The sequence below is a fragment of the Phascolarctos cinereus genome, unplaced genomic scaffold (assembly GCF_003287225.1).
Source record: "Phascolarctos cinereus isolate Bilbo 61053 unplaced genomic scaffold, phaCin_HiC Scaffold_3;HRSCAF=262, whole genome shotgun sequence".
Classification (NCBI taxonomy): Eukaryota; Metazoa; Chordata; class Mammalia; order Diprotodontia; family Phascolarctidae; genus Phascolarctos; species Phascolarctos cinereus.
In genome coordinates this window covers 169,728,894-169,871,046 of record NW_027555736.1, presented here as the reverse complement: position 1 = coordinate 169,871,046, position 142,153 = coordinate 169,728,894, and the positions used below count along the sequence as shown (strand labels likewise).

Below are 142,153 nucleotides of genomic sequence, written 5' to 3'. Positions count from 1 at the left end.
GTTAGGACTTAGGAAAGTGTTAGGATTCTGGGACAAATTACCTATATGATTCTGGGTAGGTGACCTAACTGTCTGAGTACTCAGTTTGCTTATCTCTAAAATGGATAAAATAAGTATTTGGGAAAGCTGAGTAAAGTGCAAAAGATAGAAATAATTTATATTATGCTTGAATTCTCTCAGCAGACTGACTGCCCTCCTCTGAACATACTTCGGTTTGTCAATGCTCTTTCTGAAACATGGCACCCAATATTTCAGATGATGTTGAAATAGCAGGAAAGATAGCACTGCTGTCATTCTGGAGGCTTGTTAAATTTATACCATTCATCTATTGGAATCTTACTATCTAATTCTTTATTTCTCTCCTCAAGGACTTACTATAATTAAAGGAGGGCCAGCCTGAGGATGGTTGGCTTCCATGGGGTGGTGGTAGATGGGATAAGGTTGGATGAAGAGGGTCCTTCCAACCCCGACCTTCCAAATTTTGAGTAGCCTCTCCATCCTACACTGTAGTTTCATCACACAGAAAACACTGTGAAACAGAGAAAGGCTCATATGGTTCCCAAAGATGAAACCTTCACAGAGTTTTGGTGGTGGATGGAATGGGAAAGCATTTCTGGGCTAGGATGGTGAGGCACATTTGGAGAAGGGGGAGCAGACGGACTTTTAAGGGCTGTGCTTTCCATTCTGGGACTTTGAAGCCCTAGACATATGCTTCTATTTTTTAGTTTCCCAAGAACTCTACTCCTACCATAGGTGGAAGACAGGCTCTGCTTGACCTTAAGGTCTAGTTAGAACCAAATCTAGGGTAAATGTAGGTAATCTTGTGGAAAGAGAATGGGCCCTCATTTAGACTGAGCCAACTCTTCCTTTCTCATTTGCCCTGTGGTCCAGAAAAGGAGATTCCAGTGCCCCCCAAGTAATGCTTTTGATATCAAAGAATATCCTGGTTTCTACCAAAAGGATTGTGGAAACCATAGCATCATCTTAAGGTTTATGAGTTCTGTGTCTGGATCTACCACTGACTCTGGATTGGATCTTTCCCTCTTCTTGTCTTCAGTTTAACTTTCTGTATCATAGTAACAACATTGAATCTGATTCCTGGGATACAGTATCTTAATTTGGGAAAGCACCGTTAGAAATCACTAGTCTAGCACTTGATCTCAGAACTGTGGACCTGATGGGGATCTGACTGTGGTGGGACGCTTTCCTGTCCCCCAAAGTCCTACAATGTAGGTGTTTCTTTATTAAAACAAAAATCAAATGGGATCAATAAACCTTTACAAATATATTTAGATTTAAATGTAAAATTTAAATTTAAAATTTTAATCTAAATAGATTTAGATACAAATAGATGAATTGTGTAAATGGAAGATAACTTCAGAATGAGTCTTTTTTCACTCTATTCTGGTTAGACTGAAAAGTCAGATTGTTATGTTGGGTCTGGGTGCTGCACACTAGGAAGGACATTGTCAAATGAATGTATAGAGGGTGACCAGAATGGTTAAGGAACTTGAAGCAATGGGATGTCTTGCCTGAAGAAGCAGCAGTCAGGGAGGGAATAGGACATGATGGCTGCTTTCCAGTATTTCAAGGATTGTCATCAGTTAGACTGGCTATACTTGATCCTGGAGGTGAAAAAGGACTAAGGCCAATGTGGGTCAGGTGTACTTTAAAGAGAAACAGGTTTAAGTGTGGAAGTTTCATGTTTTAACTTTATAATCCTCCCAAAGTGGAATAGTTCTTAAGAGGTAGTAGGTCTACCATCGCAGGAGGCCTTCAAATACAGCTTGAATGATCACTCATCGGGTGTATTGTAGAGAGGTTTCCTGTTCAGATAGTCTTGTTCAGTCATTTCAGTTGGGGTCTTCTTGGCAAGGATACTGAGGTGGTTTGCCATTTCCTTCTCCAGTTCATTTTACAGATGAGGAAACTGAGGCAAACAGGGTTAAGTCACTTGCCCAGGGTCACACAGCTAGTAAGTATCTGAGGCCACATTTGAACTCAGGAAGATGAGTCCTCCTAATTCCAGGCCCAGCACTCTATCCACTGCACCACCTAGCTGCCTATTTAGATGTGGATTGGATTAAATGAGTTCAGAGGTCCCATCCAAAGTCGTGATTCAACGAAACACGGAGGTTTGAGTTGGGGATACACTGAACTAACTTTCGGTTCCTCTGGTCATAAGCAGTGCAAATTTCCCTTCTGCTCCAATAGAAGTAGTCCAGTAACTGTTTTGGGGTTCCCTTTTGTGTGCCTCTGTCTTCTCTCTGGAGGGGGGGGTCAGGGGCTCCTGAGCAAGGCTTGAGCTCTGTGTCCCCTTCTCACAGATGGAAAGCTGCAGTGGGAGGAGGAGGCCACTGTGAACAGGCTGAAAAGCAATGAGGTAATATGGTATCCTTGGGGGACTCCCACTTGCTTGGGGGAGGTGGATAGCCCGGAAATTCCAGACTGCTCAGGCTCAGTAAGCCTTGTGGGCTTCTGAAGTTCTACATTCTCTCCACAAGGGGGCAGCATGGTAACCGGGGAATTGGATATCTCCCTTTAGAATGAGTTCTCAACACCAGATGAAAAAAGGCTAGAGATTAGAGTTAGTGTCCTTGGAAAGGATTGTTGGGCTGGTCTCTGCTTCTCATTTCTCCTCTCCTTCCTCCCCCCTCCCAGGTGACACTGACCTTGGCTGTGCCCGAGTATAGCAATAAACGAATATCCCGACCTGTGCAGGTCTATTTCTACGTCTCTAATGGAAGGAGGAAAAGAAGTCCCACCCAGAGCTTCAAGTTCCTACCTGGTATGATGTCAGGAGGGCATGAGATCCTGGTGGGGAGGTGGGGAGGCTCATCGGTGCTTGATGAAAGAGAAGTGACAATAACCCTGATAACAAAAACTGGACCCCGGGGTGCCTACCATTTGGCCAGTCATTCCTTCCTTCCCTCACACCCCCACTCCCCAGAGAAACTACCTCCATCCATTCCAGGGATAAGTGAAGGAGTGGAGAGAGCTCAGGAGAGCTAAAGAGAACAGAGTCATGTTGGAATCCTCAGTGGCAGCAGGGAGGGAGACAGTGAGGGGGCCAGAATGCCATTCACCCTAGGACCACTTGTTTTTCATTATTATAAATGTGTTCTTCATGCTTCCCTCTCACCAACCCCAGTGATCTTCAAAGAGGAACCACTCCCAGATTCATCAATCCGTGGTTTTCCTTCAGCTCCTGGACCCCCATTTGGTACCGACATGGACTTCTCACCACCCCGACCCTCCTATTCTTCTTATCCCCCTGATGATACCTCCTATGAACCCCCCTATTTGTCTGAAGGGTTCAACTTTGGGACACCCCCACTCTACCCTCAGACAGGCCCTCCTTCCTATAGGCCTGGCCTGAGGCTGTTTCCGGAGCCTACTGGGACTCCTGGCTGCCCCCGTCCTCCTCCCCCTAACAGCTTTCTTCCTAGACCTTTCTCTGCTGACCCCTATGGAGGAGGTGGGGCACCCTTCTCCCTGGGGCTGCCTTTCCCACCACCGGCTGCCTACCAACCCCCACTGCCATCCTCTCCTCAACCGGAGGGGCCCTTCTCACCCCAGGGTGCCCACCCTGCTGCTGAGGGGTATGATGAGGTGGGGTCAGGATATGGCCCAGGGGAGGGAGCCCCAGAACAGGAGAAAGACAGGGGCAGCTATGGCAGTGGCTTCCGAGAGAGCGTCCCCATCCAGGGCATCACACTGGAAGAAGGTCAGTGGGTGGGGTCTGGGTGGGATACATATCTCTATGTCTATGTCTTGTAGTTGGGAGATGCTATAGCCAAATAGAATGGGGTTAGGTTTTTTTTTTGTTGTTGTTGACAAAGATCTGTCTTCCTGGGAACTGATCCTGCTAGTATTTGAGGATGTGCTAGGATGAGGATGCAATAGGGAGGGAGATAATAATGATCTGGAGGTCTCCTTTGGATTCTGATGGCCCTTTTGCCAAATTGGGGCTAGGCAGATTCTGGGTTACCCTCAGTGTATGTGCATAATGAGGTTCCTTTGGTCTCTGAGTGTAGCTGCCCTGGAAGAAGTGTGAGCTCACCCCAAGCTTAGGGGTCCACTCTGTACACCCATGGAAACCATTCAAAGCTCTGTGTCTGCTTTCCCCATTCTGGTGACCGTTGGGGTGGAGGGTGGGGAGAAAGGAATCACCATTTGCTGCTGCTTTTGGCTAAGGTTTTCCCTTTCCCCCACAAATGGATGCACGAAATGTCTCTCCTTCCTCAAACATGGTGGTGAAGGGCTGAGTTAGCCATCCATCCAGATGACTCCTACCCCTGAGTGAGGCAGCATATACAGGACCCTATCCCATGGGCTGAGGAGTGGGAGGAGGAGAGAAGAAACCCAGTATTAGAGATCAGGGCCAGCTTTCTCTGTGGTAGTGGAGATATGACAGGGGGCTCAGAGAACCTCAGTGCTGGAAGTGGGACAGCTTTTGGACTAGGATCGAGTTCAATTCTCTGTTGAAGAAACATAGACATAGTGGAAAAAGGTGCCTTGAGTCTGGCATAGGATCTGAGAGCCTTAGATTATGGCCTGCCTAGCAAAGTCTGAGGCCTTTGGGGAGAGAGGGGACCTATTCCAACTTGCTTTGGCTCCTCATCTCCCTCTCCCTTCCAGTGAGTGAGATCATTGGCCGAGACCTGAGTGGCTTCCCTGTGCCCCCTGGAGAAGAGCCTCCCGCCTGAATTGTTGCTGTGGTGGTGTGCTCCGCCTGCCCCCAAGCTCCTTCTGCCTGGATGGTGGCTCCTGCCCTTCCCCCCCCTCTCACTGCCCTTCCTCCTTCCTCCCCTTCCTCCGCCCTATAGTTTTGGGGTAGAGTCCTCCTCTGGTGCTGCTTCATTTTACCTTTGGGTTCCTGGCCCCGACCTCTAGCCCGTAGTCTCACCCCACCAAAGTGGTGCTACATAGGAAGCCCTGGCGGCAGCGAGGACAGGTGTGGGGAGAGGGACTAGACTGGGGTGGGAGGTTGGAAAAAGTAGAGGGGGAAGGTTAGAGGGAGGAGGAGGTGGCTAGGAAAGTACAGGGAGTTTCTAGGGGATGGTCTCCTTGACTAGAGAGTGATGACTCCTGGGTCTGTTAGAGGGGACCCCTGGGGCTCTGGTTAACAAGGGTAAGGGGTGTATATAGATAATATGTACAGGATGTGGTATATATGGCAGGGGAGATTCTGTATTAATAATAAACTGCTCATTGGTTAGCATAATTGACTCAGTTATTTTGGGGGGGAGTTGGGACAAGCTGTTCTCTAGCCTTGCTTTCAGGAAGCCAGTGGGATTGGAGGAGAGAGAGGAAGGTTGGGTGGGTCTCCAACTGCTGGCACTGAATCCAAGAGTTTCCTGGAGGAAGTGAGCTGGTGAGGGAAGGAATCGGAGACCTGCTTTGTTGAGGCTCACAGGGATTGGAAGTGGGAAGGTGGGGGGGGGGAGGCAGCGCTGGGTGGCGGGTGGGGGGGTTGTTGGTTGAAGGAATGTTTCTCTTTAAGGCTCTGGCCAGGAAAAAACTATTTCACCAAAACTACTGAACTACTACCAGATAGAGGGCTCTGAGAGAGGTGAAAATTCAAGCTTTAGCTTTTGCATCCGGCTCCCACTTGAGGCAGAAGCCTTGAAGATTCTGAATGTGCAATTCATCTAGGCAAGGGGCATTTCATCACTTGATGGGGGCCTACACACCAATGTCCCTTCCAAGCTCAGAGATTGTCTTCGAACCCAACCTTGTTGTTTTATAGAGGAGGAAACAAGATGAGTGGCAAAATAACTAGTCCATGGTGACACAGTCGGTGGTGGAACTGGGACCAGAACCAAGCCCAGGGAGCTTTCGTAACTCAGTCCAATTCACCGAACATTTGAAGCTACCCTTCCTCTGGGATACTACCCTTAGCCTGAGGTCAGTGAGATCTGTGGTCTTCGAACTGATTTCCTAGAAGTGTGAATGTATTTGCCTCTAATATTCCTAGTTCCGCATCCCAGTCCTGGTGAAGACACACACACACACACACACACACACAACACACGTAGACTACAGCTGGGGACCAGAGAGGAGCTACCTGGTCCAGCTTAGCACTGAACTCCTTGACAGGATGCTCTGGCAAGCTTAGCTAACCCCAGAATTTCACCATCAATAGCACTGGCACCCTCTGTTGGTCAAACAGGAGGATCTTAGCCAGTTGTAATATCCTCTACCAGTGATAAGCCCCAAGCGCTATTTTGAATGTCTTCTCCTATACTTAGACGTAATAGCCCGGTGGTTTTAGTGCCTAGGGTTGGTTTGGGGTAGGGTGGGGACCCTTATGAGTTCTTAACATTACAAGGCTACAGAATATTCTCAGAGTGTGAGGTCTTGGGTTGTAAAAAATTGTAAGAGTGATTTACTTTTTTCAATCTAATTAAATGACTACTACATGCTAGGCATTGTGCTAAGCTTGAGGGATACAACGACAAAAGTGGAATCCTTGTCTTCCTCAAACTTGCATTCTTACTGGGGAAACATATCCATGTAGCAATAGTAGACTCTGACCCTATTCTCCCAGAGCAGTCAACTAGGTTGCTTCCTCAGGGTTCTAGGGCTAGTTATCCCATGAAGTGTAGGGGGGGGTGGTGGTGGTGATGTGTGTGTGTGTGTGTGTGTGTGTGTGTGTGTGTGTTTCTTCTCTAAAGCTATTGGCTCAAATCCCGGTTCCAGTATATTCCAGCTCCTTCTGTCATTAGTGATTAGTGATTAATGCTGTAGTTCTATTTAACCAATTAACATCAATTAGCTTCTATAAGTAAATATTTACTTCAAAGATAAAAAGATAAGAATTGAAGTTACAAACATTTCCCCTCCAACACTTTCCTCCATATCATCCCTGTCCCTGTGGAAAGTGGACTTACACTTAACACGATTTCTGCATAGCATTCACTCCATCAAGTTCATTTCCAAATGGCGGCATGTTTGATGGATGGATGAGTGTGGATCTCTGCTGCTATTATACTGGGCCAGGAAAGTATGGCTTCTGGCAAATTCTGGCATGGACTCCAGATCTCAGACTTTGGTGATTCACTCTCCTGACCTTTTGAAGCTCACAAAGTCATGACCATGTCAAATCTCCTTCCTCTAAAACAGGAAAGAATAAATGCAAAGAGGTCTATATTTATGAGGCCACATGTCAGCCTCAAATGGGGACAGCCCTAACCCTCTTGCCTTGCGACATTATCTCCCTCACCATAACTCAGCCAGGCAGGATAAAAATTAAGAAACTGGGATTGGATAACTAGTGCCTTTTGAATTCAACCTTGTTTCAGCCTACATAGACAATCCAAAAAAGCTCTTCTTTATCTCATAGTTACTGGACCTGAACCAGTTACAGAAAGCTCAAGTTTATTGCATCAGCAGAACATACTGCACATGCTCATAAAGACCGGGCTTGTTGGTCAGCTCATAAGGACTGGGCTTATTGGTCTTAAAAAAGTATATGCAAAATGATTACAAGGGAGTTTTTGGAGGGAAAACACTAGTGGCTGGGAAGAATAAGTTCTCAGGAGAATCTACTCACCTAGCGTGGGTGGTCTCTGATCAAAGTATCTTCTGGAAGACTTTGGAAAGGACCTAGATCCCAGGGGTGAGTGTGGCAAGAGCTGGGTGAGGTGTTTGTAGGGTGGCTTTTTTTTGGGAAGCCAGTGGTCTGGAAGATTCTCACCGTCTCACTTCCCTGGCTTTCTCTAGTATAAATCTGTGTTTTTGGTAGGTTGGGGGTGAGTGGAGTTCTTTAGATCTTAAGCACTGGTATACCCAGGAAACGACAAATACAGAGACTGGATAATTGCCCCAGTGCCCTCTCTTTGGGTAATCTCCTTCATTTCTTTGTCCAGAAACTCCCTCTGACCATTTAAGAACTTTTACGTAATATCTCCCGTGTGCAAGGCATTGTGTTAGGTGCTGGGCCAGAGAGATACCATGATAAAGGCAATATGGTTGACCCAGCCCCACTCCTTACCACCAAGAAGCTCTTAATCTTGTAGAGGTGGTGAGTACATAAGAGACTACAAGGTGGAATGAGATAAGTGCATTAAAGATGTTAAACAAAATGCAATAGAAGTTCAGAAGAGATCATTCTGGCTAGAAGAAGGCTTTAAGGCTTTGAGGGATGTGTACAGTGTCATCAGAAAGAGATGTGGGGGAGGTAGGTAATCTTGGGAGAGGGAACTGAATAAGCAAAAAGTTTGAGGCAGGGAAGTTTAGTGGACAGATGGTTGTATTTGGAGTCAGATGACTTGAGTTCATAGTCTGGCTCTGTCACTTACCTTGAGCAAATTACTTAATTTCTTTTGGCCTTAGGTTTTGTTTTTGTTTCTTAATCTGTAAAAGGAAGGGTTGGACTTTGATGTTCCATCACTTCTGACTCTTTGTGACCCTGTTTGAGGTTTTCTTGGCAAAGATACTTCGTGTAGTTTGCCATTTCCTTCTCCAGCTCACTTCACATATGAGGAAACTGAGGCAAACAGGGTTCACTGACTTGTCCAGGGTAACATTGCACATAAGCGTCTGAGGCCAGATTTGAACTCATGAAGATGAGTCTTCCTGACTCCAGGCTTGGTGCTCTATCCACTGTGCCACCTAGCTGCCCAAGAGTTGGACTAGATGACCTCTAAGTTCCCTTCAAACTAAATTTATGCTCTTAAATGCATACTGGGTACTCGAAACAGAGAATAGTCTGCTCTGGGTGGAGCATGTGGTGTCTGAAGGGAATTAGTAAGACGTAAGTCTGGAAAGGGGAGGGTTGGGCTTGATTTTGGAGGCCCCTGAGAATTAGGCTAAGGAATGCAAACTGCATTTTGTAGACAGTGAGACTGAAAGTTTCTGAGCTGGGAGATTGTATGATCACAGATGTGTGTTGGACAGATCAATGTGACAGTGGCAAAAAGGCTAGATAGGAGACAGGAGAAACTAGAGTCAGGTATGTCACATCGGATGGCATTGGAAGAGAGGAAGTTAGAAGCAATGAGGGGGGCAGCTAGGTGATGCAGTGGATAGAGCTCTGGCCTTGGAGTCAGGAGGACCTGAGTTCAAATCCGGCCATAGACACTTGACACTTACTGGCTATGTGACCACGGGCAAGTCACTTGACCTCGATGTCTCACCAAAAAAAAAAAAAGCAATGAGGTATTGAATTAGGGCCGAAGCAGTGGAAACAAAAAGGAGGGGTCAGATGAAAGAGGCTTTATGGAAGAAGAGTGGATATTAGAAGAGTTGACACTGACTGAGATCAGACATAGGTGAGTTAGGAGGGCTAGGGTTTTTTTTGGGGGGGAGAGGTGGGGAGAGAGATAATTATCTCAGCTTTGGAGATGTTGAATTTGATGTGCAAGTGGAATGTTCAGATGGAGAGATCTAGCAGGAAGTTAAAACTATGGGTCTCAAACCCAGAGGAGAGATGTACGTTTCACATATGGGTATAAACATCATCATCACTGAAGTGATAACTGAAGCTATGGGAGGGCTTCACATTGCCAAAGGAAGGAATAGCGAGAGATAAAAGAAGAAAGAGGGATGGCAATGATGTCTTGTATAAAACAGACATTTATGGTATAGAAGGAGGAAGAGGAGGCAGAAGAAATAGTCAGAGACAAAGGAAGAAAATTATGATTGAAGTCTTCGATGTCAGAGGAATAGGCTATCATGATGAAGGAGATGATGACAGTCAAAGGCAGGATGGTGGAATAAAAGGAATACTGGATTTAGAGTCAGAGGGCTCTGCCACTTACCACCTGGGTGACCCTTGTCAATTCTCTTAACCTCTCTTGGCCTCAGTTTTCTTATCAATCAACTAAATTAATGTTCAATTCTACCAAAAGTTAGTAAGCACCTACTATGTGCAAGGTACTGTGTTAGAGGCTACAAAACCAAAAATGAAACAGTCTCTACTCTGGAGGAGAGAAGAAGGAATATATATAATATATATATACACATATACACACACACACACAGATAAATAAAGATAAACTATATGGGGCAAATGAGAGTACTTGGAGGGGTGGAAAGGGGAAGGGGGGAATGGGGAAAGACCTCAGTCAGTCAGTCAGTGAATTTAGTTTTTATTAAATGCTTACTAAGTGCCAGGCACTTACTAAGTACTGGGGATACAAAGAAAGGCAACAATAAAAAACAAGAAACAAAAAGAACCAGTCTATTCTCCAGGAGCTCACAGTCTAGTTCAGGGGTGGAGAACCTGTGGCCTCAAGGCCACATGTGGCCCTCTAGGTCTTCAACAATCCCGAGGGTTTGTTCCATGAAGTTTGGATTCAGTCAAAGGGCCTCACTTGAGGACCTAGAGGGCCACATGTGGTATTGAGGTCCCAGGTTCCCCACCCCTGGTCTAGGTACCAAATGCATTCATGCCAGGCATGGGTGATGGGAGTAGTACTCTGGGTAAAGACAGAGAGGCAGGAAAAGGGTTATCTTTTACATGAAACAACTAGTAGATCAGTTTAGACAGAACTGTGTGAACAGGAGTTACGTGATATAGGCTGGAGCCAGATTGCGAAGGGCATTTAATGATGAAATAAGCAAATGTATGTGTTATCTTACAGATAATAGGGAATCACTGTAGCTTGTTGTAGGAAGCTAGGAGGCAAAGGGGATGGAGTGCTGGGCTTGGAATCATCAGATACTTTCTAGTTGTGTGACTCTGGGTAAGTCCTTTTATCCCAGTTTCCTCATCTGTAAAATGAACTGAAGAAGGAAATGGCAAACCTGAATTTGTATCTTTACACTCTATTATCTTTGCTAAGAAAATCCCAGTTGGGGTCCCAAAGAGTTGTACATGTAAATAAAGTAGCTTATTGAGCAGAGGAGTGACCTGGTCAAACCCGTGCTTGAGGATGATTATTTTGGTATCTTGTGGAGGATAAACTGGAGAAGGTAGAGAGTGAGAAGAAGGAGACTGATTAAGAAGCTACCATAGAGGCCTAAAATGAAGAGGGTTGACTAGAGATCTAAAGTCTGAAATCTGTAGCAAACAAGAGGGTGAGCACTGAGACAAGGCAATTGGGTTTGGCAGTTAGGAGGCCACTGATGACTTTTGAGAAAGCCTTTTCACGGGGTGGAGGCAGGGACTTGCCTGAGTTCTCCCCCAAACCCCTCCAAATACCTTTAAAAATGACAAAAAGACAATGAAATAAATTTCCAGGCCAAGACAGCTTGGAAGATCGGCAGGAAAGGTCTGTTACACCAAAGTGAAAGAGGAGCATGGTCCAGCGCAGGCTGAGCCAGCACAGCCCCAACCCCAGCAAACCCCAGGCAGGCCTCAGGGCAACTGAATCACTGGCAGCAGCGGTGATTTCTAGACTTCTCTGGCCACAGATGCTGAAGACAACTTAGAAGGAAAAGTCTGTCGAACCTGGGTGAAAGTGGAGTGTAGTTCAGTACAGGCTGTGCCAGCATGGCCCAAGTCCCAGCAAACCAGGAGTGCGCCTTGGGAGTGACTGAATCAGCAGAGGCAGTGGCTGCTTGTAGAGCTCTCAGCCGACAGATGGTAAGGGGGCAACACAGGTGGTCAGGAGGAGATTACAGGGATCTTTTTGCTAGCACTGAGGCAGGACTCTGTTGCTTTGCCTATACTCAGATCTGGGTTGCAGTCCTGGGAGGCAGTCACAGGGTGAGCACACCAGAGCTTTCAGCCACAATGGAGGCAGGACCCTCCTCACAGTTCCAGGGCAGAAAAGAGTACTTGTGGTCACTGACAGACCAAAGCACAGGCCAGGAGAGTAGTAAACACCAATCCTTAGGTCATACTACCTTGGAAGAACTGAAAACTTGTGGGTCTGTAGAAGTATCTCTGAAAACAGCAGCACAAATCCCTGAAGCTTGGGACAGTGTGCTCTCTACCCTGGAAGCAGAGCCCTACTTTATCAAATAGTTAAAAGTTAAATAATAGGCTGGGGAAAATGAGCAAAAAACAGAAAAAAAAACCCCTCTGACTATAGAAAGTTACTATGGTGACAAGGAAGATCAAAACACACACTCAGAAGAAGACAACAAAGTCAAAGCTCCTACTTCCAAAGCCCCCAAGAAAAATATGAATTGGTCTCAGGCCGTGGAAGAGCTCAAAAAAGGATTTTGAAATCAAGTAAGAGAAGTAGAGGAAAAATTGGGAAGAGAAATGAGAGTGATGCAAGACTCATGAAAAAGGAGGCAACAGCTTGGTAAAGAAGACACAAAAAATAACTGGAGAAAGTAACACCTTAAAAAACAGACTAGGCCAAATGGTAAAAGAGGTCTAAAAAGCCAGTGAGGAGAAAAATGCCTTAAAAAGCAGAATTAGCCAAATGGAAAAGGTGGTCCAAAAGCTCACTGAAGAAAATAATTCCTTAAAAAGTAGAATGGAGCAAATGGAAGCTAATGACTTTATGAGAAATCACAAAACAATAAAACAAGGCTAAAAAAATGAAAAAAAATAGAAGACAATGTGAAATAGCTCTTTAGAAAAATAACTGGCCTGGAAAATAGATCCAGCAGAGATAATTTAAAAATTATTGGACAGCCTGAAAGACATGATTGAAAAGATGCCTAGACATCATCTTTCAAGAAATTATCAAGGAAAACTACCCTGAGATTCTAGAACCAGAGAGCAAAAAAAGAAAAAAAAAAGAAAAAAAAAGGGAAAAGAAATTGAAAGAGAAAGCCTTTTTTTCAATGGAGCTGTGGGAATGGAATGGGGAGAAAAAGCTAAATTAGAAAGAATTGATATATAGAAGTGGAGGCAATAAGTATACACTACTTTCTTGAGGTGAGCAGAAACTAGAGTGAACAACAGCTTAGTTTTTGTTTTTAAGGAAAAGGGAAACGATGATATTTGAGGCAATAGAGAAGGAACCACTAGAAAGTAAAAAGATGTTAAGAAAGAGAAATGACGGCTAAGATTTATGAAGAGTAGAGAAGGGATCAGAGAAGGGGGAAGAGGGCTGGGGAGAGAAAGATAGGGCAAGTCCTCCTCAATGACAGCAAGGGAGGAGGAGAAGACAAACAAAGATACAGAAACATCTCGAGGTTCAGTGGAAGGGAATTGAAGGAACTCACAGTTCAGCAGATGTCCTTGATTTTCTCACTTTAGTCAGAGGCAAGGTCATCTGATGAATATGAGAGTTGGGGGGATGGGACTGGAAGAGTGGAGAAGGTTTGTAACAGCTGCTTCAGGGAATTTGATAGGGATGAATGAAAGAATTGCCAAGGGGCAAAGAGTACCCATCTGAGGTTACCTAGCTTGAATATGTAGTGTACCCAATTAGCACAGTTTCATTTAGCAACATGAGCAAGCTAGTGGGGTGGGGGATTACCCAGGATTGGGGAAGCAGATGATGGGGGTGATCCAGGATTGCGGATCAGCATAAAGTTCATGACAGAAGGTCAAGGATGTTTTTGAGTTCACTGTTCAAAGTACGGACTTTAGAGGGTAGGTGGGGTAGGGAGGGGAAGAAAGCCAGAATTTCATCTAACATTATGGATGCCTTTTGTTGTTCATCAAAATCATTTTCCACCACCTCCAAATGGAACCATCCTTGGTGAGAAAGAAAAAACATTTCAGCAAAATCATCTGATTTTAAGATCAAATCTGACGATATTCTCTCCTAGTAGGCCCCTACTTTTGTGCATTGAGGTAGGAGGTATGTGGTGTGGCATAGTGGATAAAGTGCTGACCTTAGTATTAGGGAGACCTATGTTCAAATTCTGCCTCATACATCTACTAGCTGGATGACCTTGGGCAAGGTGCTTAACCTCTCTCAGCCTCAGTTTCCCCATATGTAAAAATATGGATAATAATAGCACCAACTCATAGGTTGTGTGAGATTGAATGAGAATACATGTAAAAGTGCTCTGCATATCTTAAAATGTTAAATAAATTAAATGAACAAAACAGATAAATATTAGCAGTTATGATTATTATTATTAATTCTCTGAGATCTTCACTGGTTTTTCCAATTAATTCAATGAGTTGAACCAAGAATTCACCTTCCTTTTCATGATTCTTTTATTTACATTGTTGTAGTAACTATGTGTATTGCTTCCTTGGTTCTACTTATTTTACACTGCTTCAGTACCTACAGATCATCCCATGTTTTTCTGAATTCCTAATCACCATCACTGCTTATTGCACAATAGTATTCTGTTGTACTCATATTTTTTCTTGCTCCCCTGACCACTCTTCCTCTCTCTCTCCACCCTGCTCTGAGGCCCCCTCACCCCCTTTCTAGTCAGTATAATGAGTTGTTTATAAGTAGCCAATATAAAGAGTCAAATTAGATTGCAAAGAGGAATCTGGAAGTTATATACAAACCATCTTAGAGATCAAAGGAGCATACTTTACAAATTGTATTATGTATTAACCAAAATTCAAATCCTATTAATATATGTTGAATCGGGGAAGCCATCTAGGTGCTGCTTGTCCAGGTTTCTGGTCCTATGATATGTAAATTCCAGACAAAATCCATACCTCCATAATTTCAGACTAGCAGAACTTGGATTTGAACTCAGGTCCTCCTGACTTCAGGGCCAGTGCTCTATCCACTGTGCCACCTAGCTGCCTCCCTCTGTACAATTTTCAATGCTTGTCTCTGCTTTTTGCCCCCATACCCTCTATGTTTAATTAAAGTGTGATTCTCACCCTGTCTCCTGTTGTCAATCATGGTCTTTCCTGTTGAGTACTCAAAAGAATGGGGCATTTCTGGTCCCATTTCATAATTCCATAAATTATCAATTCATACATCATAATTTTTTCAGCCATTTCCAAATTGATTCACTTTGTATCTGTAGGTAAGTCAATCTGACAAGCATTTATTAAGCACCTGTTAGGTGCAAGACGTGGTGTAAAAATGAAAAACTGTCTTCAAGAAGTTTACATTCTCTATTGGGAGGAAAACACATGTAAGTAGATAATTGTATATATGATGATTTGATGTCTTATAGTTTTTAAAAATTTTCATAACTCTTATTTCGTCCTTACAACATCTCTAAGAGGTAAGCAGGGCAGAGATTATTATACCCACTTCACAGATAGGGAAACTGAGGTTCCATGAAATTAAGGTTTGTAGACCTTAACATATTATCTAAATGTTAGCCATTAAAGTTCAATACCTAGTACATTTCCTTGAACATTGTAGACACTTAAAACATTCTTTTTTTCAGTTGAATTGAGATGTGGCCCTACGGCTAAAGAGTAATAGATGAAGGACTTGGTCTCAGACCTTCTGACACCATGTCAGCTTTTCATTTTAACCTTATTTCACATGAATAAAAATGCTCCCAGGATGGGGTAGAGGGAAGGTACATAACATGATTGGTCCAGACCTGGTAACTCAGGACATTTTTGAGGCAGAGCCTCTCTTAGCCAGATCGTATTGCTAGGCATGCAAACTTCACCTTAATTTAACCACAAAAGGAGAATTCCTTTGCACTGGGACACAGGTGTCAGACCCCAGGTCCTATTCCTAGCCTTGGTCAGTGGCTCATGGATCTAAGGGACATGATAGGAGGGTAATTCTCTGCCACTGAGGCATGGGATCCTTAGCCCTTGTTCTGTTTGGTGGAGACAGGAAGTCTTGCTCATGGCTTCCCAGAGTCCTAGTCCCAGCCCTGGTCAATGACTCACTGATATGGGAGGAAGGCTTCTTTGTTACTGCTAAAGCACAAGGTTCAGTGATCAAATTCTTGCTTTCTCTGGATAGCTCAGAGGATGGCAGCAAGGTTACATGCCCCACTTTGTCCACAGAGATACAGCTTTCAGGAAACCTAGTATCAGCTTTGGTTAATGGCTCATGAGTTAAAGAAAGGTTCCTGTGACCTTGGTTTGACCTATTACCCATCTAGGTGGTTTGGTTGGATTCTTACATGTAGGGACAACTCAAAGAGTCATTATGGAATACTTTATTAGTAGCACAAGGATACTGAGCACTACCAGAGGCCAGTGGTGGATGTGAATAAGGTCCAGAGTCCAGCAAGATGTGGCGAAACCTATATTGAGTTTGCCAGGAGAGTGGCTCTCCTCCTCTGGTAGAGTCACATCCTTTAGATGGGGAGGAGTGTTTATATAGAGGTGGGGGGACAGAGAGAAGCAGAAGCTAATTAGAAATAGTGCTGTTTCTATGGCTCTGGGACAGATCTTAAATCATACTTATTTGTCCATTTAACCCAAGATATTGTGGTTAATCTAATTTTCAGAATCAGGGTACCAAACAGGACATGTTGACAACTTGTTCCAGACTGCGAGCAATTTCAAGCAGGGGCCTAATAGGAGGGTATTAGCAAGTAACAGAACAGTAGGGTCAGGACTCACAGGAGTTAAGTAATACCCGTAGCAGGGAAGAGCTGATCTCTGGGCATTTGCTAAAGGTGGGAGACAAAAACTGGCAGTGATTGCTCCACTGACTAGGCATTTGAGTGGGGTTTTTCTAGGGTTTTTTTTTTCTAGTGTGTTTCCCCCAACCCTTTGGATGGGGATAGGGTATTCCTCCTTAGCGTCTAAGTGAGATGAGGTGTTCCCCTCAAGCATCTGAGCAGTGGTACTTAGGGAAATGGAATTCATTCACATCCTATCACAGAGACATCATCCAAGTTCTGAATGTGGTAACACGGGGGATGTTTATACTCTATATGAAGGAACTGAGGGGATTAGGAAAACAAATGGTTAATTGTGGGAATTGAGTGAACCACATTGATACCATCTTGTAACTCTATTCTGGAGCTAACTCACTTTCGTTTCTGTTTAATTATGAGCAAACAACAACAACAAAAGAATCTGGCTATAAAGATCTATTATGGTGACAGGGAAGCTTAAGACACAGACTCAGAAGAAGACAATGACTTGAAAACATTTACAAGGAAAGCCTCAAAGAAAAATTCAGATTATATACAGGCCCAACAAGAAAAATACCCCAATCTTTTGGGGTTATTCTATAGGTTCCCAAAGTGGGTGATACCACCCCTTAGGGGGTGCTAGAACAATTGGGGGGTGGTAGTAGCCTTGCGTGCAATTGGGGGGTATTGAATAAAAATAAGAGAGTGGTGGAAGCAATAAGAAAGAAGAGAAGAAAATTTTGAAAAACCATTCGTACGTGTTTTATCTGTTGTGTAACAGAGTTAAAGTCATAGTGATCACATTATTTTCCAAATAAACACACAAAATACAAGTTATAACTCATCATTGGTTAAGTCTACCAACTGGTCTTAATAAGCAAGTGTTGGCAGGCATATGTGCATGTAATTACTTATTTACAATCTGATACTATATATAGTTACATGACACAATATTGCATCATCAAAATTTTAATGCAGGAAAAACCCCACAAATTTACAATAAATTATTAAATTTAAGATGAGCCACTTACATATATATTTTATATATTTTTTGAAATGATGCAAATTTCAAAAAAACACTAAAGGGTTAAAGAAAGTAGATTTCTGGGGTGGGGTGCTGAGTAAATTTTTTTTTTGAAAAGGGGCAGTAGGCCAAATAAGTTTGAGAATCTCTGCTCTAGACCCTGGTGGGATGATATAGTTGGCTACCACCTGGGGAATTGGGACAAGGATGCCCAGAGTTTATAAAAACAAAACCAATGCAATTAGAATTAGAAGGAAAACAGTTGATTGAAAAAAATTTACATCAATTCTCTCTGATAAAATTTTTATGCCGATACACACACACACACACACATCCATATAAATACATAGATACATACATATATGGAACTGATTCAAAATTTCAAGAATAAGAGTGATTCCCCAATTGAGAAGCAGTCAAAGGATATGGATATAAATTTCATTTATTTTTTCCAATTACACATAAAAACAATTTTTTACATTTTTTAAATGTTGAGTTCCAAATTCTTTCCCTCCCTCTTTCCTCTTACCCTTCATTGAGAAGGCAAGCAATTCTATATAGGTTATAATGCACAGTCATGCAAAACATATTTTCATATTAGTCAGGCTTTGAAAAAAAACATAGACCAATCCCCCTCCAAAAAAAAAAAACCTCAAGAAAAAATAAAGAAGGTTTTAAAAAAGTATGCTTCAGTCTGTATTCAGACCCCATCAGCTCTTTCTTTGGAGGTGGATAGCATTTTTTATCATAAGTCCTTTGGAATTGCCTTAGAACATTGTATTACTAAGTCATTCACAGTTGATCATTTTACAATAGAGTTGAGTTCTGTCCTTTGAAAACTGTACAGTTTTCAAATAAAGCTATCTATAGTCACATGGAAAAAAATGCTCTAAATCACTATTGATAAGAGAAAGAGAAATTAAAATTGATTTGAGGTACCATGTCACAACCTATCAGATTGGCTAATATGACAGAAAAGGAAAATAAGTGTCAGAGGAGATGCTGGAAAATTGGGACTATTACTGTGTACCATGTTCTTCGGGTTCTATTCACTTCACTTTGCATCAGTTCATATAAGTCTTCCCTGGTTTTTCTGAAACCATCCTGCTCATCATTTTTTTTTTCCTTTTTGGGCAGTTGGGGTTAAGTGACTTGCCCAGGATCAAACAGCTAGTAAGTGTCAAGTGTTTGGTCTGAGGCCAGATTTGAACTGAGGTCCTCCTGACTTCAGGGCCGGTGCTCTACCCACTGTGCCACCTAGCTGCCCCACTGCTCATCATTTCTTAAGGCAAAGTAATATTTTATCACAATCATATATCACAACTTGTTCAGCCATTTCCCAATTGTTGGACATCCCCTCAATGTCCAATTCTTAGCCACCACAAAAAAAGCTGCTATAAATATTTTTGTACATATAGGTCCTTCCCCTACCCCTTTTAAAAACTCTCTTTAGGATACAGACCTAATAGTGGTATTGCTGGGTCAAAGGGTATGCACAGTTTGATTGCCCTTTGGACATAGTTTCAAATTGTTCTCCAGAATGGTTGAATCAGTTCACAACTCCACCAACAATGCATTAGTGTCCCAATTTTCCAGCATCTCCTCTGACACTTATTTTCCTTTTCTGTCATATTAGCCAATCTGATAGATTGTGACATGGTACCTCAAATCAGTTTTAATTTCTCTTTCTCTTATCAATAGTGATTTAGAGCATTTTTTTCCATGTGACTATAGATAGCTTTGATTTCTTTGTTTGAAAACTGTACAGTTTTCAAAGGACAGAACTCAAGCTTTCATAACTATAAGAAGAAATGTTCCATACCAAAATCTAAGTAGTTTAAGAAATCCAAATTAAAGCAACACCGAGGCTCCATCTCACACCTACCGGATTGGCAAAGATGATAAAAAAGGAAAGTGCCAATTTTCGGATGGGCTGTGAGAAAACAGATGCACTAAGGCCTTGTTGGTGGAGCTGTGAATTGATTCCGCTATTCTGTAAAGCCATTTGTAACTATGCCTCAAAGCCACTAGACTTTGCATATCATATCCTAGTATCCACTGTTACTACTACACCTACACTCCAAAGGGATGAAAGAAAGAGGAAAAGGAGCCATCTGTACAAAAATCTTTATAGCAGCTCTTTTTGTGGTGGCAAAGAATGAGAATCTTTGGTGTCAGTGAACCAATAGTACTTGGACTGATAGAATTCATTCACACCCATTACCGAGACGTCATCAAAATCCCAAATGTGGTATTCGTGAGGATGTTTATGCCCTGTAGAGGGAGACATCTTCAAGAAGAGCCTAATCTTAGTGAAAGTGACCAGCTGAATTCTGGGCTCCTGGCCTCAGGGAGTCATTACCCCCTCATTTCCTCATCCCTAGCCTAATTGCCTGCATCAGCAAACTCCATTCTAGAAGCATGAAATTGGTTTTTCCCAGGTGATTGAGATCTCACTTCTAGAGCAGCTCTTGAGTTGTGGAATGGCACCATGGGGGACTTGTGACCACAAAACCTACAATATTGAGGATTAGACAGACATTTTCCCCAGTTCTTAGGAACTCTCAAAACTCCCTAAAATAAGAATTAGGCACAAAAAGAAAAGTATTTGCAATTGTCTCCACAGGCTACATCACCAAGAATCTCAAGGAGGTAACAACCTGATGATTTAACATCAGAGAAGGATAATTCCCAAGGGCTCACTCAGTACCAACCCAGTATTTTCCCTCTACCCCAGCTCTCTGGTACTGTAGCATACCTCAGTTCATAGGCTTATGCTCTGAGATCCACTCAGTAATTGCATTGTTGCAGCTGCAGTCTCTATTAGCACACACACCTTGCCTCTGACCTCACCCCACCATTCTGTAGCAGCAAACAGCTGCTAAAATAGACATTGTTATTTCTTTCCTGCTTCTTGTCCCCCATAGAGGGGATGGAAGTATAGGAAATCAAAAGCTTACTCTGCCTGCGGTAACAGCCATAGAACAAAAGAACAGAAGGTACTAGGGCAGGGTGACATTGTGTGTGTGTGTGTGTGTGTGTGTGTGTGTGTGTGTGTGTGTAGGGGTGGGCTGTTTCAGGCCTGAAGGAAAGGGGACCAACATGCAAGTAGGAACAATTCTGTTTTCCCAGATGTAGCCTGGGTCAGGCACTGAAGCTGATGAACAGTTAATTTCTCAGTTTGGAAGGAGGCAGAAATAGGTTTGGGGTCTAGCCCTGGGGATCTTCCAATGAAGGGGATGAAGTAAGAAAGTGGGTGATAGGGGCAGCTAGGTTGCATAGTGGATAGCGTTCTGGCCTTGGAGTCCGGAGGACCTGAGTTCAAATGCCACCTCATACAGTTGACACGTACTAGCTGTGTGACCCTGGGTAAGTCACTTAACCCCGATTGTCTCACCAAAAAGCAAAAAAAAAAAAAATTGGGTAATAGGGGAATATAAAAGAAAAAAAAGACTGAAATTACCAAAGGTTTCTTTAAAAAAGACAAATAAAAAATCTTGAGCTCAAGCAGATAAGGGAAAAAAGGGAAGATGTTAATAACTTGATAGGAAGAATATTGAAATGAGTCCATACATCTCTGAATAAACATTACAAGAGAAAGAAAAATGAAGCAAAACTTGATGAGGCAGCAAAACCTGTGGATTCTCTTTGGAATCACAGCAAGATGCTTCCCAATGACATAAAAGAGAAATATGAATCTTGAAAGCAGAACTGTATAGGTAAAATAATTAGCAGAATGGAAAAACCATATCCATGGTAGCAAATCTCTCCAAAGAAGCAACAGAAAAAAAAAGCTATAATTCCATGAATAACACAAAGATCAAAGAAGAAATAAAAAAAAAGCTCCTGAATCAAAAAATAAAAATCAAGAAATGAAACAGAATTAATGAAAAGAACAAAGAAATTCTTTTTTGGAAAAAGGAACAGATAATCCGACGTCAGACACTTGACACTTACTAGCTGTGTCCCTGAGCAAGTCACTTAACCCCAATTGCCTCATCAGAAAAAAAGTGGGAAAAAAAAAGGAATAGAAAAAAAAAAACTCTAGCAAACAAAATAAGTTGAAAAGAAAGAGAGGAAGGAAAGATTTTAGTTAACTACTTAATGGAGAGAGAAAAAAGAAGGGAAGAATTAGATAACTAGGTAAAAGGAAGAAAGAAAAAAGATTGAATAATTCTCCCACCCAATATAAGGAGTAGGTGGGAGAAGGAACTTGAGGGTGGAGGGAAAAGCCTGTGAGAATAGAGTTTCCTTAATGTAAATTAAGCAAAAATAAAAGAAGAGAAAAGATATTCTTTTTTTTTTTTAACTAGGCAATGGGGTTGAGTGACTTGCCCAGGGTCACACAGCTAGTAAGTGTTATGTATCAAAAGTCAAATTTGAAATCAGGTCCTCCTGACTCCAGGGCCAGTGCTCTATCCACTGCGCCACCTAGCTGCCCCAAAAGTATTCTTTTTAAAGAGGAAGAGAAACAAAAATCCTAATTCAGAAAATTTAGGGCCATGGAGAAAAATATAAGTCAAACTCTCATAACTTTAAATGTGAATGGATTAAACCATCCAATAAAATAAAAGAGAAATTATAGATTGAAAAAGAAAACAAACTCCTCACAATGGGTTGCTTATCAGTTTTGTTGTTTTTTTATCTTCATCTTTTTTAATTGGTCAATGTAACAAAAAAAAATCAATACAATTTGAAAAAAAGTAAAAAGCATAATCCTTCATGATTCAGATATGAAAGATCACCTCATACACAAATTAGAAGATCAAGGAAAAATTTTCTTTTCCAACTGTAGATGGAGGAAGAGTTAATGACTGACCAAACAAGGGATGGGGAGGATCACAGAAGGCTAAATGGACAATTTGGATTACGTAAAAATAGAAAATGTTTGTACAAGTGTTAGCTCTTTTTTTTTCTGCCTTATCCCCTTGTTTACTCATTCTGGTCCCACTAAAATCTCTAAATCTTTTTTTTAAACTATAATTACTTTTTAGCTTAATCTCACCTAACAGAGGAAGAGAAGGGAATAATCATTTATATAGCATCTCCTATGTGCCAGGCATTGTGCTAAGCACTTTATAAATACCATATCATTTGATCCTCAAGACAACCCTGTGTAGGAATTGAATGGATCACACTGACTCCATCTTGGGAATTCTGGAGCTAGCTTTTTCTACTCAATTACGAGTCTAGTCTAATTTCTGTCTTGTGAAAAAAAAAACTTTATTCGATTATGGGAATTGTGAGAAAATGTTATTGCATTGTTTAAACCTAGCCCTGTGTGGCTGGGAAGCTGGATCACCTCTACTTATTGCTCAGAGACTCTTAACTAAGGATCTTGGTCCTGTTGACCAGAAGCCCAGTCAGATCCAAAGACTGATGCAAGGAGTTTTCTCACGATTATACATCTCAAGTAACCCATATGTCTTGCCTGAAAACTGGCCCTGTACTGGTTAATCAGTTATTGTTTCCATGTTCCTTTGATTAAATACAGAAACTTTTGAGGAGTGGGGCACCTTTCCCCCTCCCAACTTTGAAAGTCCCTAATCTTTCCTCCAACTAGAAATCAGACTACCTGATTTTGTATGCTGATTAACTTTTTTTCTTTTAATTGGTCTTATTTGATTAATTGTTTTTAACACATAAAAATCTGTCTCACTCTGCATTTAGGGTCTTTGGATTGACAGGTGAGTACATTGACCTATTTCTTATGCCTGTTTTGCTAATAAATCACATAGCTCAGATTGTTTCCTCAGTTATTATTTAATTATCCACTGCACCTGCAAGGTAGGCACTGTTCTTGTCTTAATTTGACATTGAGGAAACTGAAGCTCAAGTGACTTGCTCAATGTTACACAGCTCATTAGGTGTCTGAAGCTGGATTTGAACTCAGGTATTTCTGATTCTTGGTCTAGTGCTCTATCCACTGCATTAGCTAGCTGTTCTAGTATGTATACAACTGACATCTTACAATACCTAGCAAAGCCTGGGCCAGATGTTAATAAATCCTCATTGATTAATTGATAAATTTCCTAAAGCTTATTATTGTGTAGGGTTTTTAGAAGGTGTCAAAGCAAACAGGAAGGGGTAACCAGCCCACATTTATACTCACTCATTTACTCACTTGCTTACTCACCCATCACAATCTTAAACTGGCATTTCTTTGTTTCTGCAGGCCTGTCTTCACCAATGTACCTATGTAGATCTCAGTTCTCTTAATCCTCTGGATTCCACTTCCCTAAAACTGTGTAACTGTGGGACCCTGTCAGAAATAGGATATTCTCCTACCAAAGAATCACAAAATTTATCTTGGTGAATAGAAACAGAATGTTAGATCCAGCAGAGGACATCTAATCCAACCACCTCATTTTACAGATAAGGAAATAGAGGCCCATAGAGAAGTTTAGGGATTTGCTTATGGTCACATAGCTAGTTAGTGACAAAGATGCACTAGACCCAGGTCTCCTGATTCTGAATCCAAGAACTTTTCTACAAAGGTACTGGGCTGGTATAGGATTTAGCTATATTCTTGGATGAGAATTTGTCCCATTTTGTTGAACCAGTGCCCCTCTATCCTCCATTTAGACATCTTCCTAATATGAAAAGAAATTTGTAGTTTCAGAGTCTTCTTGTTTTGGTCTGACATTCTGTGGTCTAATATCTGACTATCTGTTGAGTGTTGTCTTCCACTGTAGTGGAAATACTTTATTTTAAAGTTGCCATCTTCCTTATTATTTCATGGAACATTTGCATTGGAAAGAACCTTAAACATAATCTAATCCAATAATTTTTTTTTAAATTTTAAAAAATGTTGAGTTCCAAATTCTTTCCCTCCCTCCTATCCCTCCCTCACCCATTGAGAAGGCAAACAATATGATACCCACTAGACATGTGAAATCATGCAAAACATATTTCCATATTAGCCATGTTGCCAAAAAAGCAAGAAAAATAAGGGGGAAAATGTGCTTCAATAGGCATTCAAGGTTCATCAGTTTTCTCTCTGGAGGTGGATAGCATTTTTCATCATGAGTCCTTTGGAATTGTCATGGAGCATTGTATTGATTGGTGTAGCTAAATCGTTAACGGTTTATTAACATTAGAATATTGCTGTTACTGCATGCTCTTCTGGTTCTCTTCACTTCACTTTGCATCAGTTCAGATAAGTTTTCTCAGGTTTTTCTGAAACCATCCTGCTTGTCATTTCTTATAACAAAATGGTACTCCAACACAATCATATACCACAACTTGTTCAGCCATTCCCTAATTGTTGGGCATCCCCTCAATGTTCAATTCTTAGCCACCACAAAAAGAACTGCTGTAAATATTTTTGAACATATAGATCCTTTCCTTTTTTCTTTGATGTCTTTGGGATATAGACTTAGTAGTGGTATTGTTATAGCCTAATACTTTGTATGAGATGAGATTACTTAGAGACTTTAAATGACTTGTTCAAGGTCACAAAGATAGTGTCGGTGTTAGGAGAATAACTCAGGTTTCCTGACTTCTTTCGCTCCATTCCACTATGCTGTATACCACACCACACTGTTTCTTCAGTTGTAACTGGATGAATGCTTGTGATGATGTGGTTAAAATGACCAGAGGACTGTCTGTGGGTTTTTTTCTTCTGTTTTTTCATAATTACCCTCAATTATTTTGGGGTCATAATGTCCCCAAATCATTTTATTATACCATTCCAAGAATGGGAGACATCGTTCATCAGTGATGCAGGCCTTTCTTTATCCTTAACACATTTCTAAATACACAGGGCCATAACCATGGACGCATTTGGGAACATTTCATTACTTGGGAGTCATTAGTTTCACTCACTTATCTTATTCCTCACACCTATTGACAGCTTAGTCACCCTGGACAGGTGGAAAGTAGGAAGCAGATTGTTTCCTCCCTTCATAGTAGATCATAGCACCTAGTGCTGAAAAGGGCCTCAGAGACCATCTGGTCCAAAGGAAGAAACTGAAACTCAAAGAGGTTAAGTAACTGTCCTGTGACCACACAGCTAGTAAGTGTGGACATCTGAATTTGAACTCATATTTCTCGACTCCAAAAGTCCAGCCTCTTTTCCACTATACCATTCTGCCTTTTTGTAAATTCCAGTGTATGTCTGTTTTATTGTATCCTATAACTATTTATGATGTTGACTCCCAAGTTTATATATCTAGCCCTAACCTTTCCCCTAAACTCTAGACCTGAGTTGCCAACTGCTTGCCAGGCATTTCTACCTGTAGGTCCCATAGATGTCTGAAACCTAAATCCAAAATGGAATTTATTAGAATTGCCCCCAAATCTAATCCTCTTTCAAACTTCCCCATTTCTATTTATGACACCACCATCGTGACAGTCATCCAGGTTCATAGATGTCATCTTTGCCAAGGTTTGCTGATGTTACCTCTACAACATCAAATCCTATCTACTCACAGAGGCTCTCCACATTAAGTGGCCTCCCTGGTTCTTCTCTCTTCTGTCTCCACATTAGTTATATACTCAAAACACAGATCTGATGATCTTGTTACTTACCTACTTGAAAAAATCTTCTATGGCTCCTTATTGATTCCAGGATAAAATATAAAATCTCCAGTCTGGCTAAGAATTTAAAGCCCTGCGCAATCTGGATCCAACCTACTTTTCTAGTTTTATTTGATGTTAACCCCCTTCTGTGTGCTCTGTGTTTTAGTCAAGCTAGTTTTCTGAGTATTGTGTGTATACAGTTTTCCATCTCTCACCACTGTGCTTTTTAACAATGGTTATAGGATCATAGCTTTAGAGCTGGAAGTGACCTTAGAAGTAATCTAGAAGCTGTGTCCCACTAAGGCAACAGTGTTAGAGTAGCATTTGAATGCAGGTCCTCTGACTCCAAATCCAATTCCCTTTATATTGAATTATACCCACTCTTCCATTTCTGGAATGCATCTCTCCTTCCATCCCATGGACTCTCTAGCTTCTTTCAAAGCAGAGCTCAGGTGCTACCTGTGGGCACTCCCCACTCCCTTCCTCTTAAATGATATTTTATATATATATATATATATATATACACACACACACACACATATATTTCTATATCTATATATCTTATGTTCACTTATGTGGATACATGTTCTATCTTCCTAGTGGAATGTAAACTCCTTACTTTTTTTTCTTTTTCTTTTCTTTTTTTGGTCTGTATCTCTGGACTACCTCAATTCCTTGCATGTAACAGGCACTTAAAAATATTCATCAAAATCACTTAATATAAAATATCTGCATATAGCCCTATTGACAGACCAATTTTATTTTGTATCCATTCTGCATTCCTAACTCTCTGGACTTTTCCCACCCTACCCCAGCAGTCTTCTGTCCCTGAAAGTTCACTTCATTCTGTGGTTCCTTTCTCTGATCCATCGGTTTCTCTCAGAATCTCTATTTTAAGGAAATGCCCAGGCCAGGCCAGCCGTGCCTGTTAGACAATGTATTAGAATGTAAGGTTCTCAAGGTCAGCTACTGGTATTCCCAGCACTTAGTACAGTGCCTGGCACATAGTAAGCTCTTAATAAATGCATGTTTTCTTAAATTTGCTCCAAGGAGGGTTGAATCTAAACCCATTTGTAAGTAATATCTGACTTCACATTTTCTTTCCTTAACCCTGCTAAGATGCTAGTTTGTAATAAAAATTATAACCATAACAATCAATAATTATGAATATAGTTGATAGGAACTGGACCTCTGAATTTCAGTTTAGGAAACTCCTTTGACCAAGACAGGTTGGCACCTGCTCTGTTACTTATAGTCCTAGAGAGCTGCCCAGAGTGCTGACAAGTGAAGTGATTTGGCACACAGGCAGTATATGTCAGAGACAGGACTGGAACCTAGGTCTTCTTGGCTGTGAGGCTAGCTCTCTAGCCATTTGTTACATTATGCTGCCGCTCTAATTATGTGTATAATGAACTACATATAGGCATAGAGACAGAGGTAGTTAGATATATATGTATAGATATGGATCTATAGATATACACATATATGTGTATATATATATATATGTGCATACATACACACATCGCCTTACATCTGTAGAGTGATTTATAGTTTACAAAGTGCTTTCACATATATTATCTCATTCCATCCTTTTCACAAACTTTAAAGGTAGGCAGGGGAGGTATGATTATCTCCAGCTTATAGATGACAAAACTGAGGTAGCCAAGCAAGGTTAAAGAGAAGAACTTCTTTACACCTATGTGAATGGTACTGTCTTAAGCTCAGTACCATGTTTTATTTTACTCTTTCACTTAATTCAGTATGGAAGCTTTTTAAACCTCAGCCTTGACTCACTTGAATTAAAGAATAAGTTTGCCTTTGCCCTAGCCATAAAGATGGGGGGAATCCCTTTTTTTAAGGTTTAGGATTAGGCTGGGGTCAGTGAGGTACAGTTATCCCTTCCACATCACATTTTTCTCCAACATGATATCAATATATCTTGGGTTGGCATAAGAAATTAAATGGGAATTTTAGGGAAGTTTTGTGAAAATTGCAGATGACACATGAAGGTCAAGAGACAACACAGAAAAAATTTAGAAACTCAGAAATGAATAAAATACATGTATAGTAATATATAACATCAACATACTTTATCTTTTAATACTATAATAATTCAGACTTCTCTGGTATGAAGGGAAGGCCAAAAAATTGTTTACACAGATTTTCTAGATCACAAGGCTCCAGGCCCCTAACCCCTGAGATGTGGAAGGGATAACTGTATCTACTTTTACTTTAGAAAGAGAGATGGGTCCTGGATCTATGGCTTTGGTAGGAGTTGGAGGAGGTTTCTGGTAGAGAGACTGGCAGGCTACAATACCTTCCTTTCTACTCCTCTCAAGGCCTCTGTGTCTCCAGACTGTTGCCCTACTTCTCCTCCAGGGCCCTGGAGTCTCTAACCTTTCAATTTACCCTGGAGCTCCCTCTCTATTGTCCTAGTTCTGTGGGGGAGGGAAGAGGACTTTGTGCTTAGATCTAGTTTCTTACAAGGAAGCTCCTGTAATTTCCTTCTCAAATTGAGGCAAAGAAGGAAAGGACTAAGGGGTTTGTGGGAAGCTGATTATAGAGAAGAACTAGATTTGGTTTGTCCACACTCCAGTCTCTCCATCTCCCTACTACCTTCCCACTGCCCCCACAGCAGAACTCAACCCCGGGGAAGGCTTATAATCAAATAAGCTCTACCTCACTACTCCCAGATCCTTGAGCACAATATCCTGGTCCAAACACTTTAAGTTATTTAGGAGACAGCTCAGCAAAATGGAAGGAACACTTGATCTGGGCTCAGAGGACCTGAATTTGAATCCTGACTGCCACTTGTTATGTGTGTACTTGGGCAAGTCACTTAGCCCTTATGATAGATGACCTCTGCAGGATTAGAAATTCTTAAACTTTGATCCATGGACCCAAGGGGTCCATGAATAATTACATTTATATGGTGCTTTCCTCACAACAACAATGTAGACTTCTAATGGGTATAAGGATCTCCCAGTTTAGGTAACTCCCTCTACCAATTCAGGTTGGTACTTGTGCTGTAACTTTTAGATTTAGGGAGCTGAGGTGGAGAATAAAGTACTGACTAAGATAGGTATGAAAGTTCCTTTTATCCCCTTTTTGCAGACAAAAAAACTGGAGGCCCAGAGTCTTTAAGTGATTGATGCTTTAAAAAAAAGTGTATGGAAGGGGATTTGAACCCTGATCTTCCTAACTTCAAGTCACTCTGTGATGTCTTTCTAGAGCAAGAGCCATAGAAAAATATTGGAAACAAATCTTTATGCAGGGCCTTGAATGCCAGGCTAAGCACTTTGTACTATGACCTATAGGTAAAGGGAAGTGGTTGATAGTTTTTGAGTCACTAAGTCACCTGGATCACAGAATTTTAGACATGGATCACGGATTTTAGATGTCATCTAGTCCAATCCTTTCACTTTATAGATGAGCAAACAAGTCCAGAAAGTGACTTACCTAAGGACATACAACCAAGTAGTGACAGAGCTGCATACAGAACCCAAGTCTCTTGCTTGACTAACTTCTTTAGTCTTTCCACTATGTGAGGCTGCTTTAGACTATATCACCAAGGAAAAGGCTCTACTGATCAGAGGCTGGAACACGGTAGAGTTCTTACAGAGCCCATTCAGTGGCACCTTGAGGAACATTTTTGAGAGGTATAGTGAATAGGAATGCTAGTAAATTGGAATTGGGAAGACCTGAGTTCAAATCCTGCCTCAGACGCTTGCTAGTTACGTGACCTGGACAAGTCATTTAACTTGCTGAAGTATGAACATTTAACAATCTGCTTTTATGAGATGGGTCTAGCATGCCCCTGGGTGTTTGTGGTGATGGGTTATATAGTAACTATATGTAACAACTCAGATGTTTGGTAATAGAGATTTGAACTAAGGAGATAGCAGTGGAAATGAAAAGAAACAGAGATATTCAAGAATCCACACATGGTAGAAATTGCCAAGTGAATCATCCAAAGTCTGTAAGTTGAGGATGAGAGGAGGAGTTTTCTATGAGATAAAAGAGAACCCAGGAGCTGGGGTGGGGAATATTTTCCATCCATCATTCAATGGTGGAGGTGGGAACTGAGGTGTAGAGTGACATGAAACTGTTTGATGAAAGAGGGAGAGCTGGGAAGATTGAGGAGAACTGAGAAGCTAAGAACACAGTCTAAGACCTCAGTTTTACCATCAGCTCTTCTCTTTTTCAAAAATAGTTGGGGATAGGGTCAAAAAAAGAGGAGAATCGAAACTGGGGAGGGTGAAAATGGACAGATACCATTTTGTCTTTACTAGAATCCAATTTTGGGGAAATATAGTAAAGGATCTTCTTCTTCTTCTTCTTCTTCTTCTTCTTCTTCTTCTTCTTCTTCTTCTTCTTCTTCTCCTCTTCCTCCTTCTCCTCCTCTTCTTCCTCCTTCTCAAAACACCCTACCAACTAAGTAGTTAGATGGTGCAGTGGATAGAGCACTGTGCCTAGACTCAGGAAGACCTGAGTTTAAGTTCCGCCTCAAACACCTCCTAGCTGTGTGACCTTAGGCAAATCACTTAACTGCTATCTGACTCAGTTTCCTCAACTGTAAAATGGGAATAATAATAATAGCACCTACCTCCTACTGTTGTGAGGATCAAATGAAATAATATTTGTTTTTGGTACCTATGAGCATTTAATAAATGTTTGTTTCCTTCTTTCCATACCATATGTGACCTGCTAAGAGTAAACTGGGATTGTAGAATGTACCACAAAGCTTGACAGAGAGAAAGTAGGTAGGCAAGCCCCAAATATGTGTGAAAGTGTTCAAGGATCTAAAAGACATTATTATAGGGGTACCATGAACCCCCTCACACCCCCCAGTCCTAGATAGTATCATGAACCAACCTAGGATTTGACTCCTGGCAAAAATCTACTTTTATTGACAGGATGCTATTACTAAAAGCCAGTCTGTCTTCATCTAGGACAGGTTTTATCTCTTACCCTAAACTTATTTTAACTTTAATCATTTTTGTTTTTGACAGGGTTCTTAGAAATAAGCAGGTCACAGAAATGCTGTAAATACTTTACTTAGATTTCAACAAAGTTTTTGAGAGTCTCTCATGTTTTCCTTGTGGATGATTGGCCAATCTTCAGAAATGGGGGAACTCTGTGATTGGCTAAGGGCAATGTACATCAACTTCTGCTCCTTTGTCAGCAGGCTTTTGGGGGCTGTCTACAGGCCTTAAGACTTTGTCATTAAGGTCTTGGGCAGGGGTGGGGAAACCTGGGGCCCTGAGGCCACATGTAGCCCTGGTTTGGGCCTTTCCACTTGTTAGAAATGTTTGAGGAGAACTTGTATATACTAGAGTAAGGAAGTCGTGGTTTTTCCAAGCATAGTTTGCTCAAAGTACATTCATAGGAGTGTGGGGAAGGGTGTGTGTGTGTGTGTGTGTGTGTGTGTGTGTGTGAAGTATAATTCTAACCTATAGATCAAATATAAGTAATATAATCATCAACACATGGATTAATTGTAGCCTACATGACTTTCATTTTTACAGCATTAACTAAATCAAACTTAAGCCTATTCTTCTTAATTCACTAATTAATCACTGATATCTATTAAATCACAAAGAACTGAGTAAATACTGATTAAATTGATTAGGGGTATCAAAATTATTTTCATGCAAATTGGAAGGACTTGATCTAGATCACAGTTCAGTTTGGCAAATTTGTGGACTGGGAAAATGACTAGACACAAAGAACATTCATTAATGACTTCATGTTAACTTGGAAAGAAATGTCTAGGGGGAATGAATGCCTCAGTGATCTGTTCTCAGGCAGGCTCTGTTAATCTTTTTTTTAAAGGCAATTGGTGTTAAGTGACTTGGCCAGGGTCAAACAGCTAGTAAGTGTCAGGTCCCCCTGACTTCAGGGAGGGTGCTCTATCTACTCTGCCACCTAGCTGCCCCAGGCTTTGTTAATTTTTAAGATTTTTATCAATGACTTTGGTGAAGGAATATATGGTATACTTGTTAGATATACAGATGACACAAAGCAGGGTGGAATAGGTAGCACATTAGGATCCCAAAAGATCTCGATAGATCAAAATATGGACCAGTCTACTAGGATGAAATTTAATAGAAACGAATATAAAGTTCAATACTTGAGTTCAAAAAATCAATTAAAAAATATATTTGGGGTTGATTGTACTAGACTCTAGTATATATAAAAAAGATAAGGGAGATTTATTTATTTTTATTCTGAACTTAAAACACACTAAATAAAACATGCATTTCCATGTATATGATATAACAGAAAAGACATATACAAAATTGAAGATCTGTATTATGTACAGCTTGCTTTTCTTTTTAAATAATAATAATAACTAGCCTACTATGTGTCAGGCACTGTACTAAGTACTTTTATAAACATTATCTTGTTTTATCCTCACCAAAACCCTGTGAAGCAAATGTTGTTATTGTCCCCATTTTACAGTTGAGGAAACTGAGGCAAATGAGGTTAAGTGGCTTACCCAAGGTTACACAGCTATTATGTTTCTGAGGCTGGATTTATATACAGTACTACATAATAATTTCAGTTCTCAATGCTGTCTTACTTGTCTGGGCTACTTCCTGGCCTTCCTTCTGTTCACTTCTCTGCATTAAAAAAAAAAGCCTCAGTGACCTTCCTTCCTTCCTTCCTTCCTTCCTTCCTTCCTTCCTTCCTTCCTTCCTTCCTTCCTTCCTTCCTTCCTTCCTTCCTTCCTTCCTTCCTTCTTTCTTTCCTTCCTTCCTCCCTCTCTCTCCCTCTCTCTTCCCCCCCCCTTTGTCTTCTTCCTACCCTTTCATTGCCTAATGGGAAAGAAAAAAAAAGCAGAGCCCTTCTAACAAATATACATAGTCAAACAAATTCCCGCATTGGCTGTATCTGAAAATGTGTGTTTTATTTTGCATCTTGAGTTCTATTACATCTATATACACTATAATTTGTCTAGCCATTCTGTAAAACATGAGAACCCCCTTAGTTTCCAGTTCTTTGTTACTACAAATAGTGCTGCTATGAATATTTTTATATGTATGAGTCCTATAGAGTTCTGATCATGGAGTCAAGAAGATCATAGTTCTAATTCTGCCTCAGGCACTTATTAGCTAGCTGTGTGACCATGGGCAAGGAACTTAACCTCTCTCAGACTCAGTTTTCTTATCTCTAAAATGGGGCTAATAATGGCACCTACCTCACAGAGTAGTTGTGAGATCTAAAAAAAAAGGTAACATGCTGCAAACAAATGCTCACCATTATTATAATTATTTACCTTTTCTTTGATTGACTTGGGGGCAGATGACTATTGCAATATAGCTGGGTCAAAGAGTATGCACAGTTTCATGAAATAAAGGAATTTTAGTAGATTGCAAACTCAATACAAGTTAGTAATACAAGACCTGCATTATTAGAGAAGCAAAGATATCAGAACACAGGAGGTGATAGTTATGCTGTACATGACTCTGATCAGACCACATCTGGACTATTATGTTTAGTCACTTTGGGAAGGAGAGTCAAAGAGCATCCAAGAGGTGATCTGAAGAAGTGATATGAAATGAGGAATTGAGAATGTTTAGCTCAAAGGAGAGAAGACTTTGGAGGGAAATGATAACTGTTTAAATATTTGGAGAGCTGTCATGTGGAAGAGAGATTTAACTTGGTTCCAGAGGGTAGAACTAGGGGTAATAGGTAGAAGTTATAGAGAAGCACATTCCTATAAGACTTCCTATTAGAGCCATACAAAAAGGGATTGGGATATCCTGGGAGCTACTAGATTCCCCCTCAATAAAGGTCTTTAAGCAAAGGCTGGATGGCCACTTCTCAGAGAGGTTGTACAGGACGTTCTTGTCCAGAACAGGTTGGATGCGATAGAGTCCTACTCTGAGGTCCTACAATCTGTAGCAGGAAAAAAAAAAAACTCAGGAAGTTTAGGTATCTGGGGCAGCTAGGTAGCACAGTGGGGAGAGCACTGGCCTTGGAGTCAGGCAGACCTGAGTTCAAATTTGACCGCAGACACAACACTTACTGGCTGTATGACTCTGGGCAAGTCACTTAACCTCAATTGCCTCATATTAAAAAAAGAAACCGGGAGCCAAGATGGCAGAGTGAAAGCAGTGACTTGCTTGAGCTCTCCCCCAAACCCCTCCAAATACCTGTAAAAAAATGGCTCTAAATAAATTCTAAAGCAGCAGAACCCACAAAAAGAGTAAAACAAATTTCCAGCCCAAGGCAGCCTGGGTGGTTGGTTGGAAAGGCATATCATGCTGGGCCGGTAGAGGAGCTCAGTTCAGCGTGGGCAAGCAGGCCCCAGCGAACCTGGAGCAGGCCTCAGAGGAACGAACCACAGGCAGCTGTGGCAGTTTCCAGAGTCCTCAATCCACGAAACGCCAAAGACAACTTAGAAAGTCAGTGGGAAAAGTCTGTTTTTTCAGTGAGAGAAGAGCTAGGTCAGAGCCAGTTCAGAGCGCAGAGCTCAGTGACATGGGCAGTGGCTGGTCCTGAGTTTCCGGCCCACTGACTGAGGAGGAATCAAGTGGCTGATCAGAGGGAGACTGTAGAGATCTCTTTGCCAGTGCTGAGGCAAGAATCTCTTGCTTTGCCCACACTTGGATCTGGGTCACAGTTCTTGGTGGCGGTCCTGGAGTGAGGAGGAGCGATGGCTCGGTGGAGCTTGTAGTGGCGATGCAGAGGAAACCTTCCTCACAGTTCCAAGATAGAAAAGACTGCTTGTGGCAGGTCACTTAAAGACCAGAGCACAGGCCAGGAAAAGAGTAAACAGCTCACCCCTTATCATACCACCTTGGAAGAACTGAAAATTTACAGGTCCCTAGAAGTATCCCTGAAAACAGCTATACAAACCCCTGAAGCTTGGGACAGTACATTCTTCACATTGGAAGCAGACTTTTACCTTAACAAAGAGTTTAAAACTCAAGTAGTTGGCTGGGATCATGAGCAAACCTCGCAACAAGAGTCAGACTATACTATCTTACTTTGGTGACAAAGAAGATCAAAACATACAATCAGAAGAAGACAACAAAGTCAAAGCTCCCACATCCAAAGCCTCCAAGAAAAATATGAATCTGTTCCAGGCCTTGGAAGAGCTCAAAAGGGATTTTGAGAAGCAAGTAAGAGAAGTAGAGGAAAAACTGGGAAGAGAAATGAAAGTGATGCAAGAAAATCATGAAAAACAAGTCAACAGCTTGCTAAAGGAGACCCAAAAAATACTGAAGAAAATAACACCTTAAAAAATAGCCTAACCCAAATGGCAAAAGAGGTCCAAAAAGCCAATGAGGAGAAGAATGCCCTAAAAAGCAAAATTGGCCAAATGGAAAAGGAAGTCCAAAAGCTTACTGAAGAAAATACTTCCTTAAAAATTAGAATAGAGCAATTGGAAGATAGTGACTTTATGAGAAATCAAGACACAGTAGAACAAATCCAAAAGAATGAAAAATTAGAAGACAAAGTGAAATATCTCATTGGAAAAACAACTGACCTGGAAAATAGATCCAGGAGAGAGAATTTAAAAATTATTGGACTATCTGAAAGCCATGATCAAAAAAAGAGCCTAGACATCATCTTTCAAGAAATTATCAAGGAAAACTGCCCTGATATTTTAGAACCAGAGGGCAAAATAGAAATTGAAAGAATCCACATATCTCCTCCTGAAAGAGATCCGCAAAGGAAAACTCCTAGGAATGTTATAGCCAAATTCCAGAGTTCCCAGGTCAAGGAGAAAATATTGCAAGCAGCCAGAAAGAAACAATTCAAGTATGGTGGAAACACAATCAGGATAACACAAGATTTAGCAGCTTCTACATTAAGGGACCGCAGGGCATGGAATATAATATTCTGGAGGGCAAAGGAGATAGGATTACAACCAAGAATCACCTACCCAGCAAAACTGAGTATAATCCTTCAGGGGAAAAAATGGTCATTCAGTGAAATAGAGGACTTTCAAGCATTCTTGATGAAAAGACCAGAGCTGAATAGAAAATTTGACTTTCAAATACAAGACTCAAGTGGAACATGAAGAGGTAAACAGGAAAGAGAAATCATAAGAGACTTATTAAGATTGAACTGTTTACATTCCTGCATGGAAAGATGATATTTATAACTCATGAGACCTTTGTCAGTATTAGGGTAGTGGGAGGGGAAAAATTATATGTGTGCATAGATAGATAGATAGATAGATAAATAGATAGATAGATAGATAGATAGATAGATGGCACAGGATGAGTTGAAGATGAAGGGGTGATATCTAGAGAATAAAATTAAGGGGTGAGAGAGGATTATACTAGGAGAAGGAGAAAGGGAGAGGTAGAATGGGGTACATTATTTCGCACAATACAGACAAGAAAAGGTTCTTACAGTGGAGGGGAAAGAGGGGAAGGTGAGAGGAAATGAGGGAATCTTATTCTCAGAGGATTTGGCTTAAGGAGAGAATAACATACACATTCAATTGGATATGGAAATCTGTCTTACTCTACAGGAAAATAGGGGGAGAAGGGGACAAGAGAGCAGGGGGATGATAGAGAGAAGGGCAGATTGGGAAAGGGGTAATCAGAAGGAAGTACTTCTGAGGAGGGACAGGGCCAAAAGAAAGAATAGAATAAATGGGGGGGGCAGGATAGGATTAAGGGAAATAGAGTTAGTTTTTCACAACGTGTCTACTATGGAAGTGTTTTGCACAAGTATGGCCTGTATTGACCTGCTTGCCTTTTCAAAGAGGGTGGGTGGGGTGGGAGGAAGGGAGAAAATTTGGAACCCAAAGTTTTAAAAACACATGTTTAAAAAAAATGTTTCCACATGCAACGAGAAATAAGAAATACGGGAAATGAGGTACAGAAATCTATCCTGCACTGCAGAAAAATAGAAGGGGAAGGGTATAAGAGAAGGGGGTAGAGAGATAGAAGGGAGGGCAGACTAGGGGAAAGGGTATTCAGAATGCATGCCATCTTGGGGTGGTGGTGCAAGATAGGGTGAAAATTTGGAATTCAAAATCTTGTGGAAGTAAATGTTGAAAACTAAAAATAAATAAATTTATATTAAAAAAAACCAAGAAAGTTTAGGTATCATCAAGCCTGAGATTAGATAATTGTATTTTATCCAAGTTTCTAATTATCTGACCCTGGTATGTTATTTCTGAATTTTTGTATAATCTTTTGTTTCATAAAGAAGCCCTAGAAAATGCACTTTTATGATGTAGAATGTGTGGTAGAATGTGGTTAGTGTTTTGAGAATTTCAAGACCCTTGCAACTACTGCCCAAATAAATCAACACAGGATACAGACTGGTAAATTGCTGTTTATTCACTCATGAGTGTGACACACACTGTCAATAGGTGATGGCTATGTGCCTCATAATTCTGTAGGTGACTTCTATGTATTGTGTGTATATATATATACATATGTATATATATACATATAGATATGTATACATACATAGGTATGCGGATATCTATATTGAAAGAGAAATTGTATATATATAAATGTGTATGTGTGTATATATGTATGTATATATACAAAATTTGTGTATATGTATGTGTGTGCACACACACATATCCTACTGAAGTGTGTGACCCAGAGAGTGTGACACTCAGGGAGCAGAATAGAAGAAGCAAAATTTACAAAGCAGTTTTGAGTAAGATCCAGTAGGGCTATAGATAGAATTGTGTTTGTTCTCTTTTCTTGAAGAGGACCACGACATCAGGGAGATAATGACATGACTTGCAATTGACTTTGATTTTGAGTGAGTGAGGGCTGTGCAAAGTACAGCTTCACTTTCTCCTCCAGAGCCATCTAGGTCCAGTGGCCAGACATTCATCAGGATGACTGGAGATGGCCCAGGATGCAATGGGAGACCCTGGCCCTTTTAAGCTAAAGTGATTTCAGGTTCTCACTTTGAGTGAAGTAACACCCATGAAGCCAATAAGTCTCTTTAAGAAATGAGTCAAGGGATGGCCACTTTAACAAAAAAAAGAAATCAAACTGGGAGGGGAAGACCCTCAGGATTGCTGGCCAAAAGAGAAACAGTTACTATTTGTGTGAAGAGGACCGTGACATCAGGGAGGTGATGACATGACTTGGAATTGACTTTGATTTTGAGTGAGGGAGGGCTGTGCAAGGTCACCAGCCTCACTTTCTCCTCCACAGACATCTGGATCCACTGGCCAGATATTCAAAATGTGTCCTTTAGCATAACCATTTACAGCAGACCAAAGAAAACAGTGTCTTCTTTATCAGTCAGCTGGTTAATTAACAATTGTTAAGTTCCTATAAGCTTTATTGGATAGGCCTAAAGTGATTAGAGGGATATTGGATAGGTGATTGGGGGGAAAAGGTGCTAGAGGAGATAATGTCAAAGAAGTATCAGAAAGGGAAAGATAAAGAATAGCAGCAAATATTGAACAAAATGGAGTCAGTTATGTTCTCCCCAAAATCCACTTCAACAGAAGCAAGGAAATAGGAAGTTGATGCTAGAGTCAGGCATGCAGTTACAGCAATGCTACTGTATCACCAGGAAAAGGGCACAATTAGTCATTGGGTAGGACAGTTACCTGAAGCCAGGGAGACAAGCAATCTCAAGGACCAATATCAGGTAGTTCATTGGCTCATTGGAGTTAAAGTATCAGTAAAGGTTTAGACAACAGTGTGGATTCTAGGTTTTACCATTTTGCTGTATCTCTAGAGTTTTATAGTACTGTAAAGGGCTGTGGGTGGGCTAGATATTGCAACCCTGCAGGACCATACATGAGAAATCACCTTTTCCATGGGAAATCTTATTATACCTGGGCAGAACAAAGGCAAGCACCTGTTCAACTCGTGTAACTCTTATTCTGTTAATTTATTACTTGTTCCGAGAATGGTCCAGCCTCACCCACCTCTGTACTACCCTCATTTGTCTCTGCTGGCATGCCTCTGCTTAAATTTTTCCCCCTAGTAGTTGCAAGAATAAAAAATGCCTTGGCTAACCGGAAAAAAAAAGGAGCAATCCATTAATTCTTCAACAATGGTGAAAGAAAGGCCTTCGCCTGGGACCAAGAGCAGGGTCTTCTCGTTAGGTCAAAAGGAGCTGGAATTATGGGTTTATAGATTTAGAGGCAGAAGGGCTCTTAGAGACCATCAACTTGCAACCTTGCTGTTTTCAAAGATAAAGGTCCAGAAAGTTTTAGTGACCAAGGTTACAGATGTAAGAGAACCAGGTTATGAACCCAGGTCTTCTTATTCCAAATCCAATGCTCTTCACGTACTGCTTTATTGATAATCCTTATTAAGTACCGAAGACCCTGTAAAGATCCCTTCCCTCCTATGTGGGCTACCATCCTTGGGCCACTTTTCCAGTCAAATATAAAGCCTTGTTTCTACTCCTCATGAAGCTGTTTGGGAAGACAACAGATTCATCCAAGTGGAGGGGGGAAGAGAACAAGATAGCTTATATTAAAGTGTAGCACAGACTACTTGAGAATGACTATATAAAACTGTGCTTCTTCATCAGATAAAGTCTAGCTAGACTTCAAGAGATGACTGAGATGAATTTAGTGGCCACTTTCTCCCTTCTACCCAATTTTCCCTTTCAAATTGTAACTCATACTTACTGGTTAAAAGGAGACTTAAAAACAAAGGTTAAGTCTTTAAAATCTTCCCTCCTCTCCCAGACCGTGCATCTCTGTGGCCATAGGGAATGATAGCGGGTTGCTGAACAGTCCCAGTCTTTTTGTGTCTTCAGGAATTTTGTGGGATGGTATAGGTCCTGTTACCCTTTAACTTCCTGTTTGTTTTCCTGACCCAGAGGTTCCCTAAAGTCTAAACCATCCTCCTCCTAAAATCAGTATTAACCCTTTTCTCTCAGTAAAGGAGTTGCTGGGGTGCCGGAAGGTAAAGGGGGCAGGGTTGGCTGGAAGTGGAAGTGGCGAATTCTCCCAGATTTCAGAGGAATGGGTCTTGCAAACACTCACACCTCTATACCTTGAACCTCACCACTGCTCCGTCCTCTTTTATTAAAGTCGTTTGGAAGGAAATTAGCTTTTGACCCCTGAACTCTGGACCTTGGCCCAAAGCTTAAAACTTCATTTGGTGGTAGCCAGGGACCCTCCCTTCCCCTCTTAAAGTCTTCCCTCTCCACCTCCTTCTTCCTTTCCCCTCCTCCACTTGCTCCACAGACTCCTGCAACGCTGGGGAGAGGAGAAAAGTTTATTCTGTTCTCCAGGAGCCTGAAGAGCGAAGGCTGGGGACCTGGAGTGGTAGAGGGTGGGCGGCGGAGGGGAGGGCGTAGGGGCGGGGTTGAGTTTGGAGCGGGTCCCACCCCCAGCCCCAGCCCCAGGGCAGAAAGAAAGTGCTGCTTGAGCAGGGGGAGCTTAGCTAGTTCGGGTCTGGGGCCCTGGGAGGGCGGGATCCGGCGCCGTGGCTGGTGGGTCGAGTAGGAACTGGGTTGCTGGGGCCTTGGGAGAGCTCTGAGGGGGCAAAGGCAGAATCAGGGACTGAGACTAGAGCCCTGGGAGGGCGGGATCCGAAACCACGGTTGGTGGGTCCCTAAGGAAAGGGGGTTGCTGGGGTCTCCTGAGAGGGCTGAGCAGGGACAGAGACTGGTACCGGAACCCTGGGCAGGAGGGATCTTTATTCACAATTGGTGGGTCCTAGAGGAAGCGGGGCTTGTAGGGTCCCAGGAAGAGCACTATTCGGGGCTGGGGCCGGGCAGCGACTGGGACAGGAGCAGGGGCTTTGGCGAGGTGGCTCGGTTAGAGAGTTGAGTTGAGGGGTTTGGGGAGTTGCGCACGGCAGAAGGGGCAACGTGTCACCTTCCCCCCCCCCCCGCCTCCGACCCCCGGGACGGATTGTCTGTCTCTCCTAGGGTCGGCCGCGCAGCCATGCGGGGCCGGGAGCCCCCGGGACGCTTCACTGTGCCGGCGGAGGCGGAGGACTCGGTGCTGGAGCTTCGGCCCCATGTGGAGCGCATCTTTAGGGTGCAGCTGAGTGTCCTCGGGGAGCCGGAACCCGGGGCCCCCAGCATTTGGTTGCAGCTGGAGGGCCCCCAGGAGAACGTGGGCAGAGCCAAGGTAAACGCTGCGCCCCTCCTCTCAGCCTTTCTATTCCCCTCTCTCGCTTAATATCCCCTTCCCAGCCCAGATCCCCTCTTTGTGCGCGAGGGATGATCTCAAACTCCTGAGTTAGCGGGAGACTCCAAGGAATTGTCCAGTTCATTCTCCTAATCTGGTTTGGATGGCGCCTGCTCTAAGTCCGGCAGAGGCCCTCCAGCCAGTGTATCTTTCCTAGTTCTCTCGAAGATCGACCCCTCAGCCTCCCTCTTTCCTGCCCCACCCTCCTCACTTGCGTGTGCCCTCACACGTCCATCCCCTCCCCTTCTGTAATGTGAGAACTCGGCAGGCTATATAACGTTGTGTGTGTATGACTTGGGGGTAGGCCTGTCCTGTGAGCCAGAATTTGGGGGTATCTGGCCCCCAGGGCACCCTAAACCTTGTTCTTATGGCACCATCCTGTGAGCTAAGAGCCATACTTTTCTATGATCTGTGCCCCTTAGCCTCTGCCTTCAAAGCTAAGCTGGAAATCTGTTTCCATGTGACTCAATTGAATCCTGTTTTTCTAAGTTTTAAAACTTGGAATCAGAATTTTAACTGGAAGGGACTGTAGAAATTATTCAACTCAATCCCTTGGTTTTGTGTAACATGAGAACATGACAATCAGCAGCACCTTAGGTCAAGGGATAAGGAGAAAACCGAGGTCCAGAGGACTTGTGTTTTTTGTCCAAGAAATACAGTAGGTAGCACAGTTAGAGGTAGAACCCAGGTTTCCTGATTCCCAATCTGTTTTTAAACCTTAGCGCACTGCATTGCTATTCCTGTCCCTTGGGGGCTAAAGGAATAAGAATATATGGGGGGGAGGGGGGAAGGAAAGGAGTTCTGGAAGGCTCCTGTGGAGTTGTGGGGTGGGCGGGGATTGGGGAGGAAACTGTAGGCTGCCAGGATGAAAGAGCCTGCTGTCTGTGGCTGGAAGTTTGACAGACCAGGTCACAGTGAGCCTCTTTTTTGGTTCTGGCTGGCTTTCTCCACAAGTCTCCCCTTGGACTGAGCTTGCAGGCTCTGCCCATTCCTCTTGGTCCCCACCCTATAACCACCCCCTCCTCAGACATTACTGAAGCTTCTCTCTTTTCCTAAGGTTGCTGTCTCCTTCCTATTATCTTATCTTCTGGGTTAGAAATGCTACTCAGTTTTTCTCTGTTGTTCCTCTTTCTTCCTCTCTTCCTGAACTGTTTCTCCCCCGCCCCCCTTTCCCAGCTGTGTCTCTACCAAACTGTCCAAATGGGCCTTAGGCCATGGGGTGGAGGAGGCCTAGCTACACAGCAGCTGGCTTTGGATTTTCAACTAGGCTTGTTTAACCGCCTCAGTTTTCTAAGTTTTCTAGGCATTCAGGGATGACTATATTCAATGTAAGGGGAGATGGCAGTGTCCTATTAGCTGAGAGGACTGAGGTGGTTATACAGGATTTCTCTAATGATAAATTCTGTTGGGGGGTATTTTAAGGAGTGGGCACTTTGAGCTTTCTTACTTTCATGAATGTGAAATGAACCGATGACCTTTTCTGGGAGTGCCTCCCCTGACCTCAAGTAAAGTTAACTAGTACAAAGAAATGTTATGGCAGTTTACAGATGAAGAAACGTGCTCAAGCTTATTTAATTAGTAGTTTTAAAGACACAATGTTTTATTGATGTTCTTTTTAAAAGTTACATTGTTGTCACTTCTTTTTCTTCTTGTCACTTTTTCTTCTCCTAGGACCATATTTTGCAATAAATAAGTACAGTTAAGCAAAACATTGGTGAAGTCTGAAAATGTATGCTTTATTCTATACCTGTATTCTAGCCTTTTTCTGCTGAGAAGTGGGAGGCCTTCTCCCTGTCCTCAGAGGTAATGATTACTTACTGTATTGATCAGAGTTCTGTAGTTTTTGAGTACTTCAGTACAGTCTTGAATGTTATCATATGTCATTGTGCAAATTGTTGGCCTGGTTCTGCTCACTTGGTTCTATATTGGTTCATAGGTATCGTCTCAAGTCTTCCTGAATTCTTTATATTTATAGGTTCTCAGGATGAAATAACGTTTCATCACATTATATACTGCAAAGTGTTGTAAGCTAGTAGTTATCAGAGCTGATACTTGAATGGGAAGATTGGGTCTGTGAGTGGCCACTATACCTCCAGCCTGGGTAGCATATAAGGACTTTAGTCTCCATACATTTTAAAAAAAGATTTATAAGGTACTTCCTGAATACTACTGAGCCCTTCCCTCCCCTCCCCTCCCCTTCCCCACCCTGAGATCTTTCTAAATAAAGTTGCATTCATTGCTTTTGTTTCTGTAGGACAGTGCCTCTCTCCTGCAGGCCATGTCTAATGTAACATCCCATCTACCTCCCCTTCCCATTCTTCTTGCAAGTTCCTTGGAGCCAGTATCACCACTTCCCCAGGGCTTCTTATTCTTTCAATTCTGCCCTTCTCACAATTGGCAAGTGTTTATGGAGCACCTACTATGTTCTAGGGACTCAAATTCTAGGGATACAAAAAGAGTGAAACAAAAAAAATTAATAAAAACAAACAAAAAAAGAGTGAAGCACACATATGTACACAGATTTCCATGTTTGTGAATAATATCCATGACCCATTGAGAAACCTAGGATTATAAGAGGTTTAAAGTAGAGACATGGGAAAGACAAGGGATTTTGACAATATCGTCTATTCTCTCTTATTGAACAGAGCAGGTAGAGAGAATTTATTCCAGGTGCCATGTTGGGGATGAGGATGTAGGCCAGAGTTGGAAATAGCACTGACCTAGAAGTCACCAGGCCTAGGTCTTGGACTCAGCTTGGGAGTGGTGGCAGAGCACTGCTACCACTGCTGCTGCTACTCCTCCTCCTCCCTCCCTTACTTACTATTTACTACTACTGTGTAGGATATATAGGTTTAGAAAACATTTTCCATATATTATCCCATTTGGTGCTCAACCTTGTGACATACATGCTATTATTATTTCCATTATATAGATAAGGAAATTGAGACTGGAAGAAGTTAAATAAATTGACCAGGGTCACACAAAAAGTAAATATCTAAGACTGGGTTTGAACTCAGGTTTTCATTATTCAAAGTCCCAAGATCTAACTGTTGTTATCACGTAACTGCTTGTGACCTTAGGCAAGTCAAATACCTCTTTGCACCTCCAGTTTTTCATTTGTAAAATGAAGAGGTTGGGCTAGAGAGATAACATAACATTCAATGCCTCTAGAGTGAATAAATTTCCCAGGTATAATGATGGTGATGCTATTGATCCTATTTAAAAATTAATTTTTAATTTAAAATTAATTTAAAAATTAAACATTTTAAAGTCTTTTAATAGAGAGTGGCAGAATTGAACATTCTTTGTTTGTAACATGATTGTGTGTGTGTGTGTGTGTGTGTGTGTGTGTAGCTACAGCTATATAGCTATAGCTATATATACACACACAGGGTTCCTAGGGAAGGGGAGGGTTGAGTCAGTCAGAGAGGTCAGTGAGAATAAAGTGAATGGGGGAGAAAAAGACTAGGAATAGGAAGCTTTGGGGTATATTTCAGTCCGAGAAGGTGAGTTCTAGTGGCTTTCAAGTTCAGAGGACCATGAAAGGTCAGATGAGTTACAGGGTCATGTATTCTTGTTAGATTTTCTGGTTTTTACAAGAAAATCTCTTTCTAGATGATCTACTCTGGGGGTGAATCTCCAGATTGTTTTGCTGTACTAGGATTCTTAAAAGAATGAATACATTACTGAGAATATTATTACTGGGCAGCAGGGAAAAAACCCTAGGATGGCCTGGCTTCTCTATAGTGAATTAGTGAACAAAAAGAATTCATTATTTTTTCCCCTTCAGGGGAAAGCTTGGGAAACAGATTATTTCCCCATCCTTTTCCTCTCCCAAGTCCCTGGATCTTTTTGTTTTGTTTTGTTTTTGTTACTTTTGCTTTGCTTATTTTAGTGGGTGGCTTGTAAGCAGAAGCTGGTTTTCTGGAGGGGATGATTGTGAGGAAGGTATTTTGTAAACTTTAGAGACCTTTAGCAATATGAGTTATTCGTTCTTATACTTCTAGTAGGTTGTAACCTCTTTTGGGGATAGAGATTGTGGGGTTTTTTCTTTTAAAAATGTTAAAATTAACATCGTATTCCTTTGTCACAGAGCTTTCTCTTGTAACAGAGATTTCAAAATAAAGAAGGAAAGCAGGCAACTCAGCAAAACTCATCAATATGTCAACTGAGTCTTGAAATATATGCAGTATTCTGCATCCATAGGCTTCCACCTTTGTCAAGAAGAGAGGGAGTTTTTCATCTGGTCTTTGGGACTTCATTAAATTGTAGTTTTCACATTGTTCATTTTCAGTTTTTAAATTTCCATTTACATTGTTGCAATGATAGTCTTTTCCCTCCCTGGTTCTGCTTACTTCACTTTGTAACAGTTCCTGTAAGTCTTTTCTACTTTCATCACAATCCCCGCCCCCTTTTTTTAAACAGCGTAGTAAAATTCTGTTATATTCACATACCACAGTTTATTTAGACATGCCCCATTGGTGGCCATCTACTTTGTTTCCAGTTCTTTGCTACTGTAAAGAAGTGCTTTTGAAAATATTTTCATGGATGGCTGTGTTGTTTTTAATCTTTTTGTTCCAGCCTGTTGTGCTGTGATTTGAACATTTTACGTACTTAATAGTTACTTGAATTGAATTGGATTAAGATATTTAAAGTAGAGAGAGAGAGAGACCATGAAGAGATACAGCTCAACTTTATAGTTACCTTTCCAGACAAAAGGGAATCATGGGAATAGCAGAATATTGGTGGAAGGGAACCAAAAGTGACTTTCAATACCTTCTTGGTCTGTGGGGGTGGGGGGGGTAGGTAATTGCCTCTTGACTAGTGCAGAGATAGCAGAAGGAAGCTGGGATTAGACTCTTCTGAGCATCAAGTGAAGGCATGTGGTGGCAGTGAATGACTTATGAACTCATCACTGAATTTAATAATTCAATTCAGCAAACATGTCAAGCAACTGATATGTATAGAGCATTGTGGTAGGTTATAGGGGAGAATTAAAGCTTAAATCAATTATTATCCTCACCTTATGGAGTTCTAGTAAGGAAATATGAAAACACTAATATCTGTAATGTGAAGTAAGTTTATCAGAGAGGTGCAAATAAGGTGCTATATATAGTCGAAGGGTGTGGAGGCAAATAGGTCATTACCAATTGGATTGCTTCATGGAGAGAGAGGGATTGCTTTTGATTTGGGCATTAAAGGGTGGCTAAGGAAATTCAGTACACTGAGGTGAGGGAGGGCAACATCGAAAGTATAGGGAATGGGATGAGCAAAGGCAAAGAGGTGGGAAAGTCTGGAGTCTTGCTTGGTGGAGGGTAAGTAGTCCATCTTGGCTGGAACATAAAGAAGGTGAAATTGTATAAGGATAGAAAAAGGTAGGTTGATTAAGTTAGAGAGGGCCTTGAATGCCAGTCTGAGGAGCGTAAACTTAGGTAATAGAGAGCCATTGAAGCCTAATCTCTCTCCTGTATTCTAGTCCTGAATTACCTACTTCTTAGTGGACACCTCCTTTTTGATATCTTACAGATAGGCATTTCAAACTCTTTAAAATGGAACTCATTATTTCCCCCCAAAACATCTTTTCTCTAAACTTCCTGGTTTCTTTTGAAGGTACCACCATCCTTTCAGTTGCCAAATTCTTAACCTTGGAGCCATCTTTGATACTTTCCTTTTCACCTCCCCCCCCCAGCCATATCCAAACAATTGCCATGTCTTGTCAATTCTACCTCCCCAGTATCTCTTGCATCCTTTCCCTTCTCTACATTCACATGGTCTTTGCCTAGTTCATTCAGGCTTTCATTACTTGTCTCATGGACTATTTAAATCACCTTCTAATTATCTCTACTTGTAGTCTTTCCCCTCCCATCCATCTTTCACATAGCTACCAAACTGCTAAGTTTAGCTAGGTGGTACAGCATATAGGTTGCTGAGCCTGGAGTCAGGAAGATCTGAGTTCAAATCTAGCCTCAGTTCATCAGCTATAAAAATGGGGATCATAATAGCATCTACTTCACAAGCATGTTGTTAGGATCAAGTGAGATAATATCTGTAAAGCTCTTAGCCTAATGCAGGGGTGGGAAACCTGTGGTCTCAAGGGCACATGTGGCCCTCTAGGTCCTCAAGTGCGGCCATTTGACTGAGTCCAAACTTCACAGAACAAATCCCCTTAATAAAAGGATTTGTTTTGTAAAACTTGGATTCAGTCAAAAGGACCTAGAAGGCCACTTGTGGCCTCAAGGCCACAGGTTCTCCACCCCTGACTTGATGCCTGGCACCTAGTAGATGTTTAATACATGTTTATTCCCTTCTCCCAAAAATATCAGGCTTATCACATCAGCCCCTTCTCTCCTGAAATTTTAGAATCCTAGGATGATAGCTTTAGAGCTGGAAGAGACTTTAAGCATCATTAAGTATGTCCCTCTCATTTTATAGATGAGAAAACTGAGTTCAAGAAAGATGAAGTGACTTGCCCAGGGTTATGTAAGGGCATGTCTAAGGGAAGATTTGGACTCACATCTTCTTGCTTCCAAGTTCAGTGCTCTATCTATCCACTTCACCAAAGCTGCCTCTCAGCAGTCACTCCTTGTGTGCTTCTAGGCTAAAATACAGACTTTCCAGTCTGGCACATAAAGGCATCCATAATCTGGCTTCCATTTACCTTTCTAATCTTGTTTCATGTTATTCCCCTTCATGGACTTTCCATTCTTGTCAAACTGGCTTGCTGACTGATGAAATACACTTAACGTTGTATTTTCTGTCACTGTCCCTGTGACACTTGGAATCTCCTCCCTCCTCGTGTCTACCTCTTAGAATCTCGAACTTTCTTCAATACATAGCTCAGGTGCCCTCTCCTACCTGAAGCCTTTCCTTTTCTCTCCAGTTGGCATTGTTTTCTCCTGCTCGAAATAATTGACGTTTACAATTTTGTACATGCTTAGTGTTGACTTATGAGCATACCTGTTCTATTTCCCAATGGATATAAGCTCTTTGAAGGCAAGTACTGCTTCATTTTGTCTTTGTAGACCTCTCTTGTAGCCCAGTGCCTTACAAATAGTAGGCATTCAACGTTGAGCTGAATTGAAGGGTTTTGAGCAGAGGGGTGATAGGACTGGATCTGTGCATAAGGAAGATTACTCTGGTTAGTGGTATGGAGAACTTGGAGGCTCATTAGGAAGCTATTGGAATAGTCCAACAGATGGTAAGTGAGGCTTTATACTGAGGTAGTAGCAGTAGAACTAGAGAAGAGGAGGAGCCTGATGCAATAAATTTTTCAAAAGTAGACTCAAAGAACTTGGTAATTGGATATGATAGAAGACAAGAAATGAAAGAGTCAAAAATAACATGCCCCCCTCTCCACCCCAAATATAGGAGACTAGGTTTATGGTGGTTCTAATGAAAAAGTAATGAAGGCAGAAGAGAGGACAGATTTAAGGGGAAAGATAATAAACACAGTTTTAAGATATGCTAAGTTTGATGTCCTGGTCAGGCATTTGGGCTGATATGTCTTGTAGGCAATTGGAGTGCTGCTTTGGTAGGCCTAGAAAGGCAGGATGAATCCAGATTGTTAAAGGTTTTAAATGTCAATCGAGTTCTGATGATCTAATTTTACCCTACAGGTAATAGAGTCATTGAAAGTTCTTGAGCAGGGGTGTGACATGGCAGGATTTGTGCTTTAGGGAGATTACTTTGGCAGTAATATGGGAGGAGAGAGAGACTGGAAGCAGGGAGGCCAGTTAGGAGGCTGCTGTAGTAGTCCAGGGGAGAGGTGAGGTTTCAAAGTCGGGTGGTAGTCCCACTGAAGTGTTGTGAAGATGGAGGTTACTTCTGTTATTGATATTATACCTCTGTTAATACAGCCCAAGACCACATTAGTTTTTTGACTGATGAATCATGTGGTTGATTCATATTCAACTTATAGTCTGCTACAAACGCTATCTCTTGGTTACCTGGTTCTTTTTTTTGTTTGGTTTGGGGTTTTTTTTTTGGGGGGGGAAGTAATCAGGGTTAAGTGACTTGCCCAGGGTCATACAGCTAATAAGTTTTTGATGCTGGATTTGAACTCAGGTCCTCCTGATTCCAGGGCAGGTGTTCTGTCCACTGTACCACCTAGTTGCCCTGATTACCTGAGTTCTTCTCTAGCCTCATGATCTATACACTGTACTTGTGCAGTTGACTATGTTTAAAATTGAAGCATAGAACTTTATGTTTGCCTTTTTAAAATTTTCTCTCACTATATTTGGCCCATTGTTCTAGCTCATCAAAGTGTTTGATCCTAACTTTAGTACAATTTGTTAGCTATCTCTTATCTGCAAATTTGATAAGTATGCTATTTATTTCTTTATCAAAGTCATTGATGAAAATATTGAGTAGTTCAGGGCTAATGACAAATATCTGAGCACTCTACGTGAGACCCCCCTCCCTTCTAGATGGACATTAATTCTTTAGTCACTACTCCTTGGGACCTGTCATTCAATCAGTTTACAAATCCAAGTTTTATCTAAAATGTGATACCTAGAATTGTACATGATACTCCAGGTGAGGTCTAACAAGGGTCAAACATAATAAGAGCATAACTATCCTCCCTCTAAACATTATACCTCTCTAAGTATCCTAAGGTCACATTCACTTTTTAAACTGCTAAACTTTGGGACTATATTGATTTTGTAGTCTACTAAAACTCTTGGGTCTTTTTCATAGCTGTCTGATCATATATTTCCCACTCTGCACTTGGGCAATTGATTTTTTGCACCCATGTTTAAGACTTTATCTTTATCCTTTCTACATATTATCTTATTAGATCTAGTCAGTTATTCAAACTTTATGGTGTCCTTTTGCATCCTGATTCTGTCATCTAGTGTGTTAGCTAACCCATCTAACTTTGTAGCATTGACACATTTGGTAGGCATATCATCCATGTCTTTATTCAAGTCACTGATAAAACTGTTTAACAGAATAAAGCCAAAGACAGAGACTTCTGGCACTACACTGGTGATATCTTTTTTTTCTTTTCTTTTTTTTTTGGGGGGGGCTAGGCAGTGGGGTTAAGTGACTTGCCCAGGGTCACACAGCTACTAAATGTCAAGTGTCTGAGGCCAGATTTGAACTCAGGTCCTCCTGACTCCATGGGTCTATCCTCTGTGCTACCTAACTGCCCCTGGAGACATCTCTTCAGGTTGACATCAGTTTATTAATCATCATCTTTGGGTCTAGTCATCGAAACAGTTCTCGAAGCTACCTAACTATCCTATTAGCTCACATATTTCCCTCTTGTTCATGAGATTTTGATGAAAGATCTCATCACATGTTTCACTAAAATCCAGGTATATTATGGCTCCATCGTTCCCCTGATCAAGCAACTCTGTCAGAAAGCAAAAAAAAGGAAGCAGCATTAGTTTAGCCTTTAATCAAGAAACCCATGCTGGCTGTTAATGCTCACAGCTTCCCTTTCTAAATATGCATGAGCCATTCTTCTAATAATACAGTCTAGACATTTGCCAGGAATCCAAGACTCTCTCACTGACTGATAATTTGAAAAGTCCACTTTCTTTCCTTGTTTCGGAAATCAGTTTCTAGTGCTGTGGAACCTTTCCCATTTTCCATTGTTTTTGAAAGATCATTGATAACCGTTTAACAATCCCATTTTTTTTGTAACTTAGACCAGAGGTGTCAAACATAGCCCAAACCAGATTAAAATGTAATTGGAAAATATTTAACAAAATAAAACTACAATGGAACATAGGTAATATTAATATGTGGTTTTCTAAGTCAATGGGACCAGGGACCCTTATATACAGTTTCCATTTGAGTTTGACACTGCTGTTTGAGACTAGATTTCTTCTTTTTTTAATTTATTTTTTTAATTTATGGAATAAAACAAGCATATCCATAACAGTATAATAAAAAAGATGATTGCACATGAAACTGCAAATCTATTATGTACAGCTTGCTAGTCCTTTTAAATAAATGATAATGTTATCATGTACATTTTTTCCTTTTTTTCTTCCTTCCCTCCACCTTGCCCTAGAGATGGCTACCATTAGACACAAATAGATATATGTATGTAAAATTAGTCTATACATACTTCTGTTTATGTTCTTTCTCTTGATGCAGATAGCATCTTTCTTCATATGTCCTTTATTTTTAATTTGAACATTTATAATAATCAGGATTACTTATTTGTCAAAGTTGTTCTAAAAACAATATTGCTGTTAGTGTCTATAATATTCTCTTGGTTCTGCTCATTTTGCTCTTCATTATTTCATGCAAGTTTTTACATGCCTTTCTAACGTCATTAAGCTCATAATTTCTTATAGCACAGTAGTATTTCATCACAACCATACACTACAGTTTGTTTAGCCATTCCCCAACTGATGGAATCCCTGCAATTTCTAGTTCTTTGCCACCACAAAGAGAGCTGTTGTAAACATCCCATTCACATTCAAAGTTATAATTACTATTTGTGAATTTCCCTCTATCTTATTTTTACTCACTATTTTCTTTCTCATATAATCCTGAATGAAAAAAATGGACATCTGACAGACTGAAAGATTTTCAGGTATTTGTAACAAAAAGACCAGAACTGAATGGAAAACTGTCATAATTACTAAGATAGTTTGAAAGAAAGGTTGGAGTTGAGTTGTGTATAATGGATGTGATTCCAGAAAACAAAACTGGGTAGGAAAAGGTAAGAGGGAGCAATTATATTATAAAAACGGGGCAATAAAGGAAGAACTAATACAGAGGAAGCAGGTAGAGATGGAGGGTTGGTAATGATAGATCTCTTCTAAATAACTTGTATTTTATGAGAGCACCAAGCACTCATGGACTGTCTTTTCACTTATCTTGAATCACTTAATTTCTCTGACCTTCAGCTTACTCATTTATATGATGTGGGAAATGTGCATTTTGGGGTGTAAGAAGGTGGTGCCATGTTGTGACATGTATGTGTGAAATAAGTAGTATAAAAGACATATAGTAGTTTCATAGACATGAAACTTGGGAAGGGACATCCGAGGCCATCTAGTTGAATCTCTTTTGAAAAAATTAAGTTTTTTTTTATTAAAACAATTTTCTTTCCCTCCCATTCTTCCCACCATTTAATTCAAAACAAAACAAAACAATAAATAAAATCCTTGTAACAAATAGGCATGAACAGAACAAATATCTATATTGGCTGTGTCCAAACAATAGAGGGTGTCCCAGAAGTCCTAGAACAGCTTTGATCTGCTTTAATAGCTTAAAGCTGTTGCTCTAAGACTTTTGGGACATCCTATGTAGGTCTCATTCTACACTCTGAGTCCGTTGCCTCTCTGTTAGGAGGTGAGCAGCCCCGGTTCATCATCACTCTCAAATCCTTTATTTTATAGCTGAGGAAACTGAAGTTTGAGTGTTTATGTGACTTCAGCTCAAGGTCACATTTCCAATAATTGTCAGAGGTGGGATATAAATCCTACTTTTCTGACTGCAGAGACAGGAGTGTTTCCAATATAGTATATTGCAGGCAGATGGGTGGTGCAGAGGATAGAACACTGGACCTGGAGTTGAGAAGGTCTTGAAATCAAATCCATCCTCAGACACTTGGTAGCTGTGTTACCCTTTGCAAGTCATGTATGCTTTTTAGCCTCAGTTTCCTACTCTATAAAATGGGGATATTAATAGGATTTACTTCCTACAGTTGTAGTGAAGATCAAATGGCTATCTGTAAAGCAATTTGTAAACCTTAAAGTGCTATATAAATGCTAGCTATTATTATTTTTATACTGTCTTTGTCACTGAGGACCCAGGTGACTGGAAAAGGAGGTGGGCTTTTAAAAAATTATATTCTTTTTTTTCAATCAGCAAAAATCTACCTTCTCTCCCTCCCTCGAAAATCCTCCTTTTTCTCCTCCCCCACACTGAGAACTAAGGAAAAACAAAACCCTTGTTGCAAATATGTATAGGCAAATTTCTGCATTTGCCATGTCCAAAAAGAATAGATGTTTCAAAATTTTGTGATCTCTGTCCTTTACCTCTCTGCCGGGAGAGAGTAGCAAGGCCTTTCGTGTAGTAGAAATGAGAGGCAATGGGTGGACAGCCCAAGTAAGACATCAGCAGCCCCAAGATAACCAAACCACAAGGGAAAGGTCTGCAGTGTGTTGGGTAGGAGGATTTATGGAAAAATATGGACAAAAATTTTACAAGCTAAGTCCTGGTGGGTTTTGGTCTATCTTGGCAGAAAGAATTTTTATAGCGATGAATTCATTATAGTATCAATACATCAGAGTATCAGCATTTGTTGATTTTCAGTGAAGTAAATAGTTTTATGAAGATCCGTTAAGATAGGCTTTTTAACATGAAACATGGCATATTAGATGGAGAGTTGGCTTTGAGGTTAGGAAGACCTGCGTTCATAACCCATCTCTGACACATACATACTGGCTGTGTATCCTTGGGAAGACATTTAATCTTTCAGTATCCTCAGAGACTAAGACTAGACATTGTGAGATGATCAGTGGATTTTCTTTGCTAGGAATTCCTTATGCCAGTGAAATCACAGGGCTAGTTAAAAAAAAGTGCTACATAAATTTGAGCTGCTGTAGTGGTCATCATCATCACCACCATCCACATTATCAATATGAGAAGTGGATAGTATTGATAGAAGACTGGCTTCTGAATCAAGAAGCCCACGGTTCAAGTTTTGACACATCCTGGCTTTGTGAATCTAGGCAGGTCACTTAGCCACTCAATGACCTAAGGCAACTCTAAGAATATAAATTGCAGAGCAGGTGGCAATCTGCATTGGTAGAGGGAGTTTCCTCACTCAAAATTCCCTACAATGATGAGCTACTTCATGGGTCAAGATTCCACACTTCCCCCCCCCCAAAAAAAAACTCACCTAAGCTGGATCTTCTGAAGCTGCAGTCAGGAAAGACCTGGGTTCAAATCCTGTCTTCAGCACTCAGTGCCGTTGTGCCCTTAGGCAGTTACTTAACTTTTGAGCTGAAGTTTTCTCATCTGTAAAATTGGGAATGATACTGATAGCACCTTTACCTCACAGGCTATTAGGAAGCTCCTATACATCCAAGAGGGGCAGCTAGGTGGTATAGTATAGTGTCAGCCCTGGCATTGGGAAGACTCATCTTCCTGAGTTCAGATCTGGCCTCAGACACTTACTAGCTGTGTGACACTGGTCAAATCACTTAACTCTGTTTGCCTCAGTTCCTTATCTGTAAAATGAGCTGGAGAAGGATATGGCAAACCACTTTGGTATCCTTGCCAAGAAAACCCCAAATGGGGCCACAAAGAGTCAGACACGACTGAAATAACTGAGCAACATACATCCAAGATGAGGTATGGAAAATGCCTTGCAGATTTTTACATACTATATAAAGTCAGTTATTTTCTGTTTTATTATGAGTCCTGAGAAGCAGAATTTCTTAATGGCTAGAGGAGGAAAGGGGGAAGGGAATAATCATTTATATAGTTCCTACTATGTACCAAGCACTGTACCAAGCTCTTTTATAAATATTATCTCATTTGATCCTTACAGCAACTTAGCGAGATAGATGCTATTATTGTCCCTATTTTATAGTTGAGCAAGCTGAGGCAAACAGAAGGTAAGTGACTTGCCCAGGGTCACCCAGCTAGTAAGTATCTAAAGCCAGACTAGAACCCAGGTCTAACTGACTTCAGGCCCAGCACCCTCTCCACTGTGCCACCAGCTTAGTCTTAGACTTGTATTCAAGTCCTATCTCTGATATATACTGACTTTGTCCTCCTGGGCGAATCACTTAATCTCTCAGTGCTCCAAGGAACTCTCTCAAACTATAAATAGGCAAGCACGTGCTGATTTGAATTGGGAGAGTGATTTTCCTCTCTGGGAGTTCTTAATGCCAATGACATCACAGGTCTGATGAAACAATGAATCTCGCTCTCTCCCTAGAATGTCAGCCAGTAGATGGGGAATGTTTTAGTCACAGCAACTCATGAGGATTGTTAAGAGGTAGAGGGGCGTTCTCTGTGTTGGTAGAGAGTATACCCATTTAATGAAATTGGGGGTTTCATGAGGTGTTGAAGCAAATTGGAGTCCCATAGCCAGATTTTGTTGTTGCCGTTTAGTCGGGTCCAACTCTTCATGACCTCACGGACCATACCATCCGTGGGGTTTTCTTAGCAAAGATACTGGAGTGGTTTGTTATTTCCTTCTCTAGGGAATTAAGGCAAACAGAGGTTAAGTGACTTGCCCAGGGTCACACAGCTAGTAAGTATCAGAGGACAGATTTGAACTCAGTTCTTCCTGACTCCAGGCCTGGTGCTATAAATTATGTATAAAGGTATATGTGATTAGCAAATACAAATGGCCTAAGACATATATAGGGTGGTTTGAGTGGGTCCTAGGCAGAAGTCTTTATGATTATTACTTTAATTATCAGCATTTACATGTTTGCCGTAAGCTACGCAGAAATGCTATTTATAACCAAGAAGAGAATGTCATTGTAAACACTTGTCCAATTAAAGTGATTTTTTTAGTCCATCAATGAACATTTATTGAATGCTATCTATATACAAAAGTATAAAAGCAATAACAATAATAACACTATACACACATGTATACACACATATACATATGCACATATTTGTGTACATGCATACATGCACATATAGACACACACGCACATACACACACGTACATACATACATACATACATATGTATAAGACTTATAAGATCGGCTTTTAGGTACTATCGAACTGCCTGAAGCCTGTCCTTCTAATGCTCTATGCTTTACTGATTGTAATCCAATCCAATCTAATTCAAGTTTGTTCAATCTAACAAGCATTTATTAAGCTTCCACTGATACCAGAAACAGATTTTGAAGTTGCTTTAGTGTCCTTCCTGATCAATAAATCACATAGCCATAGACTCCTAAAATTTTAGATCTGAAGTGACCATAAAGACTCTAGCTGACTACAAGTACGAGGGTCCAGAGGAAACTAGAAGGGCAAATTTGATTGAGTAATTGGAAGGAGCTATATGATGATGCAATACGCATATTCTAAAGGGAAGAGAAGAAACAAGCATCCCTTCAGAACCTTAATGTCTTCAAATAGAGTTAAATTAGAAGAACAGAGGTCTTAGGAATAGATTGGCTCTCTTCTGAGGGTTTTAAGAGGAACAAGAGAAGGAAGGGTAAAAGGAGGAATATACTACTTACTAGTGCCTGAGAGGAAGGGGTGGGCAGATGGGTATTAGAAGAAAGCCCACTTATCTGAAACAGACAAAGGAAGGTTGGACACATATACACACACACAGAATGGCCAAGGGGAAGAGGGGTGTTAAGAGGAAGGACAATACTAGGGGGGAATAATCATAAGCAAAACAAACTTCCTTATCCTGAAGAAGATATTAAAAAGGCAAGAAGGAAATGCAATGAAATATAATCTAAGGGGATGCCTTAGATCACCTCTTAGATAACTGAGAAATCGCTAAACATTTTTATATGAATGTAATAGAATATTGTTATGCTGTAAGAATTCATAAAAGAGATTTCAGAGAATCCTGAATAGTATAAACTGATACAAAGTGAGGTAAGCAGTTTATACAAGGAAAACAACATTGTAAAGAGAAACAACTTTGAAACACTTGGTAACCTTGACCAAAACACTGAGTACATGTTTCTAGAGAACATATGACAAAGCATATTACCCACCTCCTGATAGAGAGGTGATGGACTTAAGGTGCGGAGATGTTTTGAAACATGGTCATTGTATGGATTTATTTTGCACTTAAGTAGCTCAGTAGAGATAGAGCATTGGACATGGAGTCATAAACACCTGAGTTCAAATCTGGCCTCATACACTCATCGCTATGCGACCCTGGGTGAGTCACTGAACTCTCTTAGCCTCAGCTTCTTCATCTGTAAAATGAGGATAATAATTGCACCAACCTCCCGGGATTGTTGTGAGGATAAACTGAGATAATATCTGTAAAACATTTTACATACCTGAAAGTGCTATGTAAATGGTAGCTATCATTGTTGTTATTAATTTCCTCTAGTACTCTATATTGGGGCAGTGAGGTGGTGCAGTGGCAAGAGTGCCAGGTCTGAAGTTAGGAAGACTATAACCCTGGGCAAATCACTTAACCCCCCGGTTTTCTCATCTGTAAAAATGAACTGGGGCAGCTAGGTGGCGCAGTGGATAGAGCACCGGCCCTGAAGTCAGGAGGACCTGAGTTCAAATGTGGCCTCAGACCAAACACTTGACACTTACTAGCTGTGTGACCCTGGGCAAGTCACTTAACCCCAATTGCCTAAAAACTAAAAAAAAAATTTAAAAAAATGAACTGGAGAAGGAAATGGTAAACCACTCCAGTATCTTTGCCAAGAAAACCCCAAATGGGGCCACAAAGAGTTGGACATGATTGAAATGACTGAACAACAACAAAAATCTTTTCCACTCTACCATCCTGCCACCTAGCAATGGCTCTTTATAATGTTACAAAGTTAGATGGAGTGAATCCTGTGAACATTAGAAGGCTTGGAACAGCTAGAAAAACAAAGGGTCAGTTGATTCTGGACAGAGCCACACTGGACTTTCCCCTGCAAGAGGGAATGGTCAAAGGTCCAGGAGGATTATATCTCCTCTACAGTCTCTGGATCGTATACCTCAAACCAGACTTATCTGTGCTTACAGCAAATACAGTAACTACGTGACAGCTTAGGACTTACCTGTGTTTTGGTTGTCTGTCTTCAGATAGCTTGTGCCGCACACGCTACTCTGAAAATAGCACTGAGACCCGTTAATGATAAACCAATGAGACAGGAACTGATTCCAATTTAAAAGAATAAGAGACATTTTGTAAAATGATTTGGAGCTCCAAAAGTCATTACATAGTGCATACCCTTTGATCCAGAAATATCACTACCAGGCATATACCCTGAAGGGACTAAGGAAAGAGGAAAATGACCCATCTATACAAAATATCTATAGCAACTCTTTTCCTAGTAGCCTCAAACTGAAAACTATGTGTGGTGGTGGTGGTGGTGGTGGTAGATACCTTTTGGGAAACAAATGATGGCATGTGAAAGTACTGTAATGTTGCTCCATAAGAAATAGTGAGTTAGACAGTTTTAAAGAAAACTGAGAAGACTATTAATTAATGCAGAGTAAAGTAAGTAGAACCAGGAGAATAGTTTATTAATAACAGCATTATAAAGAAAAACAGCTCTGAAAGGCCTTGGAAATCTGATCAATGCAACAATAAGCCACAGGTCTAGCAGACTAGAGGTTAGGCATGCTGCCCACCTTCTGGCAGAGATGATGGAATTAAAAAGTTAACTGAGACATCCATTTTTGTAAATGGCCAATGAGGAAATTTGCTTTGCATGAAGTGCATATTTTCTATGAGGGTTTTTCTTTTTCCTTTTTTCAGTTATGGGTGGTAAGGGAATGAGAGGCAGAGATGTTAATTGAAAAAAAAAAAAGAGAGACCACTCAGGAAGAGAGAAAGAATGGCAACTTGATATACAACTGCAGTATTTCATGACTGAAAAGGACCTTAGAGTTGATCTTAACATAATTATGGATCAGAAAACTGAGTCTCAGAAGGGGGAAAGGATTTGCCCATGGTCACACACCTAGTTGGTGATAGAACTGGGCTTAGAACCTGGGTCTCTAAACTTGGGCTCCAGAGAAGAGTTGACGAGATGCACTCTTCTCCCCTTTCTGTAAGAAGAAGAAGAGTGGTTATGGGTTATATGGTTGTAGAGCTCCAGGAATTTTCACTGGCTATTCCCCACGCGTACAGTGTTCTCCCTCTTCATTCTAGGCATGGGGGGACTGTACCTACTAACCTCCCTGGCTTCCTTTAGGTTCTTACAAAGATACCATCTTCTTCAGGAAGCCTTCTCCAACCCTTCTTAATCCCAATTTCTTTCATCTGATAATTTCTTCCTATATATTCTATACATAGCTTGCTTTGTATATAATTGTCTACATGTTGTCTCATCCATTAGATTGTAAACTCCCAGAGTGCAGGGAATGAATTTTGCCTCTTTTTGTATTCCCAGTGCTTAGCACAGAGACTGGCAAATGTTTTTTTTCCCTCTTTTAAATAGTATTTTATTGTTTCCAATTACATATAAAGATAATTTTTAACATTCATTTTTAAATATAGAATTTTGAGTTCCAAATTATCTCCTTTCCTCCCTCCTGCCCCTCCCCCTTTCTAAAATAGTAAGCAATTTGATATAGTTAACAAAAGTTTATGGATGATATAGTTTATTGATTGATTATGGATGTATAAAATTGGGTATACTGTCAGTTACTGAGGTTTTGGTTAGTTTTGCTGACCTGTCTTCCTCTCTGCCCCTTTATATCTTTGTTACAAGGGATGGCTTGATGAGTAGGGTAAGGAAATGGGATATATTCAGGAATGAAGAAAATATGAAAACAAAAAATATGATTTAAACTGAGCCTCCCAGGTGTTGATTCTCAAACCATTGTTCTTTCCACTTACCTTACAACTCTATTTTCGTCTTTATCCACATTCATGTATCCCCATCCTCTCAAGTTTTTCTTCCCTTCCCATTGTACACCCAATTTCAGTTGTCTCTAATATTAAGAAACGGGTGTGTAAGGCAGGTGAGGCCTGGGGAGAGAGATTGCATCTAGTGAATTAGCCTTTTAACTGTGTTGAGAGAGATGCCAGTGTCTGGGTATGGTCTGGGTGACTTCTGCGGTCCTTTCTACAACTCAGACCTTCTAGGATCTTGGATCCCTCTGAATCAGTAACCTTTTTTTTGCATGTGAGCTCCTATGGCAGTCTGGTGAAGCTTCTCAGAGTAATGGTTTTTTTTTTTTTTTGGCGAGGCAATTGGGGTTAAGGACTTGCCCAGAGTCACACAGCCAGTAAGTGTTATGTGTCTGAGGCCAGATTTGAACTCAGGTCCTCGTGACTCCAGGGCCAGTGCTCTATCCACTGCACCACTTAGCTGGTCCCAGAGTAATATTTTTAAATGCATAAATTAAACAAGATTACAAAGGAAATCAATTATATTAAGATAGTTATCCAAATGTTTAGAAAAAAAGTTTGCAGACCTCGGGTTATGAACCCTTACTTTAGATGGACCTTCTTTTCCTACCTATGTTTTGGCTGTGGTACAATGGGCAAAGTCTGATAGGTGGCCGGTGAGCAGTTAATGTTTTCCCTTGGGAAAGAGAAGCCTTAACTTTACTATGTTTCTTTCCCTAGGAATACGTGAAAGGCCTATGCAGCCCAGAGCTATGGGAGGAGGTCAACTACCCCGCAGCCCTGCATTGTGTCTTCCTTGGAGCCTGCAGCCTCTTTCTGGATTGCCTGTGCTGGGGTACCTCAGCCCACATGGTGCCCCAAGCCCCAGGCTCCCTGCTGCTGGGAGGCCTGGCTGAAGCCTTCTTCATGGCCCAGAACCGGGTAGAGGGGCTGGCAAAGCGGCTGGGGCGTGACCCCCTTCCACCCACCCAATCCCAGGGGGTCCCAGAGGCTGAAGTGAATAGGGCTTTCCGGGCTCTGCTGGTGGGCCGGGAGGATGAGCACTCTGGAGCCCTGCTTCGCCTGCCTCTTACTGTCCAGGAGGAGCTCTTGAGGCTGGTGCAGGAAGCTGTGAAGGATGGGGGAGATGCAGAATGGATGGGCCCTCTTGCACCTCCTCTGGATGGCTCTTCCAGGCCTCAGCCCGGGAGGATATCAGCCAAGCCCCTTCTGGAGCTCAGGGCACTCCAACGTGGCCAGTACTGTGGGTCACATGGAGAACCTGGGAAGGTCAGCCGGACAGAAGATAGACAGGGTCATGTAATTAGAGAGGGCATGACAGTCCTAGAACTAGGAGGACGGAACCGGGGCAAACGAGTCTATAGGGAGATCCCTAATCTGATTCCTAATTGCAGGGGAAATAAACGGCCAGTCAATTCCCCTTCCTTCCGGGAAGAGATGCTTGGCCTGATAAGGCAGGTCTTGGGGGATGGATTGAGTCCACTTACCCTCACAGGGCCTCCGAATGGTGCTAGTGCTTCGAAGGCACAAGGTTCCCAGAAACCTTCCTCAGAGCCCCGTGTTCGCTGGGGGGATAGTCCTTCCAAAAGGAAGGAGGACCCTCATGGGAGGAGCTCAGAGGAAGGGCAAGAACAACCCAGGGTAAGCTTCTCCTCTGAGAATTATCCGAAACTGCGCTCTGCCCAGATCAGGGAGGTAGGGTTAGCACAGAAGCAGTTCCATAATCTTGAGGCAAAGGCTGCCTTTAAGTCCCAAGCCCCAATCCCATTTGCTTCCTGGAAGAATGTGAGCTTCCCTGGAACCTGGGGGCAGGGTAGTCCCTGTAGACCTCTGTGGCTAGGGCCTCAGCATTGTGGCGTAGGGCATTCAACCTTCTGGAGGGTACAGGATGGGCACTCATCCCCCTTGCCCTGGGGCCTAGACTGGGGGCGCAACTTACCCTCCAATCCACTGAGGCAAGCAACTCCCTTCAAATACAAGGTGCAAGCACAAAGTCCCATCCCTGTGAGACTAGATTGGAAGAGCAGACCTCTCCTCAGGGATCCCACTTTGGTGCCCCCATCTTGTAACACAGGGTGGTGGCAGGTGCTAAAAACAGCTCCCCAAATGTGCCAGAGACCAGTGACCCTGACACCTGGAGGCTACGATGTCTGTTCAGGGAACCTGCAGAGAGGAACTCTTGTTGGGGATTGGGAGCCAGGGCTACTTCCCACTTGGCTTCATGAACCAAGGCTGGTCACTACTTTTGGGGAGCAAGGACCAATACAAGAGCTGGTGACCCCTTTCCCAGAAATGTCCCTTGCCAGGGCAGAGATCTTGACAGATATCCTTCGGGATGTGTCCTGCGGCCAGCCCTTTGGCCCTGTCCCTGTCTCGCTGCTGAAGTACTTTGGGGAGCCCGAGAGGCAGAGACAGGCAAACTGCCAGCCAATACCCTGCTTTGCCAGCGGCCCAGTTTTCAGGGAGAAACGGAAGAAGAGCAAATGCCCCAAGACTGTGAGCAGTGACCAGCATATGCCGTTTGTTCATCCACAAGTGAATAACTTGGTGACCAGCTTCCAGCGTTTTCATGAGGCCCTGAGTGTGCCTTTCACCTTGAGACTTGAAAATGTCCCTGGGAAGCCAGGGCTTCGTCATATCATTATTGATGGCAGCAACGTGGCGATGGTGTGAGTAACATTGGGGCAAGGAGTTATGAGAGCTGGATGTCGAGGTGTAGGACCCCTTCTCAAGGTGTTTTACCAAGATGGAATTTAGTTACAACAAATATCAAATGCAGCCTTGAAAGGGAAAAGAAGCTGCCACATATGGAAAGCAAGGGAGTGACATCCCCCTGTCTGAAACATACTTTCTTCTCAACTTATCCAAGTGTTTTTCACTCATTCATTCAACATATATTTATTAAGCATAAGTTTACTATGAGTAAGGTACTGTGCTCAGTATTAGGGGTACAGAAATAAATAACACATGCTTCTTACCCTCATAGAACTTATTTAGTAGAGGTGATAAGATGTACACACATAAGTAAGGTACAAAGTAGTGTGTGATGACTGTAGGTTGTTGTTCATTTGTGTCCAACTCTTCAGGACCCCATGGATCAGACTGTCCATAGGGTTTTCTTGGCAAAGATGCTAAAGTGGTTTGCCATTTCTTTTTCTAGTGGATTAAAGCAAACAGAGGTTAAGTGACTTGCTCTATCCACTGAGCTACCTCACTGCCTAATATACATCATAAGTAGGAAGGAAGAAAATGAACATTTATTAAGCACTTACTATGTGTCAGGCACTGTGCTAAGTGTTTTACAAATATTGTCTCATTTAATCCTAACAAAAAAAGCAGGTGCTACTATCATCACTACTTTATAGTTGAGGAAATTGAGGCAAACAAGGGTGACTTGTCCACAATTGCACAACTGCTAAGTGTGAGGCCGGATTCGAACTCTTGAAGATGAGTCTTCCTGATTCTAAGCCCAGTGCTCCATTCACTGTGCCACATAGCTGCCTGGAAAGGACCTTAGAGATCCACTAATCCAGTTTGTTTATTTTATAGATGATAAAACTGAAGTCCAAAAAATTCAGTTGACTTGCCTCCATGTAGTAAGTTAGAGAGGGAAAATTGGAATCCAGATCCTTTGATTCCAAAGCCAGTACTTTCCCATTAGACTGTGCAGTTTTGGATGTTGAATGAAAGGTATGATTTCAGTGGATAGAGATGGAGGGAGGGCTTTCTAGGTGTAGGGAACAGGGTGAGCAAAAGTGCTGAGGTGGGAAAGAGTGAGATGGAAAGCTTGGCTGTGTAGCACAGAGGGGATCAGGTAAAATGTCTGGAAAGGGAGGCTGTAATTAGATTGTGGAGGACCTTGAATACCAGGGTAGGCCCTGATACTTACTTTAAGGCAAGTTCAATTCTCGTATTTATTTTGAAATCTTCCCTGACCACCCCAGTTCTAGAGGGTGATCTCCCTCCTTTGAATACATAGTACTTTTTGTCTATACCGCTCACTTGTCATGACTGCCTTGTGTCATAGCTCTTCGTGTAATTAAGTTATTTCCCTTACTGGACTGTGAGCCCCTTGAGAGCAGAGTAATATATACATATGTATGTATATGTGTGTGTGTGTATATATATATATGTATATATATGTGTACGTATATACATATATATATATATATATATATATATATATATATATGTATATATATATGTATATACATACACATATATAGGCAGCTAGGTGGTGTACTGGATAGAGCACTGGCCCTGGAGTCAGGAGGACAAATTGGGCCTCAGACACTTATTAGCTGTGTGACCCTGGGCAAGTCACTTAACCCCAGTTGCCTTCCCCCAAATTATACATATATGTTTATGTGTATATGTGTATTGTGTGTATATACATATAGGGGTGTGTGTGTGTATGTATATATATATATATATATGTATGTATATGTATGTATGTATGTGTATTCCATATTATCCAGCATAATGTCTTATATTCAGTAGATGTTCAATATATAGGATAGCCATGTGGTAGAGTGGAAAGTACTGGACTTGGAGTCAGCCCAGACTCTGGTTCAAATCCTGAGGCTAACATTTATTTAGATATCGCAGAACCTTTCTGATTCTGTTTCCCTCTCTGTAAGATGAGGAAAACGATACTTGCTATATAGGATTATGAGTAAAAAAAACTCTTTGCAGACCTAATTTAGTGCTTTGCAAGTGTGCCATTATTATTATGATGGAAGGAAGGGGACAAGGGTGTTAGGAAGCCAGGCCCAGATCTTTGGTGATAAGTTCCTTTTTAGTGACTTCTAAGTGACTCCTTAACACGAGGGTGATGAATTGGTCGTCTGGCAGGTGGTGGTCCAAATTGAAATTGCCCTGATTTGTTATACCCTAGGTATGTGGGAGGAGGTGTATGAGTGTTACAGGGACATCCCCAGGGGCCAGTATAGGGCTATGCTTTGTCTTGTCTCCTGTGACTTGTGCTGTAAGGATATGATATTACTTTCTCCTTCCTTCCCTGACCACTCTTTCTTTCCTCTCCCTTCAGCCATGGCCTCCAGCACTTCTTCTCCTGCAGGGGTATTGCTCTGGCTGTACAATATTTCTGGGACAGAGGGCATCGAGAGATCACCGTTTTTGTCCCCAATTGGAGGCTGAGGAAGAACAGTAGGGTGAGAGGTGAGGGGCAAGTACAGCCTTTGAACTTCCATTAATTCTCATCCTTTCCCTTTCTTGTGGCCTCCCTCTTCCGCCTGACCTTGTACTGTATCTACCTCTTCATTCGTTCGTCTCCCCTTCTGCTTTCTTTAACCCAGCTTTGACTTTCTCACCCCCATTTCCCCCCTTGCCTCTTTCATCTGGCATTGACCCCACCAACCCCTCTCCCTTCCCCCAGAGGGTCACTACTTGACGAAGCTACATTCTCTCAGCCTGCTCTCCATCACCCCTTCCCGATTCGTGGATGGCAAGAGGGTCACCTCCTATGATGACAGGTAACACATTCTTTCCACACAGGGCAATGTGGTGTATAATAAGGTTTTAGATGTAGAGTTTGAACCCTAGTTCTAAAGCTTAATCCCCGTGAGACCTGTAGGTGACTCATTCCTTGGGGACTCAAGTTTTATCATCTGTAAAAGGGGGATGATAATACTGAACCACCCACCTCCCAAGATCTTTATGAGAAAAATACTTTGTAGGCTTTAGTTGCTCACATTTCTGTACTGCTTTACTATATTGGAAGAGGGATTTCTACCATCTTCAGTTCTTGAACCTCTTTGGAGAAAGATATAGGGGTGGTTGGGTTCGGGGTAGGGTCTAAGGTTGGTATCTTGGGATCTAGTACCTAGACAACTCTGAGAAAAAGAAAAGACCCTGGAGATAGTGTCTGTGGAAGATAGGAGGGGAAACTAGTGAAGGGAAAGGGAGATGGGGGAAGGTTTACAAAGGGAATTTCATTATGTGTCTGAAACCAAAGACTGACTTTGGAATCTATAGAGTGAGAATAGATTTTTCCATTTGTTCATTTCTTCAGAAAATGTTCATTAAGGTCCTCTTCTGTGCAGAGCCCCAGTGCTAAGAATCAGGGAGGAGATTCAAGATGCCTACCTTCAAGGAGTTTCAAATCTGACAAATCTAACAAAAGTTAGAACACATGAAGTGCTTAATGGAAGGAAAAAGTGCTGTGAAATTAAATGAAAAAATTTTAACTGAGGGGAAGAGGAGATACTGATTAGGGAAGATTTCATGAAAGAAGTGGCATTTGAAACCCAAATCTTGGAGGACAGTTAGAACTGGGGAAGGAGAGTGCATTCCTGGTATGATTACCCGAAATGAGCAAAAGTAGGATGGGAAGTATGTAGGGGACAGCAAAGTAGTCCATGGTTGTCTGAGAAAAATATGTGATGGGGACAGGGTGGGTGGGAAGAGTGAGAATGGAGCAGGCAGAATAAATTTGGAAAGATAGATTGGAGTCACCTTAAAGGCTGGCCTAAAGATTTGGATTTTATTCTATAGGCAGTAAAGAATCACTGAAGGTTTCTGCATAAATAAGTAATATAATCAGGGTGGTATACCAGGAATATTAATTTGGCAGTAAGTAGTTATGTGGATAAGTTAGGGGAGGACAAATGAGAGGTGGGGAAATGTATATGTTATTATAATAGCTTAGGTAAAAGGAAAGAGGTCCTGAGCTAGGGTTGTAGCAATAGAGATAGTAAGAAGAAATGGATTTGAAAGATACAGCAAAGATCAATCAATCAGTAAGTATTGATTAAAGGCCTACTATATGCTAGTCATAGTACTAGGCTCTGACAAAGAGGTGAAATTTATAGCACGTGGTGACTGATAAGATATTCCTTAGAAGAAAGAACGAGTAAGAAAGGGTGAAAGACGACTCCAAGAATGTAAATATGGTTGATTAGAAGAATGGTGGTACCATTGAAAACAGTAAGGGGAGTGCTTTGGTGGTTGTTCAGTTGTTTCAGTCGTTTCTGACTCTTCATGACCCCATTTGGGGTTTTCTTGGCACAGACACTATAGTGGTTTGCCATTTCCTTCTCCAAAGAGGAGCACACTTATGGGAAAAGATGTTGCTAAGCTTGAGATGTCAGTGGAATATCTTGTAGGCAGTTGGAAATGAGATCTAAAGCTGGGGAGAGAAGTCAGGGATGGATAAAAGGCCTAGTGCTAATTACACATCAAGAAAGATACTAGATCTGGGAATTATCTACAAAGAGAAGTGATGGTTGAAACTGTAAGAGTGGATGAGATCACCAAGGGTTAGGGTAGAGGAAAAGAAGAGAGAGGAGGAGATGACTAGTGACAGATGCTCGAGCATTGCCCATAATAAGGGAGCAAGAAAGTAAAAGGAGCCCTAGAAGAAGTGGTCAGAGAGGTAACAGGAGATCCAGAAGCATGACTATCAGAAACTAGAGGAGCAGAGTATTTCCAGCTTTCTAACAAAAGCTATACAGAATTGAAGGAAGATGAGGGCTTAGAAAAGGCCATTGAATTTGTTGAGTAGGAGGTTGCTAGAAACTTTTAAGGGAACGAAAGCTAGGTCATAATTGAATTGATGAGGGAAATGGAAGCAATGAGTGTAGATGGCTTTGTCAAAGAGTTTGGCAGTGACATTTGTTACACAAGGACTTTTTCTTTTCTTTTTCCCCATGGAGGAGTGTTTTGTGACAATCCTCTATATTAAGGAGTCCCTCCTGGGAAGACACAGGGTTCCTCTGTTGATCCTTGTTTTGTACATTTGGGCTCATAGTGCCGTGCTCCCCCAGGTTAGGTGCAGCTATTAAAAGGTTAAGTCCTTGTCCACGTATCCAGTTTATGTGTAAAGGGAGGCCCATGAATCAGCCAAAGACGCTGAGGAAAACAGCCCCTTAATGTGTTTGAAGGCTGAGAATAACATGTAAAACATTCAATGCAAAACTTTATTGGCAAGTAATGGTTAAAAGGGGAAAAGGGAGAGGAAGAAAGGGAACCTAATATATAACTCAGACACAGAGAGTGTAACTCACATTAGAGTGGTGCTGCATTGGGAAGCACAGCAGCCCATTCAGCTTGAAAGTCATGCTCCAAAGTGTCCCTCTAAAGGTGGGACTAAGAGTGGAATACTTATACCCTGATTTTGGTGGCCACTTGAAGCTGGCCATTTTGCATGTCAGGGTTTGGGATACATAGGGGAGTTTTTAGATACATAGGTGCAGGGAGAAAAGCAAGCAAATTGTCAGAAATATATGATTTTGGATACACAGCTACACTAATCTTAAAAAGTATTATCGCCTGCCTGCATTTTTCCATGAATAGATTCTATGAGCTATAGTCTCCTTAAGGGAGATTATCATGGTAGTCTTAAGACCGCCAGGCCTAATCTTATAACAAGGAGTTGGGGGGGGAGGGTAGTATAGAAGGGGAGAGGATAGGTATAAGGAAACAAATAAAAAGAGTCATTGAGATATCTTAAAGATGCACAAAAGAGACAGAAGAAAGCCCAGAAAGAATCAAATAGGCAGGACAACTTTGAAAGCTACAGGCTGAATTTATTGTATCATTAAAATACATATAATTATTACATTATTTTAAAAGAAAAACAAGCTATGTATAATGGAGACCTGCAGTTTCATGGACAATCCTCTTTTTCTTTTCTGTTCTTTGTTGGAAACCTCATTTTATTTGTTGTGAAGTTCAGAATAAAAATAAAATAAAAAACATTTAGCAGTGGAAGCAAAGCATGAAATGGGATGATAGCATTAACTCTATTGTGAAGGACAGTTGAGGGAGACTGGTTTTTTTTCTTAGCAGGATAGGAGAGATGAGTTTAGTTGTGGGAAAAAAATCATTAAAGTGACATAATGAATATATTTCAGACAGAAAAAGGGATAGAGAAAAGTCTCAAAAGAAATAGGAAGGATTGGGATGAAAGCAGCTGAGAGAAATGATTATTTCTTTATTGCATTTAGTAACTAATTATTGAATTAGGACCAAGGTTTTTCCTTTTTTGTCTTCCATATCCATCGATCAACCATTGTAGGAAATATTGGGAAAAATGTACCTAACCAGGCTGAGAAAATTGGTGAATTCCTGTTCATCGGGTTTGGTCAGACAGGTCTGGGGTCGAAGGGGATTCCCACTTTGATATGTATACAGACAAATCTCATAAGACTTTCATGATCCAAGGCTCTCATTAGAATGAACCCGCATCTCATCATATTCATTTTTTCAGTAATTGTTAACTAATTAGAGATCCTTGCCACCCTCAGGAACACCCACTTTTACAAGGGCATATAAGTTGTGAGCCTACCACTAGGAGGGTTTTTGGCATTTGAGAGTGCCACCAATCTCTTTTATTAATAACATGCTACTATTATTATTAAAAATGATTGATTACTCAGAAACTAGGTCTCCCGAACTTTTCAAACATCTCACAGCTAGGTGGTGCAGTAGTGGATAGAGCCTGGGCCCAAAGTCAGGAAGACCTGAGTTCATGTCTTTATTCAGATACCTGTGTGACCCTGGACAATCTCTTAGCCTCTCTCTGCCTCAGTTTCCTCAGCTGTAAAATGGAAATTAAAGTAACAACATCTAGTGTAATTTTAAGGATCAAATGAGATGATATTTGTAAAGCGCTTAGCACAGTGCCTGGCATGTAGTAGGTGTTATAGAAATGCTTATTACCTTCCCCTTCAAGGGCACAGGTAGAGGCTTTAGTCTTGATGAGAAAAGAAGTCACCTCTTCTTTGGAGAAGGAAAATAGGGGAGAACATGTGAGCTGTCTGCATAGAGTTAACATAGTTTCTGTTGAGCTTCTTTTATAGGTTTCCACACAGCAACTTGTCAGGTCCCAACTCCCCATACATGGGGAGATAGTGTGCTGCTCTTTTTGGGATCACATTCCTAAATGGAGGCTGTATGTGTGTGTGTGTGTGTGTGTGTGTAAGTGGCTTGGAAAATACCTTCCCACAATATATCTAACTGCTCTGGGGCTATTAGTCTCAGATTATCTTTTTTTTTTTTTTGGCTAGGCAGTGGGGGGTTAAGTGACTTGCCCAGGGTCACACAGCTACTAAGTGTTATGTGTCTGAGGCCAGATTTGAACTCAAGTCCTCCTGAATCCAGGGCCAGTGCTCTATCCACTGTGCCACCTAGCTGCCCCAGTCTCAGATTATCTTAAGGCACTTGGCTGTTAGTAAATATCTAAACTATGCTTGTGGGTGGGGTCATGGTTGTGGTGGTATATAGAGGAGAATTTCTAGAGATGGAGAAGTGGGTGGAGGGAGAGGGATGGCATAACTCTGTATGGAAGAGTCAGTGGTAGACTTAAATGGGTCCAGTAGTGCCTTGGGTTGAAAGAGAAAACAGAATTAGAAGCACCGGTCCCATGTTCTAGTTGAAAGAACATTGTATTTTAAGGCAGGAGACCTGAGTCAAGTCCTGGCTTTGGTCCTTATTAGTTGTGTTGACCTTGGGCAAGTCATTTCAACTCTTTGAACCTCAGTATAAAACGGGGGATGAAAATACTTGTACCACTTATCTCAAGGATAGCAAAGATGTAAAAGAGATAGGATGATAGATGGAACAAGGTTTTGGAGGAGATGGGAAGGTTTGAGATCAAAAGGTCAGAGGTAGAGGCTGGACCAGGAGACTTACTTCTTTAGAGCCATGAGGGAAGGAGAACGTGTTAGTCCACTGGGTGAAGTTAAGTTTGTTAGGACTGAGCTTCTTTTATAGCTTTCTAGATGTGTGTTACCTTGGCGGGGGTTGGGGGTTGAGGGGTAGGAATAGATAGAAGTCTGGTCTTGGAGTAAGGAAGATCTGGGTTTTCAGGTGCTAACTTCTGACATAATAGCTATGTGACCATGGACAAATCATTTTAGCCTCTGAATGCCCTCTGTCAACCAGCTTAAAGTAGAAGAATTAGTTCCACACCGTGAAATTCCTGATACTGGTGAAACAACAACTACTACTTCTAGCATTTATATAGTGCTTTAAGGTTTGTGAAGCACTTTACAGGTATTATATCTTTTTATCCTCACAACTACCTTGGGAGATAAGATACTGCTATTGTTCTCATTTTGCAGATGAGGAAGCTGAGGCAGACAGGCCAAGTGACTTGGCTAGGGTCACACAGCTGTTAAGTGTCTGAGGTTGGATTTGCACTCAGATATTTCTGACCCCAGAAATCACAGAACTTAACCAAAAAAACCCCCCAACTTACCCAACAGTAATAGCAAAAAATTGCCCCATTGGTTTATGAGGCAAATTAAGGCCATTTACTGAAGCAATTGGAGGAATTTAAAAATTAGGAAGCTAGATCAATTTCTTCTAAACATTTCAATTCCCTCATTTTGCAACAAAGGCCCCTCAAATGAGCAATTATTTGATAACTCAGCATCCTCATTAGGGAAGGGAAAAAAGGAGAAAACCTAACACATAAGACATGTGGCCAAAAAAGATAGGATTTTTTTTTAGAGCCAGCTGCAGATGGGAGTCACTGTTTAGTTCTCCCAGTCTCTTTCTAGATTGGTGTGCTGGTGTGGCAGCTACCAGGACGGCTTCTCAGCTTTCCCCTTTTGTTCAAGCAAAATCCTATCTCTGAAGTATGATAGAAATGTTCTCTCCTTTTTGGAAGTTCCAAGATGGTGATTGGTAAGGCAGCAAGTGTTGGTGAACAGTAGGGATGTAGAGGGTCTTGTTTATGATTCCAGGCACTATGAGGCTGCTTAGGCCCAGGTGGAGACTTACCTGTGACATTATAATTGGGGAAATTGGGAGTGGGAGATCTTTTCTGCTGGTTTTAGTGATGAAAGCAAAAGAAAGCAATGTGTCAGTAAAAGTGCATAGGTATATGAACTAATAACCAGCTAATATGCCAGTGCGTTTTTAGGAGTTCTGCGTTTAATTAGCATGGCCTTTTCCAAGATGGTAGGCTTGGGTCATTCTCTCAGATGAAGAACAAGGGCTCTCTGAGGATGTGTTTAGCTTTTTTTCCCTCTGGGATATGACTATTTAGCTATTTCTCTGTCCATGGGCATCCTTATGTAAAATGTTATGTATGCTATGCAAATTATTTTTACTTTATTTCTATTGAAGGTGCTGCTGTAAATATTGGTATTTATGGTATTCCATACATTGACCTTTCTTTTTATCTTTTTATCATTGACCTCCTTGGAGTATATGCCTAGCAGGGAGATCTCTGGGTCAGTGTTATAGATGTGGTAGTCATTTTCTTAGCCTAATTTCAAAGTATTTCCAAGAATGGTTAGAGCAAGTCACAGCTTGTGGGAATTGTGGGAGTTGAGTGAACCACACTGACTCCATCTTGTGACTTCATTCCGGATCTAGTTCAGTTCCCTTTCTATTCAGTTATTGAATTCCATTCAATTTCTGTCTTGTGAAAAAACCTGATTGCATTGTTTGAATTTAGCCTTGCATGGCTGGAAACTGGACCATCTCTACCTGTTGCTTAGAGACCCTTAACTAAAGACCTAGGTTATGCTGACCAGAAATCTAGCCATATCCAAAGACTGATGCAAGCAATTTTCTCACAATTGTATATGTCAAGCAACCCATATGTTTTATCTGAACACTGGCCCTGTAATGATCAGTCAGTTACTGTTTCCTTGTTCTTTGATTGAATACAGACACTTGGGGGGGAGAGAAGGGGGGATTTCAGGGAACTGAACTTGTTCATTCTCCCCCTCCCAACTTAGGAAGTCCCTTATCTTTCCTCCAATTAGAAATCAGGTTATCTCATTTTTTTTATCCTGGTTTGTATCCTGTTGTTTTATTTTAATGCATAAAAATCTGTCTACCCCTGTATTTGGGGTTCAGTGCCAAGCTGAGGATGCCAGGTCCCAGATTTGTTATGCAATTGGCATGTATTACTTAATAAATCGATATGTTTAGAAGATGAAACCTTTGTTCCCTCAGTTATTTCAGATTTCACCTGTCACAAGCTCCACCAACTGAGTATTAGTGTGCAGTTACAAGATTCTAAGTAGCAAACATAGCCTTACACACATTATAAGAAAGGTCATAGAAACTGCAAACTGGATATTGAAATGAATCTAGGCTTTGTTTAACAGGCTCTAAGTATGAGGAAAGCACTTGGTGGATTTTTAAGTGTTATAGAAATGTCAGTTATTGTTTCTCCAGCATGCCTCAGTGTGAGATTGTTGGAATATTTCCTTAGTAGGTCCTCCTCAGTAGGATCTTAGTAGGTCGTTTACAGCGAACTCAATCAGCATGGTATTGAGGAAGTTTCCCTGATTCCAACTGATGACTTGGTTTCTCTCTATCCCAACCTTGGGCAGGTTTATGGTGAAGCTATCAGAGGAAACAGATGGGGTCATTGTCACCAACGATCAGTTCCGGGATTTGGTGGACGAATCAAAGAAATGGATAGGGATCATTAGAGAACGGTAAGGGTAATGCTCCAGGGGGAACCTGACCCTGTGGTCAGGATTAGGGACTTTTCCCTCCTGCCAGACACAGAGGCTCTGTTTTAGTCCCTGTGGGATTTGGGTTGGGGGACAGGGTAAGGAAGAGGAGGAGAAGAGGAAAAAGAGGAAAGAGACCCTCTAGAGAAGAGGACCTGTATCTTATCAACCCCTGTGAGATGAGCTGTTGGGTTTTAGCAGGATCTGACAAAGCACTTAAGCCAAACCTAGGTAGGCCTGGGGATCCTGGGTAAGTTTTGGGCTGACTCCTTGTTCCCCAGGAATCAAATGAGATAATATTTGTAAAGAGCTTGGCACATAGTAAGCATTTAGTAAATGCTTATTCCTTTCCTCCTCCCCTTGTCCCTTCTAGGGAGTATGGAAAGGGATACTCATGTGACTTGTCCTCCTCCTCTCTCTTACCTAGTCTGCTGCCTTTCACTTTTGTGGGGAATATCTTCATGGTTCCGGATGACCCATTGGGGCGGGATGGCCCCACCCTGGACACATTCCTGAGGAGAACAGATGGGTAACTGATTCCTCTTGCCTGGACAACCCTTCTCTCCCTCTTTCTGCCATTGTTTCTAACTCCTTTAATGAATTAAGACACTCTATAAAGGGAATGCCTCACAGAGGTAGCATAAATTGAGCAGATTCTGCCCCCGTGTGTCAGAATGAGGGAATGACTGTCCATTTATCTAAACCTAAATATCCATTAGGCCTCTGCATCTGATCACGTCAGACCCTTTAAAGACTCAGCTGACCTACATGGGCTACCTGCCACAACCCACTGGGATGATAGTCAGGGTTGGCCCTTAGCAATATGTTAGAATAGATAAGATGGCTTATGCGGGCACAGTGGATAGAATACTGGAGTTTAAATTAGAGATACCCGGGGCAGCTAGGTGGCGCAGTGGATAGAGCACCGGCCTTGAAATCAGGAGGACCTGAGTTCAAATTGACCTCAGACCGAAGACTTGACACTTACTAGCTGTGTGACCCTGGGCAAGTCACTTAACCCCAATTGCCTAAAAACAAACAAAACAAAAATTAGAGATACCTGAGTGGAAATTCTGCTTCAGAGACTATATAGCTGTGAGATTTTGATGAAGTCATTTCACTTTTCTGTGCCTCAGTTTACTTATATGTGAAATAGGAATAATAGTAGGACTTAGCCTCACAGGATTGTTGTGAGGATAAAATGAGATAATTTATGCAAAAATACTTTGTAAACCTTAAAGCACCAAGCAAATGCTAGCTATTATTCTTTTGCAGCCTCTTCTCATATTCTTTTTCTACCTTCTCCATACCACTCCCTGAATTATTGACTTATTCCTGAAAAACTCTGTTTCCAGCTTGCTCTCAACTAATACCTGCCAAACTATTAATAGTTAATTGTAATACTAGATATTACATAGCAGTTAATAATCAACCAAACCAATTAATAGTAAGGTTAAGGTATAATCCTCCTCAAAATAGTAGCATTTAAAGACTACAGGAGCCAAAGGAATGTATTTCTGGTGGTAAGATTTCAGGCACTGTGAGAGAAGATGTCAGTGGAGTATTTTAGGGGCAGGAGTGTGGTGTATCTCAGATTACATGGTGTAGGGAGCTACTTTGTTACATCTTGGTGATGCTTGAGGATGAAATAGGAGATTGTTGTGTTTTTTTCTTTCTTTTTTTTTTTGCTGTGTTTTTTTCATCATTTTTCTAAGGATGACTCTTCTGGGTGGTAGCTATTCTTCCTCTTTCTCTCTCCCGTCTCCCTTACCCTGCCTGTCCCACTCTTTTCTCTCTTTGCAGGTTGGAGTTGGCTGTTAGCAACTTTCTGAAGGTCTGGGAGACAAAGCCTCTGGCCAAAGCCTCCTTTCTCCCCATAAAGGCTAAGGGGCTTCAAGGTAAGAAGCATCTAAAGAGGGGCTGCTCTGGACCTCAGCAGAAGGGGAAGGTGAAGACGCTGACAGAGGGTGTAGAGAAACTGATGGCCAAGGAGGAAGACTCTCTAGACACTTGCCTGTCCACAGTTTTCCGAGAAGAATGCCCCTTCCTTTCAGATGATATCCTCCGGTATTTTAGCCTCCAGGACAACACCTCAGAGACCTCTCTCTCTCCCTGGAGAGGCTCTTCTCAACTTGATATCCCTTGGGGTGGGGCTGGACAACCCACGTGCCAAAGGGTCCTTGACCACTTGGCCCAACTGACTGTACCAACCAGCTTCTCTTCTCTCTCCTTCTTTGTGGGGTTCATGGGTTGCCACAAAGATGTGATCCCCCGCTATTCCTCACTCATTGCTCCGCTCCACGGCCTCCTCAAGAAGAAGACGCAGTGGCAGTGGACGCCCGAGCATTCTCAGGCATTCCTGGCCCTGAAGCAGGCTCTGGTGTCAGCCCTCTCCTTGGTCCCTCCTGACCCCCAGTTGCCCTACCGTCTGGAGGTGGCAGTAAGTGAGAAGACCTTGGCTGCTGTCCTGACACAGGAACGGGCAGGGCTGAGGCGTCCCATTGCTTACACTTCAAAACCCCTCCTCCCCCAGGAGGGCAAGGCTGCCCTGAGCAGAGGCGGTGGCCTCTGTGCCCTGGCCTGGGCTGTGAGGCGTTTTGCCCCCTCTCTTGGGTCTGTCCCTGTTGTTCTGGAAGCCTCCTATACCTCTGGGGACTCCCCAGACCCCGAACGGAGGGAGAGTCTAGAGAGTTCTGATGCATGGCTGGCCCGATGGTCCCTCCTAGTACAGGATAAGGACAGGAGGACCTTGGGCACATCTTTTCTCCCAGGGCCTTTGGGTAACAGTGGCGTCTCAATGCCCACACCTGATTCATTGCCTCAGTTTTTCCAAATACTGCCTCCTTTTTCTGACTTGTCCTCCTTTGTATGTATTTATACTTCAGGGTATTGTTTTTACCAGGATACTGAGTGGTGTGCAGGCTTTGGGTTGTATGTCCTGTCTCCTGACAGTCCCCCCCTCTCCCTGTCTTTCTCTTGTTCCCCTCATACACCAACCTATGCCCACCTGGCTGCTGTGGCTTGTGGCCTGGAGCGATTTGTTCATTCCTGCATTCCTCTGGTATTTCTGGTTAATTGTAGCTGGCTCTTTAACATCCTTATAGATCTTCTTCCTCTCTGGCACTCCCGTGGTTTTCTGTCCTCAGATGGGGCCCCATTGCCTCATCCAGCCCTGCTGTCCTACATCACTTCCCTGGCCTCTAGCCTCCCCACCTTGCCCTTCCTCTTCAAAGCCTCCTACAAGGGGGCCCTGTTTAGTGTGACAGTGGAGGCCTTAGCCAAGCAGGGCGCCCAAGGGTCGGGACCACTGTGGAAGTTGCCAAGGCATATCATGCCTTCTGTTGGAGTGGCAGCCAATCCCTTGGGCAATGGGCCAAATCTTCAGGTGTTGCAGGAGAACGATGCTGTTTTGTTAGAAGCCATTTGCCAGCTGCAGGCTGGGCATAAGCTTCCCGGACATTCACCCCTCAAACCTTTTGAACCTGGAATCAGTTTTGTTAAGGAGTGCAACCTGCTCATGTACGGAGAGATGAAGAGACCCAAGGTCTGGATTGTCCCGGAGCAAATCCGGAAGGATCTGATTTACTCTGTGCATGATGTCCCTCCTGGTCCCCACGCTGACCCAGAAGAGACTCTCAGGAGGGTGAGGATGTTAGGCTGGTGGCCTAAGATGCATGGGCAGGTGAGGGCCTACTGCAAATGTTGCTTGTTCTGTACCTCAATAAACAACCTAAGCAAGGAATCCAAGTGCATGCGGACCCAGTGGAACTCTACATCTGCAGTGCCCTGGTCTAATCTTCAGATTGATGTGTTTGGGCCTGTGCCTGCCAGTGAGGAGGGCCACAGGCACGTGCTGATTGTGGCTGACTCCTATTCCTCCTGGACGGAAGCTTTCCCACTGAAGTCCTTCACGCAGATGGCAGTGGCCCAGGTGCTGCTGCAGCAGGTGTTTTCCCGATGGGGGTTGCCGGCGAGGCTGGAGGCAGCCCAGGGATCTCAGTTTGCCAGGCATGTCCTGATGAGCTGTGGCTTAGTGCTGGGGGCCAAGCTGGGCAGTATCTCTGGGGATATCCAGCCTGCTGAACTGAGGGATAGAAACTCAAACCAGGCCTTCAAGAATTTGTTGGAGGAGTTTATCATCCTTCATGGGAAGAACTGGGCCAGTTGCCTGCCCCTTCTGCATATGGCCTTTCGAGCCCTGGAGTCAGGACCCACACCTTTTGCAGTTGTGACAGGGAGTGAGATGAGACTGACTGAATCTTTATGGTGGGAGCTCAGTGGGGCCCATGTTGAAGGGCTGAAGATGGATGTGTTTTTACAGCAGCTGAAAAGCAATGTACTAGAAAGTCAGCTGCAGGCAGCTCTGGCCTCTGGGGACCAGTCCGTCCTAGCTCAGAGCACCTACTTTCAGCAGGAAGTTCAGGGGAAGGAGTGGAATGTGGGAGACCAAGTCCTGCTCTTGAATTTCCCCAAACCTGGCTCAGCTCGGTGGGTTGGACCCTATTATATTGTAGACAGGCTGAGTCTGTCTCTGTATAGGGTCTGGGGTTACCCGACTCCAGGGAAGCTGGGAGTCACATACCCCACTAACTTGATGAAGTCATATCCCCAAGGTGGTGCCCCCTTGCCCTCAGTAATATTAGAACAGTTGGAGTAAGCCACTGCCCCCCCCCCCCATTTTTGGAGTCTGGGTAAGGATGCCTTATCTTTCCCCCTATTCATCACTGCTCACACACAGCCTCTCCTGGGCTTCAGCTAAGAACTAATGTCCTGAGGAAAACTTCCAGACTTGAGAATATTCAGAGACTGCAAAGGATTTTCTCCATCAGTTCTCCTGGCATCTTTGCCCAGGGTAGTAGTTTATATAGTATGTTACTAGGTTCAGCTCAGCCAACCTGCTGTTTCTTTTCAGGAATCATCCCAGAATCTCAGCCCTGACTGGCCTTAACCTGTCCCCAGGACCTCTGAATGAGAACCTGACTAAACCAACCTTCTCCCAGGGAGAGGAATAGTCTTGGCAGGGGTTCCTTCCTTTAGCTATTTCATCATGAGATTATCTAGCGTTGGCTTTGCCAGGGTGTCTGAAAACCTAGTGGGCTGAGTGAGAGCAGTGAACCTGGACGGGGGTAGGCTTCTTTGGTAAGACACATGGTCACTTCTTTCAGGCCACACACAGGCCCAATCAGTGACCTGTGCGAGACTGTCCCCTGTCCCATTCAGCATGTTAATGTTGAGGTCTTTGATGGTGCTGGATCCAAAGGGATCTTATTTAGAAATCATTGGAGCTGGGTCTAGATTCTTATCCAGTCACTGGTGGCTTTTGGGTCAGAATGTACCAAAAAAAAAGTATTCTGACTCATCAAGAGCCGTTAATGGAAGTCTCTGGGACAAGAGCCCTGAGGCGTAGTAGGAGTTCTGGTAAGGGACTCTTCCCACCTCATTTTACTCTAACTCCCCAAACCCCATCCTATGACAGTTTCTTCACTCTGGGAATCTTGATGCTAAGGGTGAGATCACTGAGCCAGAAGAGCTTGTCTTGTCTTGTCCAAGGAGCTCAATTCTTTGTTCCAAAGGGGTGGTAAAGTTGAGTCCTGTGTTGCTATGGCAACAAGAATACTGGAACTCCACACCTTCCCTGCACCAGCCCCTCTCCCCACCCTCCAAACACACACACTGTGTTTGTGAAATAGCTTTGCATTGTACCTCTTGGGATGGGACCTTATGCATGTGCCTTCTATATAATAGGGAAATTGGTCTCATCCGTTGAACCCTCACTTTTTCCCACCTGAGTAACCCTGTGTGAAAACAGCTTTGCCCTAAATTAGATCCTGGTTGGCATCTTACATGTGTCTTCCATGTAATGGGAAACTTGGGCTCACTCTTAGGGCCCCCCTCCCTCCTTACCACATTACCCTCCTGAGTGAAGTAAACTTTGACCCACATTGTGCCCTGAATGGGACTTTATGTGCCTTTTGGGAAATGGGATTCATTCCTATCACACTCAGCCCACCGATCTACAAGCCAGTCATTTCCTTAGTTCTCTTTATAGTAACATAGCATTTCCCTTTAAAGTAATTATAGTATAGTACAGTAATTTCTCTTTATAGTAAGTGGGAGTGAGTCTTAATTTGATTTGTAAATAAACAGCTCAAACTGGAAGTGAGCTTATTAAATCTTTTGGATAGAAATCAGACTGGTATTGAGGAAAGGGGAAAAGCTCAAATGGGATTGTGGGCCAGACTTTACCAAGTTTAGAGGTGGCAGGTATCATTCATGTACTCACCACTCCTTTTACAGAAAAGGAAACTGAAATTTACTGACTCATCCAAAGTTACACAGCTGATTCATGGTGGAGTCACTTGATTTTGAGTGTGATTTCTCCCCTGTTCCTGTGGCTGAGGGATAAATGGTTCAGGATAGAAACAAAGGCAGCTACACACTTTTTAGCAATGATTTAAACTTTTTTACCTCCTCTTACCATATCCATTGGAGAAAATTGTTTCCTTAGATCAGGCACAGTCCTCACTGCCATTGGCTTCTCCCATCTTTGCTACTCCTTGCCCTTTTTTCTTGATAACCCAGTGGCCCTACTCTTTGTCCCTCAATTGAGATCTGAAATAGGAGGGAACTGTTTGAAGAGATTCCTCTCTGTTTGTGTTCGGGCCACTTGAACAATCTCATAGAACTACATAAGCATCTTCCCCCAGCCCTCGTAAAGTGGCCCGCATTATACCTTTTGTTCTTCAGTTATGTCTGACTCTTCTTGACCCCACTTGGGGTTTTCTTAGCAAAGGTACTGGAGTGGTTTGCAATTTCCTTCTCCAGTTCATTTTAGAGATGGGGAAACTGAGGTAAACAGGGTTAAGTGACTTGCCTAGGGTCACACAGTAAGTGTCTGAGTCCAGATTTGAACTCAAGAAGATGAATCTTCCTGACTTCAGACCTGGCGCTCCATCTACTGTGCCACCTAGGTGCCCAGAGCAAACTAATTAGTCAGTAAACATACACATACATACATACCCCTGTCACTAGGACAGAGAAGCAAAGGTCAGAGTTCAGCAAATAACTGGTATGAAAGACACCTCAACTTTTCAAGTGAGTTTCTCTGAAATATGTGCATCTCATCAACCTTCATATAATTCGGCATGAAAATATTTGTCTAATGAATGATTTATAGAACATGTAGGAGGGAAAGCAAGGCAGGGAGACCCAGTAGGGCCTAAAAGAGTTCTCTAAATAAGAGAGGCAATGATTTCCTTTCCTGCTTGGGCTTTCAAGGATCTTTCCTGTCCCACTGGATTCTCACTGGACAGTACCCACCACTTTGGTTTTCCTTGTGATATCACCTCTGGAGTTGAGGTAAGAAGTGAAGGAGGAGGGAAGGGAAGCTTGCAATTGAATTGCTTCAGCTTAAGGGGATAAGGTGGGGAAGATCATTTCACCTCTGTGGATGGGGGAGGAAAGAAAGAAAACACTTAATTTTGCTAGTGGCTAGAGCTCATGGTTTTGAATCAGACAGAGCTTGGGTATATACAATTTCTGGCTCCTATAGATACTGCCTGGGTGTCCTTGGGTGTATTTACTTATCTCTGGGGCTTCAGTTTCCTCACCTGTAAAATCAGGATGACCTCTAAGGTCTCTTCCAACTAAATCCTATCAATAAGGATGATATGATGGCTCATGTTTCCACAGTATATTAAAGTGCTTTGCTTAGAATGTTAGGATTGGAAGGGACCCAAACTCCTTATTTTGCAAGTGAAGAAAATTGAGATGTAAAGTGACTGGCCTAAGTAAGGTCATATAACTTATGAGGTGTTGGAGCCAGAGCTGGACACGAGACTGTCTTCTGAGGCCTGGAGATGTTGCAGGGTCTGTTAAACTACAATGTTATTCACTATATAATGTCTGGTTTGGTGGTTGTGACCCTCCTAAAGACTGATTCTTAGAATTTTTGTAACTGCAAGTGCTAGCCTTCCTCTGGGAATGTAAATCAATTGATACTGCTTGCTGATTTGTTATACATGCATGCATAATTAAATGTAGCTAAATTACTAATAGAGGCCTTTACCCCCCATTCTAGGGGATTCTTGTGTATTAGAAATTTACTTTGCCTCTCCTTCCTCTGTAGAATTTGTTAGTATTCAAATGTGGAATCTCAGTTTTCCATCTACTTTATGTATCTTGTATATACCTATGTATGTTGTCTCCTGTCCCCCTCCCCCATTAGAGTGTAAGCTCCTTGAGGGCATGTATTATTTTTCCTTTGTCTGTATCTCCAATGCTTACCACTGTGCCTCGCACTTAATAAATGCTTGTTGGTTAATTGATTCATTTTATTTGACTCAAGGAACAAAACTCTAAGTATATCTGCTAGAAGGATTTTTCGTTCTTATTTGAGAAACAGTCTAAGACCTTCATCCTGGCAATGGGCAAGTAGTGAAGAGCTAGAACTCCTGGTACTACCCCTGCTTTTATTAATCATTTACTATTCATTTACTTACATAATTACTCCTGCTTTTATTAATCATTTTCTACTCCTTTAAGTCTGTAATTTTTAATTGCTTCTCACTATATTTTGCTTGTATCATTTGTTTGCCCAAATGGCCCCATAGCATTTAAGACAGTATATATGAATTTCCCATCCTTCTCAAGCAATTACAATGCTCAAAGATCCTAAAGTATAGATCTGAAAGTAGAAGTAATAACTTGCTTCCCCACCAGTTGCCACCTTGGAAAAGGGTTGCCTCTAAGAAATGAGGGGAACACCCCTCGACATATCATCTGGGAGGCCATATTAGGAGCTTTAATCCAGTTGGAGCTCTTCCCTCCAATCAAGACACAGGCCTGGAAGACTGGGCATCCCTTTGTTGTAGTTTTGATGTGGTTTAGCATGGTGTGTCATGGCAGAATGGTTGCACCATTCAGTGTCAGACCACCTCTAATCCAAGTACAGGCATTTATTGAGGATTGATGCCCTTCAGAAACGGGCTAGGTTCCAAGAGGAACCAGCAACTTCAGTAAAAGCGAGATAGCTTTTTATAGGGTAAAGTTGCAATTACATAACAAAAATTATGAATATTAAAAAGGCAGGAGGGATTCTTCAAGGGATTAGGTACTAGGGGAGGGGTCCCTTCTATGGTTCAGTTGTCAAACATCCTGGTCATGATTCTTTCTGATTGGTTAGTTATTGTGGTCCTGTCTGATCAAGATGGATAGTTAGGTATTGTGGTCCTGTCTTGGGCTAAATGGATGATGTGATTGTGGTTGGGTATAAGAACACACCTGTTCAAATATGTGGATTGGATGTGGGGGCAGTGGCTAGCTAGGGGCACTCTCTATATTGAGTCTGGGGGCCTGAGGTGTGGTTAAAGCCAGATTATGTGGTTAAATCAGGACATGCCTGCTGTTCAGTAGGGCCCATAAGGAAGTTAGAATATTGGGCCTGGGGGCAGCTTTACTAGGATTCCCCCACTTTGAGTCTCTTTGTTTTTCAGTCATTTCTGACTCTTCATGACCTCATTTGAGGTTTTCTTGGCAAAGATACTGAAGTGGTTTGCTATTTCCTTCTCTGGCTCATTTTACAGATGAGGAAACTGAGGCAAACAGGGTTAAGTGACTTCCCCAGGATCATGCAGCTAGTATCTGAGCCAACTATAAAAACTGACCAATAAATCTCTTTGGGACATGTAAGTCTTAGGCATGGATCTTCTCCTTTTCCTCCTAGCAGGGACGATGATGTACACATTACTCATTTGGAGAGGCCTTTGCCAACAAATGTAGGAATTGTAATGGGTAGGAGAAACTGACCAAATCTCATCTTAAAAGTCTCTGAGAACCTCAAGAAATAAAACCCTCATTCAGATTGCTGCAGTGAATGGCCCTAATTTAGGAGCTGTCCTATTTGGTTGGATTTCCACGGTGTCTGGTGGCCTCCTCCTTTCCCAGTATGTCTCATTTCAAGATTCTAAGCTCCTTCCTGAGGAGTTAGGAGTTAAATGGGAGGGAGAAGGAGAAGACTTTTTGAGTCATCCTTTCCATCTGATTACCCTTAATACCACCCTTCATATCTGCCAGAATTGTTGTTTCCTTGTTTTCTAGCTTCTCCCAGAGAGTCCAAGGCTTATGTCCTGTGTTCCTCCACCCCACTCTCCCATTCTTTTTAGGCCAACCCAAATGGCATCAACAGATCTTGCGGTGAATCAAGTAGGGTGCTGGTCTGCCTTGAGGGTGTTGTAGTAGAGAGAGTGAAAGCTGGACTGGGAGTCCGGTTCAGATCCTGCCTCAGACACTAGCTGAGTGACCCTTGGGCAAATTGCTTAATGCCAGGGGTGGGGACCGAGTAGCCTCCAGGCCACAGGGTCCCCATCCCTGGCTTAATCTCTCTCATTCTCAGTTTCCTCCTTGGTTTTAAAATGAGGATAACAGCACCCATTTCACAGTGTAGTTGGGAGGATCAAATGAGACAATATGTGTACAATGCTTTGCAAACCTAAAAGTGCCATCATATCAATGCTAGCTATTATTATTGAGGAAGATCTCTGGGGTCCTTGGTATAGGACTGCTCCATCCTGATACCTGGGCCTGAATTCCCACCTGGGTCTTCCTCTAGCTTCAGTTTGTTCTCCCTCCCTCCACCATGACTAACCCCATGGCCATACCAAATACCAAGCAGCAGTTGGACAGCACTGAGGAGTTGGCTCTCTCTACAGGAAACAGTTTTCATGCACTCTGGGGCTGGTACCATCTGGGTTTCTGTGGGGTTCCTGCCAGCCCAGTTTGTGCCACCTGTCCCAAAATATAGCTGGGAGATGTGTGTTTTGGGGAGGGCATTAGAGATAGGGAATTAGTAGCAATTTCTTTACCTATGCCATCAGCATTTCCTGGGTTATGGAAATTGGGAGAGAGGGAAATACAGGGCAAAAGGGGGCATTATGGTTGGGAGAGAGAGGTAGGTTAGGCTGAAATTGGAGGGATATACTGATGACAAAACTGGCTTTACACATGCATTCAACTCATTTATTTATTATGCAGGGTTTGGCACTTGTGCCCATGCAGAAGAATAGGATTTGAATATGTCAGCTATATATCCTGGATTTTTAGTAGGATGACAATTTTTGGGAAGAGAAAGCAGCCTTTTAACAGTACTTATCTAAAAGATTAGCTATTCTCAGACCATATTTGCATTATGATTTGGGGGTATAGAATATATGGTCATACTCCCTGCTCCAGGGATACTACTGCTGGTGTTGAAATGAATGAAAATTAGAGACCCAGGGCTGATTAAAGTCCCCCTCGAAGAAAGTCCCTTGATATTCCTGCATTCGAAAAGGAAGGTGAAAGGAAGTGAAGGAAGTCAGGGTAAGAGGTGGGTAGTAGTGGGGCTAGCAAGAGGAGAGGGTGGTACTTTCCCTCAGAGGGGAAAGATTAGAAAGCCAGAGAAGCTGGAGAACTTCCAACCACCAAGCAAATTCCCTCGGCGAAGACGCAGGGATACTCGGTCCCCAGGGTCCAGGGGTAAGAGCACAGCACTAGTGGCTGCCTCTCGGGTCACATCAGGGTCGTTGGCAAAAGCTGAGATCACAGGCCACGTATTCAGCATCAGGCTTACCTGGGGATGGGAGAATTTGGGGTATTAGGCCCTTTATCCTGGGACCCCCCACCTTCCCCTACAGTCTAAGAGATCTTTGGTTTATAGTATAGCCATTCTTTCAATGAGATCATTCATAATTTCTGAGGCAGCTGAGTGATCCAGTGGATAGAGCACTGGGCCTAGACTCAGGAAGACCTGATTTCTAATCTGGCCTCAGACACTTACCAGCTATGTGACTCTGGATAAGACACTTCTGTCTAACTCAGCTTCCTCAACTGTAAAATGAAGTAAGAGTAGTACCTACTGTTTAGGGTTGTTGTAAGCTTAGTACAGTGTCTAGCATATAGTAGGCACTTAAAAAATGCTTTTTTCCTTCTTTTCCTTCCTGAGAGCAAGGGTTGACTGGACTCTATGTCTATGATCTTAGGATTCTATGACCCTAGGCTCCCTGTGTCAGGGTTCCAAATTCCCTGGGCCAGGAAGGCTAAGTATACTCCATCTCCCTTGACCTGGCCTACCACCATCATTCAGCTTTAGAAGTAGACCTTTGGTCTTTAGCCCACTGGACCCAGCCATGGGTCAGCTGTACTCTGAAGTCTGACCCCTTAATGAAATGGGACCCAGCGAGCCAGGGACAGCTGTACGCTCCTTGTCAGCAGGAAGCAGTTTCAGAAGCCAAGACCATTGTTCTTTACACCAAAAGAATTTGTGTCCCATTTTTTTGAGGAGGGAATGATGGGGTATGGGCCCAAAGTGAGACCTTTGTCCCAATTTGGGCCCCATTTGTCTATGGGCCCTAGAAAACCCTTGGACTGTCCTTGAATTCTCCCACTTGATCAAGGATATCTCTGGCATTCCCCTGAGGCCATGATTCAGTCAATTGGCCTTTCCTTTTGGCTGTACCCAATCCCCCAATTCTGTAATCCTTGACCTAGCCTGGCCCTCCATTGTCTTGCCTCCCTGTGGCCCCTGGTCACTTTCCACCCTTAATCCTATCTAGGCTCCATTTCTCTGGAATTCTATTACCTCATAGACGACTTGGTCACTCCTAGATCCCTTCCATAGTCTTTCTGTAAATAAGGTCCATCAGTGTCTCCATTAATTGATTTTTATAATCTAGCCACTGCTGAGATTTTTACAATCTGGCCACTAGCTCACAGGTGCTCAGATTTCCTGAAGAGTCTGGCCAATATGGCGGATCTTTAATAAACCTTGTCATTGACTGAAAAAAAAAAGTAACCAGGATCTCCAGCCACTCACTGGCCAGAGGCTGGCTGCTAACTAGAGGTGATCCAGACTACTGTGGAATTCTGTGGCCACTGTCTTAAAGTGGGGGTGGGTGACTAAACAAAAGGTTAGAACTGGAAGTGAGAAACACAGCATGAATCAGAGATGGGTTGGGGATATCCTAACTGTCTTTGCCTATCTCTTTGTCTTCTTGAGCTTTGAGAGAAGCAGGGCTCTGGGCTCACCTGAACCGTCTGGCGGTTGTATACCTTCACCACATGGAACCGGAAACTGTAGACACCCCGGACAGGGGCAATAAAGGAGCCTGAGGCCCTGTCAAAGCCATTGCCTTCATTCACCAGGACCTAGGCAGAGGGAGAGAGGGGTAGGAAAAAATAGTATGGGAGGGGTGGGAAGGAAGAGTTTGTAGTGAGTAGAGAAAGGAAAAGGTGGGGAGCAGGGGGAAGGATTGGATGAATGGGGTAAGGAGGACTCTTGAATGAGGGTACTTGGGGGAAGGGGAGAAAGGTGTAGGAAATGGCAAAAGTGGGAGAACTATGGGACTGGTTTTCTTAAAGAGAGATGAACTGTGGGAATGTAGAAGACTGGGTGGGACTCAGAATAGAAGCCAGTTTTTCTCTCCACTTAGGGTTCTGCAGGTGGGGTGGGTGTGATGGGGGAGGAATGTTACCTGGTCAAAGTAGATGGCGCCACTGGTACCATTGCCTGTTTCTCCAGCTGGTTCATGATGGTGACTACGGACAGCAGCAAAGGCCACCCGCCCTGGGGGAGCCTCTCCCAGGGCTGCCCCACCTGGACCTCCTGCAGTTGCCCGGCCAGGTTCACATACCACAAGGCATTCTCCTTCCAACAGGACAGGCTCTGTCACTTCCTGTGCCTGCCCAGATCCGAAGGCCAGGAGTACAAGGGTCAGGAAAGACATCACAGGCTCAGGTGGTTGCTCCCAGTGTCCAGGACCACTTTTATCCCCCACACTGCAAGGATGAAGCCCACTATACCTCTCTGCTTTCTATAGCTCTTCTTTCTCTCTCCTTCACTTTCTCTCCCTCCTACAGTCTTTCTCCTTCCTGTCCCCTTCTTCCTCTTTGTCCTAAGGTCTCGCTTGGTCTTATCCTAACTGCCCCTCTTGTTTCTTCACCCTAGTCACCTTGTCAACTGGTCTTTCTAGCTCTTGTTCCATCTCTACCTGGCACCCACAGGATCCGTGTGTCTCTGTGTCCTGCCACTCACTGCCTCCTCTGCTATGGCTCCCTCCCTTTTGGCAGAGTGCACAAGAGACAGCCAATGAGCCCCAGGAAAGAACGGAGGGACAAGGAGGAGGGACAGGAGGGACCATAGCCAGGACCCCAGGGAGAGTCTTCAGAGGCAGTGAGGCAGGAGCTAGAGCTGATGAGAGATAGGGGTGTGTATGGGGGGGCTGCTCCCTTTGTCCCCAACTCCTTACACACATGGCTGTTAATGCTAGTATAATATTGCTTTTCTTTCCTCTTCATCCTTAACAAATGAGATAACGTGCAAAGTGCTATGCAAACCTTAACTATATAGATAATAATTATATATTATCATATTATTAATTCTTATTATCTTGCTCCCTTAATGAGCCCTATTCACTCCCCCCTCCTTCCACTCTCCCTAATATCTTTTTCTTGTACTGAGTATCAAAGGAAGCTGTGAAAAGGGGTAGCCATCTCTTTTCCCATATGATTAAAGTTCTGGAAAGGAAAGTGAACCAGGGACCATGAGGCATGAGTTCTAGACCAGGTTCTGCCACTAATGAGCCCCATGACAAGGATTCTCAAGCTTTTTGGTCTTAGGACCCCTTTAAACTCTTAAAAATTATGAAGGACCTCCAAAGAGCTTTTGTTTCTGTGGGGTATATCTATAGGTATTTACTGTATTAGAAATTAAAATGTCAGTATTATTATGAAAATCGTCTAGCCTTGTGGTCCTCACCCATATCACCTTCCCCTGTCCCCACAGGGTCCCTGGACCACATTTTGAGAACTTGACTTCCGGCCAAGTAACAACCTTTGGGGCTCAGTTTTGCCTTCTGCACAATTAAGAGGATTGGATGAGGCAATCTCTAAGGACCCTGTTAGCCCTAAAATTCAGTTCAAAAGATATTAAAATTCTAGGATTCTGGGATGTCATTTCCAATTTATAGAGTAAACAATGTACAAAGGAAAGTCTGCAGAAAGGAGACTTATGGAAAACAGGCAGGAAGAAAAAAGAGAGATAGAAGGGAGAAAGGCAGGGAGAGCAGGAAGAAGTCAGAAGTGAAAGGTGGAAGGAGGGGAGGTGAATGGAGGACAGGGTGGAGAGGATGCCCTCTTTAGGTAGGGCCTGATACTGGATGGAGCGAGCCTTTTCTCTCTCTCCACCACCCTTTTGACTCCCGCCCCCCTCCCCCCCCATCCTGGGTGGAGACCCAAAGTCCCTAGGGTTAGGTCAGCCTCAGGGTGGAGCTGAGTAAACTCCTCCCCTGACCAGGAAGTGAGGAGGAAAGCTGTTGTGTACGTGAGAGAGAGTCAGGAACCTGTGGTATGGAAGGGTCCAATTGAACTAGAGACCTGCTCACTCTTACTCCTCTACCTCCAGAGCGGGAGCTTCGGGTTCCCGAGCTGTAGGACACCGAGATCCTTGGGAATAAGATCTAGGTACTACAGGAGCCCACTGCCAAGACGGATAAGTGCCTTTGAACCTTCCCATTTCTCCCCAGGGGAGGGTAGAGGTAATAGGGGAGATCGAGGAGACGAGGACTCAGAAACCCAGAGACAGAGGAGCAGAGGTTTATGCACTTGAATGGGAGAGCCCCAGGACGGGGCAGTAAGGACGAGAACTGGGAGTCTTGTCCCCAGGGTCAGCTGGGGGGTTGGGGGGGTGGGCTTACGGCTGGACCGAGGGGGCGGAGTAATGGGTGGGAGCGTGGTTCGATAACCCTTTGGAACTTCAGGTTCTGGGTTATGACGTTGGAGCTGGTCAAGGTTGTGGCGGGGAGCCGGATCCGATCCTGGTGGCGGAGAGGATTTGGACAGAGGGGCTGCCATGTCTGAGCCTCTCCTCTTCCTACCCTATCAGGGCTGGCTTCGCAACCATGCTCCCCTCGGGGACCACTCCTGGGACCACGGACCGTTTCACGGTGTTGGCGGATGCGGAGGACGTGGTGCTTAAACAGCGGCCTCAAGTGGAACGCATCTTCAGAGTGCAGCTGAGTGTCCTTGAGAAGACCTGCCCGGGGAGCCCCCACATCTGGTTGCAGCTGGAGGGGCCCCAAGAGAATGTAGGAAGAGCCAAGGTACCACTTCCTCTCCCTTTCCCCAGGCTGCTTGGAGTGTCGGGTTGGGGGGAGGGAGAAGGGCCGTAGGAGGGCCCACTTTCCTGCTCTTGGAGAACCTCCCCTTCCTCGAGCTTCCAGGAAGCTTTGCTGGACTCTGCTTGTTGCTCTTCCTTGTCCACTTGTCTCTCTGGCAGCGTCAAGGGCCCAGCAGTCAGGGGATTTCCCGGCTCTCTCGTTGTCTTTTGATTTTGGTTTCATTTCTTTCAGGCTGCCAGATTTCAACTTTTCCGTGCAGAACTGGGAGAGGAGGTTGGGGTGGGGAGTGAGAGCTGAGATTCCTTATACTTCCTAAATATCACCGCCCCCCTCCCCTTTCTCTTTCCATTTGTTGATTTGTTTCCCTGTCCCCTTTGTCTCTCTCTGTGTGTAGCCCCAATACTGGAAGCATTGGTGGGGGGTGAAGAGTGGGTAGAGAAGAGAACTGAGAAACTGGAAGAACAGACATCAACTAGAAGAACCATTCCTTCCCTTTCCATTCCTCCAGGAGTACCTGAAAGGCCTTTGCAACCCAGAGGTGTGGGAGGAAGTCAGCTATCCTGCAGTCCTGCACTGTGTCTTCTTTGGAGCCGGGGGTCTCTTCCTGGACTGCCTGTGTTGGGGTACCTCAGCTTATATGGTGCCCCAAACCCCTGGCTCTCTGATACTGGGGGGCCTGATTGAAGCCTATGTCATGGCCCAGAGCAGGATGGAAGATCTGTTAGGGCGACTGAGGCAAGGTGGTATCCAGTGGCCGCAGTCCAGTAGTGCCAGGGAACAAGTGACTCAGGCCTTCAAGGCCCTGGTTGGGAGCTATGGAGATGAACAGTCCAGGGCTCTCCTGGGTTTGCCTGTATCTGTCCAGGAGTGGCTGTTAAACTTGGCAGGAGAGGCAGGTAGGGGCCAAGGACTGCCAGAACCTCCTCTGAGGCAAGAGAGGAGCCCAGTTCTCGTTGGGAATAGTGGTTGGGAGGACCTTGTTAGAAAGACTCCAAGTGAGGGCAGAGAAGTCAGGGAGGGCGACATTGTCTCATTGGGTACCAGATCTGTTGATCAGGAAGGGCTTAAGGAAGGGGTTTATGCTAGGGAAGAGTGTCTGCCCTCTGATCCTGTAGAGAGAGACTGGGAAAGACTGTGGTCCATGGGAGAGGGGGATTCCAGGAGGATTAGAGAACTGGTCAGGGAAAAGGACTCACATACACAGAATCTCTCTGGGCAAAGAAACTTGGAGAGACCAGGGAGTCCCAAGGAGGGATTACTTAGGCAGAGGAACTGGGGTAGGGAAGGGATCCCTGAGGAAAGAAATTGTCCATCTAGGAAAAGGTACTGGGAGAAGGATGGATTTCTTGGGGAGAGAGATTGGAGTGGGGATGGCTCGACTATGGGGAGAGACTGGGACGGAGATGGGCACTTTGGGCAGAGGGGTTGTGGGGAAAGGGGACATAATAGGGAGGAGGACCAGGATGGAGAACTGTATCTGGAAGGAGAGGGCTTGAAAAGAGAGGAGCTATCAGGTAACATGTCTCAAAGAGAAGAGCTCCAGAGCAAAAATCAGTTCCCAAGCCCACACACTGTCAAGGCTGACTTCCTCCTGGGGGGGAACCAGGCTGCAGCTGATTCCTATGGCCATTCTCCTCAGGCAGTGGTATGTGACTGGCAGTGGAGGGGCCCCCTAATGCCCCTCCAGCTCAACAATGGAGAATCCTCTCCACCAATGGAGCCCAACCTTCTACCTGGGGCTCAGCCCACATGGCTTGTTTCTCCAAAGCCCGGGGATGGGCAGTCAGTGGGACTTAAGGGACAGGAGCCTCTAAAGGGAAGCTTAGGTGGCATCACTGGTGGCAGCTGTGAGGTGACCAAAACTCAGCGCTTTCTGGAGGCCCTGAAGACCCCGTTTTCCTTGAACCTCACTAACGTGCCTGGTGCAACAGGTCTTCGACATGTTATCATTGATGGCAGCAATATAGCTATGATGTGAGTACACCTCTGACCTCCTAACTGAAGGCACTGCTTAGGAAACTCCCTGAGGCATGGGGTCTTAAAGAAAATAATAATAGTAAGCACAATAATAGCTATCATTTATGTAGTACTTTAAGGTTTGTGAAGAGCTTTACCCATATTATCTTACTGATTCTTACAACACCACCGTGAGGCATATATTATTTAATTATCCCCATTTCACGTAGAGGAAACTGAGTCAGACAGAGGTTAAGTGACTTGTCCAGGCTCATCCAGTTAGGAAAGTATCTGAGGCAGGAGTCGAACTTAGATCTTCCTGATTCCAAGTTCTTACCTCTCTTGTGTTCCAACAAAGCACCTGAAGCAACATAGTGAATTTGGTAGTGAAAGTATTATTCAGTGCTGTCCTGGTAGCCGGCTTGAAAGGTTAGAGCAGATTGTTAGCTTTTCAGTGTGAGCATTTACCCCTCAAAAATTGGCAAATGCTACAGATAAAGGCTTAATTTATTGTTCTGTTCATTGTCTAGAATTAAGAAAATAGTCCAGAAAATGCTAATAATGCAGATGAAATGCAAATGTGTTATGGGCATATGTCTTTTTCCAGAGAGCCGGTTGTTAAACATCTGTCAACACACCCCTGATTATTGTTGGCATTTTGTAGGTGAAGACATGGAAACAGAGGCTCAGAGATGTGATGCTACTTGTCTTCAGTCATGTGGCTAGTTGGGAAAGGGACTGAGATCTGAATCCAGGTCTTTGATTCCAGTCCCAGCAGACTAATACACTGTGTGATTTTGGGAAAGCTATCCTCTCTGTGTCTTGGTTACCAGATAAACTGATCTCAGATCATCTTTAAAGATAATGCCTCACTAAAGACACTGAGGATGGAATCAGTGTTACATCTTGGGCATAGATCTAAGGAGTCTAAGAGTCAGCATAGGTGGAGAGCCCTGATTTTGGCATTAGAGGACCTGCTTTCAAATGCCAGCTCTGCCACTTTCTACCTGGGGGAGCTTGAATAAGTCAATTAACCTCAGCCTCCGTTTCCTCCTCTGTAAATGAGAGAGGAGGTTGGACCAGATCCTATACTTCTGACTCTATGGCCAGTAATTTTTTCCTACCTCACTGGTTGATTGTTGTTATATTCAAAACAGTGGATAGGGCAGGCCACATGTCTGTCTGCCCTCTTTGAGCCTCCCAGAGGATGCCTTAGACACAGGGGTATGGATGAAGAATCCTGTTCTCGGGTTGAACAACAATCTAATCCCAACCATTTGCTTTTTCAGCCATGGACTCCAGCATTTCTTCTCCTGCCGGGGCATAGCCTTAGCTGTTCAGTATTTCTGGGATCGGGGGCACCGGGAGATCACTGTCTTTTTGCCTCAGTGGCGCCTAAGGAAGGATGCCAAGGTGAAAGGTGAGCAGGGTTTCACCCCAGACTCTATTTACCCATCTTCCCTGAATTCCCTACCCAGGGACTAACCAGGCCATTCAATCCCTTCCCACCCTCATCCGGATCCCTCCCCCACAGAACGTCATTTCCTGACTAAACTACAGTCCCTCAGCCTGCTCTCTGTCACCCCCTCTCGAATTGTGGAAGGGAAGAGGATTACCTCCTATGATGACAGGTACTCTCCCCCCAGCCCTAGCCTTGGTGACAGGGGAGCCAAGGGAGGGCATGGGAACTGTGGAGGAGGGAAGGTTAGAAGAACCTATTCTAAGCCCAATTTCGGGGAAGTTGGTAGCAGTGCCCCTTCTGCCATGTCCGTTCAGACAGTCACCATGCAGTTTATTAAATGCTGTGTGGCAGGGACTGGGCTAAGTGTGGGGGATACAAAGAAAGGCAAAAACACAGTTTACTTATAATTGTGCCAGTCCCAGTTTGCTCCCCCACCCCTCCATTCCTCTGTGTGTGTGTGTGTGTGTGTGTGTGTGTGTGTGTGTGTGTATGTGGCTTGCCTCTGTCCTGTCTCTGGAAATTCAGCAAAAATACCAGGAAAGTATATGTTTCACTGTGGTCATGGGTTAGAGGAGGACCATCAGTTTCTCTTGGGGAGGGTACTTTTTTCCTTTCTTGGAGGTGGAGTACTTTAGGAACGAAGGAGGAATAGCAAAAAGAATACAGGACTAAGAATCAAATCGGTGGTCTGCCACCTAGCCTCTAAAGCTCAGTTTCCTCATTTGGAAAATTAGAGGCTTAGACTAGATGATCCCTAAGGTCCTTCTAATTCAGTAAGTGATGAATCTAGCTCCTGTCAGGGAGGTAGGGGCTGGATTCTGTTCCTCGAGCCCCTTGAGCACAGGCATCTCTGATCAGATCTCTGATGATCCCTTCTGAGGTCAGAAACCTGCTCTGACTGTGTTCACTCATTAATTAAATCCACACATGCAAGGCTAGATGAATAGAAGTGTTCAGCTAGCTAGAGAAAAGCCCTGAATTTCATAGTGGTAAGGAAGCTCCGTGGCAGCTAGATGGTGCTGTGGTTAGAGTGCCAGAGCTGGAGCCCAGAATATCATCTTTTTGAGTTCAAATCTAACCTCAGATATTTACTGGCTGTGTGACCTTGGGCAAGTCACTTAACCCTGTTTGTCTCAGTTCCTCATCTGTAACATGAGCTGAGAAGGAAATGGCAAATCATTCAGTATCATCACCCTTATAGTCTCACTCCCCCTCGTACTTGAGCAAAGAATAGTTTTCCAGGCAAAGCTTGGGGAAGGAGTAGAGAAGATTGTCTATTGGGGGGGAGCCCACTGCCTCCCAGAACTTCTCATTTCACTTTCAAATGGCACTAACTGTTAGGAACATTGTTGTTGTTGTTGAGTGTTCAGTCTCAGCCTACACTCCAAGATTCCATGGATCATAGCATGCCAGCCCTCCTATCCTGCATTATCTCTCAAAAGTCTATCCCAGCATATTCGTTGCTTCCATGACACTATCTACCCATCTCATCCTCTGCTACCCCCTTTTCCTGTTGTCTTCAATCTCTTTTTTTTCTAATTTAAAAAAATTAAAAATTTTTTTTGCCTTCAATCTTTCCCAACATCAGGGCCTTTTCCAATGAGTCGTGTCTTCTCATTATGTGACCAAAGTATTTTAGCTTCAGCTTCAGTATTTGACCTTCCAGTGAATAGCTGAATTAATTTCTTTAGATATTGACTAATTTGATCTCCTTGCTGTTGAAGGGACTCTCAAAAGTCTTCTCCAGCATGCAAGTGTTATCCCCTGAGAGGCTTCAGCAAATCTCATCATCCAGCACCATCGTTCAATAAAGTCAATTCCAGGGCACTCAGATTTCCTTATAGTCCAATTCTCACAGCCGTACATTGCTACTGGAAAAAATCATAGCTTTGACTCTACGGACCTTTATCAGCAAGGTGATGTCTCTGCTTTTTGGTAGCTGTCCAAATGTGCCATAGGAATCTTTCCTCACTTTGAACCTAATTGTTCTGATTTTTAGGAAATGACCTTCTCTGCTCCTTTACATCCCTTGCTTTATCTTCTGTGTTGGGCCCCAAGGAGAACAACTTTCATCTCTCCTTCTGCATCTACCTTCACACCTTTCTTAATCTTCTCTGAGCTAAATGTTCCCAGTTCCTTCAACCTGGTGCAATAGTCTTAAGGTTCCTCACCATCCTAATCATCTTCTTTTGCACACTCTGCAGGGTTTGGGGGCTAGATTTTTTTAATTTTTAAAATTTTATTTATTTTGAAACATCTGGGGCAATTTACTTTTCTTTCTGTGCAATTTTCGTTTATGATTTCTTGAAATGTGGTGTAGAAAAATAGGCTTTAAAAAATTTTGCCCATTGCTTTTCAGATGAAGCTCCTTGACTAAGCCTTTAAATTCTAATCATTCTGGTTTTCATTGAATGGCCAAAATAGCCCCCAGCTCAAGCATCTGAGGCTCCTTCTTGTTTAGGTTTTGATGTCTTAGAATGAATGTAAATAGCAATTGTTTTCTGTTGGGGCCAGAAACTCTATGGGTGTTCTCCCAGATTGGTAGTTTTGTGATGATAAATTGTTACTCGATCTACTCTTCATCATCCCATTTGGGGTTTTTCTTGGCCAAAATACTGGAGTGCTTTGTCATTTTATTCTTCAGCCCATTTTAGAGATGAGGAAAGCAAGGCAAACAGAAGATTAAGTGACTTGGTCAAGGTCACATTGCTAGTGTCTGAGGCCAGGCAGGCCTCTAATTTCATTTGTTCTCTTAGAGAGTTGTTTGGAGGCACTGAGAGGTTATATAACTTGCTCAGGGTCCTAGAGGCAGTGTGTTTAGAAACAGGCATTGGGCCCAGTTTTTCCTGAATCTGAGGCCAGCTTTCCACCTATTATGCTATGCTGCCTTTGCTGCCTTTATATAAAGTATATGCACAATAAATACAAGGTGATTTTGTAGCCGAAGTGCTTGTGGCTGGGGAGATCCCAGGAAAACCTTTTGTAAAGGGTAGCAGTAGAGTTAAGCTTTGAATTTGGAGAGGTGGAGGTGAGGAGGGAGTGCATGCCAGGCAGGGGGATAGCATGGCAAAGGCATGGAGAGAGAAAATTGTCGAGTGTGAGGAATAGCAAGACCATTTGGCCAGACTGAGGAGTGCAATGAAGGGGAATGACATATAATAACCCTGAAAAAGTAGATCATGGAGGGTAGCTGAGGATAGATTGGAAAAGGGAAAGACTTGAGGCAGGGAGGCCAGTTTGGAAGGTATTGTCACAGTCCAGCAGAGAGGTGACAGTGTTTGAATTAGGGTGGTGTCAATGCGAGTGGAGAAAAGGGAGGATGCCATATGTTGTGGAGGTAGGCATTGATTCCTAAGATATAGTCCCTGCCCTCAAGGAGTCTGTAAATTGACCAGGGAAAGACAGAAACATATTTAACTATGATACCAGGCAGGATGTGATCAATGCCATAAGAGAAGTACAAACAAAATGTTGTAAGGAATTTTTTAAAAAGCCACATGAAATAAAGCTGGTGGGTCATTTGAGTTCAGACAGTTCTAAGCTGCAGTGGGCTAAGCCAATCTAGTGTCTACAGTGAGTCTGGGACCAGATGATAAGGCCCCTAGGAGCTGGTATTGGAAGATCTCCAGGATTGCCTAAGGAGGCGAAATCTCAACTATCCTCATTTATTATGACCTCAAGTCTAGATGGTTGCAGTCACCTAACTGGTCTTCACCATTCCCTTCCCTCCCTTGTGGCCACCGATAATCCACTGATACTTGCTCAAAAACCTTGTCAAATCCTTAACCTAGAAGTGAAGACCTTCCACATTCTGAATGCAACTTTCATTTTCAGTCTTAACTTCTTACTCTCTTACACAAACCCCTTAGTTCTGGCTAGACTGGTTTACAGACTGGTTTATTGTCTCCAGAATAGGTCTTGGACATTCTAGCCTCCAAACCTTTGCCATTTCCTCTTCGCTTTCCACATACTACCTATCCTTCACAGCCCAGTTCAGTCCCATTAAACATGAAACTTTTCCTGAACAGCACCACATATAATTATATGTCCTTTCTGAGCTTATATATAATAATAATAATAATAATAATACCTAATGTAGTTGACACTTACATAGCACTTTATGGTCTATAAAGAGTTTTACAAGGTTTTCATTTGATCTTGCAACAACTCTCAGAGCCAAGTGTTATCAATGGGAGGAGCAGTGGATTTAGGAGCCAGAGGAACAAGGTCTGAATCCCACCTCTGAAACTTACTACCAATGTGACCTTGGGCAAGTTATTTAACCTTGTGGGCCTCAGTTTCTTCATTTGTAAAATGAGGGAAATGGATAAGATGAGCCCTAAGGTTCCTTCTAGCTCTAAATCTGTGATCCTTTGCTTTCCATTTTGCGGATGAGGAAACTGAGGCTTGGGAAAGTTCATTGACTCCTTCAAAATCATGTAACTAGTGAGATTCAAACCCAGATCTCACCTGAAATATTTTCTAGAATCCTTTCCACTATTTCCACATTATTTCTCAGTAGTTCTTTATTAGTAAATAAATGTGACAATCCTGTAAGTCACTAGTATAAGTATCCCTGTTTTATAAAAGTATCAGAGAAGTCATGTAATGTGTCTGGTATCACACAACTAGTAAATGTCAAGAGTTACTTGAATCCAGGTCTTCTGACTCTGTTCTTTTTTTTACTATTCCTTTTTGCCTCATGTGTGAGTATGATGTGGCTCCTAGCTGTGCTAGGAGCTTCATGAGTACAGGGGCAGGATGATGCTGTCTTGTACAAGGTCTGCCTAGTACAGGGTAGGTAGGGTACAAGAGAATCAATAGATAGCTGCTAAATGAATGGGAGAGAAGAAGCAAGAGCTGGGTGAGGAAAAGAGAGTGAAAGGAAAACGGCAGAAAGTGTAGGGGATGGGAAGGCAGCCTTGGATCTGATGAGATGAGGCCCAGGGCTTAAGTTTGTCATCTTAGGTCTCTCAGCAGTTTGAGTCAGGAGAACCCAAGATAACTCCTCAAAGTTATTTGAGGTTATTCCTTTGGGTCTGTCTTCTGTGCTGACTCTAGTGTTTCCTGGTCCCCAGGTTCCTGTCTCACAAGCTTTAGATAGTTGGAATTGTTGTGATTTTGTGTTGTGTTGTGGAGGTCATCTTGAAAGAATTCAGACTCAGAGCATCTCCAATTCAAGCAAAGACATTTATTGGGAGTGGGCTGTGTTCCGAGAGGATCCAGTAACTTATCAGAGGAAGATGGGGATTTTTATAGGGCAAAAGATGCAGTTACATAACAGAATATATGGATATTGAAAAGGCAGCAGGGTTTTGTCAAGGGATTAGGTAACAGGAGAGGGACTCAGTGGAACTATGCATGTGGTTACCCACAATGCATATAGAAAAACTCTTTTGGGGGGACATATATGTATGATAGTGATATTATTATAAGCCTCTCTACATTATAAGTTTGCCTAAAGGACAGCTATTGCTGTCCTGTACAGGTGCCTACTTAGGGAAAGTCCTTTCTATTGTTGTGGAGTCCACATCCTGCTTGGGCATTCTGGTGCTACTGCTTTCTGATTGGCTGACTTGTGGTCCTGTCTGAGATTAGATAGATATGGTTGTGGTTGAGTGCATGGACATACCTGCTGTTTCTGTGAGAAATATGAGTTCGTGGGTCTGGTGGCAGTGGCTGGCTAGAGGTAGTGGCTAGGATTCTATCACATGGACACACCTGCTGTTCTAGTGAGGCATATATTAGAAAGTTAGGATACTGAGTCTGGGGGCAGTGGCTAGCTAGGGTCAGTGGGCCTGCTGCTCAGTGAGGCCTGTGATTGAGTCTGGGGGCAGTGGTAGGGTTAAAGCCAGATTGTGTGGTTAAATCAGAACACCCCCTGCTATTCAGTGAGGCCCATAAGGAAGCTAGAATATTGGGGCTGGGGGACAGCTTTATTAGGATTCCATCAGAATGATGGTAGATAGACTAATGTGGGGTGAAAGGGGCAAGTGAGAGGAAGCCCAGAAATCTTGATCAGTGGGAGTAGGTTATGGTGCCTATGGGGACTCCCCAGGATTTGAATTGGAGGGGAGGGGAAGGGATTTTTTTAAAAGTTCCAGGAATGAACAAATCCATTACTCTTTATCTCATGTGGGCAGGTTCATGGTGAAGCTGGCAGAAGAAACTGATGGCATCATTGTTACCAATGACCAGTTCCGAGACTTGTCAGATGAATCTGTGAAATGGGCAGAAATCATCAGAGAACAGTGAGGAAGCCTTTTTTGGAGAATGGGGCATAGGGCTTCTCACATTCCTTAAAAGCGGTTCTGGTTTGTCCATGGGAGATAGGGGCTATAAGAAAGTAGTTTGAGCTGCTAGGGCTGAAAATGGTTCCTAATAGTTCTGGTGGGATGAGTTGTTGAGTCTTAGAACCATCCTCAGTGTCTGGTGAAGCATCCCTTGGGGCAGGCTGTCAAGTCTGGGGGGTTGTTCTTGATGATTTCAGTGATGGTATCTCTTCTATCTCTGGCCTAGTCTGTTGCCTTTCACTTTTGTGGGGAACATCTTCATGGTCCCAGATGACCCACTGGGGCGTGAAGGCCCCACCCTGGATGAGTTCCTCAAGAAACCAAATAGGTAAACAGTCAAACCTTCCCCTCTTTTGCTCCTTTCCTCTTGCCACTCTGTGGTCCCCGCCTACACAGTCTCCACTCTAGAAAGCTTCAGCCCAGGTTGCTTGGGTGGCATTGTGTTCTCTCTCTGGGCCAGTTGTCTGGGCATTTGGATGAATTGCCAGAGACTTACATTCAAATTACCTTTCTAGGGAATTCTGAGACAAAGTTTGCTGGGCCGCCACAAGCAATATGGGTTTTTTATCAGGGTATTTGCGTATGGCAGGACTTAGACATTGAGTGAGCCTTTTCTGGACTAGACCTTTTCAGAAGTGGGTTGATTTTTCTCTTTAGTGTTAAGCTCTGAGAACTTCCATGGTTATGGCCCTTCTTTTCCTCCTCCATCAAGGGCATGTGGGCAATGGCCTCTGCTCTCCCTCAACTCTTTAGTGTCTCCATCCTTTTTCCCCAGGCCACAGGCTTCAAGAGGTCGATCAACTGGTCGCCGAGGGCCTCCCCATAACCGACCTTCCCGACCCAGCTCCCGGGCCCGATCTCAGGTTCGATCGGGAGCCCAGCCTCGACCACTACCTCGACCTCGATCTCAGCCTCGACCCCACACCAGGGGTCTGACAGAATCTGAAATTCAGCCAAAGCAGCCGGAGCAAAAGGAGGAAGATGAGGGAATTAGCGGCTTACGAAAGGCAAGAGAGACTGAGCAGCTTCGGCACAAGCTGCTGGAGGTGTTTTGGGGACAGGACCATAAGGTGGACTTCATCCTACAGCGGAACCCCTCTAACAGGGACCTTAACCAGCTGTCAGAGGCCCTGCTCAGTCTGAACTTCTGAGCCTTTCAGTGAATGGAGGTTGCTGGTGAGGTGCATCCTGGTGATCTGGATAGTTGGGTCCTGCTTCTGACTTAAGAGTGAGATGTGGGGAACCATGGGCAAAGCAGAGGGGCAGGAAGCAGGGACCTCTTTTCCCCCTGGCAGGCTTGGACCTACATGGTTAGGAGGCCAGGACCACTCTATAGCTAACTTGGCCCAGGGACACTGGAGGAGTACTAGATTCTGCCAAACCCTGGAAGTCTTTGTGTTATGTGAAAGATTACGTGTGGACACAGCAGGGAGGTAGTAAAAACTGCACTCATCTAGGAATCAGGATACTTGAGTTCTAGGCCTGGGTCCTAGTACCCTTGGCAAGGGGTTACTCAACTACCTTTAGGCTAAACCTAAACTTCTATTTCTTCATCTATAAGAAGGAAATTAATATACCTGTTGAGGAGAAAGGGCCTGGAACTCTACCAATTTCCAGGTATGGTTACCTGCCAGTTCACAGGGTTCACTTCATTTTAGGTGAAATTCTTTGGCATCCAAGTGGGTCCCCAAGAGATCTTAGATTGGCTTCTTAGTGTTAGAAGTCCCAGGCTTTTTCCCTTTTAGACAACCCCCTATCCAAATGTATCCTATTCTTACGTTTGGATTTATGTGTGATAATTAAGTTTACAAAAATATTTTCAGGGTTCATTAAAAAGGCAGCTTCTGTCTAGGGCATTTGTTTGCTTATTGATCATTAACTACAACTTGACAGTGTGGCTGTGGTTAAACTTGCAGAAATATTGGGAAGCCACAATCAGTTGAATGATAATAAAACTTCTCTGAAATGATCACAGGTTATCATTTGACTTACTAAAATCCATGTATAGGAACACACCTGTATTATGTATGAGGTGTGTGTAATGGTGGTGTATGTGCATAAACAATAGGGATGGTCACCTGATTGTAATCTTTACCTGAAAATGCTGGTTATCAAATGACTGGGGAATGGAGAACTAGAAAGGATAGAAAGGTAAACTGGGAATCGGGTTCATGTTATATCCCCATCCCTACCCTGGAGATCCTTTCTGGGCTAATTTATCTCAGATTTTCTTCTCAGGGACTCCCCGAAGTCCCTTCTAGCTCCCCAAAGTCCCTACCCACAGTAACATGGGTGCTTTAGGAACCTTTTGGGGAGCTGTAACTAGGAATAGGATTACTGGGTTCTAATTCTCCAGTCTTTGGAATCTGTCCCATGAAGGGGGTTTTGCTTGGGATGGGCACTGCCACTAGTGACATCATTGTATGCCTATCAAAAGGTTCCCAGGGGGAAAGAGATTTTGGTTAGTATTTGGGGAGGGAGGCTGATACTTGGAGTGTGGTTAGTAGCAAGAGAAGGACCATAAATAAAATTTTAAGCCATGCTTGTCTGTTCATAAGGTCATTAAGGCTTGTTTCTGAACCAGATAGTTGGGTTGACATGTTTCCTTAAACTGCAAAATGTCTAAATGTGTTTTGTTGACGCTTGCCTTGTGAATGCATCCTTGCCTGTTACTTGGCACCACCATAGGCAGACTGGCTCTACCTCAGATGCTAAGGACCCTGGGAAACTGGATTAATTGTAATGCTGCACCAGTACCTGGATCAGCTCTTGGTTTCTCTGTCCCTATTTGGGAAATCTTGAGCTCCTTACAAATTAAACATTCCCATTTAAGTTTTAGATAGTTTGGTAGCTTCAGTGCTTTATTTATAAATATATTTTTTTGAAGTTTTATTGTTCTTGTAATTCTTACAAAATAAAGTATATCTTTACCACTACCCTGCTGAGGGCTGGGCTATAATGACCTGGTGCTTTGAATAATCAGTCTATAGAGAGGATCTTGTTATAAACAATATTTGTAAATATCAGTTCTTTCTTTTCTAGCCTCGTTTTAGTTTAGGCATTGTGGTATGTTGGGTTTCTGTTCCAGCTGCCCTTTGTGACTGGACAAGTCACTTAACCTAAGCTTCAGGTTTGTCATCTATAAAATGAGGATATTTGATTGTCTTCTGGAAGTATATTGACAAATGAACTTTATAAACTGTCACAGGTATGGGTTTTCTTTAATTGTCCAGGAGGCTTAGGGCTTTGCCTGGGAGAGGTATTCCATTAATGACATTATTGTTTCTGGGGAAACAAAAGATCCCTGGAAAAGATAGGGATTTTTTGGTTAGTATTTGGGAAGAGGAATAGAAAAAATTTAAGGGGCAAAAAAGTATTTTGTGGTGTAACTCCTGGAACCCTATGTGGAAGGGCCTGTGTCCTCTAAGATCAATCTAAGTAAGGAGAGCTTGGACCAGTGCAGTGCAGCCAAAAGAATGGGCCTGTTGGCAGGTTTTTTTTTTTTGGCTAGGCAATGGGGTTAAGTGACTTGCCCAGGGTTACAGAGCTAGTGTCAAGTGTCTAAGGCTGGATTTGAACTCAGGTCCTCCTGGCTCCAACGCTGGTGCTCTATCCACCGCACAACCTAGCTGCCCCTGTTGGCAGCTCATTTAAGGAATCTTGTGGCCAGTCCAGAGAAAACAAACACAAGTTAGTTAAAACAGTTGGCTTTATCCTCTGTATAATATAGCACTATATATAGCCTCAGGGAGAAATGAGGTGATGAGATGAACTCAGACTGTGGAGTTCCATGGAAAGGGGCTGAAGGGTGGTGGCCCAAGGTAACTTGATTAGTGATTTGAGACAAGTTGCTTAGCAAAGAAACAACAGAGTATATTTATACACACACACACACACACACACACACACACACACACAACACTGTTGTAATTGTTATGGTGGAATAAAGAAACCTGGTTTCTTTCAGACAAATTACTTATTTAGCAGGGTATACAGCTGCAGAAACAAATCAGGTCCAAGGTTCTTTGTAGCCAAAGACAATGACCATTGGTTTTTACACAGTTAATATACAATTTGGAGGGAGTGAAAAATACAGCGATCGAGACACCTGGTTTCTTAATGGTATGAGAGCACTGGAAGACACTGAGGGGAGAGGGGTACTTTTGTGGCATTCCTTAAATTGGGTGACTGTTGAGAGGGGATACCTTGTGACCTCCAAAATCAGGCAATTCTAAGAAGTTGAAATTTAACTATAAAATGGTGGATGGGGCAAAATGAAGTCACTAATGGTACTTTATTATAAATATCTTATACATATGTTTGTGTGTACACACATACATACACACACAGAGTGAGAGCCTCAGTAAAATGTTCTAAGGAATTGGTTATGTACATAGGATCAAGATCTGAACAGGATGGCCCCTTTCAGAGAAAAAGTCCTTTAAGCCTCTTCAAGACACAGACTGCTTCAGGGCAGCCCCCAACGCTGGAAAGACATATTGATAGCCGCTGGCCAAAGTCCTTCGAGGTATCACCTTCTGGCCCTCCAGCAGCATGACAGCACGTTCTCGCCCAAAGACTGCTTGGACAGCAGGGCTGGGCAGAGAGAGAAAGGCAGGGCGACCCAGGGCAGCACCTAAGGCCTTGGCAAACTCAGCATTGGTGGTAGAGGAAGCTGGAGAAACCCCATTCAGGATCCCATTAACATGGTTATTCTCTATAGCATGGACCAGGATCCCTGACATGTCCTCAATATGGATCCAGGGAAAGAACTGTTGGCCTGAACCAATAGGCCCACCAAGGCCTAGGCGGAAGGGCAGCAGCATGTGGCCAATGGCACCACCCCCACGGCCCAGCACAGCACCTGGTATACATCAGGACATTATACAGGGCAGGGCTAACAGCTTCCTGTGTAGTCCTATTGCTTCCTTGTTCTGCCCCTTAGATTGATAACTTTCTGCCCCCTTTTTTTCTAGGTACCCCTCCCATTTTGTCTTTCATTCTATTCTGCCTCAGGCTTTCGCCAGAACCAGTGGTTAGGCAGTTTGGGTGTTATCACTTACTCTCTGGGGCCTCAAGATCCACCATCCCTCCCACCACTCTGCCCTGAAAGACTGGCTCAAAGCCCAATTCTGTGGAGCTGAGATGTTGTATATATATTTTTTCTTGAATGCATATCCCCACATTTCCTAACTTGCTTCCCCCACTCACTTCATTCCAGTCCTAAGGAGTTCCAAACCGACCCTAGCCCCCTCACCAGAGCGAACCACCACCTGGCGTGTGGCACCTCCAGGGAGCTTGGCTGCTGCTTCCCACTTGGATACCAGTTTTGAGAAGAAGTCAAAATCACCACCCGGGCTGTCCTCATCATACTCTGCAGTCAGGCTGGGCTGGTAATAAGCTGTCAAGAGAAAGAATGTCCTTGTGTCTTCTACTTTCACAAGTGAGTTAAGCATTTGCTTTTCTCACTCTCAATGGCTACAGCTGCATTGACACCCACAGGCTCTGTAACACTCCCCTGAGCCCCTAGGATCTCTTCTGGTATTTCCTTAAGGAATACCAGAGATATTATAGCTTATCCCTTTGTATATCACCTCCCTTGGTTTTGCTGAGGGAATCCAAGGGGTTTTCCTTTGGCTTTGGACCACCTCAGGTAAAGTATAAAAGTTATCATTTTGGGGGGGCCTATTTTGCATGTGTATGGTGATGGGAACAACAGGGAAGGAAAAGAGTTATGGCTTTCTGAAGCTGAAAGGAATGTAATCCTTTTTTACTTTCCTGAGTGATGGCAGCAGAGCAGAAGCCATACCCCTTTCAGGAGCCAAGATACTACTTTTCCTGGCATAGTCTTACCTAGGTGGGGGCAGGGCTCAAGCTGCAGCCCTTGCCAGTTCTCCTCAGAGAGGGAGTTAAGGTCTGTGATATATATACATACCTGTGCCTGTGACCAAGACCCAGGCCTGAGGGGGCTGTGTGGCCTTGGCAATGGCTGTAGCCAATATGTGGGTAGTATCTACACGGCTGCTGAGTAGGTCCTTCTGGTAGGTCTCAGTCCACCTGGAGTCAGTGGGAAGAGATATATCTCAAGAATCTCAAGCTTCTTTAGATTTGGCATTCTGACCATTTTTTTCATCCCTAGGCCCAAGGGTTTTCAAGACTTTCCTGCTGAAGACTGAGTCACTTCCGACCCTTTCCATCCATAACTCCCTCAATAATCCTTATGGATATATGCGTGAAAGAGAGGCCAGAGGGGATGGGGGGATTTGTTAGGGGGGTCTGCTCACTTTGAAAATCCCCTAACTACCATTCTACAAAGTCCACAGCAGTCAGAATGGCTTTGTGAAGACTCCCTTAAATCCCCTCCCTCCACTTTCCCAAGCACTCAGAGTGACCTTCTGAAGGGGTTGAAGATGTTCTCCCCAGCCAAGTTGACCACAGCTTCACAGGGGGGCAACCCAGAGTGGGTAAGCTCATTCTGTGGAAAGAAAGCAAAAGATGTTCCAACAGGGCCGGCTTTTCTCCCCAAAGAGTTTTTTCTACCCAGTTTTGTTTTCTAGGACACAACATCGTTTAAAGGAAGGATGCTTCTTCTTGTTATTTGGAGCAGTACCTTCAGTGAGAAAAATACAGAATTGTACCTTGGAATGTTTCTTTAAACTTGGTCTCTTTCTTATGTACTATCTTTACCAAGGCTATGCTTCAGTTTAAAAAATTCAATTTTATTTTAAAGTTCAGCTTCAACAGTTCATTTTTTGATGAGAAACAACGAATGACCAGGATGATAGTGTACTGTAAAGTCCAGAGAGGGGAGGCGGTTCCGGTAGGGCCCCAAGAAATTCTTTTCCATCACGTACCCAAGTGATCCGATTGGCACCAGGCTGCCGGGAGACCACCATCACCTCGTGTCCTCGGGAGCGCAGCAGTCGAGTCAGGGCCCTGCCGATGAAGCCCGTCCCACCGCCTGGCAGAAAGCAGCCTGGCCCTCGCCTAGGGCACGATGCCCCTCTGTGCCCAGGGCCTCCCTTCTCCCCCAGGGCTCCCCCCCCACTTCCCAGGGTCCGTCCCCCTCTAACTCTGGCATCCTCCCCCCTCCTCTTCCTCAAGGACCCTCCCCTCGGAGCTCCTCCCCCTTCCCCATTCTTCGCCAGGGCCCCTCCCTCCATCCCTGGCTCTTCTCCTCTGCCCTGGAAACTGCCGAGGTGATCAGAGTCCTGGGGCAGGGGAAGGTCAGCCTCCGGCCGGCGAGGCCACGTTGCCAGGGCACAGGCTGGGATAGCGGCGGGTCAAGGTTTACAATTCCTCTAACTCCAACCTAACTCTTCTCTCCGGACTCATGCCTGCTCCACGGCGCCACTCACCTATAAGCACCTTCATTTTGGAGGCCGGCGTTCCGTGCGCCTGCGCAGGCAGCGGGTCCCCGCCCCCCACTGCCAAAGGCTCCGCCCCCTCCGTGCCGGGTTCTGCTCATGCTCTGCTCATGCGCCTATGAGCCCCGCGGGGCCTGGTGTGGTGAGGGTGATGGGTTGTGCGATCCGGCCCAGACGTCTTTTAAAGGGACCGGACTATGCGAGTGGGACACACTGGGAAAGGGACGAAGCCGCTCCATATAGAATGGCACTCCTGAAGCTGTATTGTTGCTTCTATGGTAGACTGGGTGCAGATTCCGCATGCAACGCTTCCTAGTTGTGTGACCGCTCCGTGCCTCAGTTTCTAGCTCTGTAAATGAGGGGGTTGGACATGGTGGCATCCAAGGTCTTTCCCAGCATTAAATCTATGATTCCCTCGATTGTTATGAAGAGAAGCCTCCCGGCATATGGTGACCAGGAGGGAATAGGGGCTGCCCAGGTGGGCAGGTGTGCAGCCAGAGGGTCTCACAATGGGATCGACCTCCTCACCTGGTTCTAGGTTGGAAACCTGGATCCCCTTGATGGCTGAGAGGTATGCTGGAGAGGGTTGGGCTAGGAAGGTGGCCATAATATACCTCCCAACTCTGAATTCTTGACTCCTTTACCATGTAGAAGTAGAAAGATGACTGTGTTTAAAGACTTGTTTCAATTCCTGGTTCTCCTGAACTGTTTCCTTATCCATAAAATGAGGTCAGACTAAGTGTCTAAGGATCCTTCCATTCTAAAATCTTGTCTATGAAATCAGCTCTTAAGGGAAATAGCAAAAATACTGAAATGTGTGATTCTTAAGGTAGGGATAATGGATTTTCTTAACTTTAGGATTTAGAAGTCAAATACTCAGAAGTCAAAATGAAACAACCAATTATCAATTTAGGTAAATGCATTTCTAAATCACTTTGAACAGAGAATCATTCATCTCAACATTAATATGTTGAAACTACCTTATGTATTTTCGTAATAGCCAAGAGTTCAAATGAAAAATCTGCTCTCATAGTAAATATCATTATCATTGTTATTACTTGTTTATAACCAAATATACTTCTTTAAATGTTAAGTTTTCAAAAATTATATCACATCCTTTTTTTTAAAAGCCCAATTCATATGCAACAGAATCCAGATTAAAATTACTTTAACGCCATTTCTACCTCTCAAATTTTACGATCTGAGAGAATTTTAGGAATACAATACAATTTAGAAATACAGTCATGACACAAACAATAAACTTCAGATGACATCAATTTTCAGATTATCTCAAATAGAAATTATTGATTTTATTACTTTTCATATTTTAAAACTACTTCAAAGTTACCAGGTATGGAATAATTACATTAAATTAGAGAGGTTATAGTAATGTATCTAGCATATGGTAGTCATTGTACAATCATGTGACCCTCACAACATCCCTGGGAAGTGGGTTCCACTATTATCCCCTTCTGAACAGTAAACTGAGGTAAATAGATTTAAATCATATCAAATCTGGATTTATAATCAGTAAGGATAAATATTTTAATTTTTTTTAAAGTCCAATACTCTTGGCCCTTTAAAAGGAAATATATAAATTCATATATTCCTTTAAAAAGACACATGATTGTATAATAGGAAATGCATATAAAGTTTTACAACCAGTTTGAAATCACCTGTTATCATCAGGTTAGCTAAAGGCTTTGGCCCAGGAGAAGAGACCTAAGGAATTTGATTTAATGCTGACGGGGTGTGGCTAGTTTCCCCAGGCATAAACCTCCAAAGCCTCCAATAATTAGTTGAACAGTACAAGGAAACATCTCAAGATTTTATGTAATAATTGCAAATCACAATGGCTAATATCTTTACTATAGCCAGTATTTATATAAGTTTAGATTTAATAAGGCCTTCTTATAAATTTATCCTGAAAGGCAGGCAGACACAATTCCATCTAACCCTCTATAACTTTATTAGTTTTCAAATCAAGCTACAAAATTTTCATTTTCAATCTTTCTACTTAAAATCAAACTTTTTCACACCTTCTAATGTAGAAGCTGCAAGGTTCTGTTTAATCCTGACTGTGGTACCATGATATTTTAAATTGTTTCTTTCTGGCTGCTTGCAGTTTGGAATTTGGCTACTATATTCCTTGGTGTTTTCAATTTGGGATCTCTTTCAGGAGGTGATCCATGGATTCTTTCTATGGCTATTATACCCTCTGGTTCCAGGACCTCAAGGCAGTTTTCCTTAATGATTTCCTGAAAGATACTGTCCTGGCTCTTTTTTTCATCGTGATTTTCAAGTAGACCAATAATTTTTAAATTTTCTCTCCTGGATCGATTTTCCAGGTCAGTTGTTTTACCAGTGAGGTATTTAACATTTTCATCTATTTTTTCATTCTTTTCTTTCTGTTTCACTGATTCTTGCTCTCTCATAGAGACATTAGCTTCCATTTGCCCAATTCTAATTTTTAACAAATTGTTTTCTTTTATTAGATTTTGTACCTCCTTCCCCATTTGGCCAATTATATTTTTTAGGGATTTGTTTTCTTCAGTGTACTTTTTTTTCCAGTTAGCCAATTATATATTTTTTTGCATTTTAAAAAAATTTTTATTAATTTATTTTGATTTATCAACAATCACTTCCATATGCTTTTGAGTTTAAAATTTTTCTCCCCCTTCCTCCCTATCAGCCTCCCCAAGATGGCACACAATCTCATATAGGCTATACATTTACATTCCTATTAAACATATTTTTCACATTAGTGAAGTTGTAAGTAAAACTTAAAACCAATAGGAGGAACTATTAGAAAGAGGAAACAAAACAGAAGAGAAAAAAAAATGATAGCGATTCAGCTTCCATAGTTCTTTCTTTGGATGTGGATAGCATTTTCCATCACGGGGCCTCTGGAGATATCTTAGATCCTTGTATTGCTGAGAAGAGTTAAGTTTATCATTATTAGTCATCATGCAACATGGCTGTTATTGTGTACAACGTTCTCTTGGTTCTGCTCACTTCACTCAGCATCAGACCATATAAGTCTTTCCAGGTTTTTCTGAAGTCAGCCTGTTCATCCTTTCTTATAGCACGATAGTATTCCATTACATTCATATACCACAACTTGCTCAGCCATTCCCCAATTGATGGGCATCCTCTCAATTTCCAATTCTTTGCCACCACAAAAAGAGCTGCTATGAATATTTTTGTACATGTGGGTCCTTTTCCCATTTGTATGATCTCTTTGGGATATAGCCCTAGAAGTGGTATTGCTGGGTCAAAGGGTATGCACATTTTTATAGCCCTTTGGGCATAGTTCCAAATTGTTCTCCAAAATGGTTGGATCAGTTCACAACTCCACCAACAATGCATTAGTGTTCCAATTGTCCCACATCTTCTCCAACATTTATCATTTTCCTGTTTTGTCATGTTGGCCAATCTGATAGGTGTGATGTGGTACCTCAGAGTTGTTTTGATTTGCATTTCCCCTAATCAGTAATGATTTAGAGCATTTTTTTCATATGACTATAGATGGCTTTAATTTCTTCATCTGAGAACTGTCTGTTCATATCCTTTGACCATTTATCAATTGGGGAATGGCTTGTAGTCTTATAAATTTGTCTTAATTCTCTATATATTTTAGAAATGAGACCCTTATCAGAAAGACTGGTTGTAAAAATTCTTTCCCAGTTTTCTACCTTCCTTCTAATCTTAGCTGCATTGGCTTTGTTTGTGCAAAAACTTTTCAATTTAATGTAATCAAAATTATCTATTTTGCTTTTCATAATGTTCTCTATCTCCTATTTGGTCATGAATTCTTCTGTTCTTCATAGATCTGATAGGTAAACTATTCCTTGTTTTCCCAGTTTGCTTATAGTATCAGCCTTTATATCTAAATCATGAACCCATTTTGACTATTTTGGTATATGGTGTAAGATTTGGGTCTATGCCTGGTTTCTTCCAACTCTTTTCCAGTTTTCCCAGCAGTTTTTTTCAAAGAGTGGGTTCTTGTCCCAGAAGCTGGGGTCTTTGAGTTTATCAAATAATAGATTACTATAGTAGTTGACTAGTGGGTCTTGCATATTTAACCTATTCCGCTGATCTACCACTCCATTTCTTAGCCAGTACCAAGCAGTATTGATGATTGCTGCTTTATAATACAATTTAAGATCTGGAATTTCTAGGCCGCCTTCCCCTGCATTTCTTTTCATTAGTTCCTTTGATATTCTGGACCTTTTGTTCTTCCAAATGAATCTTGTTATTATTTTTTCTAACTCTATAAAATAATTTTTTGGTAGTTTGATTGGTATGGCACTGAATAAGTAAATTAGTTTAGGTAGGATTGTCATTTTTATTATATTAGCTTGGCCTACCCATGAGCAACTAATGTTTTTCCAATTATTTAGATCTGATTTTATTTGTGTGAAAAGTGTTTTGTAATTGAGTGGGATAGAGACCACCTACCTGAAAAAAAATTCAGAGGCTTCTCTTGGAGGCTTTGGATGTAGGAGCTTTGACTTTGTTGTCTTCTTCTAGTTGTATATTTTGATCTTCTTTTTCACCAAAGTAAGATGATATAGTCTGACTCTTTTTGTTCTGCTTGCTCATGATCCCGGCCAATTACTTGAGTTTTAAACTCTTTGTTAAGGTACGAATCTGCTTCCAGTGTGGAGAATGTACTGTCCCAAGCTTTGGGGGTTTGTACAACTGTTTTCAGAGATACTTGTAGGGACCTGTAAATTTTCAGTTCTTCCAAGGTGGTATGATAAGGGGTGAGGTGTTTACTCCTTTCCTGGCCTGTGACTACAAGTATTTCTTTCTGTCCTGTAACTGTGAGGAGGGGGTTCCTCTCCACAGCCACTACAAGCTCCACCATGCCAGCGCTCCTCCTCACCCCAGCACTGCCGCCCAGAACTGTGACCCAGATCCAAACACGGGCAAAGCAAGAGATTCCTGCCTCAGCACTGGCAAAGAGATCCCTGTGATCTCTCTCTGATCAGCCACTGGATTCCCCCTCAGTCTGTGGGCCCAAAGCTCAGGAAGCAGCTGCCCCCCACAGCACCATGCTCTTGGGGAATGGAGCTGAAACCCCGCCTTCCTTTCTCAGCACCGACAGAAACAGACTTTTCCCACTGACCTTCTAAGTTGTCTTTGGCATTGGTGGATTGAGGAGTCTGGAAACCTCCACAGCTGCCCAAGATTCAGTCCTCTGAGGCCTGCTCCAGGTTCGCTGAGGCCTGCGTGCCCACGCTGCAGTCTGTGTGCACACGCCTCACTGCGCTGTGCTCCCAGCCCGGCGCGATACACCTTTCTGATCAATCATCCGGGTTGTCTTGGGCTGGAAATTTGTTTCACTCTGTCTTTTTTTTTTTTTGGCTAGGTAATGGGGTTAAGTGACTTGCCCAGGGTCACACAGCTAGTAAGTGTTATTGTGTCTGAGGTCAGATTTGAACTCAGGTCCTCCTGAATCCAGGGCTAGTGCTCTATCCACTACGCCACCTAGCTGCCCCCTTCACTCGTGTCTTTTTGTGGGTTCTGCTGCTTCAGAATTTGTTTAGAGCCTTTTTTTATGAGTATTTGGAAGGGTTTGGAGGAGAGCTCAAGCAAGACACTGCTTTCACTCCGCCATCTTGGCTCCGCCACCCCCCCCCCCCGAGGTTTCTGTAGGTAGAAACAGAAGTTTTATTCAGCAAGTCTTGTGTGAGAATTGGGCATCACCTACCCAGGGCAGACTGGAGTAGGGAGGCAGGATACAAGCAACAAGCAAGCAGTTATGTACCCCTAGACAAACAACTCTAAGAAACCCCTCCACGCACCTGTTTACTTCAGTCTCTTTATCCTCATTGGTTGAGGTAAGAGACTTTACATTCTACCCAGAAACTAAGAGAGACATTTTATTCAAAACAAGCTTGGAGGCTAGAAGATTGCCTAATTTGGCAAAGATAAGGCTGGGGTGGTGGTTACAAAACAAGGGAGGGGTGGGCAACAGGTGTATGACCCGATCACATGATTTACAGGAAAACAAAACTTAGGCATAGCTAATGCTAAAGCCTTTAACTAAATTTTTGGGGCATAGCTTCCATTTCATGTGAGAAACTTTCAGTTGTCCCACACATAATTGTGTTCATAGAGTTCCTGGGTTTCTTTCAGGAGGTGGACTCCTAAATATTTTATAATGTCTACAGTAAGTTTAAATGGAAATTTCTTTTTCTATCTCTTGCTGATGGGTTTTGTTGGTAATATATAGAAATGCTGATGATTCATGTGGGTTTATTTTATAGCCTGCAACTTTGCTAAAGTTATTTATTATTTCAAGTAGTTTTTTACTTGATTCTGTAGGATTCTCTAAGTATATCATCATGTCATCTGCAAAGAGTGATAGCTTTGTTTCTTCTTTGCCTATTCTAATACCTTCAATTTCTTTTTCTTCTCTTATTGCAAAAGCTAACGTTTCCAGTACAATATTGAATAACAGTGGTGATAATGGACATCCTTGTTTCACCCCTGATCTTATTGGAAATGCTTCTAGCTTGTCCGCATTACATATAATGCTTTCTGAAGGTTTTAGATAGATGCTATTTATTATTTTAAGGAAGACTCCATTTATACCTATGCTTTCTAGTGTTTTTAATAGGAATGGGTGTTGTATTTTATCAAAAGCTTTTTCTGCATCTATTGAGATGATCATGTGGTTTCTGTTGGTTTTGGTGTTGATATGCTCAATGATGCTGATAGTTTTCCTAATATTGAACCAACCCTGCATTCCTGGTATAAATCCTACCTGGTCATAGTATATTATTCTTGTGAGAAGTTGCTGTAATCTATTTGCTAATATTTTGTTTAAAATTTTTGCATCTATATTCATTAGAGAAATTGGTTTGTAATTTTCTTTCTCTATTTTGACTCTTCCTGGTTTAGGTATCAGCACCATATTTGGTAAGACTCCTTCACCTATTTTCCCAAATAGTCTATATAGTATTGGAATTAATTGTTCTTTAATTGTTTGATAGAATTCACATGTAAATCCATCTGGCCCTGGAGATTTTTTCCTAGGGAGTTCATCAATGGCTTGTTCAATTTCTTTTTCTGAGTTGGGGTTATTTAGGTATTTTACTTCCTCTTCAGTTAATCTGGGCAATTTATATTTTTGTAAATATGTATCCATTTAACTAAGATTGTCAAATTTGTTGGCATATAGTTGGGCAAAATAATTCCTAATTATTGTTTTAATTTCCTCTTCCTTGGTGGTAGCTTCACCCTTTTCATTCTTGATACTAGTAATTTGGTTTTCTTCTCTTTTTTTTAAATTAAATTAACAAAGGTTTATCTATTTTATTGGTTTTTCATAAAACCAGCTGTTGTTTTATTTATTAGTTCAATAGTTTTCTTAATTTCAATTTTAATTTTTCCTTTGGTTTTCAATATTTCTAATTTGGTGTTTAGTTGAGGATTTTTAATTTGTTCTTTTTCTAGTTTTTTTAGTTGTATGCCCAATTCATTAATCTCCTCTTTTTCTATTTTATTTATGTAAGCATTTAGAGATATAAAACTTCCCCTAAGAACTGCTTTTGCTGCATCCCATAAGTTTTGGTATGTTGTCTCATTATTGTCATTCTCTTGAATGAAATTATTGATTGTTTCTATGATTTGTTGTTTGACCCAATCATTTTTTAGGATTAGATTATTTAGTTTCCAATTATTTTTTAGTCTATCTTTCCATGGCCCTTTATTACATATAATTTTTATTGTGTCATGATCTGAAAGGATGCATTTAATATTTCTGCCTTTCTGCATTGGATTGTGAGGTTTTTATGCCCTAGTACATGGTCAATTTTTGTGTATGTGCCATGTACTGTCGAGAAAAAAGTATATTCCTTTCTATCCCCATTCAGTTTTCTCCAGAGGTCTATCATACCTAACTTTTCTAATGTTCTATTCACCTCCTTAACTTCTTTCTTGTTTATTTTGTGGTTAGACTTATCTAGTGTCAAGAGGGGAGGTTCAGGTCCCCCACTAGTATAGTTTTGTCTATTTCTTCCTGTAACTCCCTGAACTTCTCCTCTAAGAATTTGGATGCTATACCATTTGGTGCATATATATTTAGTAATGATATTACTTCATTGTCTATGGTGCCTTTTAGCAGGATGTAGTTTCCTTCCTTATCTCTTTTGATTAGATCTGCTTTTGCTCTTGCTTTGTCTGAGATCAGGATTGCTACCCCTGCTTTTTTTACTTCAGCTGAAGCATAATATATTCTGCTCCAGCCTTTTACCTTTACCCTGTATGTGTCACTCTTTTTCAAATGTGTTTCCTGTAAACAACATATTGTAGGATTATGGTTTTTAATCCGTTCTGCTATCCACTTCTGTTTTATGGGAGAATTCATCCCATTCACATCCACAGTTGTGATTACTATCTGTGTCTTTTTCTCCATCCTTTTTGCCCTGTTCATGCTTTTCTTTCTCCTTTCCCCTTCCCTCCTCCCCCCCCAGCCTGCACTACTTTTGACCACCCCCCTTCAGTCCCTCCTCCCTTTATTATCCCTTTCCCTTTTCTTCCCCTTTACCTTACTGCTTCTTTCCCTCCCTTCTTCCCCCCTCCCTTTTCTTTCCCCTTTTCCCTCCTACTGCCTATAGGGCAAGTTAGATTTCTATACCTAACTGATTATATTATGCCCTTCTTGAGCCAAATCTGATGAGAGTAAGGTTCAAACAATGCTCCCCCCCTTCTTTCCCTCTGCTGTAATAGGATTTTTGTCTTTTCCTGTAATGTAATTTACCCTTGTCTGCCTCCTCCTTTCTCAGTACATTTTCTAAGATCAGATTGATCCACTTATTTGGATCCATTTAACCCACTTGATTAGATTTTTTTTTATCATTACATCAAAGTCAACTAATATCCACCCTCTTTATGTATACTCCTTTAACATGGTGTAATAACAATACAGTTCTCAAGGTTGCAAGTGTCATATTCCCTTGTAGGGGTAAACAGCCCCCTTATTAACAACATATTGTATCTTTCTGTCCCATTTACCTTTTTATGTCTTCTTGAGTCTGTACTTGAAGATCAAATTTTTTGTTGAGCTCTGGTCTTTTTATCAGGAAAGTTTGGAAGTCTCATTTTGTTGAATATCCATCTCCTCCCTTGAAAAATGATGCTCATTTTTGCTGGGTAATTGATCCTTGGCTGCATTCCAAGCTCCTTTGCCTTAGGAATATCATGTTCCATGCCCTGTGGTCTTTTAATGTAGAAGCTGCAAGGTCCTGTGTAATCCTGACTGTGGTTCCATGATATTTAAATTGTTTCTTTCTGGCTGCTTGCAGCACCTTCTCTTTCATCTGGTAATTTTGGAATTTTGGTATTACATTCCTTGGCATTGTCAATTTGGGATCTCTTTCAGGTGGTGACTGGTGGATTCTTTCTATTGTTATTTTCCCTTCTAGTTCTAGGAGTTCAGGGCAGTTTTCCTTTATGATTTCCTGAAAGATACTGTCCAGGCTCTTTTTTTCATCATGATTTTCAGGTAGTCCAATAATTTTTAAATTGTCTCTCCTGATCGATTTTCCAGGTTGTTTTACTGATGAGGTATTTTACATTTTCATCTATTTTTTCATTTTTTTTTTCTGTTTGACTGATTCTTGCTCTCTCATAGAGACATTAGTTTCCATTTGTCCAATTCTAGTTTTTAACAGATTGTTTTCTTCTGTTAGTTTTTGTACTTCCTTCTTCAATTGGCCAATTGTGTTTTTTAGGGACTTGTTTTCTTCAGTGTATTTTTTTTCCAATTGGCCAATTGTATTTTTGAAGGACTCTTCTACTCTCTCATTTGACTATTAAAATCCTTCTTGAGCTCTTCTAAGAAGGCTTTTTGGGCTTCAGACCAGTTCATATTCCCTTTTGTTGTTGCAGATGTGGGTTTGTTGACAATGTTGTCCTCTTCAGAATTTCTGTCTTGATCTTCACTCTTCTCATAATATGAATCTATGGTATGTTTCTTTTTACTCATGGTGTTTCTTTATTCCCTGGCCTTTAAAGAGATTGAGCTCTCCTGCTGGGGAACAGAGGCTGACCCAAGCTTCTTGTGTTGGGAGCCTAGGTCTTGGTCACTGGCTTTGTGTGCTGGGGCCTCTTATGTTGGCAATTGGAGGCTGTAGGTTCTGGCAGCTTACCTCTGTTGGGCTGGAATCAGCAAGGCTGGAACTTTCAGGCAATTCTAGGTTGCCTGCTTTTCCTTTCCTTTAGCTTTCTTCAGCTCCTTTTAGATGGGTGCTGCAGGGTGTTTATCTGCCTGGGGCCCCTGCAGTGTGCTCCCTGTTTCTGCTAATGCACTGGGAGATTCCTTTGGGTAGAGTGCGAGGCACCTGGTGGTTTTCTGAGCTGGTTTCCACCAGTTCCTCTGCCCTCACTGAGGCACTGGGAGGTCCAGGTGTTGGTGTTTGCCTGCTCTACCACCTGGGCTTCAGGATCTCTTCCAATTGGAGGCTGCAGGGCTCTGACAGCTCACCTGGTGTTGGGTGGAACAGCAAGGCCGGGCTTTAGGAAGCTTTAGGTTGTTCCCCTCAGCTCCTTTCAGATGAATGCTGCAGGGTACCTATCTTCCTGGGGCCTCTTGTAGTCCTGCCTCACTCTTTTTTGCTGAGGCACTGGGAGACCAGTTTGCTGGGCTGCTGCACTGCTACTCCCCATCTTTCTTCTAGTTCATGTCTTCCAGGGTTTTTCTTTTTCTGGGGTGATATTTTCTGGGTTTTCAAAGGTTGGTAGGGGAGAATGGAGTGGCTACCTTTTTGCTCAGCCATCTTGGCTCCCAGAAGCGGAACAAACTGTATTGTTACAAGAGTTGTTTTCTACGCTTTGTTAGTAACATGTAGAAATGCTAATGATTTAAGTGGGTTTATTTTATATCCTACAACTTTGCTGAAGTTGTTTTTTATATTTCAAGTAGTTTTTTACTTGATTCTCTAGGATTCTCTAAGTATGTCATCATATTATCTGCAAAGAGTGATAGCTTTGTTTCTTCTTTGCCTATTCTAATACTTTACTTTTATTTTTCTTCTCTTATTGCTAAAACTAACATTTTTAGTACCATATTGAATAACAGTGGTGATAATGGACATCCTTGTTTCACCCCTGACCTTATTGGAAATGCTTCTAGCTTATCCTCATTACAAATAATGCTTGCTGAAGGTTTTAGGTAGATATTACTTATCCTTTTAAGGAAGACTCCATTTATTCCTATGTTCTCTAGTATTTTTAATAGGAATGGGTGTTGTATTTTGTCAAAAGCTTTTTCTGCATCTATTGAGATGATCATGTGGTTTATGTTAGTTTTGTTGACATGATCAACTATGCTGATAGTTTTCCTAATATTGAACCAGCCCTGCATTCCTGGTATAAATCCTACCTGGTCATAGTGTGTTTTTCTCGGATAAGTTGCTGTAATCTTTTTGCTAAATATTTTATTTAAAATTTTTTGCATCTATATTCATTAGGGAAATTGGTTTGTAATTTTCTTTCTCTGTTTTGACTGTTCTTGATTTAGGTATCAGCACCACATTTGTATAATAAAAAGAATTTAGTAGGACTTCTTCTTTACTTATTTTCCCAAATGGCCTACATAGATGATGTAGAGTAGATGATCTTTAAAATCTTTTCCATCTTCTACCATTCTGTGATGGTGGTATAAACTATTTCAATGAGCTCCTTATCTGAAAAACCTGTGCCAGTGAAGGGTCCCTATGGAAGGAGATATGGGGCTCTCTCCTGGTTCTTGGGCACAAGGGTCTAGGGGAGAGGGGAAGAACAGAGGCTAGAGAACAATGATTTTTTGCTTCTTAGATTTGGGGACTCTTCCTACCTGGAAGCTTATGGGAAGATTTGTCTCTGTTCCTCTAATATTATGGCTCTATGACTGAATTTCCTAAAAGTTAAGGGGGACAGAAAGCTCCCTGTTGGATTATACCACACTCTGGGCCACAGAGTCTCTGTGGAAGGTAGTATAGCTTCTTTTGTATGTTATCTAAGCCATTTTTTTCTTCTCCTCCAGTTGGGTTATTGACCCAGACTTCCAAAAGGCATGGTGCCACACTGACATTTATTTCAGGGTAAGAAGGTCAATCCAGAGACTTAATTAGACATTATATCCAGAATTTATCATTTTCTTGTTAGAAGACATTAGTAGAAGATATTAATTAAGTCTCTGGAAGATCTTGAGCATGGAGGAGGAAGATTCTCAGAGAGGACTGCCTGCCCATGCAATGAAAGATCCTATTTCTCTTAGGTTCCTCTCATCTCTCTATCTTGCATGCTGTCCTTAGAGAAACTTATATTCCATATGGCTCTCAGTATCCTACACTTCTGAAATAAAGATCAACATTGCCCCCAGAATCTACTAGCTTTATGGGTGGGGGTGGGGGAGCAGGCTGGAAGGAAAAGGAAGAAGCAGACAATTCTTTTACACTATGAACTATGAGTAGTATAATTAAGTGAATGTATATAATGCCATGACACTCTTTCCCTCTGACTCCAGTTTGTAGGTCTTAGGAACTGATGTGATTGTGATTCAATTGCTTTTTGCAGCCCAGGGGTTTAAAGGGAGGTCACTTCTGAATGCAAAGGAGGAGTCAGTTCTATACTACTTGCTAATGCCTTGGTCATGGATTGAAGGGTTAATGAAAATAATTCAGGAGACGGTTTTGCAAGAATCCAAAGTAAGAGTAATATATATAATAATAACAACATACCAGGGTGGATGACTGGGAATCAGAAAGAGGTTTCAGGGTAAAGCAAACATGGTGGGGTCCAAACACAGAGTACAGGAGAATAGATAAAGCTGAAAGAGTTTGGAATGTAACTAAAGAGGGCTGATGTAAGCTTGTTGAGAGCAAGTGGAGGGTGCCACTCTTCTCATTCTTAAATAATGAGTGAGGAGTTGGGAATTCAGGCCCTCAGATACCAATTCTGGGCACCTTGCTTGGGGCTCTGATTCCTTTTCTTTCACTTTTGTCACAGACAGAATGAAGAGCAAAGTTAAAAAGTATTGTGAAAATCCATCCACTACCCCCTAGGGTTCCACATTTAGAGTAGGTGAGCAAGGAGGGAATTAGGGTGGATTAGATTATAGAAAGAAGAGTTGAAGGTGCTTAATGCCAAAGTCTGGGAGTCAGTACATCTGATATCTTAGGCTAGCTGTGTATTTGAATTCCAAGGCATAAAAGATCAACCTGTAAGGCAGAAGCCTGATAAGTCTTGAGTTTTTGCTTCTTTTAGTGTTCTGGACACTGATTTCTTTGTGGATTGACAGAATTGATATGGGCAATCAGCATCAGTATTAGGCTTTGGAGTAGGATACCACAGTTTGCAAGGGTGGTAGAAGCTGAAAACCACCCTCCTTCCCATCTCTTTTTTCCCTTTCTTCCCCTTCTGTCTCTAGGAATAGAATGATGATCTGTGTGGGTTGGGGTAAGGGAATAGAATGAAATAAGCATTTATTAAGTTCCTACTGTGTGCCAGGCACTGTGCTAAGGGATTTACAAATATTTACACATATCTCATTTGATCCCTTCAGTTGAGTAAGTGGACCTTCCTCGAAGAAGTCCTAGCCCAGTTCTTTACATGAGGATTTGGAGGGTGGGGTTCTGATCTGGAAGGCTAGAGAGAACCAAGGAATTGTAGGGACCTCTGTAAATGCCTGAGTAGATGCTAGTATCTCCATATGTTAGGCTTGTGCCTGTCATTTAATGATTGTTGAAATTAGGAAGAGAGTAAAGAGGATCTCTAGTTCACTTTGTAGGGCTGGAGAGGCCAAGGGAATTTCAGGGACCTCTTCGGTTTGGGCAAATCCCAGTTTCTCAGTGTCTTAGGCTTGTGCTTGTCCTTTAATGTTTGTTAAGTTAGGAAAAAAAGAGAATCCCTGGTTCACTCCCTTCCCTGTTTTTCCCTTTAGAAAAACATTTTGTCCTATGAGACCCCACCAAAATCTGAATTTTATTTGGAGTGTACCTCTATATTACTTTAATTTGTATTGGAGTATACCTCTACATTACCTTAAGGGGCTTCTATATAGTATAATATATTTGTTATAAAGCAGGATTGCATCCTTTCTCCTGAGTTGAGCCTCACTGGGCCTCAGACCTTGATCATTCTTGGGAGCATAAGAGAGTACGAATGCCTTTCACTGAATTCAGAGTTCAAGGCTAGAAAGATCCCTAATTAAACCCAGTTATTGTAGCTCTGCCTCTTTCCCCTCCCACCTCTCTCTCATTTCTCATTCCCATCTTTTTTTTTTTTTGTGAGGTAGTTGGGGTTAAATGACTTGCCCAGAATCACACAGCTAGTAAGTGTTATGTGTCTGAGGCTGGATTTGAACTCAGGTCCTCCTGACTTCAGGGCCAGTGCTGTATCTACTGCACCTCCTAGCTGCCCCTCATTCCCATCTTCTAGTGGAGGGTACTTCTATCTCCATGCTGCATCTTCCATCATGGTCCCACTGGCCTTCCCACACTCTTAGGTTGCAATTGAGGGTTGAGAATGGCATGAAAAAGCATGGAGTGGGTAGCAATGTGAGATGACCTTTCCAAAGAAGATTAGACATATTTCCTTGCTATTTGGTCACTGAGCAAACCTTCCAGGTTTTTGTGTTGTTCTCCAAATCTCTTGGAAAATCAAAAAAGGTACAAGTGATTCTCCTAAATTTCTAGATAGCAATCTAAGGCCAGGTGGCTGAAGCTCTCCATCCCTCCTGGCTTTTCTTTCTGGGATGTGAAAAGAGGAGCAGAGGGAGAAAGGACATTGTAGGAACTAGGAAAGGGAAGGCTCCCCAGGCCTTGGGAGTATACTTTAGGTATATGAGAGGAGAGGTTTCTCCCATTGGGTTTTGCTACCCTCTAAGCATATCAGATATAGTGAATCTGATTTTTTCCCTTGATCAGAGAGTGTTATTATAAGATTATGTGAAAATGCCTTTAGTCTCCCCCTTCTGACCTGAGTAGAATTGCTCCCCCTACTCCAAGACTAACATGACCTTCTATTGTCTAGTGTACAGGAGGACAGGATAGGAGGCACAGTGCAAATGCCCAGAATATTCTTGGCCAACCAGAAAAGTGTAAGGCGGGGTCATGCTATGTGTGCTTCAGACAGTTATGAGACTACAAATTGACCTCAGGAATTAATATCAGTCAAAAGGAACTCATGGCCAATGAAGCTCTGCTCCAGGGTTATTGACATGGCAGGAGATGCTTTCTGCCCTCACCTGCTCCCTGCTCCGCACCAACCTACTCCATGTGGTCCCTTACATCAAGAAGCACAATTGTCCCTTTAGGTCCCTCTGTCCCCTTTCTGTTCAGATAGCCCATCACCCAACAATTTACCCCAGGTATAGTACAGCTTGAGTGTATGAGTGTGTCCAGCTAGCAGGTTATCCCTACCCTCCATGCAGATGTTCGCTCCATCTGGAGGTAAGAAGATAGGGCTGGCAGGAGCAGCCTTTCTCTATGCCTAGGAGGTTTTAAGGTAGAAATAACTTACGGGAAATAATGGAGCTGAATGGGGAGAGAATGAACCTCTGTTAGGTTCATAGCTAGAGAGGCTTTAGGTAAGAAGGCCTTTGTCCTTTGCTCCTTCTGCTCCTAGAGCTGGGAAGTATCCAGGCAATGTGAATAAAATGAGCACTTTATCCCAATTTTCTGGGGGGTGACCAGGGAGGGCCCGGTGAGTCCTTTCTGACCACAGCCCAGCAGCTTTGCTCTTCTTCCTCCCAGGCCTCAAGTGAATCTTGAGTTGAAGAAGGAGGCAATGCATGGAGCAAAGTGTTAATGTGGTGGCTGGAGATAAAGCTATTGGAAGGCAAAGAAATTATGGCATTCTTACCCTCCAATATGCTGTCTCTAGTCAAACTCAGTTTTCTAATTTAGAGGTACAAAGTATTTGTAGGATAGGCTTAGTAAAGGCAGCAGAATTCAGTATCATGGGAAAAAAATCCTGCAGTCTGGGTTTCTTTCTTTTCAGGGAAGATCATTGGAGGACATGAAATGCAGCCACCTCACCAAATCTAAAGATAAGCAAGAAAAATGCTTCTGATTGTCCTGGTGGGAAACAGTTTTGTGCCAACAACTGCTCTGTGTAACCAGCAGGGCCCCTTGGCTGCCCTTTCTTCTGTACTTCCTCTTTAGGGTGGGTTCTGTAACTTTGGGTAGTGGAGACTTTTAACACATCAGTACAAACTGGGGGTCAGAGATTTTTGTGGGGGGAGAGCAGGGAATCTCTGCATCAGTAAAATGGAGGGTCAGTAAAAGATTAGGTGTTCGTTCCATCTGGGGATAAGAAGATAGGGCTGGTAGGAGCAGCCTTTCTCCCTCTATGCCTAGAAGGTTTTAAGTTAGAAATAACTCCTCTTTGGGGGTTTTCTTTACTATGCTCAGTTCAATTTCTCCTGGCACTCTAGCTTTCAGAATCCTTGGATTCTGCTGTGACTAGAGAAATGGGAAGCAGAGTTTTTTCATTATTGCCATCCTCTTAATGTGGCAAAATTGCAGGCTATCCTGCAGACTACTAGGACTCATCAGGCTTAGCTTCCTATGCTCCATTAATGTCTCAACTTCTCCCCTATATTTTAAGTAGCATAAACAGCACAGCTGAATCTTAATACTTTAAAAAAAATCCTCCATGGTGCCTAATAGTGTCTTACAGATTGGTGCTCAAAAATGTTGAATGAATGAACGAATGTTAATCTTCTAGACCCACCCATATGGGTGGGTTTAGGTGGCATCTAGCTGCCTTTAGATGTCAGCAATGGTGGTTGTGAAGTCTGAATTGCCAATTTAGGACTAGGATGGGTCAGGAATTAGAGTAAGTCAAATCAAAGTTGGCAAAGATAGAGAGACAGGTTAGATTAGAAATTCATAGTCATCGTGTCCTTTTATGTCACTGAAGGTCTCAGTGAGAGTGAGGAAAAAGGGTGAGACAATATTGTAATTCTTCTAAGTAAATCCTTCTAACCAACTGAAAACCTGACACTTTTTCTTTCTTGTAAGGGGATTCTCTTTGCTATAATAAGGTATTTATTGTTTCCCATGTGCTTGTCACTGTGTTAACTATGGAGGAGAGGGCCACTGACTTATCATCTGAGGGTGAATTCTGTGCATTCTTCACTATCATTTCTTATTCTGACCTTGAAGTCTTCTTTTCAGGATAACTTTCCTTGGACAATAAGCCATAGTACTGACTTGGGAGATATCTTGTAATATCTTTTTAGACAGCCAGAACATCCTTACCCCCCAAAAAACCTTCTTAAACATGCCTTCCCCCCCTTCCTCTTCTTCATTTACCCCTCTCCTATCTCTCCAAAGCCAAAATATGGGCTCTAGCTTTCCTGTGACCCTTTTCCTTATTCTGTAGCATATAGATAAGAGCAGGGAATAGGTAAAATTGCTAAGTAGGGATTGATTTTTGCCTCTCTCCCAGTTCCTCTTTTAGTGCTCCTAAGCCCCGCATTTCTATAGTTCCCCCTCAAGTACCTATTTTGTTTCCTTCCTTTTCAAGGCTTTACTTTCTCAGTTTTTCACCAGTGATTTTCCCCTAAATTAGGTGTTACCTCTCCTAGGAGTATTTGCATTTTAACAAATGAATGAGTCAATAAAAAATAATTTCTTAAGTATACAAAGCACTATGCCAAGTACTGGGGATGCAAATAGAAAAGCAAGACAATCCCTGCTCTCAAGGAGCTTACATTCTATTGGAGGAAACAACATGTATAGGAGTTTTCAGCTGCAAGTCAGATGGAAAGGCACAGTGGTCCCTAGGATACAGTAGCAAAACTCATGGTAAAAGATAAATGGGGTGATGGGAAAATGTCTTTTGTCTGTACCTTCTGATCTAAATAGAAGACATATAAAAATAATAATTTTATACCAAAGTAATTGATACCTACTGGTACTATTACCGAGGCAGGTAGGCATATTTTTGGACTGAGAAAGTCTTTCTGGTATCTCCCTCAAGATACATATTATACTATGTTATGGAAATGCTTGTTTTATTCTATAAATTAAAAATAAATTTAAAAAATAAAAGTTAAAAACACATATACACTTCCTTCTTGTGAAGCTACTCCTGGCTATGGATCTTAGGAGCTCCCCAGGCCAGGAGTCTGTCACTGTGGTGACTGTAGGAGATCTGCCACCTTGAGTTTTTCGTGGGATAAGGAATTCTCTTTTCAGCTTTGTGGCTGTCACCTCTCACCCTCCTGGGAATGAATGTGTATCCAATTCCTTCCCCAATAGCTTAAGAAGAAAGCAAAGTCGACAAAAAAGACTTTCTTTATACTCTGGAGTCTGGGGAATAGGACTGGTTGTAAAAGAGAACACGTAGTGTGATTTTGAGAAGAAAAGGAAGAACCCAGGCCCAGTAGGGCCTAGGATCCTGAGGGATGAGGATATGAAATATGAAGGATGTTCTAATGTTACCAGGTGGAAGCCTTGACCTCTAAGCAGAAGTGTGTGTAGGGAACTGAAGAGAAGAAGCTACCCATAGGTGTTTCTTATGAAAGAATAATGCACCGAAAGCCAAGAATAGACCGTTTTCTAGGAGGCTTGAGAATTGGTATCTGGGGGCCCTGGGTGTTGGGGAAGTAAAAGCTGGAAACTCCTTGTTCCTATCCCCTCAGTAAGTGGGGAAGGGAGCAATCTCTTCCAGTTTAGTCTATGGATATTACTCTCTAGAATTCTCCTAGCAAATCTAACCACACAGCCTCAGGACAATGTTTAGGGCTGAGGAACTATCTCCACTTTAAGATAACGTGTAGGATTTATATTATAGAGTGGCCGGGTCATTGGCTTCTCTTGAATTGTTCCTACACTCATCCCGAAGCTGCTATCCACCCTCATCAAGACTTAATCATCCCCCTCCCGGCCTTCTTCCAGTCTGAACCTGTATCTAGTAGTCAGCCACTTAAATAGTATTCATTCTTTAGCATCCTAGAATCCCTTGACCCCTTAACCTTGCGTTGTCATTTTCTGTCTCCTAACCTGGATAGCCCACAAAACCTAATTTGATATTGTATTTCTGGGCCCCTGGAGAAAAGATGGTAAGGAAATTATATCAATTGGCTCTACCCACAGAGTTCTATGTAACCCTGCAGTCCTCCTTTATAATCCTTTTACATTCTTTTATTGACTCTTTTCATCCCCACCAATAGCTGTACTAAGCTTTTTTCTTCTTGCTTCAAAACCTTAATCTGTACTCTCATCTCTGTTCCCCTCATTCCTTCTTTTAAAGGGTCTTAACTTTTATTTTATGGCTATCTGACATGAGCCACCTCAACTTCCTTCGTACCTCAAAATCTTCATCCTTAGCCATCCTTCTCTCCCTTGTCTCAAGGAGGAGAAATAGTTCTCTGATTTTCCCAAGGGTACACATCCATCTGGGCCTTTGGTTTCATCTCTTTTGGGACCTTGTCCCTTTCATAATCTCCTCTCTTATGCATGCTCAAGTTTCTCCTCTCCACCCCCTCCAGTGGCTCTTCCCTTTCTCATTCCCCATGGTTGCCTATAATAATTCTATTTTGGTGTCTAGTCCATTTCTCTGCTAGCCTTGTTAAGCCATCACCTGCATCTCTGTCCTCTCCTTCAATGACAAATCTTCTAGAAATAATCCAGTGGAGTCCAGTTTTACATAGGAATTAGGTTTTAAAAGTCAGCATGTAAGACAAAAATCAGAATAGTAAAAGTTATCATCCTTGAAGATAACTTCAGTGGGCCCTGGTATCTTTAAACAGGTGTAACTGGCAAGGGACCAGGGTTTCTTGAAAGACTGTATCTGAGAACAGATGAATCTGAGGTGATTGCTATAGAAACAAGTGGATGTAAATTTCATTTTTCACTCTACCCACCTAAGCTATTGATTAGGAGACAGGTAGGGACCAGGACTCCTACTCAAATAGAAGAAAACAAAAATAAGTAAAGATTCAGCTCACAGGAAAGCTGGTGATCAGGGAAAATAATACTCTTGAAAGAGCTTTACGCTTCAGTATGATTCTTTTTGCAAATGATCACACCATCACATAACTGTTTCTTCTTCCTCAACAAAAGGAACAACAAACACATCAAGGGGTCTTCTAGCTGACCACCAATGTGAGGAAGCCTAGCCAAGGCTGTCCCATCTCTTAAGGTTCACCAGCCTAAGCAAAATGAATGGATTGTTGGTATGATGAAGAGATTCTAGTACCATACTAGCATGATGAGATGCTCACATTATGGGAGATATGCTGAAGCTGGGAAGCCTGAAGGATAAGCAGATTTATATCTCCTATTCAATATTTATTCCTTGTACTTTATTCCCTCCTTCCAACCACAATTCCACCCCAAATCCTTCTGCTGGAGATATAGCTGAATTCAGCTAAATTAAATCTTTGTATGATTGGTCACTCAACAAACACTTATTATGTGCTTACTTTGTGCCAGGCACAGAGGACACTGACTAAGGATACAAAGAAAGGCAAAAACAGTCCCTGCCCTCAGGGAGTTTGAATTCTAATTGGGCAGCCAACGTGCAAACAGCTATGGACATTCAAGATTTTATATTTAGAGAGATACACACTCAGGGTAGCTGAGGGGTAATCTCAGAGAGAAGGCAGGGGGAGCAAAGGGTACTAGGAAAGATATTTTGCAAATGGTGGGATTTTAGCTGAGACTTGAAGTCAGGGAAGCCAGGAGGTGGAGGTGAGGAGTGAGAGCATTCCAAGCACGGGGGAACAGCCAGGGGAAAATGCACAGATTGGGAAGAGGAGAGACTTGTTTGAGAGACAGAAAGGAAACCTACTGTAAATAGATTGTAGAGAGGGTTGCGGTATCAGAAGGCTGGACTAGGAAGGAGCCAGGCTATGAAGGGCTCCAAAAGCCAAACAGAAGATTTTATATTTGATCCTGGAGGCAACATGGAGCCACTGTTTATTGAATAGGGGTGGGGGTGATATGATCAGACTTGTGGGCTTCACTTTGCTAGCTGTGTGAGTGATAGGCTGAAGTGGGGAAAGACTTGAGGCCGGGAAGAACTAGTATGCTGCAATCCTATATGATATGCTTTGATTATCTCTAATTCCCTATCTATTCCCTTCTCAGCCCCTTGTAAGTAAGACCTACATCCTTACTTTACTGAAACTACTTTGTAGGAATGGTAGAAGGGGCCTGAGTTCATCCCTAGTGTCTTTTTCTTTTGTAATGAGTAGGTGATTTTGCCTGGTGGGTTCAGTTGGGAATCCATGGGGGAGGATAGGAAAAGGGAAAGGAATAGGAAGGGTAAGAGGTAAGGAACTACCTATTATCCAGATCTTGAGGGACCCATTTCATGTTCTGTGGAAGGAGTTTGAGATCCCTAAGTGAAGAGAGGAAATGATGAGCAAATGTTGGGAAGAGGTTCAAACTCCAGCCTTTTTATTTTTTTGTTTTTTAAATTTTATCAACTACACACACAAGATGACATTTCTATACACTAAAACAGAAATAGAGGATTATATGTTAATTGTGAATCTTTATAATCAAGAGTGGTATTTTTAAAAGCACATAATTTTAAAGCTTGATTTCTTTCCGACTAGCTGGTGAATTTGGTTTTTGAATGAATGAATGAAAAAACACCAAGTGCTTATTCTTTGACAAGCACTGTTCTAAGCCCTGGGCAGTTCCTGGCCTCAAGGAGCTTACATCCTAATAGAAGGAGAGTGGAGGGGTGGCCAGAGAGGGCCCTTTTGTTCCTGAAAGCTCCTGGGATTGGGAAAGTAGGGGAGCAGACACACCCTTCCTAGAACCATGGCACAGTTGTTTTGATTATGGTTCTGGAAATGGAAAGCAGGTGGAAGAGGAGGGTAAGCAGGTATATGTGCACGGTAATCGTTGAGAAGATGGTTGAGGAGTAGGGAATGAAGAAGTTGAGCTTGCCTGGGGCCTGCCTCAAGTAGTAGGGTGTCACCAATTAGGACAACAGAGTCCTAGGCAGAAGTTGGGAGAGCTAGACAATTCCATCTGACTCAGGAAGCTTCCAGACCCTGACTTCCCCAAGTACCTGGAGCTTCAGCTTCTGACTTTTGAGAACTGTTTCAATTCAGTTTTGTCCTTTCTTCAGCACCAATCACAAAGTAAGCAATTCTTTCTCCACTCTACTAGACTTTCCAGGAACAGAGGGAAGTGAAAAGAGTCTGGGCAGGGTCGGGAAGTCCTGAGATGAATAAGAGACATCAGAGGTGGGGATTGGTTGGGATCAGGCTCCCCAGTTTCTTTTGATCTCTAGGTATGTCTGTGACAAGTCCATGATGACCTAGAAAGCTACGTATTGGCTTATAGATGGAGGAAATGTTAGAAGAAAGCAAGTCATTTTAACACAGCCCAAGATTGCCTTCTTGAGCTCAGGATGAAGTGTTCGATGAGAATTGAGAAAAGACCTGGGAGAAAAGAGTATGACATTGGGAGGAGGAAGGAAACTGGGAGTTCAGGAGATAGTTCCCAACTTTGTCTTGTTGGATTTATGTATAATCCCATTCGAGGAGCAGATGAAACAAATGAGAAAGATATGGTGAGAAAGCTGTGAGCCAGCTCCAGAGATGAAATAGCCCTTTGGGTAAATGGGTTGGGAGAAAAGAGATAGGGATGGAAATAGGGACTCTTTTTCTAAGAGTTTTTTCCTGAGATAATTGTGCAGAACTGAGACCCACAGAGAGATAAACTTTATGAAGCATTGTGAAAAAAAAAGGTAACTGGCCAGTTTATGTAGCCAGAGTAAGCTCTATCATGAGACTTCCAGGTTTTGGGCCACCCTGGAATAAGGGAAAGAGGGGCTTTAACCCCTTCAAGAACAGGCCTTTGAGCTGGATTCCTAAAAGGGTTAGAGCTTTCCCTGAGGGATTCCATTCTCTCTTTTAAGCAGTTTCCCCAGGCTAAGGTCCAGACCAAGTCCAAATTCATTATGTCTTCTGAAAAGTGAAGCTCTTTTCTGCCTGACCTTTTGTCTCCCAGTTATATTTATTTGCTGCCACTGGCTTGAAGTGCGGAAACAATGATAGTCCTGTGGAAAGGAAGTGTCTCTATTTCCATCTAGCTCTGGTCCTTTGAGACCCTAGGAACTTGAGAGGGGAAGTCGGGATATAGAAGCCCAACTCCAGGCCCAGCCAAGTCTTAACCAGTTAGCTTTAGAACTCGTTTCCATATTCAGTAGAAGGGTGAGAGGGTGGGTGTGGGAGAAACAAAAATGGAAGAGTAGCTGTTTCCTCATCTGTCTCTGGTGCTCCTCCTGTACTCTGCGAGGAGGGTTCAGCCACCAGTTCCTGGCCTTTCCTCATTCTCCCAACCCCATAGTGCCTTTCTGGATCCCCAGTGACCTTTTCTAGATAAGCTTCCTCTTTCCCCCCATTCTTAGGTCCTTCCTGTCCTAGGGCAGGAAGGGAAATTTGGCACTGAAATAAGCTATTGAATTTTCCCCAAAGTTCATTCTAGAATGAGACTTTGGAATGGCTGGTTGATAAGATTCCTCTCTTGGAGCACTAATTTCTGTCTTTCCCCCATGAATAGCTAGGGATTGCAGGACTCAGAGACAGGATATTCTCCCAGAAACTCCTACTTTAGTCCACCTACATGTCATGGTGTATGGAAAGGTACCTTCTTCCCTCCATGGATGATGGCTTAGTTGATGACCATCAGAGGATGAGCTGGGGAGTTGGCATCCAAAAGGCTCCTAATGCCCTCCAAAAGATGATCCTTCTGTTCACTCAGGGCTCTTTTGGTCTAATGAAGGTACTCTCTTGCTCCCTCTCCTAATGGGCATTTAAATGGGGGTTCATTAGGGATCAGTTCTTCCACTCTTCTTCCTTCTGAAACCTGCTCCAAACCTTGTGGCCCTTTTTTGAGGCATGAAGACAGCTTGTGAGGCCATTAATCTTCTAAGGGGCAAGGGTGCCAGTGGGGCCTTTTTCCTTTTCTAGACCCAGCTGCTGACAGTGCCTTGAGAGCCTGTGACCATGATAGTCATATCTATTCTCCCCAGCTCCCAGTTTTAGCAGCTTCTCTCCCTAGAGACCCAGCCTTCTCTGTGCCTGATCCAGCTACTTGAAGCAGAGTGAAGGGGGAGGGAAGCTGGAAAAAGAAGGTTCTCAATGCAATCCAGTAATAGGCTGATTAGGTGAGGGTTCGTGGGGAGTATAGATGTGTTGATTCACAGAGGAACAATGTGAAAAAAAAGGAGTATTTGCTGAATTCTCTCTACAGGGCTGGCTATGGCCTGGGTGGACCTTCTGCATAGGTAGAGTAGGCAGCTGCTTACATGGCATAATTTCAAGGCAGAAAAGGGCTTCTTGACCCCAGAGTATCTTTCTAAATGGTCTGTCTCTGATGTCTGAAAGTCCATTACTGGAGCTTCATTCCTTTGGGTTAAAGAATTATCTCTTTTTAAAATGCAGATATTCTCAGGAGAAGCAATACTCTAAAGCTACTACCAGTCCTTTTCACCAGAGTGTGAATGCGTGCCCTAAGACAAAGACAGAAGAAACCCTTAGTGAGTGGTCCCAAGCCTTCCCTTCCCCCTCCCCACCATGAGAATGCAAAAAAAGAGTTCTCAGCCTTTCCACCTGCCTAGCATAAAGGGAGGCCCCTAACATACCTGTGGGCACTTCTCCTTTCAGACTCCTTTGAAAGTGTCCTAGTGTTCTAGAAAATCCTCCCTTCTTTATCACCTTCTTTGTATCTCTGAAGGGTAAGCCCCTACCCCTGGGCTCCCCACATCTGCGTTCAATTTTGTGTGGACCACTCCTCCACCTTCTCCACTGAGCTGTAGTCAGTAAAAGCTCCTGAGCTGTACATACACTTTAACTGTAGAATGTCTCTCGGACCAGAACAAATCTTGAGCTGAAGACAATGAGTTATCATGGCCTTTTTCAACAGACAGCCATGAATATCTGGTCTTTTGGAAAGGGGGAGGATAGAGAGAACATGGAACTCAGCCCATAGAAAAGGCGGACACCATGAGTAAGTGAGAAGAATTGGGAAGTCACTGAAAGTTTATGTAAGTAGGGAGCTGAGGACAAACATCACCCACTTCACAACTTTGCCTAGAGCTATTCCCCCTGGAAGAGAACCAGAGTAGGAGTTAGGTAAAGTTCTTCAAAACAGGTTAAGCCACTGACTGTACTTCCATGCCTCAGGTCAGAGATTCCAAAGATGGCTACAGGTTTGCTTTCCCCATAATAGCTCTCCTATAGTCCAGCTACTAGACTTGTTCCCAAGCCCTTGTCCGCTGGGAAGGAGGATATGCAGGGGAACAGGGGTGGATATACTTCCTCCCTTAGGTCCTGGGTCTGTGGTTATGAGATTTAAAAACTGTGGTGGTGCCCCATCTTTGTCTTTTCCATAGTTCTTCCTCTGGCTGCCCAAGGCCTCCTTTATTTTACCATCCAAAGGAAGCAAACATCTTTGGGGGCTGTTCCTTTCTCCCAAGCCCCTTCCTGTCTGGTTTTGTGTCCCTTGTCCCATCCAACCATCAGGTTTGGGCCCATACCTGCCATCTCCTTGAAGTCCGAGTCACCAGTTTGACACGAATGCCGTCAAAATGGTTATGAACTGCCTATTCCATACTCTGGCAATTTGAGGGGTTTAAGTTAGCAGCCTTATCACAGCTTCATCCATCATAACACTTCCAAAGGCCTGACAAACATATCCTAGGCATAGAAGCCCCTGGTATTTGGAAGGATATGACTTATATTTCTCCATTGATATAATAAAAATCAATTCAGTTCCTCAAAATTCTTCAAAGTTTGGTGTTTTAGTGAATGGTAAACTAGAAGTGAAAGCTGGTCTATGAGTTAGGGTCTCTGGAATGTTGAGCCTGACCCTGTCACTTGAGCCCCCTTAAAAAGTTGTTGAGCTCACATTGCCTGGGGGAATGGGGGGCAGCTATCCAGCCACCTAAAGAGGTTCCCACATTGAGCATCAATGGAGAGCAAGTCTCTTCAGGGGTCTAGAACCCCTCTGCAAATCATCTTTTGTCCGTGTTTTGTGACTTCCACTCCAGACCAACCACCAGACTAGATTCTGAGCTCCCCATCAACCATCCACCTCCCAAAAGATTGGGCCCTCTGGGGGCCCCATCCCATTGTCCTGAGGAGATTGAGTTCACCCCTAGTGGGAAATCAAGAAAATCAGCCATGGAAGACTACTGGTCAGTATCTGGGATCTTCTTGAAGACCAAGGCATTGCTAGTCAGAAATCAAGAATAGAAGACTAGTCGATATCTGGAATCTTCTCAAGTTAAAGAACAAAGAACTCCCACTGCTCAGGGGAAATAGGGGGAAATGCTTTGGCTTGCTTTCAAGGAGAGGGGCACAGGAGTGAAATAAAATGGATATGGTTTTGCGCCATGAGGAATTTCAAGTGGAGAAATGGCCTCTATATTGAGAGCAGGGCTATGAAAAGAGGAGTTAGCATAAGGGCACTTGGAGCCTTGGGTGGGAGGAGGACACTCAAAGAGGAGCTAAGGGGAAATACATCTTACCTCCTTCAGTTTTGCCCAAGGCAGACCTTGCTAAGGGACATACAGCTCTATATCACTGTATTCGGCCCATAGCAAATGCTCAAAAAACATTTGTTGAATTGAAAAAAATACATACATTCATTCATGTAAATTGGCCTCTTACATTCTCAGTGCTCTAAGAACAAGTATGTGGAATAAAATTAAATTTTTACATGCCTAGAATTGTTTTGGGGAGGGGGTCCAAGAAGCATTCTTGGGTTGAGAGAGTTAAGGAAATGAAATGGTTTGTGAAGGCTGAACTAAGGAAGGAGGATGGTTTAATCACAGAATTAACTGTCAGAAGGAATTAGGATGGCCAGAGCAGTATCTAGCAATTTCTGCACTTGGGACAAGTGAGTATGTATTGCTTGGGGGGGGGAAGAGGAGGGTTAAGTTTATCTGGGGTTGTGTGCTGCTTGGCGGGGGGGGGGCAGGAAAAGAAAGAATTTAATCCTACTTAGGAAACCTGACAGTTTTTAAGCTTCTGGAGGGAAAGACCCTCCAAATGTGTCATCTGTTGGGCTTGGAGGCAGGTTAAGGGAGGAAACCAAGTTTTCCCTCTATTCAGAGCTCTTTAAAATTTCTGCCCTGGGCAAAGTTCTGACTGTCCTGACCTAGTAATGACTCTGGGGATTGCTTCAGTCTGTTTTTGAAGAGATAGGATCACTGAGAAGAACCAGGTAAGGATTTATAGATTTAGACAGAGAATGTTAGAACTGGAAAGGGGCCTTAGAGTTCACCTTATTCATAGGTAGAGCAAGTGACAACCTATCTGGTGTGGAATTATACCAAATTCATTAATCCATCTCGAGCGTATATATTTTCTTAAAATGTAAATGTCCTTGGGAGAGGTACCACATTTTTGCCCTAGTTGTGAATACATTTATCAGATACTTTCTGAAGAACAGGTTTTTATGCAGAGCTTGAGATGGGATAGGGAGGAGACAATGGGATCATAGAACAGAGGGAATTGAACCCAAAGGCATTTTTGTGCTTACACTTCTAATTTTTACCATAAATGGAGCTGCTGTGATAGTTAAACTAAGATAATAAGGGAAGATAAGTTGTATGTATATGCAAGTTTAGAATCTTGTTGTGTATTCTCAAGAATGCTAAACTGAATTGAATACTTTCAAATACTCTCAAGGTCTACCCTAAGAGTTTCCTCCTGATAAGGGCTAAGGGTATTGCCTCTTCCAGGGATGTTTCCAAATTTATTGGAGATTCCTGAAGAAGAGAAATCCTTCAAGACTAAAAGGAATGCATCTTGAATGGTGAAATTTCAAACATTGTGATAAACTTGTTTTGGAGATATTGGGCCCCATATTCCTCAAATCAAACTACGTAGGTGCTCACTATTGCAAAACAGAAACTCTCCTACCCTTCTCAGGGCAGCTCCCCAATGGGAAACTCCCCATGGCTTTCCATTCTCTTTACACTGAGCTCAAATTGGAAGCAAACTTCCCTAAACACTTCCTTTCTCCACATTGTTGAGGATGTGGTTCTTTTCTTTCTACTTTCTTTTCTGTCAGTATCCTATTGTTCACTGCCATTAAGTTCACTCCTTTCCTTTAGCTTTCTTCAGCTCCTTTTAGATGGGTGGTGCAGGGTGTTTATCTGGCTGGGGCCCCTTGCAGTGCTGCCTCCCTCGTTTCTGCTAATGCCACTGGGTGTTTGCTGGCAGTGGTTAAGGAGGAAAGCCTAGTTTTGGTATAGGGAGAAAAATTAGAGAAAGGTAGGGTAGACTGGTTGGAAGAGTAGGTAAAGGGGAGGAGAAAATGGATCTTGAAAACTACAAAGAACAAGTTGGGCTCCCAAATGAAAAAGCCAAATAAACGTGGTGGCTTAGTGGCACAGACCTGAAAACAAATTCCTGTTCCTATTTTATGCTATCTTCTCTCTGGGAGTCATATCCGTTTGCCACATAGTATTCATAGGATCCTGGTCCTGATGGAGTTTGATATAGTCCAGGGTCAGTTGTGATCCAAATAAATGCTGAGCTCCCATCTAGGGATGTCCGTGATTTATTCTTCCCAATTGCTTCTCCAACTCCTTGCTCCTCCTGTTATTTCTGCTCCTGGTTCTCTCTATTCCTAGATCACACACTGAAGTAGGTCAAGTCTTTCACCTCTAACACCCTCCTCCCCCAGGGCAGGGCATTGTGACCCTTCCTTCTTATAAATTTTCCTCCTTATAATAACCCTTATTTTTCTATCCCGGTTATCTGTCCTTTCCTCTTGAGATCACATGCAATTTCCCTGTCCTTGAATGGCCAGTACCACCTTAAATGTGGATTCAGGCTTGGTAGGGAGGATGTAGGGAGATATGAATGGGCAGTATCATTAGTTCTAGGTTTAGGTTGCTTCTTCTCCAGAAAATATATGGGTAGGGAAAGAGGAAGAGGAGATATGTTTTTGGCACCATCCAACACCCTGGATAACCTCTTGGCTTTCCAGTTTGGGGTGTGGGGTGTGAGGTGTAGGGAGCAGGCTAGGGAGCAGTTCGAGATTATGTCTGTGAAGTTCTCAGGGATATACTGGCAACAGGGAGATATTGTTGATGGGCCTTCTTGTACGCCCTCCATGTCAGTGAAGATTTCTTCTCTGTGTTTTGTTGCGGGGTGGGGAAGGGGGGGATAAAGATTAGAGAAAAGCCCACTTAAACTTGAGAGTAGGTCACAAAGCAGGAGACTATCCTTTGGGCAGCCCAGTGCCCTCTATATATGTGACTATCATGTCATAATTCCTGCCTGAAAGGAATTTATGGGGTTTTTTTTGGCAAAGACAATAAATTAAATCATTTAGTTGAAAGAGGTAGAATCCAGACAGCTATGGCTGAACATGGTGTGCCCCACTCCTAGCATGGGTGGTGTGAAGCTCTCTGGGTATGTGGGCTCTCCTCTCACATTACCAACTGCCACAGAATGTTGTAGAAGAAATAGCTTCTCTGCATTCTGAGGATTTCCTCCTTTCTGACAAGCAACTGACACAGAATTTTTTTTTCTTTTGAGAATGGTTGGGAGCCCAAAGATTAACCTCCTCTTTGCCTCTCACTCCCACCCCTGCCTTGGCTTTAACAAGCAGAGCTATTTGCAATCTCGGATGTCTACCTCACAGTCCCAACACACATAAATGATTTACAGTGGTAGAGAATAGAAAAGCAACATGGTACAGTGTGGGAAGTGGATTGTATATGGAGTCAAAGGGCCTGTTTTCAAATGCCATGCCTTTTAGTTTCCACCATGTGACATTGACCAAAGTCACTTAACCTCTCCAACCTCGGTTTTTCTGTAAAATGAGGGAGATGTTGAACTAGATGTCTTCTAAGGAGTCAAGCTCTAAATCTATGATAATATCACAAATTTTGAAGGTGTTTTTTCAATCAGTTCATTATTAGGGGTGGGTAAGGGATATAGCCCCTTAAGGCTATGGCAGATCCCCATGTTGTTTCCTATGTCTTTATTTTCTGAAATAATTTTTTAGTGCTGTCTTTTGTTTTTACATTGTCTGAATGTCTCCTTGTATCCCCCAGGTGTCCCCTCTCAGATAGCCATCCTTTATAACAAAGATTTTTTAAAAATGGAAGAAGGAAAAAAAAAATGAGCAAAACTAACGGATACTCTGAAAAAAGTCTGACAGTATATGCAGTGTTCTATACCCAATCCCCCACCCTCCCCTGCACCCTCAGCCTCTGCAAAGGAGTAGATTCAGGGTTGTTTCCCCATATCTCTTCTTTGGAGCCAAACTTGTTCTTTATAATTTTGCAACATTTATTTTTGATTGTTTTGTAGTGATTCTTTTCATTTACATTGTGGTAGTCATTGTATATATTGTTTTCTTGGCTCTCTTTTACTGCATTTAGAATCAGTTCATATATGTGTGTCTGTGCTTCTCTGTATTCATAATATTTGTAATATTTATATGCTGTTAAACACATTCATGCACCACAATCTGTTTAGCTATTCCCTAGTCAATAGACCATCTATTTTGTTTCCAGCAGTTTATTTGCTGCCACAAAAAGTGTTGCTGTGAATATTTTGTTACAGATTGAATCATATTTATTTATGAAAATGGCATCAGTTCCTTGACAGAGGATTTCAGAGGCTGGGTATTCTGCTGAGAATAACTCCAGGGAACCCCCTAGTCACTCTTGATCTGGGACAGAGAAGGAATCATTCATTGCTAGTGGGGGAAGGGAAAACCCTGTAAGTGTTCTTTCCTTCAGAGGACCGCGTGTTTGTTGGTTAGCCTACATGTATTAGCTAACATTCACATAGTGCTTTAAGGTTTACAAAGTGCTTTACAAGATATTTCATTTGATCCTCACATCAACTCTGTAATGTAGGTACTAATATTATTCCCATTTTACAGAGGAGGAAACTGAGGCTAAGAGAGGTTAAGTGACTAACCTAGGGTCATACAAGGTTATGTCCAGAAAGATTAGAAATCAGGTCTTTCTGACTACAAGTCCAGCACTCTATTGGCTGCCTTGATTAGCTACCTCAACTACATGTAGGATGCTACGTATACCCTAGCAGAATATAAACTGTTTATGGTCAGGGACTTTCAGTTTTATCTTTAACTCTTCATAGCCTTGCATATGATATGGGCTTAATAGTTGTTGAATTCCTTTATGGTCTGAGCTCAGAAGTAGCTAACTCAGGGTAAATGGGGCTTTGCTCCGGCATGTAGACATGGAGTGGGGTGCTGCTTTCTCCTCAAGGTGACCAAGTCCTTACACCTTGCCTTGTAACCCTCTGCCTGTCCAGCTGCTGCTTCCCCTCCACCCTTGCTTTATGGGTGCCACAATCCCTGAAGCAGTTAGGGTCTGACAGTCCCCTCTCCTGATGCAACTACATTGTTAATAGGACTATTTTGGGCTTCTCCTGCCTCCCTTCCAAAGCACATACAATTACATTTATAAACTATTCCCACTCTTGTCTTTGTCTCATCTCCCTGGGTCTGTGTCAATAAAAGTAGCAGGTCTATAAGTTAGAGCCTTTAACATTCTCTTTCCCTGCTCCTCTCTGGACACCCAGTCGTTCTCTAGCAACAGCCGCTTTCTCTTATTTCCTTTCCTTGAGTCTCATGGCTGCCACCTTCCTTAGCTAGCCACACCCAACTCCATCCTCCTATTCCCCAAGACTGGTCCCTAAGTCTGTTCCCTCGTCTCTTCCTCCAGCAGCAATGTCACTAGTTCCCATCTTCAGGGCTCGGCCATGTCCTCAGGGTGGGAGGATAATCCCATCCTTTTTTGCTGTTTCCTGGACAATAAAGACATGAGCAGTCAATAGACCTTGAGTTTATACATGAAAGCCCAGTCTTCTGTCAGGAAGAGCTGATGTTGGGATCCAAAGGAGCTCCGTCTCAGCCTGGAAAATTCTCTTTCCCAAGTAGCCCTTTTGTGTCCAGAATACCAGGCTCTGGAACAATTGAATGTGTCAGTGGCTCCACCTTCACACTCTGAAATGTTCACCTTTGCTCCTTTCCCCAGGGCCTGGCATATCCCCTTGAATTGACTCTCTAGCCTGACCCTTTCCTCAGATTTCTTATGGCCTGTTCTCTCAGGGGCCAATGGTTTTGATAAAAGCTTCATTCTTCCTCTCTATTCCCTCTGTTCCCCCATATGAAGAGTAGACTCAGAGATAGGAAAGTCATACCACTAATACTTGAGGATTTCTTCTTGGGAGATGTGGGCTCATGGACTTCTGTTGTCTGCATCCTATGGGTCCTTGAATTCTAGGGTACGGGGGCAGGAGTTGGGCAGCTCACATACATATAGACCTTCAGGTGAATATATACTTCTAAGGAGGACCCAACTGTTGGGTCCTTTTGAGGGACTTGAGGAACTTCATGACTCCAGCCCTTCCAGATAAAGACGTTGCTCTCTCCATCTCATTGATCCCATAAATAGAAATTCAGGTGATTATGGCTGGGAAGAAGAGCACCCGAGAGAGACTTTAATACTCATTAAGACTTAAAGAACCATTGATGGAATCACAAGGGCTGGACTATCATTCCCATTCCCTTTTCTGGACCCAGGCATATGGTCTGGACTGGGTTCAGTCCTCAGGAGCTTGGTTTCTAATGAGACAGAGCTAAGACTCCGTTTCCTCATACTCTTTAGGTTATTAAATCCCGTACTATGATGTCCCCAGGATGATTTTACTTGTGGCTAGGGTTTCCCCTAAAAGAGAGAATCATAAAGGTACATAATGTACAATGTGAAATAGATATGGGAGAGGTAATTATAATGATGCACAAAAGAAATGCCAAATGTAAGAAGAAAAATCTACAGCAACAAAAACAAAACAAACCAAATTTCACAAGCTCTCATTTGACTAAAACAAACAGAATAGGATTCAGTAATTACTGTTGCAATCTTCTGGGAGAGTGAAACTTAGACCTCTTAAGAATAGAAAGCAGTTTGCAGGAATGCTAATTAGACATTTTACATTTTATCTTCTCATCGCGCTGTCCAAGCAGCTTTTGGTACATGCTTGCTGGTAAAACTGCCAGGCTTAGTCAATGGCTGAGATTGACCTCTTCAATGCGGAAGCTTCACCTGTTGCTAGCTTGCTCCTGCCACTGCTACAATCAATTGCTGCTTTTATTGGATCCTTTGAACTTTCAAAGTCATTTCAAGCCTAGATGTGCCTACCTTGAAGTTTATGCTTGGTTATTTACTCAATGAAGGACACACAAAATGGGAAAGGCTTCCATGGGCCCAGGCACAACAGGCTTCCCTAGTTTAAGTCATCTTTTATGAGGTCATCTTGGGGGTTCTAGAGACAAAGTGCTCTACTTGCTACGTGGGAAAATGCCCACGAAAAAGGCTGAGTTGGAAGTTGGCTCTTGTTTTAACCAACCCAGCATCCTGCCTTCCTGCTGCTGTTACAGGGCCTGGAAGGATTAAGATACTACTCAGGGTTTGCTGTGTTATACCAAAATGCCAAGTCCTTTGAGCACTGGGTTACCATGTGCCTGGAAGCAGGCCCCAAAGCTCACATGTGGTCAGAACCAGGAAGGAGAACTCTGAGCATACTTTATGGGGTGTCCTCCTTTAGAGGGTTTGGAGCTCAGGGTTTATTATGATCAAAGCCAGTAATGGGCTCCAGGTCTAGTTCAGGGTTAGAGTTGTACTTCAAAAGACACCAGAGGACATTGGATACAAGTCCCAGAGAAAAGGCAGCTCAGCAAAGAAGGTCTCAATCTTGACCTTAGGGTTGTTCGAGTAGGGGGTACTTGATTTTTCATGATTTATACTGTTGCAATAGAAATTAAGGTAAGCTGAGACAAAGTTCTGAGCACAATCAATTTATTAGTAAAGTACAAATTTGCTGATAAACAGGGTCTCAGCCTCCTCAGCAGGCTCAGATCTCTAAGGAGAGCTGATAGATCATTTTTTAATAAACAAAAGGAGGAGCATCAAAAAAAAAAAAGAAGGCAGCATCATAGATGGGGAAGACAATCCAATTGATCACAAAGTTGGAAGCATCACAGGCACAGAGGACAATGTGTTTGGCTGGAACTTGGGAACACAGGGCTAGCAACAGCCCCACTTTCCATCTTGTAGCTAGTAGTATAGGGGGCAGCTAGGTTGGGCAGTGGATAGAACTCTGGCCCTGAAGTCAGGAGGACCTGAGTTCAAATCCAGCCTTAGACCAAACACTTGACACTTACTAGCTGTGTGACCCTGGGCAAGTTACTTAACCCCAATTGCCTAAAAAAAAAAAAGAATAATAGTATAGATAAGGGCCTCATCTCTATATAGAGAATTAAGTTAAATTTATGAGAATATAAGTCATTCCCCAATTGATAAATGGTCAAAGGATATGAACAGGCAAGTTCTCAGATGAAGAGATTAAAGCCATCTATAGTCATATGAAAAAAATGCTCTAAATCACTATTTATTAGAGAAATGCAAATAAAAAACAACTCTGAGGTACTACCACATCACACCTATCAGATAGGCCAACATGACAAAACAGGGAAATGATAAATGTTGGAAAAGATGTGGAAAAATTGGAACACTAATGCATAGTTGGTGGAGTTGTGAAATGATCCAACCATTCTGGAGAGCAATTTGGAACTATGCCCAAAGGGCTATAAAAATGTGCATACCCTTTGACCCAGCAATACCACTTCTAGGGCTATATCCCAAAGAGATCATAAAAACGGGAAAAGGAGCCACATGTACAAAAATATTTATAGCAGCTCTTTCTGTGATGGCAAAGAATTGGAAATTTTGGGGATGCCCATCAGTTGGGGAATGGCCGAACAAGTTGTGGTATTTGAATGTAATGGAATACTATTGTGCTATAAGAAATGATGAACAGGCAGACTTCAGAAAAACCTGGAAAGACTTGTATGGACTGATGCTGAGTGAAATGAGCAGAACCAGGAGAACGTTGTACACAGTAACAGCCACATTGTGTGATGACTAATATTGATAGATTTAACCCTTCTCAGCAATACAAGGATCTAAGACATCTCCAAAGGTGTCATGATGGAAAATGCTATCCACATATGAAGAAAGAACTATGGAGTTTGAATGCAGATTGAAACATACTATTTGCTATTTTTTTCTTCTGTTGTGTAAATTAATTAAAATTAAATTAATTTAAAAAAGTAATAATATAGAGATAACAGATTTCCTCTAATTGTACAAGGACAGCTAGTGGTATAGAGAGAACAGGTTTCTTTAAATTGAGAGATTTATAGGGAAACTGAACTTTAACCCAGAGAGGAAAACTACATTTCTAAACCCATGGACTTCTGAACTTAATTCAAAGATAAAGAAACATGACTTAGGCAGTTACACAAAATTTTGGGGAGATAACAGAGTGAAATCAATTACAAAACAGAATCAGTAGAATCAATTATTTTCTCAATTTTTTTTTTTAACACTTAGTAAACTTTGCATTGGACCTACGAGCCAAAAGATCTGGGTTGGAGTTCTGGGGCTAGCAATTCACTATCTGTATGACCTTAGACAAATTACATAACCTCTCTGAGCCTCATTTAACTTATCAGTAAAATGATAATATAATGAAAGACTTGATATAATCTAGGTAAGCAACATTTATTGAATCACCCTGATCTACTAGCCTAGTAATCCTGTCAGAAAAAGAAAATGAAGTTAGTCTGATATGGTCACTTCTTGATGAAGTCATCCTGGCTCTTGGGTGATGTGATAATCAGATTCTTTTTAAAATATTAACTAAATGTCTCTTTAATAATAGGTTGTAGAACAGTAACAGCCACGTTGTGCAATGACTAACTTTGATATACTTAGCCCTTCTCAGCAATGCAAGGATCTAAGACATCTCCAAAAGTTTCATGTTGGAAAATGCTATCCACATCCAGAGAAATAACTATGGAGTTTGAATGCAGATCAGAGCATAGTATTTGTCCT

General features: G+C 42.5%; 5 protein-coding genes across 9 annotated transcripts in view; 3 read left to right on the top strand and 2 right to left on the bottom strand.

Annotated features, from left to right (window-relative positions):
* Positions 1 to 5,227, top strand: part of NFATC4 (nuclear factor of activated T cells 4) — a 12,690-nt gene extending 7,463 nt beyond the window's left edge. The window contains exons 7-10 of the mRNA XM_020972010.2: positions 2,328 to 2,383; positions 2,662 to 2,788; positions 3,152 to 3,727; positions 4,642 to 5,227. Coding sequence (XP_020827669.1) covers positions 2,328 to 2,383; positions 2,662 to 2,788; positions 3,152 to 3,727; positions 4,642 to 4,709 — 827 coding nt within the window. The 3' untranslated portion in view covers positions 4,710 to 5,227. The remainder of the gene's footprint in view (positions 1 to 2,327; positions 2,384 to 2,661; positions 2,789 to 3,151; positions 3,728 to 4,641) is intronic.
* Positions 5,228 to 40,074: 34,847 nt separating this feature from the next.
* Positions 40,075 to 81,301, top strand: NYNRIN (NYN domain and retroviral integrase containing). Of its 2 annotated transcripts, none has more exons than XM_020972172.2 (8): positions 40,075 to 40,152; positions 40,754 to 40,958; positions 60,251 to 62,199; positions 64,581 to 64,711; positions 64,929 to 65,025; positions 72,853 to 72,960; positions 73,406 to 73,507; positions 74,782 to 81,301. In XM_020972172.2, the coding sequence occupies exons 2-8, from the start codon at positions 40,770 to 40,772 to the stop codon at positions 77,633 to 77,635; spliced, it is 5,430 nt and encodes a 1,809-aa protein (XP_020827831.1). In that variant the 5' UTR covers positions 40,075 to 40,152; positions 40,754 to 40,769; the 3' UTR covers positions 77,636 to 81,301. The 2 variants fall into 2 exon arrangements, with proteins under 2 accessions (XP_020827831.1, XP_020827766.1); XM_020972107.2 differs by lacking the exon at positions 40,075 to 40,152 and adding an exon at positions 40,184 to 40,312.
* Positions 81,302 to 83,980: 2,679 nt separating this feature from the next.
* Positions 83,981 to 88,898, bottom strand: CBLN3 (cerebellin 3 precursor). 2 transcript variants are annotated; one of them, XM_078151271.1, is made up of 4 exons: positions 88,703 to 88,898; positions 86,487 to 86,790; positions 86,041 to 86,160; positions 83,981 to 84,586 (listed from the first exon to the last, which is right to left on the bottom strand). In XM_078151271.1, the coding sequence occupies exons 1-4, from the start codon at positions 88,861 to 88,863 to the stop codon at positions 84,389 to 84,391; spliced, it is 783 nt and encodes a 260-aa protein (XP_078007397.1). In that variant the 5' UTR covers positions 88,864 to 88,898; the 3' UTR covers positions 83,981 to 84,388. The 2 variants fall into 2 exon arrangements, with proteins under 2 accessions (XP_078007397.1, XP_020828624.1); XM_020972965.2 differs by having other exon boundaries at positions 88,707 to 88,793.
* A 12-nt stretch (positions 88,899 to 88,910) lies between these two features.
* On the top strand, positions 88,911 to 105,497 carry KHNYN (KH and NYN domain containing). 3 transcript variants are annotated; one of them, XM_020972535.2, is made up of 8 exons: positions 88,911 to 89,111; positions 89,638 to 91,103; positions 92,375 to 92,505; positions 92,620 to 92,716; positions 98,691 to 98,798; positions 99,067 to 99,168; positions 99,616 to 99,847; positions 104,062 to 105,497. In XM_020972535.2, exons 1-8 carry the CDS (start codon positions 88,911 to 88,913, stop codon positions 104,065 to 104,067), a joined length of 2,343 nt encoding a protein of 780 aa, XP_020828194.1. In that variant the 3' UTR covers positions 104,068 to 105,497. The 3 variants fall into 3 exon arrangements, with proteins under 3 accessions (XP_020828194.1, XP_020828063.1, XP_020828252.1); XM_020972404.2 differs by lacking the exon at positions 104,062 to 105,497 and having other exon boundaries at positions 99,616 to 101,776; XM_020972593.2 differs by lacking the exons at positions 98,691 to 98,798; positions 99,067 to 99,168; positions 104,062 to 105,497 and having other exon boundaries at positions 99,616 to 101,776.
* Positions 103,116 to 106,294, bottom strand: SDR39U1 (short chain dehydrogenase/reductase family 39U member 1). The gene is made up of 6 exons (XM_020972795.2): positions 106,199 to 106,294; positions 105,695 to 105,801; positions 105,233 to 105,315; positions 104,776 to 104,897; positions 104,098 to 104,241; positions 103,116 to 103,704 (listed from the first exon to the last, which is right to left on the bottom strand). The coding sequence occupies exons 1-6, from the start codon at positions 106,212 to 106,214 to the stop codon at positions 103,292 to 103,294; spliced, it is 885 nt and encodes a 294-aa protein (XP_020828454.1). The 5' UTR covers positions 106,215 to 106,294; the 3' UTR covers positions 103,116 to 103,291.
* Between the last annotated feature and the right edge of the window lie 35,859 nt (positions 106,295 to 142,153).

What these genes read in the sequence shown, in the direction of transcription:
- CBLN3 (XM_078151271.1), bottom strand. Translation starts at nt 88,863, where the DNA reads ATGGCAGCCCCTCTGTCCAAATCCTCTCCGCCACCAGGATCGGATCCG. An exon ending in CCCCCTCGGTCCAGCCGTAA is followed by an intron (nt 86,791 to 88,702) that starts GCCCACCCCCCC and finishes TCATCCTTGCAG; the next exon opens with TGTGGGGGATAAAAGTGGTC. An exon ending in ACAACCGCCAGACGGTTCAG is followed by an intron (nt 84,587 to 86,040) that starts GTGAGCCCAGAG and finishes TCCCATCCCCAG; the next exon opens with GTAAGCCTGATGCTGAATAC.
- SDR39U1 (XM_020972795.2), bottom strand. An exon ending in GTGCCAATCGGATCACTTGG is followed by an intron (nt 105,316 to 105,694) that starts GTACGTGATGGA and finishes TTCTTTCCACAG; the next exon opens with AATGAGCTTACCCACTCTGG. An exon ending in ATCTTCAACCCCTTCAGAAG is followed by an intron (nt 104,898 to 105,232) that starts GTCACTCTGAGT and finishes CACTGACTCCAG; the next exon opens with GTGGACTGAGACCTACCAGA.
- NYNRIN (XM_020972172.2), top strand. Translation starts at nt 40,770, where the DNA reads ATGCGGGGCCGGGAGCCCCCGGGACGCTTCACTGTGCCGGCGGAGGCG. An exon ending in AGAACGTGGGCAGAGCCAAG is followed by an intron (nt 40,959 to 60,250) that starts GTAAACGCTGCG and finishes TTCTTTCCCTAG; the next exon opens with GAATACGTGAAAGGCCTATG. An exon ending in GTCACCTCCTATGATGACAG is followed by an intron (nt 65,026 to 72,852) that starts GTAACACATTCT and finishes AACCTTGGGCAG; the next exon opens with GTTTATGGTGAAGCTATCAG.
- KHNYN (XM_020972404.2), top strand. Translation starts at nt 88,911, where the DNA reads ATGCTCCCCTCGGGGACCACTCCTGGGACCACGGACCGTTTCACGGTG. An exon ending in GGCAGCAATATAGCTATGAT is followed by an intron (nt 91,104 to 92,374) that starts GTGAGTACACCT and finishes TTGCTTTTTCAG; the next exon opens with CCATGGACTCCAGCATTTCT. An exon ending in TTCCTCAAGAAACCAAATAG is followed by an intron (nt 99,169 to 99,615) that starts GTAAACAGTCAA and finishes CTTTTTCCCCAG; the next exon opens with GCCACAGGCTTCAAGAGGTC.